The following is a 144,179-nucleotide window of genomic DNA, read 5'->3' as shown; positions in this document are numbered from 1 at the left end:
TTTCATGCTTATGTTTATCTTAATTATGCATTCTCAAAACCCTTATGATTATGACTAACTATGAATTATTAATTATGAATTATTAAACACTTTTATTATATCTACTAACTACAGTTTTTTACTCAAATTTCTTACAATTCCCCCCTAACTCACAGTTCACTGTGAGTTAGCTACTCGAATGTAGTTAGTTTTTCAAATGTCCCTGGAGACCTTCCCCCTACTCAATCCAGGGAAAGGCTCCCTATCTATCTAAACCGAGGCAAAGAATTCATGCACACAGATATCATTTCAAGTATTTCTGTTCAGTTCGTTTCAAGATAGAGTGCGTTGAGAGTCACTGCCTTCCACGTCTTGGGGCTGGCAGGATCAGGATACAGTCTGTAGGCTAGAGAACACATACTGAGAAGCCTTGACTGTTCTTTTACACGTGACAAAATTACATTTCTTAATCTTTTCCACCCTAAAATCCCTTTATAACCCAATTAAACAAAAAATTTAATCTCCAAATACTCATCCAAAACAATCCGTCTATTTTCCAAACTTCCAACATCTCACTGGATGTTTTAGAAGTCCATCTGGATGGTCAGGAACCGCTCGTGAAGTCCCTCTGGTGGCCTCATCTAGACTGTGGCCATCAGAAGCTCCAATTCGTCCTCATCCTCGTCACATAACTGGTTGCCTGGACTGGTGTCTGGCTCATCGGTGAAACAATAAACCCCTGTAGAGGTCCACGGATGCACGGGAACCCCCATCCACAGACAACTAGGCGGTCTATGATGACAGCACACAGAATAATTACGATTGCCAAAAATGTATGTTTTCACTGGCTAAGCATACTTCCCAACCAGTCGGTGAATGGATTCGTGACACCAGAGTTGTCTGCTAGCTCTTGGCTGAGTGCTGTCAGTCCCTCCAGAGCCCTGGTCACCGATCCATCAGGAGCTGTGTTATTTGGAATGAAAGTGCAGCACGCAGACCCAAACATCTGGCACACGCCACTTTTCTCTGCTAAATCATATCTAATGCCATTCTGTTCTGCAAGGTCATTAAACTAGTCTTCGCCAGCTGTGCATGCAGTCCTGATATGGCGTCACTGGTGAAGTTTACTAAACGCTGTTGGTTATAGTAAATGTAGTTGATCCAATCGACATTTTTATTAATCATCACCCTCTGAGAGAAAACAGATTCTAAATCTGCTGCTATTTGATTTCTGGCTTGAAAGTCATTAGACACCCCCCTTGGCAGTCTTATGACATCTTATGTACACTTGGTCATCAAAGGCCCCCTTCGGGCCGCCGGCATCTCTTTTGGATCTTCTGTTAGCATGTGGGCGTGGAGAGATGAGTTCTCCATAAGTTGCATCAGTGACAGGCAAGATATAGGTGACTGTTGCTACAATTTGCTTCAATAATACTGCCTACATTGGGCCCCATAGCTGTATCTGAGGCTATACAATCAAATGGACCCTCTGAAACCTTGAACAGAGGTGGGGTATTATATTCTACAGGTGGGTAATGCCAGTGCAGCCTCTGACAAGTGTGTTGGAGGGGCAAAGTGTCATCAGTAAACAGAGTTAAAATACAACTAATTCAGGACTTAGGAGTCTGAATCTTGAAGGAACTGGTGTTGCTAGGGGTTGCTCGGTCCTGAACACACAATACAATCTGTACTACTGACTTGAAGCCGTATATTGTACCCACCATAAATTCCCATCTGCCATTTCAGTTTCCACCCCTTACCTCATTCTCTGCGTCAGTCGTATGTCGAACCTGGTCTTTTTACAGGCTTAACAATAATCCTAATGAGCCCTTGTGGGGCAGGACTATCAGTAGCCTTTCCCTGTATTACGTAAAGTCCTCAGTCAGTCAATTTAGGTAAGTCTTAAAGGATTACATCTACCCACCCCCTTTGTACACATCACAGGCATAATATGATAACAGCTTCCCATACTTATGTGTGGCAGGCCCACACTCGTCAGTTATGATGCACACGGTTTTGGTCATCCACCCGCAGGCTTGTTCATACTTGGGACTGGAAATTACTTCACAGAAGTCGAACTGGACCGTTGATGTTGTACCTTCTTTGAACATAAGAGTGAGAGTTACATTTTCATAGGTGAGTGTCGTCAGAGAAGCCTCTCTACGTGGTCTAAGATCGGTTTGATTAGCTACTGAGGCTAAATGTCGAATCCTGATGTAGTCATGCATGTGATCTGGTTCCTGTCTGTGGTTAATTCCACATACTAAGGGGGAAGCTACTGAAATCAGGGAGAAAGTAATTAGAGACTTCCATAACCCACTGACCCTAGAGTCTCCTAATGGACGCCCTCGCTTAAACTGTGGGGAAAACGTCATCTTCAGTACTGTCTAAACCCCTCTTTTGAGGTGTCTTTGGCTTCAAATTTTCCTGTCTGATGTTCAATCCTGTCTCTGCGAGTGTCTTACTCGTTACCTTCGCTGCTGCACAGTGAGTGAGGTGGTGTCATGTGAGGTTGCCAATACTACCTCCCATGGACCGGTCCACCTTGGTTCACTCCACTTGCGTTTGTGGACTTTTATCCACACCAGACTGCCTGGTGACACATCAGCCTGCTTCCTTTCGTCAGCTGCTGCTTCTGCGTTTGACACCTGAGGAAACAACACTCGGCTCATGTTAGTTAGAGCTCCCGTATATTTCTCAATTTCTAGAGTTAGCAAGTCTAGTTGTGGTTTATCATGACGTTATTAAACCTCAAAATTTGTGAGTAGCACCTTTACTGAAAACGATTCTAAATGTGGATCTACAAAAAATGTTTGACACCTTACCATATCCCCCCTTCACCTCGATATCTCTGCTGTAAGGGATCACATGGCAACCATCTATGTATCTTGGCTATACCCTGAACCTCCCCATGGTCCTGGTGACAGCATGGGCATCTGTTGATGTCTCATGGGAGGAGGTCCAGCTGGACCTGGTCCTAGGTGCTGCTGATGTTGTGGTGGGAACGGAGCATGTTGTGGTGCTGCACTGATCTGTCTTCCTCTTCCCATTTGCCTTGGGCAGTCTCGGGCCCAATGGCCCCATCTCCCACATACGTAGCACTCACCAAACCTGTCAGGGTTTTCTCTGTTTCCTGGTTGGCCATATCCGCCTGCTTGGTAAGCTCTGCCTCTTCCATATTCTCTGCCTCTGTTGGATGCCCGTGCACGTCCTCTGCCTCTATAATGTGGTGGAGGTTGGTAGTACACCACTGTGTGGGCTGGTACTGCTGGATTTTGTTGCTGCTGGGCTTCTGCTGCTATCATCTGTTTCTTGGCCTGAACTTTTCTATTTAATTCTCTGTCGACCTCTGCTACTTGCAGTTTCAGCAGTCGCCGCTGCATTCTCTTTATATCCTCGTCTTCTTTACTTTCTGCTCGTCTTTCCTCTATCTGCTGTTGCAAATCTTTTCTAATGCGTTCTACTTCTGTTACTTCACATTTTAGTCTTCTTACCAGTGCTCCTACTTCCTTACTCTGCTTCTTTAATGTAAACATTATGCAGCCTAGGAGTATTCAAATGTGTGTATTAAATGTGCATGCTTGTCATCACCTGAATCAAAGTCAACTCACCCTCTGTGCTGTATGGCGTGTGGCCGCTGACTCCAAAACTGGGATCCGCTCAACCACGCACCTTGACTGAAACAAACACAGAACTGCCAAAAGTTCAGCAGTAAATGTTAGCATACGTCTGTAGTGTAAGAGAGGTCAACGATCTCTCAAATATGTTGCGCCGTCCGTGTCAAAATTGATTCTTAGGAACTATGTAAAATAGTAAATGTACCAAAATTAGTCAATACTGGATATGTGAAGGAATCTCGAATCCAAAATTGAAGCTGGAATTCCGAAATCAAACTCAACATCTATATCCGAATCACAATCACAATCCAGTTCCAAATCAGAATTCGAAAGGTTTAAAATTGGAAGTAAAATGAAATTAAAAAACAATGAATAATTAATCAATTAAATATTAAATTCAACTTTAAAAATCAATAACTGTGTTCAAAGATATTCAACCAGAAATACCAATGTAAGTCAAACTGTTGAACTGCACTTACACTCTGGTCTGCACAATACTGAGTCACAATTAAGTTCAAGAATTGAAGAAACACAACTGAAACCATTAATCTTTGTTAAAATGCTGAACTAAAACCAAAGTCAACGACTAAAGTTATAATGCTTAATTAAAACTAAGGTCAGGATATAAGCTCACAGTTCTTAGACAATGAATCTCTGAAAAATTCAGATTCTAAACACTTCTTTACGGTCACCTGCAGTTATTCCTTCTGTTTAATTGTTTTTAAATCTCCTTTTCTTTTGCCTTATGTTTTGATGCTTTTAATGGTTTTATGTGAAGCACTTTGAGCTGTGCTATACAAATAAACTTGCCTTGCCGTCTGCGCCGAACCGGAAGTTGTTCTGCGCCAAACCGGAAGTTGTCATGAAACCGGCTTTTTTACAGATATGCTATCCGCAATGCTAACGAAAAAACGGAGCTTCTGATAAAGCGTACGCACACACAAGTATCACCAAAATCCCACACTTTAATTCCACTCATACGCCTTCTGTCTCCTCTCTCAATCCAGCCGTTATTTTATTTTATAAGCACTTATTTTACATACAGGGTCCCGCAACGCCGGAGCTACACGTAGCTAGCGTTAGCTCCTCACAGCGCGGTCATGCAATATCAATCATTTTAAACGTATTTCCACGCTGCTAAAACACAGACTAGTCACACGTATTATTGGACTTATTTAGTCATCATTTTAAACGTATTTCCACGCTGCTAAAACACAGACTAGTCACACGTATTATCGGACTTATCGTCCGGTTTTTTCCTTAAACCCTCTGGTTTAACCAGACCCTACGATCGTCGTATATAACCCTTCACCCAGTGTGTTCTCACAATCGTATCGCCAACACGGCAACCACGCACATGACAAGACACAATTGTTACCGGACTTATTTATCTTTTACCCACCCGAACGTCCTTTAATATCTTGCATTCAAAAGCCTCCCAGCACCCCGCGGCAATCTTACCTTTTGCAGACTCGATTCCCGGCAGCAGTGCCTGGTTGCTTCCAAAGCTACCGAAGCTGTCCTGGCTCACCAGCTCCTTCTTGTCAGTGTATTTATTCCATTTTGAACCACACCATCCAAAACTCAAACTCTAGGTAAGGCCGGCGAGGTAATCCGCGGACATCGGGCCCTTACCTATACCGAGCAGTGTTGGTCCGCCACTCCCAAAGAACACGCAGTTCGGCCTATCAGGGCTGCCGCCCATCAACGCTTATCGATTCAGCGCTCCCAGTCCTCGCAGCTTACCAAACGCTCTGAATCTCAGTATTCACTGAACTAGTCCCCTCTGCTCACCATGCTAGTATACTTCAGACTGCAAATCATAGCCTCCGCAAATCATAGCCTCCTCCTCCGGGGAACGTCCTCACCGCACCTCAGAGCTAGCTGTTAGCAACGCTAGCCAAAGACACTTCCTCTAAATTTCCTACAAAACTAACTCACAGATTTCATGAAACGGCTCTGCCTACCGATATGATGGGCCCAGGAAGTGTGTTTGACCAGTGCAGCCTTCAGCTCAAGCAGCGAGGCCGGTAAGGAAGTCCCATCTGGGGTGCCAAATTTGTTATGGAAGAATTTTACCTCACAACAAGAGAGAAGGCCAGAGCACATGTGACTGCCATGTGGCCGGCTTTGTGCCGTCGACTCACACGCTGCGATAATAACGCTACCCAAACTGGTTTACAATTATAAGGAATTTAATTCCACTGATGTAAGTACATTTACAGTTATACATTGGAGTGTACACTCCTATGACATATTAAAACAATAAAACCCCATTTGCAAAAACCTCACCCGGCTCCTCCGGTGTAACACGTCTGTCGTCCGGCAGCCATCACAGAACAAAGGCGAGGAAAAAAGTCTTAAATTAAACCTCCCACATCTGTTCGAAACACCTCCTCCTCCGTTTATCCCGATTCCTATTGGCTATCCTCCAGGAGTGTATTCTACTGTCTGGCTCTGAGTTCATCATCACATTCAATGACTGTCAGTTACGTTTTAAACCCTTCTATAATAATCCTTCAAAATAAAAGTTATACTTCTGCACTTGGCAGAAGTTTCATGCTTATGTTTATCTTAATTATGCATTCTCAAAACCCTTATGATTATGACTAACTATGAATTATTAATTATGAATTATTAAACACTTTTATTATATCTACTAACTACAGTTTTTTACTCAAATTTCTTACAGGTTGCCATGTTTCACTGATTTCAAGTCATTGTTTCGAGTAGTATTCATGGACGCCAACTCAGCCACACCACTAACATTTTCATTACACAGACGACTATTCTTCCAGATGAAATGCCATTTCATTTCCCTTCCATCTTCCCCTCCCACTCTGTCCTAACTTTAATGCCAGCACATCTGATTTAATGGGAGAATACCAAAGAAGCACTTGAGCGCACACACAATCGCACATTTTTAAAACACACAAGCATGTTCAGATACACCGAGGTTGTGTATAATTTATTAAAAGAACATGTTTTCTTGAACAAGGTTAACAATCTAAACTAAAAATCTTAGAGTGTTAGATGCCCCACGTGAAAACAGGGTGTTTAAAACTTTCAGTGCAAACCTTGTGCAGTCCTGCACAGTCCACAAACACTGCGGGATGTGTACTGTACTCTTCACTTTCTGCTGTCCTCATTGGAAGTGGACATTCACTGTCCTCATTTTGGTCAACACGTCTTCGTCCAGCGACATCTGGGTAAGGTAAAGATCATTTAAAACGTATCTGCTGCTAGACTTTCTGTCAGTTTTGTCCTTAGTGTGGTGATAAAATTAAGGAATGCAGAATCATTCAAATCAAGGAGGTTAATCCTTTTTGGAGCATGAATGTACCGAACAAACATCATGGCAATCATTCTGATGTGAAGGCGGAATTTTGGCCTCAGCGCGGGTGTCCGCTCCTAAAATGGATTTTTCTTTTTCACAAGTGTAAATTTGGGCTTGACGATGGCGTTGGGAAGAAAGGTCAAGGGGTCGCCAAATATCACAAGTTCATAAAATAAAAGGTCAGAGGGCTCGCTGTGAATATCCAAACCCACATGTTATGCAAAATCTGTCTTTTTCTCTAATTTGTTCAAGGTCCAAATGTTGTTTCGGTGAAAAATTTGACATCGCAATGACGGGAAACAAGAAGTGAAGGGGTTGACAAATTATTTTGAAACTATTTAACAAATTCCATTGTTTGAATTGTGAACAGAACACAACCCTGAAACACACAAAAGGCAATTCATTTCATTGGCAACTATCTGTCAACACTGCAAGATTGTCAAAACATCTCCTTTACATACTGCATTTTTAACTACGGCTTCAACAACCTCGCACACCATGTATATCCGTTAATTTGCTGTGTTGATCGGTGGTCAGGATGTGTGAGCGACACAATTTATTATTGACTTATTTCATAATTTTACACAGCCATGACCATAACGCCAATTAAGCCTTTCGTTACATGCGTGTATGTTGTTGAGAAAAAGAGAAACGTGTTTGTGCGTGTGTCCTTGGTTAATGTACAATACATACATCTGTGTGCTTCATTGTGTGGGAGGCTCATCAGCACTTACTCTGTCAACTTGTGTCTCACTCGCAAATCCTTTAGTATCTCTCGAGTGAGCGCTGATTTATCTCACTTGCTCAGGCCTCCATTAAAAGCAGAAGCCAAATAATTACTTAAGGTTAAATGGGCGCTTGAGCGGCGCATAAAGCTTTCGTTTGTCCCCCCCCGCATCACTCAATAATTCATTTGTATTTCTCTTTTGTTAACTTTTGTCCTCTGCCAGAGACTTGCTGGGCTGGCAGACGGGGTCAGAAAGCGGCAACGTTGCAAGCTCTGAAGATGAAAGTCAATGATTGATGATGTATTGACTGCAAGTCCAATACGTCCTGCTGGGACATATCGAGACGTGATGTGAAATACAGGTTGTTAGATCCGGGAGAGAGTGCCTGCTGGTAAACGGGGAGGAGATGCATTTGTCATTTTCCGAACAGACTAGTTTTTGACATTTTTTCTTGTTCTCCTCGGTAATGAAAACGAACAAACTGCTTCGTTCCTCGTGAGTGATGCATCCTCCTCCAAGCACGTGGAAATAAGATGCCGAAATATCAAAGCACGTGAACGCCTACACTCGTGCGTCTACTTGACCTATTTGTTCACGGCTGAGAGAAGCCCGAGCGTTGAGATTATGTTTCCGTTTTCCCTCCACACAGTTTCCCGAGATTGCTCAATTAAGCTGTGGACCCGGTTAGCCTGTTTAGCCTCACCTCTCCCATGGGCGCAGATTAAAGTGAGAACTTGCCCACATGAGCCTGGTGTATGTACTCACAATTATTAAAAGTTACATGCTGTAATGAACTATGATAAACAGACAGCATTGTTGAAATGAGCTGTGGAAAGTATGATTATGGAGGTCACTGTGGGTGACAATTATTTAAACCTTAGAATGTTGTTTTTCACCCCCTGCTTTTGAGTTATGAGAGAAAGGACAGAGGACTTGTGCTGCTCCTTGAGTCTGCAGCCACATGCCACCAGGGTCATTCACAATGAGTAATTACATTAGATACAGGCCCTAAACTCCAGAGGCTAAAATCCACGCCCTCTTCCCTCCCTCTCCCTAGCAAGCCACGAAAGACGATTAGGGCTCAGGGTCCCACTCGCTGCAGAGAAGGACAAAGGCTGGCAGCTCCCTTAGAGGGAGGGGAATTAGTTAAGGATAGATGGAAGGAGGAGAAGCATAGAAAGCTTACAGAATACCAGTGGACATGGAGGATGGAGAGAGAATAGAATGTACAGGGACGAGAAAAGAGATGATAGGACGAGAGCTTTAATGAGGTGCTCAACCGAGCATCGCACAGAGCCATGTAGGTTGTTGATTCTTGACACATGGGACAAAACATGGAGCAGAAACAAATGTGCTTCTCTAGTTTAAACTGTTATATCTTTAATGTTTAGCCCTCCACACAGGTAAAAGTAGATAAATCACATTTTCTCAGTCGTTTTTAATTGTTCCAAAATATTTGGATTTGAAACCTGTTATCAATTGACCAAAATCCCTTCGTAGGCAACATGATGCTAACTAAACCATCCCTGTCCGCTGTGGAAAGTCATCGGATGTGGTTGAAAACTGGAGTTGTTATTTTTTGGTCAAGTAAATTAACATTTGCCTCATTAAAAAAAATATGATTTGTTGTCAGTGTCGACAGATTATGTGAACTTCTTCATGGGTTCGTCAAATATCCAAAGCACATTGTACTGGGTAGGCTTTAACTTCCAACATATCCATCTATTCTCCTGTGTTATGGTCAAGTGGCAATGCGGACTCCAATTTTGAGCCTTGTAGCCCCCAGGCAAATGAATCATTTTGACCGTGTATATTTGATCTTTGATAACAATGAGGACTCCATGCTGAGCCCTCCTACAGATCAGAGCTGCAGCTCACAAGCATAGCTAACCTCTCATCTAGCTGGTGTAATGCCTGCAGGCAGACAGCAACGCCGCTGAAAGCCTAAGATATTTAGAAAGTTGCCTTCTTCATAACCTGGTCATCTGTGTTGCTCCCAGTCTCAAGAAGGGTTTCTCCGGCTAGCATAGTAGCTCATTGGAGCTAGATGTTAGCCCAGCTACCTCCGTTAGCAAAGTGACCTTTCGTTTATTGGGTAGTAGCGGGCCCTTACAAGTCTCCCTCTGCAGTGTTAGCTGTTAGAATAACTGCTCAAAGTACCTGCATAGGGGCTAGCTCAGTGAAGACTCACTACAATTTACCAAGCACCTACCATTAAGGCATTATGTTGTTGACTGTGTAAAACACTGTTTCTTAGTCTGTTCAATCTAATAAATTAAGTAAACACTGATATGCCAGCCATGCTGTATTGTTACCCACTGCAACAAGTCATGAAAGTCAAACAATTAATAAGTTCACAGCAAATAAAGAATTGCATGCAAGACAGCTTAAAACAATATGCAAGCATCAACAATTGTGGGATTTTAAGTAGCATTTTGTTGTAGGCAATAATTAAGTAATTACATCACGTTCACCACCATTATCATTATGATCATGATCACAGGCACCATCAGACCCCTCTTTTATATCCATCAGGCGCACACATACACACACACCTAGCTTATCTGCAGGTCTCAACGCCCACTTAAAATGTTTGAGCTGGGAAGCCTGTAATCCCCCATTTGTTTAGTAATTTCATGACTGGCTAACCTTCCTACTCTCGGGCATCTCTCCGACTCTGTTAGAGCTCTCTGCGTGTATGCGTGTGCATTTATGCTTGTCAAATAATATTAAACATCACCTCAATGTCTACCCACTCTCTTTATATCCCTTCTCCACAGAAACGGCTATCTACAACACGTTTCTCACCCATTGCCCAGATCCAGACTCTTAGGTATCCAGCAACCATGAAGCAAAAACATTGTGTCCCTATGTGGTCCTCCAGACTGTCCAAGCAGTCTTTGCAGTACTGTAAAGCTAAACCTCTTTGAAGCCCTTAATATTGACAACGATATAGGCATTTTCTTGCTCAGATATACTGACACACCATCATCATCACCACTACTAAAACATTGCAAAACAAGCATTTTAATTCGTCACCGCAGACTGAGCAGTGGGGGCGCCTCCAGGCAAAGTGAAGAAAGTCCTTCTCCAATTGGCATGTTATTGCATTCTTAAACCATGTCATGAAGCGCCATATCAGGTTCATTTGTATTTCTATTGCATCCTTTATTGCATTCTCACAACAAGAGGTTGTCCCGGGTTGCCAGGACCAAAGCCCGACAGTCCCCAACCTGGTGTCATTGCTTTCTGTCGTCTTGTAGCTCCTGTGGCTCTTCCACTTGCTTTACAGCTACAGCCATTAGTCACCAAGGTTCGAGAGAAGCTCTTCGTTTGCAACACAAACAGAGGTCGCAGATTCCTGCAACGAGACAGGAATCATTTCATTGATCCACACGAAACCTGGCATTACATCGGTTGGCACATTACAACTTTGATAGGGTTCTTGCACTAAAAGATCCTAGAGCAGAGGAGATATAGGAGAGCAGCTGTTCCATGAACACACAGAAGCAGAATTTGTGCCAGAAGGTCTACAGCTGGAGCGCAGGAAAATCTGAAACAGAGCAAATCCAAGCGCAAGCAGGGGCTATTTGAGTGTGAGGACAGGGAAAGCGTTGCAAAATCTGAAGTGAAATCAATAAGTCATGTTCTCAAACACTCTTGAATGGAGATAGGAAAAAGCTCCAAACCGGCTTTTCCAAATTGTTGCCTTAAAAAGGCTGAAGCAAATATAATCGTTGAGACTTTCCGATGTGTTGTCGGTAAAAAGAAAGCCGAGAGTTTCCATTTCGTTTTAACCCTCGGCTCACTGACAGATGTTAGCGACAGTGTCTCAGTTTAACTTTACAGCATAGTACAAATTCAACAAATGACTTCACACCGTCATTCTCTCTCTCTCTCTCTCTCTCTCACTTAGTCCCTCCAGCACAGAAACACTGAGACAGACTTGCAGGCAAGCCTGCACACCTGCCTGCCTCTCATCGCCATCAAACCTTGGCTCGCTTTCAGTCGCTGTTCATTTGAGTGGCAGATTTTTTTTTGTCTTTAGATTTTACAGTCTGAAACACTGACATATGAGTCACTCAATTCCCCCCCAAGACAAACACAAGCCTTTGTCTCTGGCTTCACATCACTTCAAGGCCTCCAGTCTTCACCAAATGTGTTTTTAATGAAAACTGCTTCGTCTCATCACTCAGTGAGTGTCTAATGGCTCCTGTATTGCTGCAGGTACCAGAGAGAGGTGGGGATATCTGACACATGAAAGCAGAATGTAGGACCAAGACACGTACACACACAGGTTTGCACACACTCATGAACACCTTCAATTTCAGCCTCACCGAGTATCTGGCAAATCCAGATGCACGCAATTAGTTTGGCTTCTCTTGTCCCCATGACAAACAGGAAAGTGCGGGTTGTTAGAGCAAGATATTTCTGAGTTAATTTAATCATCAGAGACTCTGAGGTGTGAAAAACAGGAACAGGAACAAAGCAGTTTTCAATAAAATCGAGTGGCTAATGAGGACTAAGGCTTAAAAATCTGACATGAATCACAGTATAATCATATATATATATAGATATGCACATAATCATTGAAGGCAGAAAACTTCATCAGCAATAACTTGATTGCATCGTATACCAAATCAAGGCACAAAGGCTAACATTTTCTCACCTCACATTTACTTCCCTACCCTCTCCTTCCATTTCCCCTCTGCATCCTTCTCTTTTTTCCCTCCCATGTCATCTCTCTTTCTCCCATCTTCCCCTTCTGTTCATTGTCTATTCTCGCCTCAACTCACCTGCCCCACCTCCCCCTTTACTTGACTCTCCTCTCCGCGTGGAGGATTTGCTTGCTGATCCCGATCCCACACACACACACACACAAAAAGAGGGTGGATAATCAGCTTCCTCTCTCTCTCCCGGCCTGAGTCGGTCCTCTTCAGAATTCCCATGTGATGCCATGCCTTCCGAAAGCAGACTGTTACCCATTATCCCTCATCTACTCAGCCACTCATCCTTAATCTTTGGCTCTCTTATCCCCCCCCCCCCTTCTGGTTTCTGCGCTTCCACATTTCTTAACCAGCAGTTGCACGATGAACATTCGTATCCAACAAGGTTACGGCTTTGAGCTTGTGCAAATTACCAAACACATCTATTCAAACAATGTAGGGAACCCACTGTATTCTACATCACTCATTTAGACCAACTGTTTTGGATCTTACAGTAGAGGTGGTCACATTCGCAGATTTGCTCCTAATCAGGCCTATTTAGAGTGTTACGGTTTGATGTGACTGTGCTGGTACATGTACCAACAAGACTAAAGCTTGTGTCCGAATTCGATACTACAATCTAATTTCAACTTGTGTCAAGAGATACTTCAGCATGCGGCCATAACTGGCCATCCGAAAAATTACGCAATTTGCTGCATTAGAAGGCCAGCTTGGCCATGGACAGACACAGAGTTGCACACTCACACAAGCGATCGCATGATTCTCCTTGCGGCGACAATAATAACCGTGAATATTTTGATAAAACATTGTGTTGTCTCTTTTTGAAAGGTATTTGGCAGGGGTATTCAAAAGTTTGGGGTCCGATTGAAATGCATTGACACAAGTTTTGTATTTTTCCCTGTTGGTACAAAGCAGTAATACAAAAACAGTATGACAATCAGTACTCAAGCTAACTGCTAACTTCAGCATGCTAACATGGTCATAGTGGTATGGCGCTGCTAACATCTTTCAAAAGATGTTACCACGAGATGAAAGTTATTGATCGTCTCTGGACCATGGATGTCCAAATGTTGTGCCGCTCCATCTAGGAGGTGTTCCTAGAAATTCCAATGGATGCTTGATGCTTGTTATTGAAAAAGTCAGGGGATTATCTCCTGTACAACATTTCATGGCAATCAGTCGTTGAGATATTTCTGTCTGGACCAAAGCAATGGACCAACAGACATTGCCATCCCTCTCATCAGCATGGCTAAAAACACAGATGTCTTTTACATGGATCCCGTTCGCAGTCACTTTAACTGCAAAAAACTGTGTTTTTGTTATAAAACACATCTGGAACTGTTAAAATTTCATACCCAGGGCTTAACGCTTACTAAGTGCGCATCAGCTTTTGGTTGCCGAAACTGAAAATATAGAGGCCATTTTTAGTCACCTGTGTATCTGTTCCCTTCATTATGTTGTAAAGGTTTGTTGACCACATAAATCTCCCTCGAGTTATGCTTCAATGATTCACAGTGACAGGAATCAAAATGATGATGTAAGATTAAAGTTGGAGCTTAGGCAGGAAACAACAGATCCTTCTGCCATTTAGCGTGACAACTAAATATGAACTATGCCCATTATATGAAAACAAATGTTTTCTTTTTGAATTTGAGAAAAAGTATGCAAGTAATTCATTTATCCCCCAGAAATAGGGAACTTGTGTGCAAACTGCTTTTAAGACAGAATTCCTGAATATTCTTCGTGAGCAGGCAATCAACTCCCAGGAGCACCTTGTGTTCTTACTTTAAATGAGCTGGCTTGTCATCTTTTAAGTGAAACCTCTGACCTACTTTTAGTCTCCAACTTAAGTTCCTCCTATCGTCCGCTTTCTTGTCTTCATTTCGCTCCTCTATCCACATTTACAAAAGGGGGAACCTGTTTATTATCAGTTACACTTCTGCTCACATCTCTTTTTCTGCTTCTGTGTTGTGCTCTGCTTAAAATGACTGCTTCTATATGCATTTGTTGTTCTTCTCCGTCTGTCCCACGCACATTTAGCAATCAAGGAAAAAGGAAAGTACACATTTTCACTCATTTCTATGTTGACAGATGATGCAAACTCTTCTGTTGCGCACTAAACGACGAGGCTAAGCTTTTCAAATCAATCAAGCGGAGACGGGTCTCGATGTCTTAGGTTGCTGATGGGAGAGTATTTTTTCAAATACATTGCATCACAACACTGCCACATGCTGGATTTGGAAGTGACAAAATGTGTAAAAGGCAATGAGAGACAATGATGTCGTAGCAAGAGAAGTGCATGGTGTGTGTGTGTGTGTGTGTGTGTGTGTGTGTGTGTGTGCGTGTGTGTGTGTGTGTGCGTGTGTGTGTAGCATTACTGATTCATTCAGGCCTCTGATCCCTGGCTGTGTGAGAGCAAAGCCCCTCTTCTGACTTCACATTTCAAAATGCATTGCTGGGCTCTTGGTATTCTTAAACAGAGCTGCAAGAAGAATGAACTATCCCATTCACCCATCAATGATTTACTGTCATACCCTATAGGCTGGAATTTAACAACACAGCCACAGAAAGTTTGGATGCATGCGTGTGTGCTTGTACTTTAGGCAGTGAGTGAATTTGTCAGACGGTCCCCTCATGAAAACACCTCCTTTATTTTAATTTTGAGAGTGATTCTTTGTGTAGCCGATTGTTTTTGAGGTATTATCTCACAAAAGAACAAAATATTTTTGATTGCATCCTGGTTGCGGCAGATGAATAAAGGCCAGTCTGAAACCTTTGAATAATTAAGGGGGATAGTTTGATATTGCAGCCAGACTGCAGGTAGATTTGATGCACGTTCTAGAAATCAAAGCACTCTTTGACAAGGCTGGGCATAACGGAATCCCTTGATGGATTCATAAGAGAAGGCTTGGATCAATATGCCCGTATTGGCTCATAATCCACTCACCTACAGTACAGTCTCTTTGTCAGCCAGGGAGAAAAAAGGATGTGATGTTCTGTTGCATCATCCTTTTTCCGTCTGTTGTTCAGATAGATCCCAAACATAGTAATTAGGAAGAAAAGGTGGTACAGAGAGGCGAGAGAATGTTGCTTCAAAGTGAGTGAAAGTGAGGACAATTTTAGAGCTGACTGGAATTCTGCATCAGGTGCATCATAATAAAAAGTCATCTGAAGGACAGGGAGCCTTAACATCGCCTTCAGTGAAGCAGTTAGCATGTCAGCTGTCGAGGTGAGACAAGATTGGTGAAAAAAAAAAGGTTGCCATCTCTCCTCCTGATGCTTCCCGCAGAGATCTGCAAGACAATCAATCACTTGTTTCCACGGTCTCATTTGTGTTTTTTCTGGCCACATTTTCCTCTTTAAGAAAGTCTTTGTCTTATTTGGAAAGCTGACTCACATATATTGTATTTGTTTCCATCAAACACTTACAAATCACCTTTTTTTGAAAAAAGGTGATTTCACAGTTTTGAAATATCTCCTCGGCTTTCAGAGTCAAACTGATCTGGTGCAACCCGAGCCGATAGTCGGACACGAATTGAAATGGATCATTTGCCATGTTGTTGACTTTCTTGCGTTGTCTGCATGAGGCAAATGTGGAGACAGATTTTTTTTTTTTAATTGCTACTGTAGCTTACTGTATTTCAATCAGACGGTAATTTCCAGAGAACGATAACGATTCAGGCAGTGAGACAGGAAAAGACGTAAGGGGAAAAAGAAGAATTTGCAATTTAGTTAGGCCTTGTTGAAATCTGCTGAAAAGGGACTTTGAGACAAAAATGTGTTGACAATGTGCTGCACAGGATAAACTGAAGTTGTCGTCATTTTCGTTATTTACAAGAAAAATAATTGTGATCCCAGCTACACAAAAACAGATGTAAAGGTAAATTTATAGAACATGTAGCAGGATGTGGGAGTTATATTGGAGTCATATGTCTAGCACAAGACATTACCAAAGGCAGCCTGTTCTGCGGCTGTATCAGTTCTCGTCTCGTAATGTTTCAGCACTAAAGTGGTGCTGCTGAGAATCTGTGAAAGCCATTCTCAAATCTGTCCCAGTTGTCCCATACGTCAGCCGTTGCCATATAATCTCATGGGATTTCTATCACACAGGTGCCGTTGCTTATTTATCCTCCGCTCGACACATTCACTGCCCCCCAGCGAGCATCGCTAAAACCGGCTAACTATCTGTCACTACAAGCCAACAGAGCTTTGCGTCCGTTGTCCCCGGCTCCTCACATCCAACCCCCCTCAAGGCCCTCCAGTCTCGTTCTGGGCATCGACGGCTGACCTGCTGGTCTGTATGATCTTCACTGCAGGCGGTACTCGCTCCATGGCTCTCCACAGCTGACAGGTGTGCGGTAAAAACATCCCATTAGCGAGTGCAGACCACAACAAAGGGATGTCCATTTCTCAGACTTTGGTTTCTGCTCATTTCTCGCTCTGATCCACTTGCGTATTCAATATGAACAGACGGAGAGAGCTAGAGATGAATTTGGAAACTAAAAGAAACCCGTGAAACTCCTAAAGAGCGAGTGGGCCTAAGCCCTGGGGCTAAGACAAAGCACCTGAGGCAGACTACCATTCTACTTTGTACTTTGAGACGTTTCTTCCCCTTCAATGTCTATTTCAGTCATGAATAGGTATGAGAGGAAAATGAGGTATTTCCTTTAATTAGCAACTAGGTACATGAGAATGTGATCTTTTTGTTCTTTGCCTCATTAGGCTGCACGTATCTAGAAATATGCATTGTGTTCTTACCTGAGTGTAAGTTTGGGCCACCCTTAAGGGGTTGACCTAGTAAAAGTTACAGGGATAGCGTGTGTGTGTGTGCACACACACACACACCCCTGAGTGTGTGCATGTGCTCTATGAGTGGATACGAACGTGCATGAGTGTGTGAAAACTTTGCGCAGCCATTCAAGGTGAGAAGTGGGTGGGTGTGTTGTGACAAGAATGTCACGACTCACTCTGTGAAATGGCAAGTAAAGGGAGAAAATGTCAATTCTCAATGTGGAAAACCACATAATGACTGTCTCAGAGGAAAAGGGTAACACACACACGTCTATGTGCATAGATACACACTTGGGTTTTACTCGTATAGGCTATACCTTCATCTGCCCCTCAACAGACAGCAGGTCTATGGGGAGTCCTGACAAGAGGTTCATTTTATCCTTTGACTCACCTGTCAAACTAAACCATGTAGTTCTGTGATGGTTAAGACAAAGATATCTACTTTCAGAAACAGACAGGCGAAACAAAAGAGGCATTGAGTTTTGTCAGGTTTTTTTAAAGGATTTTAAGGATTTTAAGCATTTTGACAAATTCTGCAGTTGACTAAAGCTTTTTTTACTTTTCAAAGCAACGCTCCCATGCCCTCAGACTGTTGGACACTGAAAGATTCTATACTTCACAAGCAATAGACACATCCCCACGTCCGCTGGCTCTTCGCTGCTTCTTCTTCTGCAGTTAAATAGACTGACGCTGTAGAGACGGCTCTCGGAGACGATCGGTGCGTTTGCACTTCAGTAATCTGGTTAGTGTCGACTTTCTGAAGTAACCTGATTTCTTAACATTATGTAAACATTATGTATAATATGGAGCGAAGAGTCAAGCCGCAGTTACTGCACTCAGGCTTGTGTTGAAGTTACCTGGTGAGGTTAAAGTTAAAGCTACCTGATGAGGTCGCGACAGTTAGTCTTCAATTTGCACACTTTTGGATCAACCAAAATCTTAATTATAACATTTTGTTTGTAGATATTCTCCTAAGTTTTGTCCAAAGGCAGAGGGCATTGTCTGCATTTTTTGTTATAATGCTTGTTGCAACTGTTTTTTTTGCTTTTGTCTTACATTTTTAGCCTAAAAAGACAAACTGTAGGCACTACAATCTACTTGTTAGATGGTTTTCGTGGCCATCCTAAAACTCTTTCAAACGAGGTTTTTGCGAGACAGTGAGAAAAGACGAATGGAAAATGTGACAGTGCTTGTGGTGACTCGTAGACATGTGGCTTTGTATTTTCCACGGCTGAAACCACAGTCAAACTGACAATGACAAGTCTGAAGATGTGAGCTTCCACAGCTGAACAGCAGACGACTTGTAAAATGTAGAAATGTGTGCTCTGTGAGGAAAATCTCTCACTCATGGGTCACTTATGCAACGCAAATGAAATAATCCAATGTTTCCAAAGCCCCTCAAACTTAGAAATTCAACCGCTATTATGCACTCTGCATTATTTCATGAGACTCTGTGTCCTTGTACAGTCTATCTGCAGAGTGCTGCTGAGCTGTACTGCACGAGTGTGAGATAGAAGGTCGTCGCCTTTGAAGTTTCCACAGACCTACTGTATTTTAACCTCACGCCTCTTGCTACGAAAGTAGAGATGAAAGCATACCTTGATCTGTGACGCAGATCTATCGTATCTAATGTGATTTAACGCAAGTAACTAGCTTATAACCGTAATCATGTGTGATCTAATGTGAATAACTAGCGTGTCTCTGTAATGTGTGCAGTCACCGTGGCGGCATCCAGCCTACATCACTGTCTCCTCTTCTTCACCCTCTGCCTCCTTTTTTTCTAAATCATACATATTTCAAGGGCAGTGCTTTCTCCTGCCACCGGGCAGCAGACTTGAGGAGGGTCTGAGGAAAGCAGTTCAGAAGCCTTGGAGAGCCTCTCGGGTGAAACCCTGTCAATAGAAGCAGTCACTTCACCTCCCACAGCCGGGACGAGGGAAAGGAGCTGCAGATTCAATTTTAAAAACAGCCACTGTGGCAAGGTTATCCTCGCGTGTCCCGCTGACTGTGTGCGAGTACATGTGTGTGTTTGTATCTCTAAAGGGAGGATAGGAAATTGCACCTGCGATGTCAGTCATTGTGTAGAGCTGAAGAAGTTGGTACCACCACTTTGGATGTAATTTTCACTGTAATTTCATCATGAAGTGAAATAAAAAGCTCTACAAAAATGTAGTTAGATATGTTGAATAGGTTCTTCAGTCCATGCTCTAGTATGAACAGTATTTTGCTCTTGGTAACGCTGCTATTGACTGTATGAAGTCACTTTGTGCATCTGGGCAACCCTCCACGAACCAGCTGCTTTTCATCTTTTAGCATACGCTGTCATTGTGGTGTCTGAGCGTTCGTCAGTGTTTCAGGCTGCTCTCCTTTCCACATTCAGGCTTCACAGGTGAAAGCACATGTTTACTGCCCCCTCTAGCCCCGTGTCTGTCCTTTTCCCCTTTTCTAGAAGATTAGAAGCTTTTAAAGTCTGGTTACTCTTTTTATTCCAAGTTTCACTTGTCTGCATGCAGCAATGCCACATTGTGTTTAGAACTGCTCAGTTGGTAATTAAAGGCGTCACGGAGGATCTCGGCCATCAAGCAAGAACAAAAAAAATAAAATCGAGGCTGTTTCGAGTGCCCTTGTGGATGTTGCCAAGTATAAAAGACGGAAGGGAGGAAATAAATGATTATAATTGATACTTCCTCTTGGCAGTGGCTCTGTGGTTGTCAGTTAGCTGAGAGGACAAGTGGCACTGGGGTATATACGGTTCAGTTTAATATCCTGAGTAAATTCTCACTGAGTGAGATAGGAATGAAAGAGTCAGGAAGAGCACAGAGTCTTGTGTCGGTCTCAAGTAGGTGAAATGAGGGAGCGTGGGACCGTACTGCTTGTTTGAAGCTTTGCCCACCCGGCAATCCTCACCTTGTGACTGCCGCCTGTGACACGGTGCTGAAGTCCAAGCCCTTTCTCTCTGCTGCCCGCCCACCAGTGTGTGTGTGTGTGTGTGTGTGTGTGTGTGTGTGTGTGTGTGTGTGTGTGTGTGTGTGTGTATTTGAGAGAGAAAGCATTATGAACTGATGTGTTGAGCCTTGTAGATCCACATGTGAGTGCAAGTAGAGAAATCTTTGCCCGTGTATGTCATGTACAGATCAGATGGGGTCTTAATTAAACACTGGTCAAAACTATTCAATTACCTGTCTAACCAGCAGCAACATACAAATAGCATGTTGGTATTATGTGTGCACACGCCATTTGTCCAGCACATAAATGCTGTTCCATTCCTGCGTACAGTTGTTTTTCTGATCTCATCCTTTTTTTTTTTGCATACATTTATACGCAATGGGAATTCTGTTGGAAAAAACAATTTCTATTATCTTTTAGCCTGAGGATAAAATGTGTTGGCCGTGTGTGCGTGCACTTCTGTGCACGACTAATCCTCCATACAACTGGAGCCATCAGCCTAATATTGCTCATTCATAACAGTACGCTCAAGGACCTTTCACGGTTGCGGTGATTCACACAAAAAAAACAACATATTTTGTTGCGTTTTAACCCCTTATTGACTGTTGACTCCTCGCTACTCTTTACCAGGTCTGCAATATAACTACTGCTTAGCATATGAGAAACTGAACAGAGCGCTGATTACAACACTGCATGTCTTCTCATGTTGGCAGGAGGAGAGCTACTTATGTCTCAGTTGTTTTTATTCATTCACTCAAACATTACAGCAGTGGTCCCGCTGACAAACCTGATCTCTGCTGAGTGCACTTTTCTGTTATGACATTGTTTTCAACCATTGTTGAAACCAGTCAGTCTCTAAAGTGGTCACTGGGTACAAAAATGATTGATTAGAGGTATTGTTTGACTTGACAAGTTTTAATATTACTTGGTACTTATTTCAGTTTCAACCTTTAAAAGGTATCAAGCCTTTGTGCAAAATAAAACGCCCCTCTTTAGTCAACGAATACAATTGAAACTTCATTGACAGCCTAAAATGTGCAGCGAATCTTATTTTTGAACAGGATGAAAGGATTGCATTTAACCAATATCATACACATGGCGGGAGAGCGGAGTGGCATCATAAATAAATAATAATTGTGAGGGGTCGATATGGTTCAAAACATTGTGCGAGCCGCAGGTTTAAATAAAGCATGAGGTTTTCAAAAGCAGGTTCATTCCTCTACTCAAGGCACCAGCTGCCACAGTTTGGCTTGATGAACATTGGACAGCATTTCTGTTTTCATGAATATCACTATTTGTCAAACAGTGGGTGGCGTGCATGAATGTGAGACTCCCATGTATCGATGTGCGGTTGATGGAACCCCCCCCCCAGAGTTTCAACACGTACAACTGTTGACCGTGTCTGAGCTGTCTGATTCCGCTCATGTTAATATAATGAGCGAATAGCGTGCACGCCGGGAGGCGGTCACGGTGAATCTTAAAGCCAAATGAGACTTTGTGAGAGGCTGACTGAAGCAAAACGACTTAACTCAAAATCAATAAGTGCAGCAAACAGCCAAACAGGGTCTGTTTGCAAGGTTAACAGAACGTGGCTGTATACACAATCGATGATACGACTACATTTGAATCAGATCATCAACACTCACACGCCAGACATTATTCTTATGAGCCAAAGCCCGTCGTTTCTGAGGACCCATTATTGAGATCACTGACATCCTGCATCATGGTTTTGATGCACATACATCATTCATGGGAATGCAGTGGGAATGCCATTACAGTTGATCGTTATTCCACTGCTGCCACACTACTGTGAAAAACACTCCAGGCCTTTGGTTCCTTTCCTGGAGCGTGGACACGGAGATTTATTTTGCATAACTTATGCATTCCTTCATTCAATAGTATGACCCTGCACAGTAGCGGATTGGATATAGATTTCTCTCGATTTACTACTTCTTTGCCATTTCTAATGCTGCTGTGACTGCTTATCTAACGAGTGTAGGGAGAATGTCAGATTGTATTTAATTGGGTAATGTAAAAAATGTGCTTCATATCTGATGAGTGCCAGACATTTATGGGACATGGCAGAGGTTTTTCCAAGAGTGTCTCTTCTTGATTGCCGTTTTTCTTTCTAGCTCCTGAAAACCTCGCTGAAAAATCGCTATTTTTTCTCCACATCGTATTTCTCTAGAGCGCCGACCTAACTTTAGACTCATTATATGCCATTGCATTGTTTCTGCCTTGCCTCTCACTTGCCGGCGCTGTTCGGCTGCAATTTATGATTGGGTCCCCCGAGGACGGGTACTTAATGCCTGCGAGAAAGTAAACATTGAGAAAACTGACTTTAACATGCAAAAACTGCGGTGCCATGAAGACACAAATAATAATAACACACATTTTGACATGCACAGGATGCATTTTGGCATCCAGATCATATGGAATGATACCAAACATCAACATTAAGTCGTGCGGGTAATGAATTTACCACACACACACACACTGAATATTTCCTTCACTTCATCTGCTTCTCTCTCGTGAGGCTTGTCGGGTCTCCAGAGGGCCCTTTCACCGACAGCCGAGAACACGAATTCCACGATGCACTAAAGTCACTCGTTTCTCTCTCAAGCTGTCACTTAGCACTTCTCCGAGCGCTGCCATTGTGGAATACCTGTCGGTTTTGCTGTCTGCTTGGATGTCTGTCTCTCTGTGTCCCTGTCAAAAGGTCTGTCGAAACTTTGTTTTTCACCAGCCAGCTCAGCCTTTATCTCGCCCCGCGTCAGCGGCTGCACAGGCCAATCAGTACTTCTCGTCTACATTTTGTGATTTGATCATTTCACTGCTATATTGTCAGCCGATTCTACAAAGGCACGGACACTATCACCAACTGAAATTAAACATCTTTACAATTACTCGTTATTTTTTTTAAAGATACCGTCTGCATGCTGGCATCACCCTGAGAGTGAAACTAAATGAAACAACTCATGAATACTGAGGTTCAAGTGCTGTAGTTTACAGAGTTAAAATGTAATGTCATAGATATACAGTCCAATAAAGAGAAGGGGGCCAAAGGGTTTGTCACAAAGACTCCTGACAGCTCCTTGTCTGCTTCAAATAAAACAGCGATAGTTGTGATGTACTCTTGATGTTTTTTTTCTGCACTGCATGACATTTACCAAGAAAGCTAAAGTCTGCACTTTAAGACAGCCAATTGTATAAAAATAAACACACTGCATGTAATGTATGTGCATTCACAGCATACACAGTATGATGTTGTAACATTTAATTGGTGGCAGTTTCAAAATGCTGCGTCAGTTGAACCCCAGTCTCCTAAAGATACACATTCCTAAAAAAAAAGTCAGCACGTTTCCCTTCTAGCTGCTCTCGTCTGGTCACGTCTCACTCCAACCTCCCAAAACACACACTCGGATAAAGCCATGCTGAGGGAGGAAGCAAACCTTCCAACTCTCCTCCTCCTCTCCTTCACCTCCTCACGTCTTCTCTGTCTGAGCCAGCACCGTCCTGCTCGTTGTGATATTTACTGTCTGACATGGGGTGTAACACCTCAGTTGACAGCTGCTGACTACTCCTGTGAGCTATGCTTTGGGGGGGGAAACCAAAATTACAGGCTGCTGAGATTGACAGCCAAGGTGCAGCAGATCCACTGCAACCCAGAGCAATGCCTTTGGCAATGGACTCCACCTTTCTGGCGCATCAGCACAAACATCAAGTGAACACATGTGCTACAGATTCACTCAATGCTGATTGCAGTCATAGATTTGCATGCATAAAATAAAACTGCCTTTACTCTGTGGTAATTGACCACACATTTTTGTTTAAAATAAATGAATAAATAAAAACACAAAACATGGAAAGCAAAGGAGGAGGCATCACAAAAGGTCCATATTACAAGAAGATAAGTAATTGAAGGTTACTGTCTAAAACGGAAGAAGCCCCATTGTGCACACGCAGTGCTCACACTTACACTCCTCAAAAGACAGAGAAAACATTTTGAACTTGACATGTAGGTCTCACGTTGCTATTCCTGTCTCTCGGATATCAAACAGTGCGAGAGATTGAAGAGGCGTGAAGACGAGTGCCATTGAAAGCACAAAAGCAGAAAAAGGATGGAAAGCTGTGAGAAAGAAAGGAAGGGCATTATGTGGCTTGTTATAAGTCCAAGGCCTGCAGAGAGAGGGATGGAGGACCAATAGATGGAGAACAATGGCGAGACACAGAGAGAAACATGAGAGGACGTCCATCAAAGCGCTGTCTTTCTGCTGTGCACAGCAGCGCGTCGCTGCAAGTAAAGGAGACGGAAGAACAGGCTGCCCCATTAAAAACAGGGAGAGGAAGAAAAAGAAGGCGGGAAGGAGAAGGGTGGGGAAATTCTCCAGGCCAGAGGCAATGATCGGACTCTGAGTTTAACATCAGCAGCTGATGCGCATCAGGGTCCCTCAACCCTCATATGCCTTCTCTCCTGATGCAACGCCTCTCTCCACCCGTCCTGTGCTCTCCTGTTGTGCTCCTCTAATTGGCTGTCCGACGGTGTTGGATGTTTTACTGCGCGTTTGTGTCAGTGTGAGCGTGTCCGACATCCTGCGACTACGCGTGTGTGCTTCTCAATTTCAAGGTGTGGTTATTCTAGATCATCACAGTTGTATGTGGTTATGACAGGAAGAGCAGATGTCTTAGACCTCTCTGTCTATTTCTCTCATATCAACACACAGCCGCCACATGCTTCATTTTTATGAGAGAGACGTAATACCTTGCAAAGAAGACTCATCACGTCTTTTAAAAGGCAATCAAAACGACAAGTGACAAATTATATAAGCCAACCAGGCCTCATATCAACCCAAAGAAAAACATGTGTTGCGTAGAAAAGGCATGCACTGCTGACTTACTATTAATGTGCAGTGGTTTGAAGTATGGACTAAATAATTAAAGGCTACTTGCACTGTCCGTGTCATGTCATTTGATGCTTGCAGCACACATTGGACGCCTCCTACAGACAGGAGCTGACATGTGCCAATCTGTGAGCAAATTTGCAAAATAATTTACCAAACGTATCTGGTGCATTCACTGAGAGATGAGAACTATAAATATGTGAATCGTCACATATTCCACACATGAAAATTATTATTTATCCCATCCTAATCTTTGAGGGGGAGTGGGCTGCTGTAAAGCACTCAGGGAGCAATGTGGGGTTCAGAGTCGTCTCCTTTGCTGTGGAAGGCATATTTTGTTTTCAGCCAGTTTTTGCTGGCAAAAAATGTGCATCCCAATTATTCCACAGTGACCGTGTATTTGCCAGCCAAACTAGCGAGCTAGTGTGAGCCTCAACTACCAGGGCTGTGCCCCAGATGTAGAGCGGGTGTCCTCCAGTCGGATTATCACTGTTTCAATTCCCAGCTCCAGCAGTACGCATGTCGAGTTGTCGTTGGGCATGATACTGAACACCATATTGCAGAGGCTGCATGATGAATGAGTAAAGGTTACTATACTGTCTTTATATGTTATATGAAAATAATTGAAGGTGTATCACGTAACTCTGATCCAAGACACTTTAAGGAGTCTAATTGTCTGCGAGACGCATCATTTAAAAAAATTCTAACTGCATTAGAACATTATCATCCACAACCCACTGAGTCAAGTCAATGGTTTTTAACTATTGTAGGCCAGTTTCACTGGAGTCTGCAATGCAACACAGCATGAACATCAGGTCATTGGTCAGAAAAGTTTGTTTTTTTTCCTTTTTATTTTCTGTACACGTATTTATATTCTATATGTGAAGCTGCTGTATGGTGATACAGTTACAGAGATGGTTATTCATTGTTCCTTTTCTTTTTTCATTACTGGAGTATATGCTAAAGAGTCGTTGGTTTTGCAAGGCTCTCATTAGCTTGATAGCTTTTGTCATCTTCTCTAATTCATTGTTCATCACATATACACACAAAAGTAGTATTTGTTGTATGGGTCGGAGAGATGGATGTTAATCACATCTTTCGGCCATTCTTTATCTTGCAAAATGTTTCCAAACTTTTGTCAAATCCCTGCGGGGACCAAATAAGGAATGCTCTTCATGAGATCCTCCATGACTGAACACGGAAACGGCACATGATAAACACGTACATCGTGCTATGAAACACCAAATATGCTACATTTGCTCTGAAAAGTCATCATCACAATTTGTACGTGCCAGAAAAGGGCATAACAATCATACTCCAGAGTTTCAACTGAACTGTGAACGCTTGTTACCAAATGAAACTGAAAAATGCAGCGAGATCAGACACCCCAGGCAAACTAATACGAGGAACTAATTACATAGCACCTCATCTATTCCCCTCGTAACTGTGTCTCGATTTTACCTCTGAAACTTTCTCAAGCGTAAAGACATTAATATCAACTCTCTGCTTAAGTGCTTCTTTTTCTGCCACTTTAGCTAAGATTAAAAAGGCAGAAGTGAGAAAAACATCCCTGCTCTCCTCGACCCCGACGCTCCATCCTAGTTTGTGCCGTTTCCCCTTTAACGCGTGTGAATGTCCCTAACTCCCCTTTAATGCCCATCGCTCTATGACGGCGAATGAGAAGAGGGGGTGTCTGCGTTTATGCTCGCTCATGCATACACATAGCAACACTGTGAGTATGGGGACTCCGCAGAGAGTAACAAGTCCTATTGAGAGTGATGTCACATACTCCCCTACCGTGTCTGCGAAACAACAAATCACCTTCACCCCATCTATAATACATACCCACATCCACCCCTGGAGGATTTATCAGCTAAATACCCTTCAGTCGGAGATCCTAGGCATACGTTTGTGTGTAAATTCGCCATGCAGCTCAGAGGACACGTTGCACTGGGAGCCAACCGATAAAAGCTACCATTAAAACAGCATTTGGGGCCTTTTCTTTGTAATGACGATGGAGGAACTGCACTCCTGACAGTGTCGGTAGATAAACAAACCTGGGATTTATTCGAGGTTGGAGCCGTAGGGAGGGCTAGGGTAGAGTAAGGGGAAACAACTGGCACTACATTCATGCTTCTGAGCAAATTCTTTGAGCATAGGTCTTTGCATGCGTCTGTGTATGCTATGGCTAAATAGCGTGACGCTAGTTTGCATGGTAGTGCCAGCGTGTTTAGTCACAAAGTGTGCCGTGTGTTCATGTGTGTGCCTTCATGAATCTAATCTTGTGGCTGCAGTTTCAGGTGGAGTCAGCCTAGCAGTGGAGAAGACGTATGTTTCATTAATTCGCTGTGGTGACCTCTTGGGCTGCACACCTTCACATCAGACCTGCTGCTGAATCTTAAAGTCACTTTCCACAGCTCCCTCCAACGTCAATGTGAGCAGTGGGGGAGAGGAAGGCTGTATGGGGATATCGAGGTTGCAGGTTCATTTTGTGTTGTCCAAGAATGTGTGTGTGTGTGTGTGTGTTTCAGTTTTTTCTTTTTTTTTCGCTTTGTGCAAGGAGTTGAAGCAAAGTGACTCCACAACCATGATATCCCCTAGGTGAAGAGAGAGCTTCAGCTAAAGACGACAATGGGATGAGCCAATAGAGGTGATGGGTTATTAAGAGCCGAGGTGTAAAGGTGAGGTCAGGATCACGACGCAGAGGATCCAAAGAGGGAATCATGGATTGCTTTATGCTGCTGGGAAGATTGCTTTGGAACATATTGAAACACCTCTTGAGTTAATAAACACAGCTGAGTGTGGGGGGGGGGGGGGGGGGTGATTCAGACTGCTGAATGAAAAGTGTTTTAGAATGTTCGACTTTTCTTCTTCCCCAAAAAAGACGTTCATGTGCTTAGACATTTAAATGCACTTTCGATAACCCCACGTAAACGTAGAGTAGAAAAACATCTCCTGCCTGCGTTCCTGCCAATGATTTGGCACGCAAAGTAAGCCAGTTACATCTACAGTGAGCATGCAGGAACTGAGAACTGGAAGTCAAATGTTTGCATGCATTGCCACCTCAAATTAAGAGGATAATCCAGGTGCTTTGTTAATTTTTACCACAGCCGGGATAAACTCTCCTCCAGCTTACTGCGAGCGCAACATACTCTTACCGCAGGTCACAAATGGGAAATGTAGTTACTTTAAGCCCCTAAAAGAAATTGGCTTGAAATATTTCTCCATAACAAAAAACGTTCACGGCTGAGTGATATTCAAAGTGAAAAAACAAATTGGGTATTTGAGATATTAACACTCAAAAACTCCATCAGTGACAGTTTAGGTGAGGTCTGATTAGATTTTGAGAAATCAGTATGCTGTGCTTCACCACACAAAACATTATGAGATATTTCTGATAAAGAGAAAACACCAGAATTTCCAAATATCTTAGTGCTCATGTTCCTTTAGATGTTGGGCTCAATTACAACGATGTTGCTCGCTCTACTGGAGTGACATTACTCATGCTAAAGTTTGCATTAGCAGTGTAGGAGAAAATTAAAAACGTACTGCAGATAAATGAGAACAAGTAGCACAGCAGCTCAGATGAGGAGGCTTAACATTGATTCTCTCAACAAACTCTGTCTCTGTTAAGGTTGGGAAATAGATTTGCGAGGCCTTTTATGAGCAGTGGGCAGGTGCTATCGCTGGGATGGATGGGCTAAAGAGAGATGCAGCGATAGAGAGATAGAAGCACAAGTGTGAGCTGGTCTCAGCTATGGGGCGAGATGAAATCAGCATGGAGCTTGACAGGTGTAGGATGGGATGTTTGGAAATAGAAGTAAGGGAGGTCAGGGGATTGATGGGAACGGAAGTGGGAGGAAGGGGGTCGAGCGAGCAAAGTGCCCTGCTGACCACTGATAAGGATGGGTACCTGTGGGTGGTGGCACAACGTGGAGGTTTACCTCAAGAAAACACTTTCCCCAACAGACAATGAAATACAAGAGAGGGTACGGGAGTTTGGAGAAGCAGGTATAAAGAAAAAAGAAAAAGATTAGAAGTGCTTGATGTTAATGGAGTAGTCTTCACTGAAATCTTCTTTGTGAGATGTGATTAATTGTGGAAAAAACACATTGATTAAATCTTCCTCATCTGTAACATTTTCACACATTAGGGAATTAAGAATAATTATCTCAGTAATAAGTAAACCTGCGAGAGAGAAAGACTGCACCTTGTGGAAAAATGTCTTATTGAATATCACTTGCTGTGTGATACCATTTGGACTCCAGTGGGATCAATGTTTGCACTTCCCTTGTTCAATCACTTTGAAATTCTAATGCAGTGAGGCAATGAGTTGCAACACTCCAGAGTTCAAGCCTTCGGTTCAGTAAACCTGAAGATCGGAGGATAGATTGTTGGGTCAGATCAATTATTTACTCTGGCATAGTTATTAAAGATGATTATGCATGGGGCTAATAATGTCAAGCGTCCACTGGCTGAATCAGACGTTCTAAATGCCAGATATGTTTGATGAGGAGGATCTTAAGTTTAAAAGCAATGGACACCGATACCTCATCTAAAATTCATACGAGAACCTGATTGGTCAGATTAATGATCAGCTCCTGGGCAGTTAGTGCTAGTGAGCAAATGTCATCACGCTTGCACATGAAACTAAAACTGTGACCGTTGTAAACACGATACTTGTTTAAGATCAGCATGTTAGCATTGTCCTTATGAGCATGTTGGCGTGCTGGCATTAGCTTGTAACTCAAAGCACCACTGTGCCCAAGTACAGCTTCAAGCTTGGCTGCAGACTCTTAAGTCCTGTTGCAGTGGTGTACTGGCCATCTGGCATACTGGTACAGTGGGACGCCACATAAGGTAACGCCGGACCTCCTGTGACGCTCAAGTGTACTCCAGGACACTGTGAAATCCCTGTTGCAACCACTGTGTTGGTAAAAGAGGCAGCAAAGCATCTGATCACACACACCACCACCACCCATTACTGATGCTGGGAGAAAGATTGATTTTAAGCCTGGCGTTAAATCCCTCTTTAGGATTTGGAACCATGTTTTCAGGGGGATTTAAACGTTTTCTTATGTCAAGCAAATAACGTCACCTTCGCCAAGAAATTCAATGTGGTCCTGTGGAGTCTAGTTGCTACATGGTAGACAGATTGATAATGTTCTTTAGACTGGGACAACTTTAACAAAGTGAAGACAAAAAATAGCGAACACTACTGAACAGCCTTTGTGTGTAATGAGGCTGACACTAGAAACCTAATAAAACCGACAATAAAGATCAAATTTTCGGGAACCACTGGTGCAGCTAGTTACAAATCACCGTCATCTTGAAAAGTGGTAACAAAATGAAAAGCCACTTATCTAGTGCTGCTAGCATCTTAGTAGCTATAGCTCTTCTATTGTCTTGTTTGTTTTAATTATATGTGATGCGACATAACCTCAAGGACATTCTACAGAAGTAAATAAAATAATGTTTCATTTCTCTTCGAATATATCTCTTTTTTTTTGATTTACCAAATTGTAGAGGGCAATCGGAGTACTTAAAACTGTAGGTACCTATGACAGTATCAGTATCAATACAAACATGAGTAATATCCTTACAATATCCATCTCTAATACCAGGCATCCAGCAACCTTAAACACTGAATCATACGAGTAAAAGATGTCTGGCCCGGAGCATCAACCTTTCTTCTTTGAAAACCAATCTGTGCATACAGTAGGCAGGAGAAGCAGAGAGTAAGAGTAAACACAGGCAGAATAGCAGTGCAGAGAACATCGAGGTGGGCGGGTGAGCGAGTGAAAAGATAACCACCTTAACTGTTTGGGATTAGAAATAAAATATATAACCCTCAAAAACTGAAGCGCGTTATTGAATGGGCTCATGCATTCACAGATGAGAACTCCACAAGCACCATGAAATATGTATCAGCCTGATATATGGTTCTCTCTCAGAATAATAATCAACGCCGCGGCTAGCACAGAGCAGTAAAGACAAAATCAAATTCCACAGCCACCCCGCAGACACAAAGTAAGCGTGGTCGCATTTCAGCCGCCACCAGCACAATCCCAGGGGGGGGATCTCAATGTTTCAGGGGCACCAAGTTCATGCAAGCTAGACAAAGTTGTCACTATAACACCAACTGTGCCTGTGAGTATCCAGCGGCTCCATGCTAGTTTAGCTGTCAAAATCTCTGTGTTTCTGCAAAGAGAGCACTATGACAAATGTTTTGGGGGATAATTTGAAGGGAAATGTCAAAGGTGTTATTCTCTTTGTCTCCGCACTGTGTATTTAACACATCACTGTGTGTGTGCGTGTTTACTAGACTTGTAAATATTTCTACCTTGTGATAGAATACTTAACAGTGATATTCTTGCCGTTTCCCCAGACATTTGCATACCCCCTTGAAATACCAAGTGTTTTGCACATCGCTTTTCAAAGCCGCTTCACAGGCCACCACTCACAGGGTCACGTGGAGTTGGAAACACCATCAAATATCCACTGTTGGCAGTTTATCAGTTTTTCAGTCAATAGCAGAGATAACTGGCAACAAGTGAGTGTATAAATGATTCAATATGTACGCTGAGAGGGAAAAAAACAGTTGGCTTTTTGAGCAATATACTGCTGCAATTAGGAGCACTGCCAAATCTAACATCAACATGCCATTATTGGTGAAATGCTGAAAGAAGTGATGCTGTCATTTTTCTTGCACATCACCTGAACAATTTGTAATGGCAGCAAAGCCATTACTTGCAAATTCTATGATTTATTTCTGATATTATTGCCTAATACACAAGTACCACGTGGTATAATCAAGGCTTGCTGCTGTTAGTTCACTGTGGACTCTTTCTTACGGTGACCAGATGTCTTGGTTTGTCCAGGACTGTTCCAGTTTCAAGCTGGGTCTGCTGGGCATGTTGGTGCTATAGCAGTTATTCACATCTGATCTTTTGGCTCAGTCTTTGTAATCACAGAAGTGAGACGTGGCTACGTCACAGTTGTCTTGAGTTCTTGGTATTTCAGTATTCAGAAAGACGACGACTTTCTACGGGACGAGATTTGAGACATCTTGATATATAAATGATGCTTAATGTCTTTGATAATATTCCTCTTGGTATTTACTGACAAGCTGAATGTCTCCTGTTGCATGTTCACTGTCACTTCACTTCCCCACCTTAAGGAGACGAGGTGTTTGCTCAACTTTGTTGACACAGGAGCTGGCTGAGGTGTTGCAGTATTCACTGATCTCTATTGCTATTTGGAAGAGGACTCCTCTTCAATTGTCTGATTGTTTTCGTCATTTTATTTCAGGTACCGTCTCAGGTTTCCACATATACCTTTGAGGATTTTGATCCGACATTTAAGTCATGATGGTATTGATATAGAGTGGATAGGACGTGAAGTGGGTGCTAAATTAAATGAGTCCTAAATTAAGTCAAAAATGATTTGAGTAGGTGATGCCCCAGGCCCTTCTTTGGCGAAATGTTAAAACATATTGACGCTACATGTAAACAATGAGTTGCTTTTTCATTAACGACTAAATATGTCTTAAAAGAAAATCCTGACTTTTTTGAATGAATGCCCTGCTCTTTCCTCTAAAGTGAAGTTACCTCACCTCTCAGATCTTCTGAAGTGAGTCCAGCATAAATTAGGCAGGGCTAATAATTCTGAATAAAGTTTTCTTGTTTCCTAAAAAACATTACCTGGATCCATTGGTGCATAACAATTACAGGTTTATTTCAAATCGCCTTAAACAACTCAAGTGCACAGACAATTTCTTCATTTGTTTTACCATATAACAGATTGCTTCCAGCCTCAGCAACAATGACCAGTCCTGACCCCGCCAACCCGGGGCTCAATTTCTCGGCGGTAAAAGTGCACAAGAAGCTCCAATCAAGGCCACAAATTGCTGTGGAAAATGGCCTGTGTGTCTGGTTCTACTTCAGCTCTTTGCAACCTTTGAAAATGATTGCTCACAATATTCTCTCACTTTCAGGTCTTAGTCCATGGACTACAATTGTCACTCTTTGGTAACATCACTCAGGTTTCATTTTGCTTATCTGCTCATTCTGGAACTTATTTTCCTGCACATACACAGGCTGGAAAAGTCTAATTATTTGCATTCTCAGTCTGAAAGCCCACATGGAGGTAGCGCAGAATGGTAGCTGTCAGACTTACAACCATAAGATATGAGACGGTACCACCAGTTATATACCTGGTTAACTTTCCACCAGTATGTTTATCCAGAAAATATACTGTTGCACCAAACCTCGTGAATTTTTCAACACTAAGTTCTCCCATTCGACCAGTCAGGCCAGGTCCAACACGGTTTTAGTGTAATCACATCCAGGGAAGGCTTCATTCAATTTCCATGGGACTTGCGTCAATGGATCTGAACCGACTTGTTAACAGTACTCCACACATAAGTCACAATGAGGATTTTTTTTTGAAGAATGGGATATTTCTTTCCGAAGTGACAGAGTCACGCTTTAAACATTAAATATCATTAGCTTTCCAACTTGTGACATCACACCAAAAGTAGTTTGTTTGAGTGGTGCAATTATCATTATGTCAAAATGTTAGTGAAGCAGTGAAGAGCACCAGCTTGAACAGCACTTAAGTAACATCAATAATGTAATCAACTAACAGAACACTAGATAATTGTATTTCTCCAAAATACCCTCTATTTAAAGGCAAAGTACATCTTTGAAAGAGCCTTTTTCATGTCCAAATAGTGTTATTATACAACATACTGTAGAAAAACATCTCATCCTTCAATGTTGGAAGCCTTTGGAAGTCATTTAAACTTTCCTGACAGTGTTATTCTGTCCCATGGTGGTAATTTATGCTTTTCATTGAATACAGGATTTATGTTGAATTGACTTGGATCATTAGGCACTGCGACTTCAAATGGCTGCGAAATAGAGTGGTGGTGATGAATCTCCTGAAAAGATGTGTGTGCGTGTGAGAGTCAGTGAGTGTGTATTAGAGCTGTCACAATTGGCTAAAAATGACGTCCGAATGTTAGTTCTTAAAAAGAAAAAAACAGAGGTTTGATCTATTCAAATATCTGTTTTTGTGCATTATGTCCGTGACAACGTGTCTTAACAGACAGCGAGTGACACAGCCCTGTGCAGAGCTGGCCGAGCCTAGTTTGTGTTCAAGGGGCAGGAGTTAGCAAATGGTCAATTGTACATACATTGCAATTTCATCCCGTGCTGCAATCAATCCCTCTAATTGCCCTGTCGTCACGGCAGCCAAAAACGTCGCAATCCTGGCAGAGTCGTGGAGAAAGTGAGGGTGAGATAAAAGACGAGAAGAGAGTAAGAGTTACAGCTGTTGTTAAAGAGGTTTCGGGTGTATTTCACCTCTCGCAAGATCGGTAACTCTCATTTCCATTCCTGACAGTGGGAAATGTTGGATATCGTGAATATAAAATTGAAAGTGCAGGCGTGACAGCTTGTATAATGTGCATGTTTTTCAACAATCATTTATGCACATCCATAAATCTTCTGTAGATCGGTTGAATATATTAGCATGCATTAGCTATTAATAATGAAACATCCTTTCCAAATTAGTTTGCATAGATATTACAGTGGAGAGAAGAGTTATTGAATACTTTTGGATGACGAGAAAAATACATTCCTCCAGTTTGAGTGGCAGATAATTTCTCTGATCTTCACGAGTTTGTGTCTCTAAAAATTTGAATAAATTTGAATACTGGAGTTGAAATTTGGAAAGATTTCACAAGAAAAAAAAAGCAAATATTGCTGCAAGATTTTGAAAACATTATTTCATTTAAAATGGTATTTTGACACACATTTCGCCATTGAAATTGATCAACTGCAACAGCAATTAATTGTTCAACCCTACATTAGCCACAGGTGCACTGATGAAACAGTGTGCAACAAACTGTAGAACAAACCCTAAACAACATCCACAAATAGGACCAACATCTGTGTTAACAATTTCTCCCTTTATTCTTAAACTATTTCAAACTTCACTGTACTGGATTTTCTAACAGTATTTTGTTCAGATAATTCATTTAGAGAAATCAGTGTCACTGTATTCCACTCCTGTGCACTTTGCAGCAAAACTCTTCAGTTCTTATTATGAGGCAGGAGGCCGCAATGTTCTGTACTCCAGTTGACTTGCTGAGAGTGCAGTACTCCGGGAGCCTCGAGGCAGTGTTCAGAGGCTGGCCCGGGGGTGTTACTTTGCTTTTGATCATTCGATCATTCTCAACCTTTAGAATGTGCCCATAGGAGGTGACAATGCCGTGGCTGGGAACTGGTGTTGTTGCTGTTCACCTCTGCTGCACTTTGTTCTTTTGTCCTGGCAGCTCGTTGTTGTTCTGGTCTTATGAGATACACGGAAATACCAGAGAGAAACGATTCCCACCGAGAGACATGTTTGGGGTTTTGTTTTGATGCCGTAGGAGAAGAAAACCCACGCTAATGCACACATGCACACACACATTAACATGTATTCAAATTACAACAGACTACTGTGTACTAAAAGGGAGTTTTTGGATCAGTCAGTGACACTTCCTGGCTGGCTGATCGATTGTCTGGTGAGTTGCTGTCCGACAAAAAAAAAGAAAAGAACAAAAAGTTTGATCGAGCCTCACAAACTAAAATCCCTCCGTTACGTCAGTCTCCACCCCGAGTCACACATTTAAGTTATTTGAGGTGGCTATACGACAAGCACAGCTGGGAGTATTGCACTATATTTGTCCCATGTTGTGTGACATGTTCGTGCTTTTTTGGGAAACAGAATAATTGAACATGTCAGCTTTGCGCTAAAGGCATGATACTTACTGGTACCGAGTAGCACACATTACAGTTGAACATAACACACACTCACACCTTTCAAAGTGGCATTCATACAGACATGACAAAGCCTGAACAGGATGTATTTAATATGCATGTTTACACATTACATGACGGAAAGGTGGCAAATAAAACCGAACATTTAATTCAAACCAAAAAACTAGAATCACCGCCTCATGGTTGGATGCCTCTGCTGACCAGTCAAGTTGCAGTTAACGTCGATGTCTGTCTAAAATGTCATCACTTCATCATAACAGACATTTGTGTGAAATTGTCATAATTAGCATAATAAGTCTTGAGTTACATGTTTTGTGAGATCCACACTGCTGTATAAACTTGCTGTTAATATGCATTTAATCACATTCAAAAGATCTTAATCTTCCTATGTTCCAGCAACAAGGCACTTTAGCATAACGGCGTGGCTTTTTGTTTGATGTATGAGGTGCAATTCCTCTTGTAGGTCCTGAGATCACGTCTTCGTCGGAGATTATGGATAAATTCTCGGGAAGGGGGCAAACAAATGGCACATCAATATCATACTGTTGACGAAAATGGTTGGGCAAATTGTGTCGTGTGACTGTGATAGTGTCTATGCAAGCGCTTTGGTGTGTCTTGCGTGGTCTGTTGTAGAAGTGAATGATGGGAGATTTCTTTGAGATTTGTGGGGTCAATATCTGTGTGTTATTATCCGTCCATAATGAGCAAACGGTATTTGTCCTGGTATCAGTCACAAAGCCTGCATGAATCACGGTAAATCCTCACTATGTCAGCTGTAATCTTTGGCCATCACATTGAGCTTTGCCATCATTGACAAGCTCATTTTCCTCAGAGTCCCCACTTGATTATTATTTTTTTTTACTCACAAAAGTCAGATAAATAAGAAACTAATCATAGTACCTGTTTGCATTTGTAATTCAGCGTATATAAAACTCATGAAACTTTGTACATGTGTCGTAGGTCACAGGAAGACATAGTTCATATGGTTTTTTGGCTTGTCAGTTTTAAATTGCCTCTATAGCGCCCCCTACAATATTTCAAAAGAGCAGCCCCAGCGCTATGTGTCAGCTACATGTATAAAAGTTGGTATGCAGATGTATCCTATGGAGTCCTACAAATAAGTCTCTGGGAACCATGCTCTAAACCCAACCGGAAGTCAGCAATCTTCAGTTTTATGTAATTTTTCCACAGATTGTGGCCTATTTCTAGTCGCTATACTTTAACGAACTCCTCCGAGGGACTTCATCAGATCCACTTTAAATTTTGCCAGTACCATGTCAAGACCGTTGTGATTAAAAGTTACTCAAAGCTTTACGTTTGACGGAATCGTTTAGCCGTAGCGGGTCGGCTACTTTACGTGATTCCCCGTGAAAAAAGCTGATGTAACTCAGCTGCACTTGTTCCAATTGTACCATCCGATTTACGTGACTTTTACACTACGTGGTTCACACTTGACACAGAGCAACACGACGCACGCGTTCTGTAGCGCCAGGCAGAGGACACAGGAAGCATCTGACTATTTGCAAAGCGTCATTTCCGGCATCTGGCGGTCCACGCGGGATTAAACACGTCTCGCTCCGTTTATTCTTGTCTGACTAGGCCATCACCCAGGCCGTTAGCTGTCCCCACCCTTCCTCCTCCACAGCTCCCTGGCTACGACCATGAAGTCAGCCAGTGGACCTGTTCACAGCAGCAGAGGATCTGGATGAAGACAGAGCTGGAATCCACGGGTCTCTGGCCAGGCTCCTTTCCTGTGCGCAACCTCATGAAGATGGTGTCATTGTGGCGTCTCCCTCCCCAGCCAGAATGAGTCGACAGCATCTCTGATCTTCCTCCTCCAAAGTACTTTCAGCGAACGTCCGACGGTCGCGGACGTTCTCGGACGCGCCGGCCAGAGTCCCGCCGGCGCGCCGACGCGCACATGGCGAGGGCCCGTTCATCGCTGCTCGCAGCTTTAATTATTTTTTTGACTCACAAAAGTCTGATAAATAAGAAACTAAACATAGTACTTGTTTGCATTTGTACTTCAGCGTATATACAGTGTTAAATAGGAGTGAACAAGTGTTATCTTTTTCTCTAACGGATCAACTCTGACAGCTTACCGGCTGTTTATTTCTGCACTATTTTGCTGTGTATGTATTTACTGACTGTGCTGACGCAACACTTCTACCTCATTTTGTGTCAACCCGTGCCATATTATTACATAGCAATATTGTCCGTCATTAATGTGCCTCAATGATACAGCAATGATACACCTTCGCAGAGCCAAAGTTTCTTTGTCACTGCCTTGATTTTCTCTGGATATTTCTCTCCTGTCGCTTGTTTGTTGTTTGTTCTTGTGCCCGTTTGCTGGCAGTGACCAGCTGAGTTAGAGTGAGCGGAGAAACTGCAAGAAATGGGCTCCTACTGCACCCATGGTTTGACATCATTTCCACATGGACATCTGGGGCCAATCAAGAAGCTGAATCAAAGCCTGCGGAAGCTCAGGTGTCTGAAAGGCTTTCATAATAAAGAAAAGAAACTAGCACTCAGGCAATATGAGATACACAAATGGACAAGAATACAGAGATGGGAGGCTGCGTGCAATTGAGAGCGCACTTGTTAATAATTCGCAGAAGTCTTGCCAGCCCTCTTGTTATGTTACGCCTCCCTCTCCTTCTCCCACACACAAATAGTAAAAAGCTCCCTGACCCAAAAGTGCCAAGGAATGAGCCTGCATTTAGCTGCTGTAGTGCATCATGCACTTTGATCACGTCTGATCAGAATGTGTGACACTTTCCCAGCTCTCTCTCTTTTGCCTGTTGGGGATTTTGAATAAGAAAAGGAACGATCTCTTAAAAGGTGCTTTTGGTTTCTCCATTTCATCCATTTTATTTGTCAGTGGGAGAACCATCTCTGTCTTTCTGCTATGCAAGTTCATTCGAAGCAGGCTAGGCTTGAGGAGTTTCCAATCTGGGTGAGTCTTTCAACGTGGTGTTACGTCAGGAACAAGGGCTTAATCTTCAGCTTTTATTGCAGTATGAGAGAAAACCGTTTTTATTCCCTTTATATTCTTCATGTCTCTCTATTTAACTGGATGCCACCTTGGCCAGCTTTCCCTGATTTCAAATCTCAATGGAAATATCCAAAAAAAAAAAAATGAAGGTCAAATTAAAAAAGAAACAAAAACGGCTGCTGAGGCAGTCATGACTACTGCTGTCAGACTTTCAGCTTTACAGGCAACTGACAATCAGGCCACCTGTGACTGTTCCTCCCTTCTGCTCCAATAGAGATAGCTGCTGAAAGAAAACTGCTGACCTTGTCTTTCCTCTCATACACACACAAAAATGTCCACAACATATTTATCACTGGGTTAGACACAAAAGAGAGATAAGCAAAAAAAAAAGAAGCATGTACCAAAAGTACTAGATTTCTGAATTTAAGGGAATCTAACTCATGTTTTAGAGTTAATGTCCACCTGTAGAATCAAATGTAAAACAGATTATGAACAAGACTAATTTGCTTTTGCCATGTGCGAAATCAACAAAGGGTATTTCTACACTGACTCTGGAGAAATACTATTTGAATTTCTAATGTTAGTGTTATGTTACATTACATCCACAAAGCCTTTTCTCTGTATGTAAACGAGTCTGACAATTTTAAACAATAAAGCATTAATCCCCTGGAATGCTTGTCCGAGTAGGTTTTTTTCTGTAGTGATCATCCAAACAGGGTTAAATTAGCGCGAAATAACATTTTACTTACATTATGATCTATAATTATCTACTATAATACCTGGAGTACTAGCTCTACCCTTCAATAAATCAATGATGCTCTTCTATAGTCTTCTATATGGATCATCAAATGGTAAAGATACTGACCCCAGTCTTTTACAGGGTTGTCGTTTTTTAAAACGAAACAGCTGGAAAGATTGATAGCTATCTGCAGGTGATGAACTCTGCTAGCGACAGCCATCATTTCAGCTCACAAAACTGTGAGCTGGAAGTGTGAAGACTGCCTTTGTTGACTTCTGTTTGAAATCAACAACATATTGTTTCAACCTTAAAATAAAAAGTGGGACTTTCTAATCCTCCACGAGTGGTGCCGACTTTCACCATAGACACATTTGAAATCACTGTGAAGTTACCTTTGACTGTGTTTGCATGACTTTCCTCTCTGGTTCACACCTTCTGAAAGATTTTGTAATAGTCTCTGCAGAGATCCATTTATCCCACATGCCACACTCGGCATGATCCCAGTTTCCACAAGATGGTCGGATCCACTTCGCCTAAATAAATAATCTAGAATGCTGAGCTGGCACAGGTACAGCACATGGAAGGGTTACAGGAAATAATTGTTGCACTAGCCTTTGCATACTTCAAAAGAAAATAGCTTTTTTCTCTCGAAGCTGGAACATAATGATGATTACACATGAAGGATGTTTTTCACATGTTGAACTTGTGAGGTGCCCACTTAAAGGCTGTTGAATAGGGCTTGAAAAGGGCTTGAATGTTTTTTTTATGAGGGACAGTTCCACATCTATTTGAAGTCTTGAAGGTTCGGTATTGTGAACCTAAAAAGACTTCAGTGTCCTCAATTCAAATATGAATAACGAGATTGATTGGAACATGAAAAAGTAAGGGCACAGTGTGTGTGTCATTCACAGCAATGCATTGCTTTAAAGAACAACCACACACACAGCTTTCTATATGCAAACTATCAAAGAACCAGATTTGTGTATGTAGTCACATAAACACTGACTAACACACACACACACACTCACACACACACCGCACAGTTAAAGATAACATGGCCTAATCTTTACTCTTCTAATTAAGGCCCGGTGAATAATTCTTCCAATCTGCCAAGGGTTTCCACGCCGACAACACCACTGGATGCTGTGTGTCATTAACATCCACATTCTTCGTAATTTACTTCAACTATTGTTTCATTTCACCTCAATTGTGCTCAAACTCTCTCCAGAGGTCTTCAGTCTGGGTGATGAATCAATCAGTCTGACCATGAAAAACATCCATAGTTCAAAGAGATGAAGATTACAATAAGTATGATATTTTCTTATAGTCAACATCAAACATATACTCTGCAAAATAATCCATGCTAAATGTCTCCTTTGCTTCTGCAGTCAGAGAAAGATGCGCCACATAAGGTTTCCAAATTTGATTTAAAGCTTTCAGGGGTAATTTTCCCTCTGAAGTTCAACACAGCTGGTTTCTTTACAGCCAGGCAATTGTCCACAAAATGCTGTGTGCTAGGGAGTTTAGCGCTTAGCCATTTTGAGCATTGGATGAGAGTGCAATCTTGCCCTGAATTGATAGCCATATTCCCTGATGAAATATATAAGGGTGGTGCCATTTCCTTCTTGATGTGAATTACCGGTCGTATATGCGTTTCTTCATGTGCGCCCATACTCTTCATCACCACTGTCATTCAGACGTCTTTCCTGCCTGGACAATTTTTTGGTGTCATTATAAAATTGCATTGTAGCAACCAAAGGTAAATTGCAGCTTTTCGGATAATCACTGAGGTGTACAACAACTTCAATTGCTCCCTTTCCCAACATCGTCATTATCGTGTCTGACCAACAATATTTCATTGGAAAATATCAAATCTTTCATCATAACTTGGGTGGTTTAGTTTCATTATTGCTTGAGGGCTGCAACTTACAATTACTTTCATTATTGATTCATTTGTGCAACCCATTAATCGTTTAGCATATCAAGTGTCAGACAATCACAGAAATAGCCCATAATGTACCCTCATTCAGAGGGAAGATCTCGTGCATGCGTGTCTGCAGCGACCACTGCTGTATTGTTTGATTTAATTAATACAACTTACAATTGGCTAACTCCCCGTCTAGATTCCAATGGGCTGTAAGGCGTCGTAAAAAAACACTTCATTCAAACTCAAAAACAAATGCCGACGAATGCAGGCAATTGGCCCAAAGTCATCATCTAAGCCAAGTCATACAATCTTGCCAAACACTAAGCTAAACTCACCAAGCTGTCTGCCCGCATAGCAGCGACTGAGTTGCGGCAAGGTACAGCTAAATACAAGTTAGCCAGTTCAGCAGTGTGTGTACTGGTAGTTCTGTTAGCAGGTAGCCAGCAGGCAGTCAATGGCAGTATAAAACAGGAAATAAAAGGTGTGTTGAGAAAGTGTGAGTCGCCGCAACCACGAGATGTCGTTGAGCATGCAGGTATAACTGGGCACACCAAATAGTATGCAGTTTGCTGCAGCAGCATGCAAGATTAGCCGCGGAAAGACACAAAGGTGCACACTCACTCACTCACGGATGCCCATGCATGCACATGACAGATCGTAAGATTCTCCTGGTGGAGAAAATGACGACAAGACTACGAGTCGTCAGCAATGCTAGGCTATGTGAGGCAGGGCTTCGATTGAAAATGCTAACAGTGACATGCTGATTTTAGCAGATGCAATGTTGTATGCTACATATTCAACAACTTAGTGTGTTTACAAGTTCAGTGTGTTAGCATTCCAACATTTGCTAATTAGCAATGCAAGTATTGTTGGGCCTGGAATGTCATTCGTTTTGCAGGTATTTGGTCATAAACTATTTGAATTTATTCTGTGGGGACATGAGTGTGCTTACCGACTTTAATGGCAGTCAATTCAAAAGTTGTTGAGACATTTCCCTCAGAACTACCAATGTCAACCTCTGCTATTTGGTTTGTGTTGCTCACATGTCAAAATATACTCTAGTCACAAGGTGCTCTACTCAATAGAAACTGGCCTTCGTGTGCCTGTGATCTTGCTTTTCAAAAGAATTAATTCCATCTTCACTCTGCTCTTTTCGGGATGAAGTCTCTTTTTCCACCCTCTCAACTGTCAACTTCTCTTATTTAGCCTTGGGCACACAGTACTTGAATACTGATGCAACAGCACCTTTATAGCATCACAGCAGTAGCAACTTGATATTTTTGATCCAATGCGGAATCCATCATCTTGTCATAAGTCGTTAATATAATAACACTCCCATCTTGGTGAGACTGACTGAATTGTTTTTCCGACTTAAAAAAAAAAAGAAGCTATACCTCGGAATATTCATGATGGGTGACTAAGTGAGCAATTCATCTCAACAACAGGAACAGACATGCCACTGTTCCTTTTGCTCTGTGGGTTTACATTGTTTCTTAGTGGAAAAAAACAGCAGAGAAAGAAACCGATTGAAGAAAACATGAATGACCTGTCCTGGAAACTCCCCGCTGTGTTTGATACAAGTTTTTGCTGACTGTTTAAAAGGTTGAAATCCAAAAATGATATCCTCTTCTAGCCAGACTGAAAGACCGCACAAGACCAGTTGAGAAAGAATAAAGGATCATGGACAAAGCGAGTCGGGTTCACGAACTGAGAACTGTTGATTCAGTCACTTGAGGTATTATTTCACATTATCAGAAGGAATAGAAGCTCTGGCTCTGTGCATCTTTTTGGGAAAATCTATTTTTTTGTATGCCATAAAAAAAGTTTCTTTCTTTTCCAAATAAGTGTTGTTTTCTTATTCAGATTAACTGGTTTAGCATTTATACACAGTGTTTTACAGCATGTGCTGTGTACCGGATAGGGTTTGGGCAATATAGGATTGCGATAAACATTTTAAAATACGTTGATCGTGGGGAATTTCCATCATTGGAATTATCGATAATGTCCTTTACAAATATAATATATGCGTGTGTATGGTTCAGAGAAAAGAAATACAATAATTTTACATAAAGTCTATTTATATTCAATGCATAATAGATATCACACAAATACATATAACTATTTGTAAAGCCTGGCTTGTACCACTTGTACAGTAGTTGCAGTTATACACAATCACAGGATATAGATGGTGGTGAGCATGCTATACAGTGTTTTGCTGCAGTATGAGAAAATTAAAGAATCAATAATGCATCACACCACATTTATGGTTACATAAAATAACCCCTGCTGCATGTTCGACCATATTGATCAGATGTGTTCGGTCCAACAGGGCTGTCATTAGTTTCTGGTTGATGTGGCAACTCTCCTCTGGAAACTACACTTCTCATTGTGCAGGTTCATCAGTCACGAAGGTGTAAATAAATATTGACCGGATGAGCAGCCCTTTGAGGGGCTCCAACAACAAATCACAACCCCCCCCTGGCTAGTGGTGAAATAGTAAGACCACAATGTGAGCCTCTGACATTATTAACACGTTATTCACGCATTATTAACACATTATTCTGGCAATAGGGTTAGAAAATGTGAGCTAAAACTTTGCAGTCCTGGGAACAGCAGATTCTACAGTGGTGTTCATGTCATATCTGACCCGTTTACAGTTTATTTCTCCACACATGAGTTATCTTTTGTAAATGTAAAGCACCATCTGCTCTTGATATTACATCGGCCTTTAAATAAACACCAATGGTTGACCTCGAGTCCAGCCGCACCAAACAGTACAGCACTCATTTGCTGAAGCGCTTTTTTAGAGCTTAAACGGTGAATTGATTAATTGATCAACAGAGAATGACTCCGCAACAATTTTGATACATGATCAATGAATCAGTTTTTAAAGCATCAATGTCAAACATCTCCTGATTCTAATGCTCAATTGTGAAGGTTTGCTGAATGTCTTTGCCTTGTGTGACCTTAAGTGAGTAGCTTTGTGCTTCAGACAAAACAAACATTTTTCATTATTTTCTGACATTTAATAGACCAAACGGTGAATCAATTCATCAAAGAAATGAACAGAATAATCATTCATTATAAATAATTGTTGAATGAGGCCTTGCTTTATTTTCCAGTTGACAGTAAACCCTAATATGTCAAGTGTAGAGTGGATTGGTCAATGTGAAACAAACTGGACCCGGCCACAAGAGTGATGTTTCGCTAAAAGAAGACCCCCCCCCCCCCCCCCCCCCACATTACAGCAGCTGTTTAATTTACATTTAAACATGAGCTCACACTAATAACAAGGACTTTAACTGTAGTAAAATGAATGAAAAACATTCTAATCATGATGCAATCCCTACAGTATTCTTTAAAGAAAAGCCAATCACCGAAAATAGTGCTTTTTATATTGCGCTATGTTGTAGCTACTGGTTCCTTAGAGAGGGTCATGGTGGTATATGCTTAAAACATGCAGATCAGGTCTGTGTCTGGTACCAGTTGGTAAATATGTATGCAAGGAGATTAGCATACATCGCTCCCACACCTGTGTTGGAAATGAAATATCTAGGACAGACGTGCATTCATTCTCATAAAAATATCAATCTATATACATGCCCACTCCTGTGCGCACACGTAAACCAAGCACAGAATCTGATATATTCACCACCATCTGCTGTGCAATCCGTGCGTCAAACTGACTTCAGTGATGACACTTAACAGCTAGAAATGCAAATAAATGAACACACTGACAAGGATTTCATCGGATGAAAGGAATGTCACAAACGCCAGAGAAAGTGACCGTTCCATCAACACCTTTCCAACGTGGGCTTAGATTGCCATCATCGCCTTAAAGAATATTCTACTTTTTATATACGTGGTTTGATTAATGACGGGGCGGAAAATAAAAGACGTAGACCGTTAAAGTTGCTTCTAAATGGCAATCAGGCAGTGAACAGCAATCCATGACGTGCTCAGTGATTCTTATGTTCAGTCTTCACATTGCCGCTTTGACATCTCCATCTGGAGTTCTGCCCTTTGTATATGTTCACACATCGTCAGCCTCACAAGGAGAAACACTACACGTTCGATAATGTGAGAAAAAGGGTTTTGACCAGTTGATATGATAATAATATGATTGAAAGCCATAGAACAGCTACTAAATGCACTCTGTGTAGATCAGAGATATATCGTGGTGAAATTCATGCTTTGTTGAAATGCCGAATGTATCGGGTTTAACATACAAATAACGCGGTCTGCCAATGGAGACGTGTGATTATTTGATCTGTGTCATTGAAGAGCAGCAAGCACCGGCAGCCATGCAGACAAGTTCTTATTGACAGGAGAGTCAATCATTTTGATGAAATCATTTTCCAAAACCATTTTCACACTGAAAATGCAGTTCATTTCACTGCATTGAGTAAAGCCTTTACTGTCTTTTCTCCAAGCATTGATCGCTTTAAGGTTTGCGGCAACGTTTTCATGAGCATGCTCTCCCAGGATGTTAATCACATGGACGCCATGGACTACCAAAGGTTAATGAATCCTGTTCAACTCAGTCCACCGTTCAACTGATCCCAATGGAAATGCACTGTAGACAGTCACTTCTTAAATATAATAAATTCTCAAATAAGACCGACTACTTGTTAAATTTCAGGTTGATGAGTGTAGCTTACAGTCTTGAACATGTACTCGCTGATGCAGAGATGAGTAACAGTATCTCTAATGACATCTGTGAAGGAGCGTATTGATATTCATGTTTGCCTGATCTCACACCCACCCCAGGAGATGCTGCTTGCTGTTGATTGCATGAGGAAAGCACGACGCTGCGTAAGTGGTGAATCCCCCACGCAAAAGATCAATAAATAAAATGCAAAAGAAAAAAGCAGAAATGATCGACCTGTTTTTTTTTTTTTCAATCACTGTTGGAATGTATTCACCAACATTCACACTCAGTGCCATGTATGTTCAGTTGTGCGTGGCTAATGTTTTTCTGAGAAGTGCTTTCTTTTATTACCATATTAGTCTACATTATGATGAAAGAGTGTGTGTGCGCATGTCGCAGCATGTGTGAGCCTTCCTCGCTGCAGATCGCCTCCTGCGATCTTGTCGTAACACAGGAAATGCATGCTGCCTCACACCCCGATGAAGCTCTCTCTCACACACACACACACACACACACACACACACACACACCTGCCCAAGCACCTGTAGAGGTTTTTAAGCTCTGCCAGGTGCCCAGCCAGCCCAAGCTCACAGTGCCAGTGCCTGTCATAATCTACAATACCGCCACACAGAGACTCATTTAAAGCCAGCGTAATGCATGTGTGTGTGTGTGTGTGTGTGTGTGTGTGTGTGTGTGTGTGTGTGTGTGTGTGTGTGTGTGTGTGTGTGTGTACGCGCAAACAGGACCAGTTTCAAAAGAACAGAAACATGCTGAAAAATCCTTCATTATGCAGCCGCCCTTTGAGGTAGAGGGCGGGTAATTCATTTTTCTTTAAAAACCAGAGATTGAATCATGCTTCCCATAGAGGCTAAGAGTAAACACTTAATCTAGAAGGCTTTGGTGAAGGGGAAAAAAAAAAATCAAGTCATTCCCATCACTCTTCTTTGAAAGGGAGTCTGTCCTTTTGCTTTCACCCGAGCGCTCGCACCCACTTGCTTTTGCTCTGTTATCACAAAGAGGCACACCGACAGTTGGGGGATCATGTTCGGATGCTCCATCTTTTACTGCCACTTCTTCCACCCAGCCCACGTCTCACTATCTGCGCCTCTTTGTTATTCCTTGTTCTGTCCTCTTATTTCTGCCCAGAAACTTTTCTCATCTGTTTGAGCCCCTCCTCCCATTCTTCTTCCTGTTTCTCTGTCACCTCTCTGTGTGTCCCTTCTTTTCTCTGCCCAGGCAATGTTTCACTTTCTATTTCGATCTCCAGCGTCCCCTCTCTCTTTCACTTTCCACTCCTCTCTCCCCTTGAAAAAGCAAATAATTCAGCAGCCAAAAGTCAGCATACTATACAACTACCTGAAAAGTTTTTCTATTAAATTATTATAATTAGAATTCCCCAATAGCTTAAGTTTAAAGTTTAAGTGAAAGTTAGTGCAACCATTGCTTCATGGCTGACAAATATTTGATGGAATTTCCTCTCAGACCGCATATATGCCTCAAAGCCTTTCATCAATCAACTTAAAATTTTCACATTTTCCAATTTTGAATCAGCTCGCAGCATAAAATTCAAATAAATTAGACTGTGATCCCGTATCAGCTTTGGATAGCTGAGAAAGAAAGAATTCTGAAAGGTTAAATATGCATCAAAATCTGGTGTGACATGAGATTTGAGAAGTAAAAGAAGCCCAGAAAATAATGGAAATTGTTATATTTACATGACAACTAAGCATTCACTTTGTAATGGTAATGATCAAGTGACTGGACAAATTAGCTAATGAATGTAAGTGATGGTTGTCATCTCAGCCAGCAGAATTAGAGGTTGCCTGCCTGCTTTGCCTCTAAACCCCTTTCTTCTGTACCCATTTCTCCTCCTCTCTCGCCATCCAGACTGTCCACGGCTGCCTTCCAAGCACTCTCACCTACCTCCCTCTGAACAGCACCATTCACATTTTCCCTGAGATTGATATATTCACCTCTCCACCACGACCCTGCCTTTCCTCATCATCTATCCATTATTTCCTCACCAACTCCCACCCATTCTCCACCTCCTCTTGATCCCTGTGTCACCATGCTGCCCAGCGACGCAAGCTTCCAGCAGAGTGGGCCTCGTGATTGGGGCAGGGAGCTAGCCAAGTGCACTGGCCCGGGACCAGAGCAGGGATCCTGGGCGGCCCGTGCCCAGATTAGCCCCTCCTCAGAGTGGCAGTGTAGCTCCCCTGTTCCCCGGGCTCCAGCTGGAGGAGAGGAGATTAGAGCGAGAGGGAGGAGCAGATTTAGACACGAGAGATTCCAAAAGCCGTTTTTAGACCGCCTGTGAAATTGGATAACAGATTACTCTCAAATGTCCTCCTAACACTTTATATTAAGTTGAACTAATAACATTAATCTAATAAATTGCCAAATACTTCAGTGGTGCTTTTGAAGGGAGTGCAGGGTGTGTTCTTCATCTTGTCAACAGGCAGCATGCGGTTTCCTTTTTGTGTTCGGGTTCGCTTTAATTAGGGGTGTGGTTTTCCTCTGAATTATTGATGCCATCCTCTGTTAAAAGCTGCACTAATAAATGCTTTTAATGTCAGCATTGGTGCAAATAAAGATTGTGTAATTTCTCGTAGGGGCTAAACCATTGAACACTGCAGTTCCTTTCACCTCTAGAGCTTTTTAGCACATTTTAGCTCATCGTTTTGGTTTTCTGGCCCGTCAAGCAGCAGAGGAGACTTGTTTTTGGCTAAAAATCTCCAATAAACCTCCTGAATACAATAGTCTTCTACCCTTCCCCAAAAACTAATAGGACGTGTCAGAAGAAACACCTCCTCATTTTCTGTGGGTAATAATCGCATACTGGAGCGATCATGCCATGCTATGATATTGGATTCTGCCTGGGGGTGTGTGTGTGTGTGTGTGTGTGTGTGTGTGTGTGTGTGTGTGTGTGTGTGTGTGTGTGTGTGTGTGTGTGTGTGTGTGTGTGTGTGTGTGATGCAGCCCGACTCTGTTCACAGAAAAGTCACTGATTCCAGGGGGTCCACAGGCCAGATCAATACGAATTCTTCGGTGGGGTGGATCGATAGGGAGAAGCAAAGGTTAACCTTCCTCAGACTGCGTGACGGCTCTCTACAAGTATCTAGTACCCGCTTAACCTTTAGCGCGCCATCATTCACTGCTGCTCACAGTGGTGTGCCGCTGTTAAACCGATCGCAACAGCCTCTCCCTTGATGCATGACTAACTTTTACCATCTGCAACATTTAGAACCACAGTATCATCTACCCTCTCACACAGTCGCAATTCAAAATGTGGCACCATTTCTTGTTTTACCATTGTAGCATTGCTCGGGCAGTGTGGCTCCGCTGTTGATTGCCGGTGATGTAGAAATGAAATTGCTGCAGCAGCTCAACCGTGGTAGGAATGTCAGATAAATAGCTGAAATGTGAAATTTACAAGTCTAAATCGACGTGATGATCCCATAATGTGGGAGAGGATTTCACGCCATCCATCATGAACTGTGCTTTTGACAAGAAATTCTTCTTTTGTTACAACCATAAAAGGGGAGAAGGAGAGAAATGCGATGGAGGAAAGCAGGATTTCTGGATACACCGTGAACACGGTTTTCGTTGTCTGCACTTCTAATAACTCAGGATTAAAGCAGGATCTTTGACGTTCTCTTGGTATTTATAGAGGAACTGCCAGGGGATTTGTGTAGTGTGCAGTTTCATCGAAGCAATCTGATTGGTCAAAGACTAATTCCAACGGCGCTAATGCTTTCACTCAATCAGCTTTGTGTTTGTGTTGTCACGTCAACCTTTGGGCCGGTATTGGACTTAGTGACCTCTATTCATTTCTACGGTCTTTATAGATTTGTATGTGCATATGAGGACAGCAGGTTATTGATAACAGAATACTCATGATCAACTCCTTTACTATCACAACATATCTTAAGTAATGTGGCTTTTGATACAATGATGAATGCAGAGGAAAACTTGAGAAACTGGTGAAAGGGTTTAATCATAAATCTGGGGAAATAAGAGATTTTACTGGGATGATAGAAGAGAATATCATGGACCTGCTGGATACATTTTCAAAATCGTGATCAGGTAAACTATGGGGATTATATGAGGGACTGCAATGGCAACTCTGGGGGATAGAATCTAGGCTGACAGCATGAAATCCACCTTGTTGGCAGGTGAAAAGAAGCATTTGGCAACGATACGTTTCCAATATCAGTGACCCAATCTTCCAAAGGTTGTGGCCCACAAAGGTAGGTCTTTTAGAGGTAATTTAGAGGAACCTTCATGTGGTGGCTTTTGAACAAATACGACAGTCGGGAAGGACAGCATCAGTAGTTTTAGCAAGTGCAAAAACACCAGACTTTAACACACGAGAGTGCCGTTTGTTTCCCGTTTCCAATCATTACATTACAGTCATTTAGCTTTTATCCAAAGCGACTTACAATTCAGATTCTACCACATTCATACACCGTAGGCACAGACACTGGAGCAATTATTTGGGGTCAAGTGTCTCGCTCGAGGACGCATCGACATGCGACTAGCAGAGCCGGGGATCGAACCGCCGATCCTCTGATTGAGGGACGGCCCTGCTCTCCACTTAGCCACAGTCGTCCCCCCCACAATCAATAACCGTAACCTATTATTTCTTATTGTAAATCAACCAATTTGAGCCATGATGTTGCCCTTACCGTAACAAAGTACTTATTTTAAACCAAACCATAATCTTCCTCTTGCAACACATGTAGTCTTTTAACTTTAGTCGAGCCTCATGGGCACCAAAGGGTATATTTGAAAATTCCATTCAACGTCTGAAAAAGTGGATGACAACAAACCGGATTATTGATTATGGGATGCTTTTTGGCTGAAAGGATGCATCCTTTGTGTAAAATTCAGCAAAATCAAGTTTGACATCCCAGCAGTGCATTTCCACCTCAACATTTAGCTTGATGCATAATAGGAAGTCATCATATGATGCATTTGGAGAAAAGGCTGGATAAAAAAAATTAAAAAAAAACATTGGCTTCAATGATGAGTGACATTGATCTGAGGTCACATCTGAGAGTTCAGGAAAGCTTTGAAGTTCGTTGAGGATCGTTGCTGTCACGGCCAGACCTAAAGTACAAGAACAAAATCTGATGAAAGCACAAAACGATGAATTTATGACCAACTGCTATACTGCTATTACTAACTGTAATAACTGGAGCTAAATAAGGAAGCTAACATGAATACCAGGAATGCAGTCAGTGCTACTGCACAATAGCTGGGGCGGGACCATGCGGAGTATAAATGGTGGCAAAACTGACTCCAGTCTGTGCTTTCGTAAGCTATTTAGTTCTGTACATCTAAGACGAAGTTGTGCCCATCAGCTACAGCACTTTCCATTTCCTTCCAGCGTGAACAGCATCATGTTTGCAGAACACACACACACACACACACACACACACACACACACACACACACACACACACACACACACACACACACACACACACACACACACACACACACACACACACACACACACACACACACACACACACACACACACACACACACACACACACACACACACACACACACAGGGAAACACTGAATCCCCAAAGTCATAGCAATTTAATCCTATCAGATATATGTGCTCCGGCTCCTCTTTTGGAATGGCTCTCACTGGCTTCAAACTAATTCAAAATGTACTTTACAAGATGAAAATAGCAAGAGACAACAGAAGTATTCACACTAGCTGCTTATTAAAGATGAATAACAACGTTCCGCTCCTTTTAACATGTTTGCATATGATCGTCACCCTGCACCAACTTTGGATACTCAAATGCAAATCTTTCAAGAGACTATAGACAGAACATTTCCATTATTTGCTTGTAGTCACCCCAGGTGTATTTGAGGAAACTCGAGGACCGACAGTAGGTGTTCAATTAATGTATACTGCTCAGTTTGCCAAAGAACACAAACATGTAACAGAGGCAAGAACAGGAACTGTGATGTCGTCATCAAAGGCAGCTGTAAAGCCCATTAGCCTGAATATTTCTCCACTGATCCAAGGAGAAAAGAACAAACAAAGATTGTTCCGTTGTTTAGAAGGCACAAGTACGTGCCGGCTGTCGAGGTCAGAAAAAGAAAAGAAATTCCACATTTAAGAAGGCTTGTTGTGCATGCACGATTCTTGGCTCACAGCTCAGGTTTTACCGATGCAATCGATGATTCCGAGAAGGTTTCAGCTGCAAGGTTTACGTGGTTAGCAGCCTTTAAAAGGAATTGTGACGCACTACACAAAACCTTCCCTTGACTTTTGAACAGCCAATTATTTAAAAAGGGAGTGTGTGGGTCTGCTTTTGTGCGGGACAGAAAGCCAGAGAGAGAGAAAGAGAGAGACAGAAACAGGCGGAGAGGTTAAGAATGTGTGTGGAAAAGCAAAAGCAGCTCCAGCCATGCAATCACAGAAAATGACACATGACATTTTCAAACTCAATTTGTTCCACATAGCAATCCTCGCCGTAAATTACCGCACCAATCACCCATGACCACTTCTTCCTCGCCTTCTATGCAGGCAACACGTGCAAGCAAAGCGACAAACCTTCTCAACATGACCCATCTGTAAAATCCGTTGCATATTTCAAGGGCAAAAGCCACATGTGACGTTGGGATGCACTCCATGCATGAGAAGGGAAATTAAATCAATGGGTTGCAGGCTAATGGAGCCAGTAACAATGTTCTAGAGAAGTGGCGTTATTACAGATGTCCTTTCGCGTGACACCTTTTATCTCCAGTGGTGCTGTCCTGACTTGGTGACATACAATTTTTATTTATTTTTTTAACCAAGCTTCTATAAACTATGTTATTAAATCAATCTAATTAACCCGTTTTACAAATGATGGGATTTGGTGTTGGTGTCTGAGAAGATGCGGAGGATATGGTTGTGCAGCAAAGTTCAGTTTTATATCGCAGCTCAGTCAAAGGACTACAGTTGTAGCCAAATCCAGTTTTAGATCAAATCAAGATCACTACAGTTAACAGCAGATCTTTTTGACATTTGCCATGAGGGGAATTAGACTGGAACTACTCAACCCGCATGACAGCCGACCAAAGTTTCTGACATGCCAGAACGCCGAACAATCTTCCAAGAGTGATATCTTTAATTGTTCAGGGCATCGGGACCCTCCACACGCCGCACAACAAACGATCATTTGTCAGGGGCGTCCAATATGAGGGTCAAATTGAAGGGTTGCCCCATCACCCAGCCCAAACGTTAAAACCACATATTGCTGCAGTGTTTTCTGTCAACTATAAGATCTAAAAGGACTTATCTGAATCAGACAGTTGAGCTCCATACTTTCTTCTACATGAGTGTTGATGGTGATATCAAAGTGAGTGTCACACTTTGCCCCGTCCTTGATCTCTCTCTGACTAGTGGAATGAGTCATCCCTCGTGACAAGTGAGAGACTATAAAATGCTGGGACAAGGCGTCCGTGTCAATTATTAATGGTTGTGTCCATTTAGTGCAAGAGTTATAAGATGTCGTAACCTCTTTCATCTGTCTTGTTCGCTCTTTCCATCTCATTCCGTTTTTTCTTTAAATCACAGAGGTTTTCGTTGGAAGTATTCGCTGGAAGCGAAGGGGAGGCTTGACTCCCTATGCGGAAAGCAACCAGTCTCTGACATTAAGACTCAACATGTAACACCTCGACAGTCATCTGAGGGCTGGATCACATCAAACTGAAGTGGGAGAGGAACAGAAGAAGAAAGAAGTAAAAAAAGAGAAGCAGACACTTGCCTCCTGGGAATTTTGAAACCAGAGCTGCTAATGAAAGGAGTCAAAACACAGCGAACATGAACACGGGGAGAAAACGACATACGAGAGCCTGCAAAATTCAACGGTGGTGGACTGGTGTCTGCAAAGACTGCCGTGTTCATACCACTACGTTGCAACGTGGCTGATGTATGAAAGAGACGTGGTGCCGCGATGAAGCCAGCCATGAAATTGATCCGAATATAGAGGCCTTAAGAGCACTTTTACAGGCACACGAAGCAACTGCCCCGGCATGCACTTACGCACACAGTCGGGGGGGACAAGAGAACGGCGTAAGAGATGAAAAGAGGACCCGAGGATATTAGCAAAGCAATGAGAGCTGACCTTCCACGCTCAGGAAAGCAATATCCAACTGACACAGAGCAGAATGTAAATCCACAGCCTCAGTAATAGCCAGGCAGCTGCAACCGTGTGCTGTTTAGCTTATATAAGCATTCCCATTTATTCAAGTGTCTATTGTAAGACTGATTTGGACTTTGTTGCTGCCTGTACATGCAGCTGATGGGTGCCGGACACATTTAACTGCTAATCAAAGTGCAACATACCCAACGATTTTCCACAGGTGTGTGCAGCTTTCCAGACGTGCATTCATTAATTAATGAGATTTTTCTTTTCTGACACAATTTCTTTGTAATTTGTGTGCTGCAGAAGGTAAAGAGGTAAAATGTAAATTTGTATGCAAACATAAAAGATGGTATGACTCAATTTCATGCTGCCTATAATTTACACATCTATCTCAATCAATTTATCTTTGTTTCCTGCAACCCATCACTCTAAATATGTTTCCTTGCCCTTGGAGACCTGCTGCATTTTGCAAATCGATATTTTGTATCGATTGTAATCACTCGCAAAACATAAGCCCACAGTCAATTATTGTTAAGTATGTATTTCACAAGACATAAATAGACAAATAGCAAACAGCTTGTGTGTTTTTCAAACAAGAATGCATTTGAATTATCCAATATTGGAAGAATTTGTATGCATATATATATGTGTGTGTGTGTGTGTCTGTGCTACATTTTCATTAGTGTACGTCTGTCTTCTTCCTCTCAGTTGATCAGCATTCTTCCCTGCTTCCAGTCCACAGCAGAACTCATCCAGGCCTCCCAACCAGAATAACACGACAAATTTGCAACAATACGTGATTAATTTCCCATCAGAAATGGCAGTCGCCTCCGACGACAAGTGCTCCTCGCAATCCTTTTTTTTTCCATTTTTCATTTCCTGTACTGCACCTGAGACACAAACACTCGCTCACTGCTTCCCCCCCCCACCACCCCCACCACCAACTTGGCCGGGCTGACGTGTCACACACCTGCCGTATATACGCACAGTCACACATGCAGACACAGACTCAATATCATAACCTGTCATGCTGTGCGCTGAATATGTAGGAAAGAACACAGAACACAGATGCACACGAAGCTTGTGCAACGCCAATGCTATTTGACACAGAATCATGCTGATTGGTCGTCTTGCCCGCAAAGACAAAAAAATCTCTGTTCAACCCACTTTTCTTTATTTTATTTTCTTCAAGCGACGCACTCGTAAAACATTTTAGTTTTGGATTACATCCACCAATTAAGTAGCAGCCCTCAATCCTCTTATGAGTACATTTATTTAAATAAGAGTTCTCAATTTTTAACGACTTTTTCAGTTTTGTTTATGTGCTTATTACAGTGTATTGTTTTATAATTTTATTAGATTGGCAGTTACAGTAGAAACTAACAGGTGGCTGAATGAGATGACATGCAACAATGGCCATCTGCTACGGATGCATGGTTCATTTTCACCCATTTCTGTAACTGGCTTTCACACAGACTGATCAAGTGCTTCCCTGTTGTGTACACAAACACACACACACACACACTTTACACTGGACTACTGACCCAAGAAATATGTGATAATTGTAATAACATTGAAACACTGTTTTGTCAAAGTATACTTACTTTGCATAGTAATTAGTGGCTAATTAGTTGCCACAACTTGTATATGACCCTTAGCCCACCGTTACATGTTCTTTCTTTCTCATGCGTCATTGGCCAAACTTGCCTGCAGAAGAAATTTGATTAAGCCGGCTTGTTGCTCATTAGCATTTAATTGTGGCTGTGTGATGGGCGACTAAATCGGGGGCATCACAGGCCTTGCATACAGCCGCAAAAACACTTCGGTAAAAGTTGTTGACTGTTAATACTAATTGCCATAACCCCCAGTTTCCCTTCAATCAAGCTGAAAAAAAAAAAAAAATTCTCCACAGAAGGATCTTTTTAATGCATTTATATTCATTCATCATTTAAATATCATTCAATTATTCTGTCACTGGCCCCCAGTGGCACTGTTGTGGCAAATTAAATGCCATTTGTAAAAAGACACACAGACACTTAAGCAACAGTGACATATCTTCATTAAAATAATAACGCATTGTTTATGCGCAAATTCATTGACACGCACATGTGCTCTGTTTATCAGAGGGTGTCTTTGGCAATAACGTGATTATTTGCAAGTGAAATGCAGCACTGAATACCATGTTGAGATGGGGGAGTAAGAGGATGGGGTGGGGGGGGGGGGAGTGTGTGTGTGCATGCTGTTTGAAAAAGGATAAAACAGAGGGCGGAGGGGTAAAGTGCGGATTGGATAATTGAGCATTTCTTTTTGGAGCTAGGCCATAACAATAAGTGTTCAAACACTGCGCAGGGTCCAACCCTCCTAAGGGACAGGACAAAGATTGTTTACAGGCGATTAGGCAAATTGTTATCTAAAAATATGTGTGTTTAGGAACAAACAAAAAGTGAAAGAAGACTAATGGAGTTGTTAGGGCACACTTTCCAATTGGCAAGTTCCCATTAACGATCCTAAGAGTATTAAATGGACCTGAAGATAAATGCTTTAAAGATAGTGGGTCAGCCCACAACTCTCCCTCATCTTTCTTGCCAGCATTTAGCTGATGATGAGGTTAGCATCATTATAAACAAAGTTCAGATTAAGTTCTCCATTTGGCCGGGAGGCCGTTTCAGTATAGGAAGAGCAGCTTTCTTTTCATGAACGCTAAAGCACAACTAAATCCAACCCAAAGGTAATTTCCATTGGCCGAGCATCACTTCACCTCACAGAGAAGTTCGACACATTCAGCACATGTCAAATATACATCCACATTTAGAGATGCACTGATTGCAAATTTCATGACAGATTTCCAATTCCTAATATTTTTTTAAAGTCAGATTTTTTTGATTTCCTTTCTATTTAAAAACTTGCTTTTATAAAAACGAAATCTAGCCGTTAACTGCTGCTCCTCAGAGCAGCATGGAAATGATTACAATAAACATGGTCTGTGTCTGATTAAGTTGTTTCAGATGTTTTAAGATTGTTCCTCCATGGAATATTGTATCATATGTCTTCTTCACTCATGCTGAAGAACTTCCACACCGATATGTCATGCGTGTGTAAATGTGACCGGCCGAAGAAACTAAAATAAAAGAATGATCGGCCAGTCACCCGTCATTGCAGGTCAGCTGAAAACTGGCCGGTTTCGATCGATCAGTGCATCTTTATCTACCAGCACGTTCAGTGCGTCAAACAACAACAACAACAACTGCAGTCTTACTCTAACCCATTAAATAACTGCAATGCATTAACTATGAAATGCATCTCAATCCTGACAGTCAGTCTAATACAGGGATTCCCAAAGTGGGGTGCGCGCACCCCTGGGGGTGCGCGAGCTGCCTCTAGGGGGTGCGCGAGAGGAAAAGTGTAATGGCGGTGCAGTCCTGTCTCCTAAAAATTACGTTCCCCCAAAACTAAAATGCATTCTCAATTACGTTTTACCACGAACGTATTTTCTCCCTGATTACGTTTGTGTTTGACGTACAAATACGTTTCTCATCAACATATCTTTGCTGTACTCTAGTCTTTATGTTTCTGTGATCTGCCTCGCCTCTACCCCGCCACCCACGAGTTATTGACCCGCGGCCTGTTCCGAGGGCTGACAGACCCGACGATCGGGTGCCTCACGACGGGGGCGGCTGGAGACCTCGCGTCCCGGCGCCAACGGGTGAGCGCCCCGCCACTCGGAACCATAAAACCAAGTCCCGGATTTCACCCGGGGGACATTCTGGAGGTATTGTGACCGGGTGATGTGCCTCGTTGCTGGGGAGGTATGAGCCGAGAGTGGCGGGGTGTTATGGAGGTATATATTACAACTCGGTGTTGTTCCCGTGCGTGGATGAGCGCATTTCTGCCGGAGACAGGCGGCGTGTTGTGGTCGTATTCTGACGGCGTAATAGGGAGAAGGAGAGGGAAAAATGTTAAAGAGATGGTGGAATGTATGATTGGAGAGAGAGAAGCGAAAAAGTTGGACGTGATCCCGGTGTCCAACAACACTGTCGCGCGCATCGATGCTTTGTCCGAAGACATCCTGGCTACATTAGTCGGTCGCGTGAAGAAGAGTGAGTTTCACTCTCCGCAAGTAGACGAGCCTACAGATGTGGCCAATCTGGCCAATCGTCCGTTACCTTCGTAACGTTACGTCCGTTACCTTTTCGAAGGCACAGTGCAGGAAGAGTTTTTGTGTTTTTTATCTTGTAAACAAACGCCACGCGCGAGCAAACTGTTCTCTCATTAGTCCAATTTTTATGCGGCTCTGTTTCTTTTTTTTTTTTAAGGTGTGTGTGTGTGTGGGGGGGGGGGGGGGGTTGGGGGTGCGTGAACCCGGTCGGGATGTAGAAGGGGGTGCGTGGCCTAAAAAGTTTGGGAACCGCTGGTCTAATACATATGATATTATGTATTATTAGACTGATGGGCAGATCAGGGCAGGTCCTCCCATCAGTGTATGAATGGTTGAATGCCGACATGTAGTGCAAAGCACTTTGAGTGGTCGGAAGATCAAAGGTGCTGTACAAATGCAAATCCATTATACATTCATATTTACCATTCAGATCTTAGAACGGTAAACTAACTCAAGAGAGCAAGTAAGCCCATTTCCTAAAATGTTGAAGTATTCCAGGAACAAGATTGCAGTCAAACTTACTCAACAGGAACACATTGCCACCTCCACCCATGGGCTGATACTATTTCCTTTGAATGGCACCGTTCAGTGCGATGATGCACTTTAGAAAAGTCCAACTGAGAGTGAATGACAGCACCAAATAACATAATATCCTAAAGCACTGCAGTGCAGTAGGGATTCCCACTTGCCCCCAATCTTATTTTTCAAGTCAAAGTCAAGACAAAAAAAAAAACAATTAAAAAAATAAATAAATAAGGTGCAGCCACATCCAAAAGCAATACTTTTGCAATCAGTCAAACACTGTCTCTAATGGCTTGCGTGTGGCAGGGCTATTCTAAAGTCCGGCTGTATTCTCCAGACCTGGGGTAAGGCGGGGTAATGTTATAAAACATGACATGCAATATTAACAGCTGTGAGCAGCAGGATTTGTTATACCTAAGGTGGCGGTAGATGGTGAATCAGGGCAGCATAGAAAGTAAATCCTTTTGGTGACTGCTCGAACAAGACGCGAAGGGCTCCGTGTGAGCGTGACGCAGACAGAAACAGCACTTTTACTTTAGAACGCCACAAAAATAGACAGACAAACAAAGCAGACGTGCGCAGACGCACTCACAAATCCAACAGACCAATCCGCGAGCATAACGTGGCACTCGACTTGGATGAATAAATTCCTATAGGCACACTCAATATTGTGGCACACTCAATATTGTGGCACACTCAATATTGTGGCATTTTGACAAACAGCCTGCCAGAAGTGGTCTGTCCACAGAGGGGGGGACAAGAGCCAGGGGGCTGTGCTCTCCCCTCGGGATGAAATCTGCTCAATGTCCCGGAAGGCTGGACAACTTCAAGGGCAAGCCTCCGTCAGAGCACCACGAGTGCCCGGGCTGTTCCAGCCAAGCCCAACTCTTCGACGTAGTTTTGAACAAATCTGCGGAGCCAAAATTAGAGTTGGCCGTTGGGAGGGGATGTGATAAGCTGATGAGGCAGTTATCAGAAAATAGACTCGAATTAGGGCATTTCATTGGAGCTTAACATTTTACATTCGCTGCTAATCACAAATCTGGGAAAGCTGCTCCGAATGTGTGTCGACCTATCGATGTTACGAGTATTTTAAATCTTTTAATTTGGAAAACTATAGGGCATGCTGGTTGATTTGTATCAAATTTATTTTCAGCGGTGTTTACTGTCATTTGCAGATGCCTATTAATTAAGCAGTAGGTTTTAGACATGAAAAACGTTTTAGAGTAGATAGGGAGAACTCTGATCTTTGATGATTCATGCGAAATAAAAAAGTGCAGAATTCTGTTTTTCAGAAAAAAAACAACGTTACTTTACTAGCAGTACTGATTTTGAGGCTTGAGGAACTCGGTAAGACATTTTAATATTCTTTCTAGCTCTCCAAATGTAATTAGAATTCCACTTCATCTAAATATCAAAACAAGTTCTGTTGAAAAAGGAAAAAGTTTGAGAGTCCAAAAAATAAATAATTGGTATAAACACATTTGTATCCCCGTCTCACTCTCCCCCTTCTCGGTCCTTGTCGATGCAGATCATTCCTGCTGAGCGGAGAGATTTGGGCTTGTTTGTTATGGTTGAAGTGTATCACTCACTGAAGCTCTGCTGCACTGCATCACATGAATTAATGATGACTGGAAGACGAGATAGGAAGAGGAAGAGGGAGAGGGAGAGGGCAGAGGGCTGCAGAGAGACTGACAGGAAAGAGGAACATGAGTCAGAGATTAGCTGGAGACATGAGATGCTCATGTGGAGAGGCAGAATGAGAAAAAAGGATTGGAGAGAATAGAGGCCGATAAGAGAGGGAAATGGAGAAATGGAGAAAAAGAGAAGGCGCAACCACATCTTCCCTGATTGTTTTGTGGCAGAATAATCATGGAACTCATTTGATTACAAGTGTCTCATTGAAAAACATGGGTTTTCACAAGTGTGCAGCCAAATCCTTCAATCACAACTACAAAGCATTTTGTAACTGGGGGGGTTTCTTCACGTCTGACTGTTTCATCTGGTCCGTCATTGAGCAGCTGGACACTTTCTGGCGATTGTTCTTTTGGAATCAGTTCCAGGAAATGATTCATAGTTTTAGTGACGTTAGCGGCAAGGCTCAATGGAAATGGCAATGTTGGGCGATTACTCAACAATATATGAACCAATCTCAAAACCAAACTCTTCTCCTTTTCATGAAACATGAATTATGTTCTCATCCCTTCCCATTTCCAGTCTCATTTCGCAAAGAGGTAAAAACCCACCAGCCTGACGATAGTGCCTGAACTTGTTTTCTGTCCAAGTACTATTGTCTCTTTTAGCAATTTTGAGCAAATTTCTCTTCAAATACTTAATTTTCTTTAACATCAAGCCATCTTCATTGTTCTTCGACATGATCCACATAAACTCTTTGACGCTATGTATTCAACAAGGACAAACATTTTTTGAAGCAAATCTATTTGTAAATGTGTGTGGAGACTTGTGTAACTGGATCGCAATGTGTATGTGTGCATAATCAGATTTGTAAATGTGTAAAACAATCTCCAAATCTGTATTCAGACTTGCAAGTGAATTGAGATTTGTATAGACACATCTGTAAATGTGTACATAAATATCTTGGCTGAGAAAGGCATTTTCTTTCAAGTAAAGGAAATAGACAAATCATTAGTTACAATTCAGCAGGCCTCTCAATGTCTATGTACATTTATTTTTTTACTAATTTTGCTCCACTTCTGCCCTGCCAAACCTTAAAACCTGTAAGGCAACAATGTGCTGTCCAAATAAAATGTATTACTGTGATTAAAGTTAACGCTTGGAAATCTTGAGTGGCATAACCTTTCCAGAATGTCGCTCAGTGTAAATGTTTTAAACGCCAGTTATAGCAACTAATGGGATGGTACTTGTGGTAAAGGTCACTTGTGTTGGCAATACTGCAGAGATTTGGGTTTGAGGATCGGACATGCCGCTAATCCCTGCCCATGGACTTTACACCAAGTCCCTTTAAGTCTCAACTCAATTTGTGGAAAACAAGACTTTTCAAAAATGTCTGACCGTTTTACATTAGCTTTATATCAACACGCCAATAAGAAGTAAATGAAAGATATATTGGGAGGAGGGTCGTGCATTCATACTTATTCACAGTTAATCCTCAACTGTAGGTCAGCAGAGACACTTTTTAGTTTGTGTGTGTAAGTATTGAAGAGGAGATCTTAAAACCATGATCCTAAATCACACACTACAACAGTTAAATAGAGGAATGGAGCACAAAAATGCATAAATTCATAAAAGTTTCACATTTGTAGAAGGAAGAGGTTACGACTGGGCCAAGAACAAAAAAAATGTTTATTATAGACGCAATAAACTAGAATTATCACCTCACTGTTGTCAAGTAACATGGTAGTGAAGACTATGAAGGAATTCAATACAAGATATTAAATGTATTTGGCGAGGTTATCGCTAAATTGATATCTATGAATCCAGTGGATCCATTTCCAGACAGAAACATGCACGCTGCCGTCATTTAGAGACCATTTTTATAGGAGTACAGAGGACTAAGAGAGCTTTGTCACATGGTGTACAACAATGAACTAGCTCAATATCAGCAATAACAATGAGCGTGTGGACAACCAAAAGAACAAGAAACCCTCTGTCATGGTTGTCAGCCAGGGAGAGGAAGTGAACAGGATGTTCTCGTACAAGTACCTTGGGGTCCAAATCAATACAAATCTTGACTGAACCCACAACACGCTGAAGCACTCTTCAGTAAAGGACAGAGCAGATTGTTCCTCATGAAAAGACTTCGATCCTTCAGTGTGTGCAACCGCCTCCATCAGTCTGTCGCCAGCGCTCGGTTCTTCGTGGCGGTATCGTGTAACGGTCGCATCAAGCCTTGGATGTCAGCAGGCTTAACGAGCCGTTAAGGAAGGCCAGCTGGGTGATCAAGTTAGAACTGGAGAGTGCGGAGGCAGTGACGGAGAGGAGGTAGAGCGACAATATCAAACTTGGATAACCCGTCTCGCCGTCTCTACAACAAGGAGTGGCGGATTTGGGTCGAAGGATCGATTGTTGGTGTCGTTTGCTGTACAGGCACATTTTTTCGATTTGTGATATAGGGATGAATTAATAAAACTGATTTGACTTTAAGCGTTGTTCTGCTGTATGTGTATTAGTGTGTAAGTTCATTGAAAGAAAGCAAAAACAGTCATTTTCCCCGGATGTGTTTATCAGCTTGGCCAATAAATCTGATTCTAAAAGTACACAAAGTTGTCGACATCTCTAAATGTTGCTGCAAAGATGCTTCACACACACACACACACACACTTTGAACCCGGCAGCACAGAAGATTCAAGATGGACAGGTTTAGTGTCTCAGTTTCCAGAAAGAGGTAAGACGCACAGACTGAAAGGTTGTCACTCTCGTCTGAAGCATCCTCAGATACATTTTTTTAGTTGTGGGTGCACTTCTAAGTTTGAGTGTGTGAGTGTGTGTGTGTGTGTGTGTGTGTGTGTGTGCGCGCATAACCGTGAAAATTGCCATAAGGCCAAGTCCTTTCCACTAATCATTGCAGCAGGGATCCATTACCTCAAAGCCTGCAGGGAAAAACATTGTGCTCAAGACGCACTGCTCATCTGCCAGCATATTTTACTCCCTCCCTCTCGAGATTTCTCATAAAATGAAAATGAAATATGAGAGTAATCAATATCAAAGTGGGGTTTTTTTCTGACTCATGAAGAGTAATTACCTCAGACTCATCTAGACGACAGTATGATTCAATTTTACCGGAGAAACATGCTACAGTCGTTATTCTTCTATTCGCTGTCAAACGGACCTATAAACCTGTCATTTCTGTCTCAATGGTGCAGCAAATTAAAAGGGTGTTTGCATTTGATTTTTAATTGTTGGTGTGAACATGTTGCTTTTTACTTTCCCCTAAAGGCTGTGCTTACAGAGGATGCTGTATAGATTCATGCCGAAGCATTCAATTGCAGGATTTCCTGTGATCCCAAGTCTTCTGCCTTAATCCCCCATCAGAAGCAGGAGACACTTATTTTAAATGCACTACTTTCAATCACAGGTTCACCCAAGATGTGGAAAGCAATGTAAACGTATTTGTTTTTTGGGGGGGGGGGGGGGGGGGGGGTTACCCAACGGGGCGACAAATGTCCGTAAAACACAAACTTATTTGAAATTATTCTTACTTATTAACAAATAAATACAAATGTAAATGCCAATACTATAGAACAGAATCCATAAAGTAATGCCTTAATGTAAATCGAAAGAGTAAAAGCCGTCAATCTCAGCTAAGAACGGAGAAATGTCTGGCTGAGTCCTTCCGGAGGCATGTCACGGAGACGAGCCAAGCCAGAGCCACCATCGCCGTTGCTTATGCCATGAAATAACCGGCTAGTTGCAGCCCGAAATCTTTTAAGACAATAATTTGGGGAATACTCTTATCTGCATTCTTACAGAGAATAAGATGCAGAGATGGGACGCAAGTCTGCGACTTGGATTTGAGTCGCACACACAGAGTGACTTGAAACTTGACTTGGACTTGCAAAAAATGAGATGAGAGGATCTCTGGAAGATTGGTACCACTCTCATGTGTATACAGGAAATGAAACAGCCAGCAGCAGCTGGTAAGCTTAGCACAAGAACTAGAGACATCAGTAAACAGCAAGCCCAGCGCTGTATGAAATCCCCCTCCCAGCTTCTTTAAAGCTCACTAAGTAACACGATATATCAAGTCGGTTTCATTAAATTGGTAAAAACCAAGGTGTGAAAACACAGAGCATCTGCATCCATTTGCTTCTTTGGTTGCCAAGAGATGGAAATAGTACCTTTGTAATGTCATTAGTTGTAGCCCTATGTAGTTTACAGCCAAGCACACAAAATGTGAAGTACAAAAAAAAGAACTGGAATGAATTTGATTTAAAGAAGGACTTCATTTAGACAAAGAGCGGCTCTCCACTAGGATCTGAACCATTTGCTTTTGTCCCGCTTCAATCTTTTTTTTTTCCCACTGCTCAATAATCCTTCTCCAAAATATCACGAGATATATACACAATCCACAAAAGCAGTGTCTCTGAAATCCTCTCACTCCACCACAAGACGACCACCAAGTTCTCCTCTCTACAACTTCTCTCCATTTTTATTCCTTCACTCTTACTCCAGCGAGTAAGAGTGGAATAACATGAGCCACTAAGAAATGCTGACCACTTGTGAAATAATGAAGAGAGAGCGAGTGGGAGCAAGCAACAGGAGAACCAGAGCGATGGTGAAGACACACAAGGCTTCAGGCAACATTAGGAACCCTCAACATCATCAAAAGTGACAGCACAACACCTGCATTATGGGTATTTGATCATGTCATTTTGCACACGGTCACGGGAAAACACAAATGAATTCAAGTGCACAAAACTTTTCTTTAATACACTTCAAAAAAGTGTTGATTTACCATGAATTCTATTTCTGGTATTCTGTATCTACAACAGCGCCCACTTAAAAAATAAAAATAAAAAAAAAGATGTTGGAAAAAGAAAATCCAGGCACATTTTGAAACATTTTGATGTAATGTCAGCAGTATTCAAGCTCCCTCTCATCAAAATGTGTCAAACTTAACTTTCCTCCAAGCTGTGCAGCAGGATACGAGGAGCCTGTAGTTGTATTCTTCCTCCTGGAAAAATGGCAACAAAAACTCCTGTGACATTTTCTCCTGCTTGCCATCAAGCCTCGGTTTGTCTTCCTAAAAAAAAAAAAAGAAATTCAGAATTCAGCACCGGCAAAGCACATTTTCCCCCATAAATGCCGCCAGGAGAAAGAAAACTAAATTCAATATGGCTGCTTATGCCAGCGTCAAATCAGAGAGGGGAGGTAATGCCAGCAATACATCTTCATTACAGAATCCATGAGGAGGGGGAGTTAGAATCATGAAACTTCTCTTTTGCACTTGGGCACTGGAACACCTCATTATAAATCACACCCAACTCACACAATCACTCATTTCTCTCCTTCAAAATCTATGCTATTCTCTAGAGTGAAAAAAAAAAAAGTAATATATATGAAATCCAATAAATGCCAAAAGGTGTTGTTTTGACATTGTGAGGGAGCAGGAGAGAACGGGGGAAGAAAAAAAAACTCATGACATGGGATGATAAATACATGGCAGAGGTGGAAATGGTTTCCACCTGATTTGATATGGAACGCTCTGCCTGTCCCGCTTAATCTCACAGTCTTGGTAACATATTCATTGGCACTATCAGACTCACTGCTTTATGGGCTAAAGGTGGGGAGTGTAGTCACATGCTCTTATCTGTACCAACCCACGTTTAACTTTTGGCATTTCCATTCAGCACACACACACACACACACACACACAGAGCGCAGTATAGGATGTTCATACAGAGGCTTTTGGGGTCACGGAGCGGTGATATATAATTTATTCAGACATTATGGATGTTTTCAAAGCAGACTCGGGCGTGTAAACACATTAAAGGTTGTTTAAAGTTTAAAGTGTGAAGGCTGATCACTCTATCTCGCTGCAGGAATAAACTGATTCTCTGATTAGAATCCATCTTTGTCGGTCTCCATCTCTGTTGGTCTATCTTGTTCTGACACACAAGTGCCTTGCCTGCTGCTGCTACTGGTGGTGATAGAGAGGCTGCAGAGGCCCCAGCTGACCTGGGCTCTGCTGCTCTATGAATCTTTTATCACATCACCTCTGCAACCGTTGCTTGCTCCCCCCCATCCCCCTCTCTGCTTCCTTTTCATCGTCACACTGCAAAAATAACTTATCAAAAATGGTGCAATACTGGAGAGCAATAAATCATAGCCATATTAATGACAAGTGATTCGTGTAATTTCCATAAACAACACACGCCGTTGCCATGAAGATCATCATCCTCTGCCAGCCATTTGAGCTCTTTGCGTTAATGAGGCCTCAATTCTGTCCAAATGAAATAAGAAAATGCAACACAGTATTCCTGTTATAGCTGGGCGATGAATCAATTGGATCAATCATTTTCAATTTTATTGTCTCATCGTTGTCCCATATGAGAAGAATACAAGTGCATAATGAAAACACTGGAGCTGGACGTCCCGCCTGCTCCATCTCAAGAGGCCCGTCATAGCGGTTTGTCCAGATTGCAGGAGAATCGCATTCGTTTTTCCATTCAGCCACATCGTTAAAGGCGGACTGTCCTCGCTGTTATTTGCAAGCGATCACATCGGATCGGTGTGTCGAGACATCACATGGGTTGTTGCGGCATCAGTGCGTGTGTCACTAGATCGAAAGGATTATTGGTGAAAATACAAGAAGAAAAGTGACTGAAACACACAAACACAGAGAGAGAACAAACAACAAAGATAATTAACATTTCAAGTTTTGAAGTGGTCGTTGAGTTTACATAATCTATATAGACGTTGTTTCCTTTACACTTATATTTTAAGTTGTGTTACATTTTATCATCATTTCTGACGACTCTGTGCTTCTGTTTGGCCGCCGTCTCGTGCAGAGACATAGTGCTTTTTAACATTTCAATTTCGGACCGTCGATGCTCCAACACCAACAGCACTGTTCCCAGCCATGCATCGATCGCACTCCTTGCAATAGTTGCAATGCATACTGTTGGGTCAGGATCATTTTAACGGGGGACTGGCGAGACAGGTGACGGGTCATGATGTCGGGTCTGGGTTCGGCCTTTCAGGGCAGAGGACGGATGTAACGGGCACCGCAGCACAGTTCATAACGAAAAAACGATCAATAGTTTTCTTTCATTTTGAATTACTGGTGTGTTTGAAGGTTGTGTTGTTGCTCGAGGAGGAGTATAGGGCGCGGCTTCACACACACACACACACACTGTGTGTGTGTGTCGCATTGTCAGACCTCTCCCCACACTGAGCTCTGCAGACTGTGTGTGTGTGACACAAAAGACATTTTTAAATTTGATTTTAGCAGCAAAAGCATTCGGACTGAGATGGAAAGATTGGAATTCAAACCACCTCCAAATGTTGCTTGGATCCAGTATCAGAGGAACAAGGCCACAATCTGAAACATTCATAAGGGACGCCCATAAATGTCATATGGGAATTTTATTGAAATAAATATTGAGCACTGGTTGTGTTGTGGGAAAAATGAATGATGGTCGATTACATTTTTCATGAGCATGGATTTCAATAAAAAAAATGCCTCCTTTTGAAACAGTCATTGTGAAGAAATGGCTTGAAAAGGCATGTTATGCCATTTCAGAAGATGAAGTTCACATATTCTTTAATTATTTCATTTTTGGTCACATATTCCTGCAGCAGTTTATTGTGCAGGTAAGGAGCTATGTTGCATGTCAAGTAATTACATTTGAATGGAAAATAGACAAGATATTCCACATCTTATGTTCAGGCTGGTCTCACCCAACATTCGTAGCTTGAACTACGAAAAGAAATGCGTCGCAATTTATAGATATCACACAAACTAAGTAGTTTGGTTGCCTAAACCTGACTGAGTAGTTTCCTGTTGAGACAGAAGTTTATTTTGAAAAGAACGTACGCATGCCAGGGGCAGAAATTGACACGTGTTGCTGGCTTTCGTAGGAAAACAAAAAATAAGCAAAAAGATCTCATACGAACCTTTGAATGAGGACACGTCATGTTCAGGTGTGGGGAAAATAATTTCACCAAAACAAAGCTCGCCGAAAACAACCAAAGACAATGTTTGCAACTCCAATGACAGGGGATGCATTGGATACAGCTTCATAATTATCAGAATAGGAACAAGAATATTTATTAACTCCAGCTCCCGCTAGGGGTTTGGGAACCACTGCGTAAAGCAAATAAAAGGAGGCAATGGCCTGAAGAACAAAAGGATATATATCTTTCTAAAGTAGGAGGAGAGGGTTGGAAAACATCAACTTGTTTCCCGGGGAGAGAGGAGGAAGATGAGGGACTGACTGAGAGAGTGAAAATGAAAAGCAGGATAAAGAGTCACCCCGAGCCCACACACAACTGCGTAAACACTCCAGAAACACCAACAAATCTCACAAGCTGTATTCAAATTCAAAATGTGTCTCTTCGTAACCTCCAGTCATTCTTGACACTGCAGTCACTCCATCCCTGGCGGTCCGGAGAGAAGGTGCGCTGTTCAATTATCCCTCTGCTTACAGGACGAGTGCGGCGACCTCGGCCAACCCGGCTTAACTTTAAATGAACAACAGAGGGGCTTTCATGTGGAATGTGAAACAGTACGGCACATGGCAGGCAATTACTCTTGGTGATGTCACTCTGTCAAGGGGGTCACTCCCGCCGCCATTGTTGTTGTGCGCCGCTCCTCCCGTTCGCACGCCTTTTGACAGACATTTCTTTAGTGTTTGTGCTGAGCTTTGCTGGCAGTTTGTGGCGGCGCCTGGACAGAAACTCAATATGGACCGGTGCCTGTGTAAATGAAACTTTGAGAAAGAAACGGAGGGAGGAGGAAAGAACGCAATGGTGGGCGAGGGAGAGAGACAACAGCTTTAGAAGAGACAGACGGAGGGATGGATTCGCAGCTTTCCATGGACCGTGGTTCTGCTACTATCATTATTATTAGTAGTATTGCTATTACTATTGCCGATAGCATTAAGTCATTTAGTATTATTATTCTATTATGTCTACTGCTGCTGTTACTAGTATATTCTGCTCACTTCTCTTATTATATGAATCATGCATGTCATCTGCATGAAATGTGTTGTAATTCTGTTATGTTGTTCATTCTGTACACATGACATCTATTGCCTGATCCCTCCTCTGTTGCCCTCCCAAAAGGTTTCTTCCTTTTTTTTCTCCCCATTAAAAGTTTTTTTTCGAGGAGAGTTCTTCCTGTCCCAATGTGAGCCCTCTGAGGCAGATTTGCGAGTCGTGATTTTGGGTTATCCAAAATGAGTTCCAATAAAGTTACTTTCTAAGACTTGAGAAATTATCTTTGTTCAAATCCAGCCATGGTTTATTCATGCCAATCTCATTTCATTCATATTTACATGCATAACATCTTATTCCACAGAATAGTCTCCAATGAGTCTGGATGGCAGGTCAGTTGGACAGCATTCACCTGCTCTGGTTCCTCGGCTGGAGCCCTCCGAGTCCTCCGAGACATTTAGGACGGCATGATGAAATGTTGAGTGACAGTGAAATACCATGGCTGATTTCTAAAGTGCTGCATCATTTAGGGAGAGAAAGAAACCCCTGCTGTTTTAGAAACCAACACAAGCAGGCGTCTTCTGAGCAGCAGCATCCTTTTTACATTTTCTTTTTTGGTCAACGTAAATGCATTTCCAATAGGGAAATGGGATTTGTATCCATAAAGAACAGAGAGAAATAGCAAAAACGGGAAGAGCTCTTTTTCCCTGGGCCCCAATTAAAACTTCTTTTGGCAAAGTGGCAGCTTTTTATCCCTGGCTTTTTTTTCCAGCCACATCTCTTGACAAACTGAAGGAAAGAAGCAGTGAAAGCATGCTATTATAAACAGAGAGCCAAGTGAGGGAGAAAGGGGGGGGGGGGGTGAGATAGCCTAGAAAACGGAAAGAGCAAGCAGGCTATTAGTCACGCATTAGTCAGAAATGATGGAATAATTTCAAATGTTAAAACTCTATATCTGGTTTTCAGAGTAATTATTATACAGTTTGCTTGGACTTAAGGGAATGAGCGGACTGCTTCTGTAGAACAAGAACTAGTAACGGGGGGGGGGGGGGGGTTATAATGCCCAGAAACCAAGAAGTGGCTGCGAGAGGTCTTTTTTACGCTGAGCTATGATGGAGTGTTAAGAGTGCTGTGTGAAGCAGAACCCATTTGTAGCTCAACGTACACACTGACAAATTGCCAAAATTTCAAACAATGTAAGGATTCGGATCCAGTTGCGAGCGTTTTACTGATTCTGACAGATCGCACAGGTTTACGCAGCGCCGGTCTATTCTCATATTGATGCTTGCACATCTCACAGAATTACACCTCAAGTAGCCTGTAGTGAACTTCAAAATCCCTACATGTTACTGCTGCTTTGATGAGAGGCGGTAAGCTGTGCAATGATTAGTTATGCTTGTGGGGTTGGGATGGCTGGCTAGAAGTGTGTGCTTTCTTTTCGCTATCTCCATATAAGCCAACAGCTCAGCTTGCTGTTTCTAAGAATACAAAGTTTCCATCCAGACCAGACCATCAGATTCAATTACTGAGCACAAAGCCCACAGCATTCAATAACAGATATTAAAAAAAAAAGGGAGCTCTAAGATAGTGGAATTGGCTAATGAGGTATTTTGATTAAAAAATATCCACTGATTGCTTTCTATCCATCTTTCTACTTTCTGCAAAAGTACAACATCTGAAGAGTACCTTTACAAGCAGAATGAAATGCTTGTCGTCTTAGAGGAGTCAAACCTTTTGAAATTTGTAAAACATAGAATTAATTCATTAATTAAATTGACTATATAAAACATAGTCAATTTCATTGACAGAAATGCCGTCTTTCACACTGGTGAATGCCAACGTCGAAGTCAAAACTTCATTAAATTCAGGAATCTAGCGTTTGACCCTGAGCATCACTTCTATCACACAGCCGGAAAGATGAATCAACACGCAGCAAAAGGTGATCGCTCAAGGCACAGTTGAATGGACTTCCCCGAGTAATGTTGCGTCGGTGTCTGTGAAAATCAATCGCTGATTAAATCCTTGCACATAATCTCAGTGTTGACATCACAGTTTCAATCCCAGACGTCCCATTCTTGACACCGACCTAAGAACGACAGAGTCAAAATCAAACTCGGAGCGAACGTCGGCACGTGAAACCCGACTGAACTTCCCTCGTGTCGTTGCAGCTTCCAAATGCTCCACTGCAGCTCTCTGCAGCATGCAAACTCGCCGTCAGTTTGACACAGACACATTAACGACGTTGATCCATTTCACTCCGGCACAGATAAGAGAGCAAGCATTGCTCCATATCAATGTAATCAGGGACCATATCTCACATTGGTACATGACGCATTATGAAATATAGAGTCAACCATGCAAGCTGGGTAGGTACTGTGTTGGGTAGTGAAATGTGTGCGTGCGTGCGACAGCCGGGATCAGATAGCAGTGAATGCATTCCAGACTGGATTTAGAGTCAGCCTGATATAAAGGGTGGAAGAGGGGGAGATTGTCTCCGATATTTATTGACCGCTACGTTTGTGGAAGAAGTAGCGACGCAGAAAAAGGAAACTTTAATGCTTTGTGTTACCGCGATTCCGAACGTGTATTCGATTGGACTTCCTTTCACACAGCGTGATGGAACGACGATATCCTTGCGTGACGCCCTGCAACTTAGTACTCTGCAGTATCGGATGCCCTCGCAGAAACATGTGGCGCCGAATCATATTACGAGCTTGAATTGAACAGTCTCCCCAAAAGTCTGTCCCTTAAGGCCAATGCTTTGCAACTTGTCAGCGGATGATTACAGATGTCAGAGCCACACTCGATCAAGTCAACGGCCGCTCTATGCCAAGCGTTTGCGAGTGTCCTGCAAAGGGCCTTCCAGGACGTAAGGCCTGAGAATCCTGTCACTTACGGCAAATCCATGCCACTTCACTCGTGATGAGGCAAACGGATAGACCGCATGCCTCTGGGAGAGAGAGAGACGGGAAAAGAGAAAGAATAATTGAATTTTTGCAGCCAGGAAAGCGGTAGGTGAGAAGAAAAGGAGGCGCAAGAAAGAGAACACCGATTATACAGTTTGCTCCTTGCTTGACTGAGTGTATTGCGTGCAAACTATGCACAACCCCTCCATGTGCGCTTGCCTAGGGTGATGACACAGGAGTTTATGTCCTAACAAGTATTTGTCTGTAGTCAGGTTGAGGCAAAGGCCTTGAATGGACAAGCAGCCCGGAGAGAGAGAGAGCCTGATTAGCTACAAGAGGCCAAGCCCTTGGCAGACCTTTCCCCGAGACCTTTTCCTGTCTCCCTCGTCTCACTACTGGAGACAGCTGAAGACAACGCCTTGGGTGCCTGGCCCTGAATGTAGAACAGTCATCCAACAGTAAACACTGTGGGGCTTTATTTAGCAAAGACATTGCATCATATTTTTCCATATTATATGTATGCAAACAAACAGCCCCAAAGGCATGAGTTTTCTGATTTGCCCTCCCTCTCCAGTTCATTTTCTACACCCTGCCTTTTGTTTGCCAAGAAGATTGCCTCCAAGTCTTCGCCCGTGTGCATTACCATCAAGGTGATGCACCAGAAACACATTTGAGGAAACACACGCTGAATAGTTCACGAGTGCATTTGCATGAAGACAAGTTCATCAGTTCCTCAACCTCTCGTCACACTCTTGATTTCCTCCCCTGCCACTCCGGTTGCCTCCACCAACAGGAAACCTGTTATTCATCTTGACAGTGGCGGATGTTTGCCAGCACAGCAAATGGTCGGAATACTAAATCGGTTCCTACGGTGTTCCTATCCGGGCTCGAACATGGTTGAATTATACATGTATTTGGAGATCACTGCGAGTCGAGAGGGAGAGAAAAACAAAGCAGCAAAGGTCGGAGGTGCGCTGTGTTAGGAGCAGCCGTCAATTACACTGGCTTCATATTCAGCCATTCCTCTGGTGCCCTCTGTCAACTGCTCTTGTTGAATTTGGATGCATTATTGTTTATCGTTTACTGCGCTCGCTCGGTCCCCCTGATTGCAATCGGAGTTCCAGCCTTCCGGCATTAAGTATGCAAGCCCTCGCCGCCGCGTGCGGTGCCTTTGCGCTCAGCAATCAGCAAATGCCACCGTCTCTTGCCTTTTTCCTAAAGACAAGATGAAAAAGAACCTAACACTTGCAAACAGCCAGAAAACGACACACTGACGGGGGGGGTTAAAAACAAAAAAACAGAGGGCGGTGAACGCTGACGAGATGGAGGTCTGCAATTACACGGGCACGCGCCTGTCATTGTGCCACTCAGGTGTTTCCGGTGAAGAAACTCCCCTGCCACCTCATTATCTCAGTACGCAGACTTGAATCTGCACCTTTAAGCTTGACTTGTACATGCCCTTTATGAATCTTACATTTTCACTGCTGATGGTCTGCATCAACGAACATTTGATGGTTTAAAAAAACAAAAACAATGCTCAATCATTGGAATTGAACAGCCGTTTGGACATTTTCTCAACACACCTCGCAGAATTACAGAAAAACGGAGTTATGTTTCTTGACAGGTACACATGGCTCCTGTCTAAATCTCTTTTTCGGAAGCGTAAAGTAACCGAAAGAGATATTGTGGTGGTTTGTGAGGATTAAAAGCCATTTTTCAGACAGATGCATGATGTCTGACATTTAATGAAAACATCAGTGCCTGCACTTTCATCTTCTGAACAGGCAGATGCCACAGATGATCACAGCTACAGATGCCTCAATCTCACACACTGATGAGCTCACCGTGTACCTCCAACTGTGGCAGGCGACAGTCGAGTCTGCATTTAAATAACTTTGCTTCAAAGTTGCACAGGTTCGTGCACTTTGTTCTTGAAGTGATTCATTCACTGCATGCGTTTCTCTTGGAAAGTAAAATACACAAGATGAAAAGTGCCTGAGCAAAACCAGTGACTCGATTCCTGTGTTGCTGAAAAAAGGAAATTCTGGTGATGCATATTTGTTTTAAATTAAAATTGTGCAAGTAAAGTGCAGGAATAAGTGCATTTTGGGGAAATAAGTCAATGTTCTTTCTTGCAGCGAAGACAGCGGTCGTATGTCTGTGCGGTAAATATAAAGCCCTCCTGGATCTTATGAAATATCGTCAACAGTTTGATGGGTTAGTTCTTTTTTTAACAAAGATGCTCTGTAACTGTCAAATACATGTATACGATTGCTGGCTTGGCATCAATGTGAATTCAGGGAAACAATGGTTCTTGTCCTCATCATTAGGCCTTGATTAGGTGACCAGGCAACCAGTGGAGACTCCAGGAAGTTGATAAGAAATACTCCGGCACACCATTTACAGTTTACGGTTCAGTTTTTGGACGGATTAAACAAACAAGATGTAGAGTGTTAATTGTACTCTGGTAATCAGATTGTGTTGCTGTTGGAGATCGCCAAACAAGCCGTTTACCCCAAGTTTCCAGTCTACTAGCTAAACTAAGCTAAGCTAAGCTAACTGGCTGCTCGCTTCAGTGACATATTTACCACACAGACCTGAGAGTGGTCTCCATTTTCTCACCGAAACGCTCGGCAAGAGAGGAAGCCTATTTTCCAAAATGTCAAACTATTCCTTGAAAACAGAACAGCCAGCACTGACACTCTGCAACAATAGCATTTCATTGGACAGCTCGGGGCCTGATTAGCCCTTTTGAACTTCCATTTGATGATTTGGGCCAACAACCTTTCATCCACTAATGGAGAGGCTGTCACACTACATTGGAGTATACTTCACCACAGCAACGTGACATGCACATATCCGGAGGCCTAGCATAAATACCACTTTGATCTCCCCACAATGGAAGAATAGCTCAGGGATAATAGTGAGATCACCTCTCCAAGCCCCTCTCATCCACTCCCTGGAATATCACTCTGCCAGTGGTCAATGAGCAAAGCTTTGTACCACGAGTCAATAGTGGAGAAAGGGCAGCACAGAAAAGAAACCATTATTGAGTCAATGATTTAACCATTACTGTGAGATTAGCATGACTTGAACTACCTGGTTCGATGCAGAGTCTAAACAAGACTGTACTGGAGACGCGCTCGTGTGAAGGTTGTAAATCAGCAGGTGGAGCGTTTGTTGAACGCTGCAAAAGAATAGCTAATGCCTTTCCCTTTGATTCGCCGTTTGACTCCAGAGATGGACTTGGCTCGCTTGTTGTCAGTGAGAGTCTGGAGGGGAGCGTTCACATTCAAACCAGACTCCTTGGCAGCCATTTCACTCAGCAGGGATCAGCTGTCTGCCAGAACAGATTACACCTGGGATACTGACGTCGTCTCTCCGGAGAGTGTTTTGACAGATGACCCCGATAAAAATAAAAAATAAAAAGCGATCTCTCATGGAAACACAAGTGTGCCACGGAGGAGCAGACTCAATAACTATTAGGCTTAACGTTGGTTCAGGGATTGCAAACAGATTCATCCAATATGACTTAAGCCTGGAACATTTACTGAGCATTGACTTTAATCGTGAAGGTACTTCAAAGCATTTGTCGCAATAGACAAACCTCTTGTTTTGTGGCGTTTAACATATCATAGGCTACATGTATTAGATCGGATCTATAAGACCATGATGTACAGTATGTTAATAATGTACCTCCTAAAGCCTGACCAGTGCAAAAAAAGGGTCTCTTAGCAAATAAAAAGATGGGTAAATAAGCTGTAGATGGACGTCCCTGAAACAATATTCCTTATACGATCCTCTGTATATTACACGACACTTACAACTCCTGTTTGAATACATATTGTGTGCATGTCTGGATGTGTGCATAGCCTCTAACCTGCTCTGCCCACATCTTCACAGGTGGGAAAGGAAAAATGAATAGTTGCTGTTTAAGTACCACATGTAGTGTGTGTGTGTGTAGGTGTGTGTGTCCACTTTGTTCGATTCCGAAGCTATTCAGATACGTGCTGAAGTGGAGGAAATGCTCAGTACAGCTCCTGTGAATCATATAGTGCCACAGAGCTAAAGTTCCACGGGGAAAGATAGCGAGATAAGATGAAGATTAAGAACAAAGGAATGCGCACACCTGCCCACTGCAATGGCGTGACCCTAACTGCTAATGAATAGGGAGCTCAAACACAACCAATTAGTAGAGGTGCTTGTTAAACCGGCCACTTAGCGCATGCTGTGTCAGGATAGATTGGCCTTTCATGGCTGCTTTGGTGCTGTTGATATGGCTGCTGACAAGTGCATTAAGAGAGAGAAAAACGCCTCCGCTCCGGATTACTGTTTCATCTTCAGTGAGCAAATAAATGAAGATCAACCGGCTAAACAGCAACCACGTATACCACTCATGTGCTGTGTATTTGCTGCTTCAGTTGTTAGTGCCTCACCAGCTTAGAGAGAAAGGGAAACGACGGGTGGAAGACGGGGCTAGAGGCTGAAGCTGCGAGGTTCTGCTGAGTCTCGAATCCGAAGGAAAAGGGTGAGACGAAAAGAAGCAGCTGGAGTTAAAGATGAGCGCTGGGCTGATAAGCAAACAGGTGAATAAAGATGGGAAGAAGAGGAGAAGAGAAAACATCATCCACAGATAGAAGCCAGAGGGGACAGTAGACAAAGTAGCATGGAGAAGAAGAGTGGGGCGGGGAGGACTTGGCACAGTGGAGGGAGAATGGAGGCAGCGCCGTGGTGAGATGCCTCATGGGAGGATGACACATATCTCATCCCCTGGAGAGTGAAGGAGAGGGGCCAGAAAACCCTGCTGATTGACTGGCAGTGTGTTGGCCTGCCATTCACCATGCACTCACACTCATTAACACCGGCTGCGACGGAGCCAAGGGCAGAAAGCAGCGCTGCACAATAACATTTACCAACGTAAAGCTGCTCCTCGCCAAACGACTGCACAGCATAAAAAGGAGCTCTTTAAAAAATATGCGATTTGCCATTCTCAGCTCTTTTTCAGTGAACAGCCATGTTATTCTGGCAAGACATCAGAGTGCCGTGTCATCCATTTCTGATGTAAACAAACATTTAAATTGCTGTCATCTCAGGGAAAGAGCTTGAAAGAAACAAGTTTAACTGTTTTTATAACTTGTAATAATAAAAAGAATGCCAAGACAAGCTGAAATCAGCTTCTATGAGTACAAACAGAAACACCTTCTCCTTGTTGCAGTCTCTCCTTATTGAGTTAGGTCGGGGTGAGTTGCAGAGAAGCTAAACAACCTCCATTTTCCACCCCTTTCCTTGTTCCACAAACATTAAATACGCGCTTATTAATTCATGCGCGGCCTCTGCCTGCTGAATCCAAACAGGCTGGATACAGCGGCAGTATGACTCACCAGATTGGCGCTGTCCAAGGTGCTCCCAGAGAGAACACATCACACTTCTCTACACTGCAGCCCACGGGTAGCATCTGAGGGACTGGAGTATTAGTACTGCCCTCTACTGGCCATTAGATGCATTACTGCACTGTTCATATAGGTCTCCATCACCATCGTGTGGGAAGGGGAGACATTACACTTTATTATCTTCCTCTTGTGCTTGTGATGTGTCTCGACACCCGCTAACATTGAACTAATGATTCTGAAAATGAAGGAAGTGTCTCAGTAAATTCAAAGGGTTTTTTTCATGATTTTGTGTCAGCTGATGTTGAAGACTTTGAACGTCTTTAATATGCAATATGAAACAGTCAGTTCAGTGAACTGGTGGTGCGTTCCTTACCCGCCAATAAAATACCCGCATGTGCCCTAAAGGCAAAATCAGTCCTCATTTGTCACATCTGCAATGCCACATCTGTGATGGTTAGATCCCTGTTCATTCATCTTTCAAGCAGCACATTCTAATGGGATGAACATCCGTTTAACAAATGTGCCTCAACGCTTGGTGAAAACTGATCATTTCTTTTGAGTGTAAATAGTCTGAGAAGATGCTAAATCCCACTTTGAAAATGAAATGGCTGTGCTCTGAAGCATCGGAGAATGATATGCACCAGTGTTACTCTCCGCATTAGACAGAGAAAATTGATCAAAACAGACTAATTAATGTATGTGTTTTACATATATTCATTTCCGAATCAAATATTTATGAAAGTAAACGTACTTGTTTTTCAAATGAGCACAAGGCTATCAAATATTTCAGACACACCTCATTAAAGATACAGAGCCGAGAGCGAACATGCATTTTTAAAAGGGCCACGAATCACAATGGCGTATCGCAGAGTTGGCTGCTTAACAGTGTGGCCTAGATCAGATCTGCAGAGGGCTTAGTGTTGCATTGGATCACGGTCTTCTTGAGAAGAATCAGGACCTCTTGGCCCTTTTCCCCCTACGTCTTTTAAAGTAAACATAAAAGTATAGCTCCGGGGCTCCTGATGTCCTCTTACAAACAATTCACAGAGTAAAACAAGGGTAAAGAGAAGCTTTGGGCCAATGCATTGGCAGGGTTTGCATATTATCAAGTGTTGTTGTAGTGATACAAAAAAACACTAGTTAGACCTCAGTTTAGAATCCAAAGTCCAAAGCCAAACTAATACATTCAGTTTGGGTTGAAAAGTCTCATATTTTCTCCATCTCATTCATATCAGTAGAACAATACTATTCAACAGCACTACAAACTACAGCCTCCAAGAGTGGAATCAACACCTCTATGAAATCAAAAGGCACTAACTTTGATGTCAAAATGATCGCAGTTTTATTTATAATCTTTTTTTTTATATATTTATTTTTGTATTTTTTTAAGTAGTAGCTCAAATGCATCTCCAGTTGTCCTTGTCTCCTGTGAAACTGAATAGTTTTGGATTTTTCATATCAATACATGACAATGCTGTCATCTTGTGGTCTGTTATATTGTAACAGGCATTTTCCTATAGCAGACATTTATCAAAGCATCTGACATTTGAAAGACCAAGCAGTTCATTGATTAGGTGAAAAACTAACTTGGTGTCGACTAACACTCATACGATTTAGTCCACTCATCGATGAATTGATTAAACGGACAGATCTGTAAGGTTCCTCCACAAAGAATCACACAACAACACTTCCATTCTTATGTTTAGCAGAGATGTCCTTCAAGGAAATAAATGCAGCATGAAAATGACTATAAGGCTAAAACTATCAACCACCAGCCCTACACTTTTCCATATTTAATAAATGAACAGATGTCACATCAATAGGCAACTGAATAATACCAAGTCACAGAGAAAAAGCGACAGAAAATGCGTAAGGCCGAACAAACATCGTATCATGCATACACGCTCACGTACCCAACACACACAGTGAACAGAATGGAACGCGCAACAGATTTAATTGGCTGCACGGAATGACCGACAGACTCTTAAACGCAGTTGAAAGTTCATGAACAGGCATCGGCTGGCACGGCGGCCATCACAACGAACACAAAAACACAACACTGCAAAGACAAATCATCTGCACTTACTGCTGGTAGTCGATTCATCTTCACTCGTGCATTGATCTCTGGGTGCAGGTGAACCGTGCCTCCTGCAGGCTGCTGCCTCGGCCTTTACGTCAGTTATGTCCCGAGCTGGACGTCCTTCGCACCTGTATTCAAGCGTTTTCACGTTGAGCATGTCCGCATCACGGTATCATACATTCAACAGTTATTTCATTTGTTTGCGTCACCAAAACTTATAGTTTATTTTAGCATGATCGTTATCTAATAATCTTATTTTCAATCAATGCTATATAGCCTTCAATATTATGTTTGACTTGTCATACCAGGAGAAGCACAGGTGTTACTGAATGAACGGTGATCAGGGTCTTTGGGTGTGCTGTGCGTCACACCAACAGGTGTCACTAAAAGCCAACAGGATCCGGAGAGGTGCTGGAACTGATGCCAGACCAGTAGATAAATGATTGCTGGGTGTCAGACAATGATCAACAAGCATAAAGCTGTTGTGCAATGGGTTGAAAGCACAAGACAAGACAGTGGGCTGCTGCATCTCTCCCACAGCAGCTTCTATTTTCACCTCAGACTTGGCCTGAGGGACACTCACACAGACATGCGGAGAACAACATGTGCAGCCAGTCGATTTGAACACACGATGTTCCCGCATGTGAGACAATACCAACCATCACTGTCAAATATTAACACATCATGTCACACAATACAGTTAAATCAATGTACCACTGTATTGGATAAATGTTGTAAAAAATGAGAATGCTTCAATTTATGTTTTCACTGGACAAACACCAGACATTTAATTTTAAAAAGTGACCATTTTGACATGTCACAGCTGGCAACACACAGGTGGACATAATAACATGACGTACTAGTACTTAAACAGATCATTGTTAATATACAACTGTGCTTCTCCTGCTGTGACAAGTCAAACATATGTTGAAGGAAAACAAGACTGATGGAGATAGATGATGGTGCATTTTGTCCCATTTCTCTTCCAGCAACGATCTTGGACCCAAAGAGATGTTCTTGTCTCAAGACTGAACTAGCTGGAATTCTGTATAACATATCACCAGTTATGCAATCTGCTTCTCAAGAACTCAAAGCAACACAATCATAAACCAAAAGAAGTCAACTGGAAAATGAAAGGCCGATTGTGTTTATTGTAGTTTGATGGAGTGTATAACACCGTGAGGTGGTGTCTGAATACAGCTTCTCAACTGAAACAACGAATACAATTTCATATTTAAACCACACATTTCACTCGAGGCCTATTTGGCATTCATAGTATGTGAAGCAGGTTATGCAGCTCTAATCTGCTGCCACAAGCTCATTTGTTTGTGGTTCCGCTGCATTATTGAAGGCATTGATAATAACCAACAAAACAATCTCAGTGCGTATTCAGTCTAAATGGCCATGTCATGTCAAGTTATTAATCTTAGAGCGGTTTGTTTCATTAAATACTGAGTGGATTATTGACATATGTGCTCTCTGTTCCGAGCTTCGGCCATGACTCGATGTGAGCAGCAGAGGGAGCCCTTTCAAATGGTTCATTTCTAGGCCGGGGTCGTGATTACCAGTCATTTCTCAGCACCACGGTGTACTGTGCCTTTCACGAGGTGCTGACTCACTACTTTCTGCTGGGGAAAGGACATGCAGGGCAGGCTTTGACCGACATGCCTCATGAGCACGCACACGCTGTCTGGGAGACACCGAGACTGTTAATCACCAAGTGCAACAGGAAAATTAAACTTATGCATTTTGTTATGGACTGGTACAACAAAGTTATATACTTTGAGTTTCATGTAGAGAATATTGATTTGAAGCGTTAAGGGGAAGACCAACGAAAGCCTGTTTACTTGAATACACCTCTGGTGGAATAGACAGATCACAGCCATAGATCCACTACCTGCCTACATATAGTATGAACCACCTTCACACCTCTCACAAAAACCCTGATTCAAACAGAAAAAACAGACACGTGTGCTTTTTATTTCAATTTATTTATCTTTAAAGAACCAATACGAATTGGGGATATTTTCAAAATGGGTACAATGATAAAAAACGGACCATTTTCATTCTTCTCCACCTTGTCTTTCAGGTTGAATCTTAGGCTCTGTGTGTGGGTTTAAATATCTATACTCAGGGAAGTCCTATTGTAGCCCTGTTAAGGAGAATGAATGAAAGCCAGAGAAGTACCTTCTGTAGGAGTTGCTGCGTGTTTTCCTGTTTAACTGCCTGGATGAGGTGGTCTGAAGTGCGTGTGTGTAGGATGCTCAGCAAGGTTTGGTGGGCTTATCTGAGGTGGACTGATTATTGCACTCAAAGATAAAAAACAAAAACAAGATGGCTCTCGATGGATAAAAAAAACAAAAAAACAACAAAAGTATTGGATAACAAAGTGTCCTTGCCCCTGCCAAACACATAACTGCCACACGTCATATCTTGTGAATACATATTTCAGACATATTCAAACAGAGTGAACCCCTAAACCGAAAGTGACTTGAAGCAAGTGACGGGTCAAAATAAAAACATGACTGCATTTTCAGGTGAACCTTTGAAGTTTTTGTGCAAAAAATAAAAACACCCAAATACCAAAATGGACAGTCACAATGTGTTCAAAGAGTTAAAAATGTTTTTTTAAAGAGGTACATCATTATGGCCCAATCATGATGTCAATTACCGTGGAAATGAAAATCAGTTTATCATTTAACGTTACATATTTCCATCGCCTTTTTGTTTGCGTCAAAATAAAAATTCACAAAATGTTATCCCATGATCACAACTGAAACGAGAAAAGAAACCGGATGGACTCAAGTTGAAAAGATTCTGGCCCGCGGTTGAACAGTATAACCGGGAGGCAGGCCTGTCTGTGTGCTTTGACCTTCCATTCATCGGTTCGGCTGGTGGATCCCCAGATCTGGATTCATTCACTAGCTCTCTGATCAATTAACCATGACTCAGTGTTGACAAATCATCACAATAATTACTGATAGCACTCTTTTTTTTTTTTTTTAATTCATTTTTTTTTTCTCCCCCCTTGTTGGAAGATGCCCCACAAGATGTGCATTAGAAAGATGCACAGACAGGCCGCCTACTGCACACAGCAGTTGTGGCTGTTGGTATCCTTGAACTTCAGACGCATTTTGGGTCTGTATTTCTCGAGGTAAAGAAGCTGTTTGGAGTTGAAGGCTCCACGTCTCTTCCTATGAAAAGCAGAGGAGAAATGGAGGGGAAGATTAATATAATACGCACATAATTAAGCAAAGAGCACACCATAGCAAGCATTACTGTAGTGATATACAGTCCACCTTAACTTTTGCAAATACCTCAGACAATACTTTGCACGTCCCTTCGCAAAATTGTTCCGCTTCTCATTTTTTTTTAAATGGCCTCTGCATTTAACCCGTTCTAAGAAAGCATCTAACCCAGGGACATACGGTCAGAAAGGAGCCGCCAACAATGTGGTTAAAGAACATTGTTCATTCACTTCATGCCGGAGAGTTAGTCTGTTAAATATGCATTTGGCAGCCTGGTAGTGGATTTGGTAGATGGGAGCGGTAACTTCCTGGAGTCTGAGCACAGCCGTAAGGCGAATGCTGTAAGTGTTGAACTATTCGTTGTTTCCTGCTGTTGTGCCAAACTCAAGAAATACCGCTCCCTGGTATTTACCATCGATGGACAAATGCCAAAACACAAAGGTTATCGGCATACCAAAGAAGCCAAAATGCATAGCCGATTTACCTGAATGACAACTTTGAATCACAGTTTGGCCAATAACAATAAGATTATTATTATTATCTTTATTAAAGTAGAAAAGTAGGGAGGGTACTTACTGCCTTATGAACTGCACAGCCTCCTCATACTTCATCCCAGTCTCAATGAGGGCTAAGGCCACCAGGACTGGAGCTCTGAGAGGTGAAGAAATCCAGTGGACCGGTTCAAGGAGACAGCGAGAGAATCAAAGAAGGAGAACAGAAGATTAAATGCCAAGGTTCACATGGTTCCATAGTAATATGGTGGACGGGAAGGGAGGGGAGGGGGGGGGGGGGGTAAACCTGGGAAACAGGCCTGGGAAATCAACAGGGGTGCATATGTTCACCATTGCCCTGCTGGGGCCCGGTGCTCACACACACACACACACACACACGCACACAAAAAAACCGGTGATAAGTTACAGTAAGATAACCTTCTCCTTTCTCACCAGATGAGAGAAAAAAATAAATATAAAGAACGATTTTCTAGACTACTTGGAGAGTCAAATCTCAGTGCTGACAGAGCATTTCCTCCAGTGGCTGTTCTCTCACACAACATTCACAAAGGACAGCGTGTGAGAAAGGAGGGATCGGACGAAACCGGGAAGAAGAAAGTGTGCGATTGAGAGGAACAAGGGATGAGAATATTGTCAAAGAAAGGAACAACAACAAGGACCGCTGCTGCTGCCTCCCACACTCAAGACCCTGAAGAGAAGGCCGGCGTAAAGCAGATCAGACTGCTGTAAACGGGCCAGGGAAGGAGAGGAATTCAGAAAATAGCAGTCTAACCAATACTGCTAATTATACAACCTCTGGAATGCTACAGCAATGCAAAATGCTGGAGGCCATTTGAGAACTGATTGGCTTATTTTGCGTTTGTGGTGAGGAAGGACATTTTAACACTGTTCTCCCACGTCACGGGCTCCTGCCCGCTTTGTTTTCACACTTGTGTTGTTATTCTGCATAACCCGCCTGTAACTCACTGTGAATACGACAGCCTGCGCAGCCTCAGTTCACATGCAAATGTAATTGCCTTTTCTTTTCATGTCTGCAGAAGCAACCGAGTCCTGTCACTTATGATAATTTAACCATCCGATTTGTCCATTTACGCCCAGTTCACACTACTTTAGCCCAGATTTTTTCATTCCAGATATCTAGCGTGCCAAATGTCTGGATCGGTCAGGGAGCTACAGCCAATGAGCACCGGACACCGGTTGAGGAGAAACCTGTCGGAGCGACCGCCACGCCTACAGCCGACCCGTGTGTGCCATGTGGACGGACCAAAGTTGTTGTTGTTGTTGTTGTAGCACCTAATGTGTCGAAAGTTTGCATGAGAACTTTGAAAGCCGTGGAGTGTGAATTTGGCTTCACGGAGCACGAGCAGGAAGAGAGGACACCCTTTCACGATACTGAATTAATCACCAGTTACTGATGTTGGAGCAGACCGTTAACGTTAAAAAGTCGCGCATACGACAATCCGCGCTGCCTCTTGCGTTATCGTCACATCTCTCCACAAATGGATGCGGCTTGCCACTCACCGTCCAAGTCCTGCTACACAGTGCACACCGATGCAGCAGCCGGGTTCCTCTCGGAATTTGGTGTTGAGCAGATTGAGCCAGTCGTCCACGATCTGGGTGGGAGGAGGGGCGCCATCATCAAAGGGCCAGTCCTAGAAAAGACCAAAGAAGAAGAGTGTCAGTGTAGGAGTGAAACATATAATAAAGGCTGCCACAAGTGTGTGTGAACTCTTACCAGGACCTGAATCCCCTCCTTCTCCACTGGAGTCTTATCATAAGTGGCATCACAAACTCTCACCAGTGTGTTCACGTCACACTTCTTCAGCTCCTGGTAAGACATAAAGAGAGAACGTTTAGACACGGGACTTGCAAACGAACGCACACGGACACCAGGCGTGGTGGGATGCGGGCGTACCTCGGTGAACTTGTTGAGCGTGGCATTGGTGGGGTTGTGGGTGATGACGAACCTCATGCACTCGTAGGCAATCTCGACTGCAGCGGGGCGGTTCATGTTGGCGAGACGGCTTAAAAAACAATTACAATACAATACTCTTACAAAACGAAACGCAACTTTTTGGCTCAGAAGTCAGCTAAGAGATTCATGTGTTCAGAAACGGGTAGAATAAATAAAAATGACAACACGTGGTGACGGATGGGTTCAGGAGGACAACAGCTGTTCAAGTATGTGAGGATGTACACAGAAAAGGGAACCGATCAACTCGTCCACAGTACTCCGGGATGTAAAAAAATGAATTTATACAAAACCCAAAAACGTAAAAGAATAAAAAGAAAAAGAAAAAAGAAAAGATGGAGAGACTATCCAGGAGTCATCCAATCAGTTTACCCCATTCAGGAGAGCTGTTTGTGATTGGCTGTTCAAGAAGAAAGCGGCGAGCAAAGACTTGTCGTATTGGTGGGGACAAGGCGGAGCAGTCGGGGCCAAGGACTACGCAGGATCCCAGGGAGAGGGGGGGGCCGTTGGTTGATGAGTCAGCAGTTCCTAGTGTGCCAGCTTGTCAGGGCGGTTTCCGGGTAGCGTAGTCCCTCGGGGGGCGGCCGATTCACTTCTCCACGCAGGTGAGGTGCTGTGCCTGGCAGAATTCTCCACTCACACACGCCATATAGGTACGGCTCAAGTCAACACAGAAACCCTGCGGAGAGAGGAGGAGAGTGAGGTCACACGATGGTAATGACATCACACACACACCGACAGTGACTGACCTGCGTCTTCTTTTTGGTGTTCATAAAAGTGTGAAAAGGCCTCGTTATATTAACGCTCTGGGGGATGTTTTACTGTCAATAATTGGACAGGCTTATTAAAGGGCTTATTAAAATCCTTCGACAGCCACGGAGCATTCGATTCATCCATTGCTGTCGGGATGTAATGAGAATTTCAACAGAAATATCAAAGAATGTCTCTGAAGATGATTAGCAACTGAAACAACCTGTAGCATGTTCATACCTGTGGTCACAACGGGAGAAGACCGTCGCATCTTAAGAGTCTAATTAGACTTCTGTGCTTCTTAAATGTCAGCCTTCTGCACATGCCATTTTAAATTGTATGATTGTACCTTCCAGCCATAGTTATACATAATTTATGCGTGCCATAGTGACGCCGGCACGAGGTGCGTGCGCCTAATAATTGTTGTCATCACTCGGGTATAGAGACTTGCATAAACAAAACTTTATGCATCGGCTGTAAACAAAGTACACCGTGGGATTACATAACTCTTTTATTCTACCACCTGGAAACTAATAATATGCTCAGCGTGACGCACTTAAAAGGGGGTGTCCAACACAACAGGTAATGTCTGGTCTGTAACCAGCCAGAGTGCAGTCAGTCAAACTGTGCCAAGTCCTTGACAGTCTAAACCCAGCCGCCACAAACTGGCTGGAACTGTCTCAGAGCAACGCAGGAGGGAGGTAGGAAGAGGAGAAGGGGGGGGGGGGGGGGGGGGGGGGGGGGTGGTATGTGTACACACACACACACACACTGGTGGGCGGGCAGCAGAGAGAAAGGGCTTGGACTTCAGCACCGTGTCACAGGCGGCAGTCACAAGGTGAGGATTGCCGGGTGGGCAAAGCTTCAAACAAGCAGTACGGTCCCACGCTCCCTCATTTCACCTACTTGAGACCGACACAAGACTCTGTGCTCTTCCTGACTCTTTCATTCCTATCTCACTCAGTGAGAATTTACTCAGGATATTAAACTGAACCGTATATACCCCAGTGCCACTTGTCCTCTCAGCTAACGAACAACCACAGAGCCACTGTCAAGAGGAAGTATCAATTATAATCATTTATTTCCTCCCTTCCGTCTTTTATACTTGGCAACATCCACAAGGGCACTCGAAACAGCCTTGATTTTACTTTTTTTGTTCTTGCTTGATGGCCGAGATCCTCCGTGACTCCTTTAATTACCAACTGAGCAGTTCTAAACACAATGTGGCATTGCTGCATGCAGACAAGTGAAACTTGGAATAAAAAGAGTAACCAGACTTTAAAAGCTTCTAATCTTCTAGAAAAGGGGAAAAGGACAGACACGGGGCTAGAGGGGGCAGTAAACATGTGCTTTCACCTGTGAAGCCTGAATGTGGAAAGGAGAGCAGCCTGAAACACTGACGAACGCTCAGACACCACAATGACAGCTTATGCTAAAAGATGAAAAGGAGCTGGTTTGTGGAGGGTTGCCCAGATGCACAACGTGACTTCATACAGTCAATAGCAGCGTTACCAAGAGCAAAATACTGTTCATACTAGAGCATGGACTGAAGCACTTCTGGGCTAGATGGGAAGCAACACGATTGTTTCTTTATTGGACGCCATTCTGTCATGATCAAGTCCAACATGCCGCCACTGCACCGATCTGATAAGAGACCGCAGGAACAACCCGAGTGAGCTTATCAATGGGGAAGTGAGTACACTGTGGCAACATCACGCCGGCGCTGCTGGGAACACATGCAAATCACTAAGCCATTTGCAAACTGGTTCTGCAGTTACACAGCACACAGATGCAGGAAGAACAAACACAAACACATGCAGAGACACCCCAAACATGTTTAACCACACAGGAAGCAAGAAGCAGAATACACCAAAGCCTCAATCACACCGAGTGTCATTACGTTACCGCTTTAACACTAAACAGTCGTGTTGCAAAGTACACCGATACCAGAAAAGGTATCGCAATACCCAGTTGCTAAAAAAGCATTTCCGTTTGTACTTTAAGAATGTGTGAGCCGTAGCGCTCTGCTCTAAAGGGATGGCGTCGAGATTGGGATCGAGCTGTTTGAATTTTGCTGCAAGCGGCAAAAAAATAACCTCCATGGATTTAGCTCGGGCTAACCAGAAGGACGGAGTCCACAAATGGAGTTAAAAAGAATAAAAAAAAGGGGGCCCATGAACCGCTCGCACGGTATCAGCAGATAAACGAGGAAAATACTAGACGTACCGATAAAATTAGAGTCTCCCTCTTTTCTGTATGTGTCCGAGCATCTCCCGTCATTATGGCAAACACATTATCCACCAAAGAAGCGATGTTTAAGTATTATTTCACCGCATTTCGCAGTAACGTGAAATAAACGGAAAGGAAAAGCAGGTCAGGCAGTAGAGCGTGGCGTTCTGCACAAACACCATATTTAGGCACGGTATCGTAATGCAGTCATCATTTTGATATCGTGTCAAGACTAACCAACGGTCCATAACTCGAAGATGGTCCGTTTACTGTAACAGAAGCTTCAGAAATCCCGCAGACAGAAGCTGGAAGCTCAAACTACAAAACATTTGGCATTTTTTGCTTTAAAAATGACCTAAAAAATGCCATTATTCATCTAATCATTTCAGCTCCACCTCTCCCAGAAATCTCCTCCAGCGACTAAAGAGAGAGAAGAGAAGGAGAGAGGATGGGAAGTGGGAGAGAGCAGGGCGTAGCAGTACTAGCTGATAAGGACCGCTGCGTCTCAGAACAGAACAGGACACACAAACTTAAACCGGCGATAAAGTCGCAAAAGAATGGCAATCGGGGCATGGGTGTCCTGAAACTGCCAACTCATTATTTAGTGGATAATTCATCAGCATGTCTGGCAAAGTATAGAGCGATCTGAAAACATGTATTTGATTGAAGTGTGGTTCGAGTGTAAGAGACGAGGCAGCTGTTCATTTATCGTGATTTACAGGAGCAGATTACACGATTGAATATGTTCCGTTAACAAAGATCACGATATCTGAAACAGATCGGAAACACTGCCTGTGGAAGTTGTTATGTTATCACAGCTAAAGTGCACGGAGACAACTACAGTGGGAGTCCTAATTGAAAGCCGTCCACATCGTTAAAGACTTTACTGCCATGGGACTCCGTAATTATAGCGCTCGGGCCGTGGGCAGCTCTTGCCGACACCCGATAGCCGTCAGGTGGCCGATCCTCATCACTGGCGCACCACCACAGATATGTTCATAAACTATGTAACACTGTGTACAGTCACAAGCCGGCTGCGGGCGGTACATTTTCCACAAGGGCGGGGGGGTTCCAAAATTAGAATTCACACAAACCCAAACGTGGAGTATACAGACTGGAAGTTGCAAAACTAAGAGGTTTACACAAAATGTGGTGCTTTGGGTCAGTCCTCGTCCCCTCGCAATGTCAGTATTACACGTAACCCTGTCTGGTGGTCTGAGGTTGTGCTCCGAGTCTCGCTGGTGTTTTGTCTGGAGCCAGACTGAGCGTGACGAGACTGTGCTGCCTTGAAGCAGCTGTTTCTCTGCTGTGTGAGAAGCAGGAGGGGGGGGGGGGGGGGGGCATCATCCATGTCAAAACATCACACACGCCTTCATGAACTCAAACACACACACGTGCAAAAAAACAAGACAATCGCGACCAAAACTCGAGAGATGTCGTCAATCAGGGAAACGGAAATGAGGCCATAAGTCACGGGGACACGTCTTCATTCCTGTGGCCTCTATGAATACCAAACAGAAGATAACGGATATGTCAAGGAGGACGGGGACAAAAGGAAGCGGAACATGAAGGAAGCTGCTAAGAAATCATCAAGTGGACATAACAATGGCTACGCTAAAATTAAAACAAGTTAAAAAAAAAAAGTTAAGAAGTCAAGAGTGAAGAAGTTGGCAGTGACTGTGGCTGAGATAAAAACAGAGGATCACACCTGCCTAACGGACCAGCTGGGTCCACGCAGTGACGTCAATGCTGTCGATAGGCTGGGTGGGTGGATGGATCTCACCTCCTATTGGAGCTGTGCTCAACTTCACTGTGTTCTCACACCGGCAGAAAGATGAAGAAACCAGTATTCTTTGGTACGTTTGGCCGAGTGTGAAAGTTGGTGTCAAACTTGGGTGTGGGCAAGACGGGCAACGGACCGGGTGCCTCTGCACGTTGCAAGAATGATAGATTGAATGTTATTATGTATCATTTCCAAAAAAAGACAGGCACTCCGCTGCCGCTCGGGACAGCAGTATCAGCTGTAAGCTTGTGTAGGACAGCAAATCTTCAGCAGTGTATCTCAAACCGGTTTTGGTTTAAACTCTAGTATTTGGATCTGAGAAGTCTGAAAATGTAACAATAAAAGTCTCTAGTGGGCCACAAGGTAAGTGAATCGACTTCATGCTCAATAAAGACAAAGGCTATGGCCTCTGGGACACGGTGTGCGCCTGAAGGGGCCCGTCAGTGTGGGGTATGCCGACAGGTCACCACACCATTCAGCAAACACAAAAATAAAGTAGCACAGCGCAGCCCTCCCTCACTATCAGACATGCTTGAAAACACAAACAGGCAGGCAAGCAAGAAAGCGCACACACATTAAACTACAATCAGCTATACTGGTTAAGCTTCTAATACTTTTTCTGAGCCTCACCAGTTTATCCAGTATAACAACCAAGACTGCGATCTGCAGGCAGGCCGGGTTTCTGAGAATACAGTTTTGGTGCGGGGAAGAGGTGATCCAAATCCACACAAAACAGTCACCTATCATGAGGGTAGGGACAAGGATATGAGTGTGTATCTAATTTATCCATTTATTAAGGGTGGGGGAAAAAATAAATAAAAAAAAATAAAAAATAAAAAAACTATGAATGTAAAAATCAAGATTATTATCTTCTAAGATCAATTAAAAACTTTGAAAAATCTATTTTTTTTAGTAGCTTTTTTCCCCACAAAAGAACTAAGATATTGACACCCATGGATAGTACACACTAGGGCTGTCATATATTACACACACACATTTGTGCAAGTTTAGGACGTGTTAACTTTAGCCTTTGTGTTTACATTATTTCAATCAGTCAATTATAACTTTCTCAAATATAAAAACTAGGAATGCAAAAACATTGGATTTTTGAAGATATTCAGATATCTTCCAGCTCATTTTGACAGATTGCCGATGCACACACAAGTTTCTGTTGTAGGCGTGTTGTAGGTTACCCTTCAGGTTAGGCTACCTTACATGTAAAACATGCCCCATGCATGTTCAGGTAACGTGCTCAAACAACACAGAAATATGTATCCTACTTTCACACGGTGTTCATCTCTCGCCGATATTCCTACCCGTTTATCTGCGAACACCGATGACATGCTGACATCATCAAATGTACTCTGTTTTCAGGCCAGTATTTAGATTTTGACTCAAATAATTAAGGTGAGCTGCCCTTTGGACCCAGCCACTTAATCACAGCCTCATGATTGAGACATGATTCATAACTGGTCTCGTATGTTAAGCTGTGCCAAGACAGAACCATGCAGTCTGACTCAGGCTTGTGGTTGTCTCAGTGTGAAAATACAATTACCCCGTGTTTTGTTTTTTTCACAGGGTGATAAACAGGGTCCCTATTTTTGGTAGTAGTACTTCCAAAAAAAGTACACAAAAGGAAACAGGACGAGAAGTCCTCAAGGTGTAAAACCTAGTCCAGAATCCAAGTGTGGAAATACCTTTAAAAAGCCAAAAGGTTTGGTGTCAGATTCCAACAGTTACTCTTATTTTGTTGACAAAATGACAAACAAGATGGCAACAAGAGTATATACACCTTTATGAAGACATCTCTCATGTTGAAGCCTGTGTGTGGGTGGACTGTATTCAATCTAAGTCTAGACACAGGTCGGTGGTGCACAAAGACCCTCCATGAAAGAAACACTTCACCTGATGCATAAGAATCCTCAAGGCTGCCTACGAGTTGGACTTCCCCAGCCGCGGCAGACCTCTTGAAGGGTTCATAGAGTCACCTCCTCTCCCCTTAGCTCACGCGTCTCTACAACCATCGAAGCGCTTTCACACCATGTCATTCACCCAGTCATACGCTGATGGCAGCCGCTACCATGCAAGGTGCCACCTGCCCATCAGGACTATTCCTACCCGTTCATAGGCGGAAGCAATTTAGGTTTTTTTTAATTGAATGTACGAACATGCAATCACAGAGGGAGACCGAGTTCATTCTCCATGCAGGTAGACATTACTCCGCTATATCTTTACACAGCAAATAGTTGTTTGCTGCTATATTAATGATCAGAATGTTAAAAACAGCTCCTTTAAAAACAAAATTTAATAAAAATAAAAAAAGGAGAGTGAAAGGTACTAAGGGCTTAGCACTAGTGTGCCCACTGACACAACAGCTATTATTTTGGAAACACTTTTGCAACATTCCATCTGCAAACAAGTCATCTACGTCTTGTACAAAGACTCGTTCTGTGGTTTGTCAGAACAGAGATGGCAAAAACAAGATGCAGGCCGTGATGTGCACTTCTCCTTCTTGATTAGATCCACTTATCTCTTGATGTAGTCGCCGTCTACAGTCGCCCAGTAAGTTTTGTTATGCACCGTAGCAGTGTACACACATCATCTTTGCTGCGTTATTGGCTTTTCATGCTTGTGTACTGTACCACGTCTTTTATCGTTCATTTGTGGTCCATGCTTCTGTACGAATTAAGAAAAACGAATTGGTTTACTGGAGAACGTAAACAAGTTTACAATGACAAAGATTACGATGGCAGTTGTTTTGTTGCCCATCTAAAATGTTGCTAAATGGACATCCTCATTCGGTCTCCTTCAGTGCAACAGGTTACCTCGTTCTGCTCCCTGAGGACAGGGAGCTAATCTTCCCACAGAGTACTTCTTGTTCTAGCTCCTTGTGTCCATGTGGACTGGTGAGAGAATATGCAACCCGCCCCCCCGTATTTATATGAACGGACAGACACTCCCCGCGCACGTCCTTGCACACACGGCAAAGCCCACTTATCACTCCGCTTTGCAGCCTCTGAGTGAGCGCAGATAAACAGTGTGACGATCAAAGGCCTCTGATAGCGCTTAGGAGGAGGGGGGCGAGGCAAGGACTGATCCGTCTCTGGAAAGGACTGAAAGAGAACAGGGCTTAGTACCTTAGAAATGGGAATGAAAAGACGAAAACATATCCAAACAAAGGCTCGGCCTGTTCTCGCCGTGGCACTTTTAAATCACACTTTTCACTAAATTAAAAACACCTGCGCAATGAACACTCATGACAATAAGCCAATAACTTAAAGAGACAAAAAGACACATTTGCACTGCAATATGGGGGGGGGGGGGTCATCGATTTCATGCTATGCCTACAGAATACATCTAGTAGGAAACAGTTACAATAAAGATTACATATTACATCATAAACTATATTGGGACATCCCGAGAGCCAAAACGATTGCAACATTAACCTGTTTGAGCCTCCGTCGATTGAACATTTCCCCAATGTGTTAATGGCTCACTAAAGGACTCTTGAAACGGATATGATGTTGCAATAAAGTTCAATGTAACATTTCACCAGCCTACACGTGTTTGAAATGACCAGCAATACTTTTACCAATGTGTTTTAATTTGCTACTATCATGTCTATTCATTGGCATCACTTGTTTTTGAAAACACAGCTGCATCCTCCCCAAATAGAAGTTTTTCATATTCTATATAAATTTGCATCTGGAATATGGGTCAAGGGACTATATTCAGCCATCTCTGAGCTCCTTTGATAAGTCATAATCTCATGTCACAATCCTCAAATCGGCTGCAGGATGACATCTCCCAGCCTCGACGGACACGCTCGTCACAGCAGCGAGCCAAAACCTCTGCCTCTCTGCAAACACATCGAGGCACGGATAGCAATACTGAGGCTACAGCCGCAGTAATGCCTTTTAAACAGGCTTTTAAAACAAAAGTGATCTACGTCCACACGGGCATTCCAGCACCTTTTTGGACATGATTTCCAGCCATACTTTACATATGGTGCAAACAGGAAGTAGATTAGTTGCTGAGTATTATTGTACCCTTTAATAATAAAAGGTCCCACTTGATACTTAAGATCTTCCTCTATATGCTCAAACGGCCAAAAAAAATAAGTTTTATTTTTCAAACTTACAAGGCTGCCTATAGGTCTCTCTCACAAATTTGCTTCATAATGAACACTTACAAATGAAAGTTTTACGAGATTATGGGTCAAGAAATTTGGCCAACACACGTTTCTCACTCGTTCCCCTCGGTTTTGTCGTCTGTACACTTGTAGCTCTGCCGGAGGCTGGAAGTCCCTGTCGCACTGCAGAGCATTTATGCATTTGTTCGTTTACAGTTTTTGTGAACACAGCAGTTGTGAAAAACAAAATACGCAACGATAAGAAATGGAAATTCCTCCGTTTTGAGTCCATCGCCCTCCTCAAACCGTTACTTCTGGTAATACCGCTGGACACGCCATCCTCTGCGTGTCGGCAGCAGTAGAATTATAAAATGCAGAATTTAACTGCACAACAGCTGCTAGTACAGACAACACGGTCAGCAACTCTCGTAATCCGTCATCCATGTTGAATTAATCGATAATCATGGCTGTTGTCTGTTTTCTTTTGGCGGCACGACGAATCGGGGAAGGACACATCGTAATTGCTAAGACCTAAGTACCGCACCGATAAGCAGTATCGATAAGAGTACTAGTACGGAGATCTACCCGACTCAACGTCGGACACAATCACTATGACTGAAATCATAGTAATTTTGTAATGTGAAATAGGTTTCAGGCCCACCCTCGGCAACAGACAGGAGAATGTCTGCAGAGCCCCACTGTGACATCAAGTCTTCTGACATTTGGAAACTAAGTTGGCTTTCTGACAGCAGCATCAGGGGATGCCTGTTGCTATACCAACAATTATCTCAGCTTTAGCAACAAGTGCTCCTGTTGGGAGTTTTGGTTTCCCTCGTGAATAGATCAGAGAAGAGCAATGGCGCACTTTTAAATCATTTGCAGAGCTAAAGCTGAAAATGCAGTGTGCAATATGCAACGCTGAAGAGGGTCAGAGCAGAGTTATGGCTGCTCATAGAAACTCAGAAATACAACTTCCTCACCAAAGATATCAAATATATAGGCCCTCCCTGTGATCTTGAATCAGCTCAAATAGTACAAACTCCCATCTTTTTCATATGAGTTTGGAGGTCATGTTTTGAGAGGTAGTTGCAGTTCATGCATTTAATAAGCTGCTTAAGGAGAGATGGAGAAAAAGCCACGCTCCTGTGAGAAGCTAAACAGTGCCTTGGCAATAGCAAAACACAGCAAGCCAGTCTATGTGCAATAACACGGCATGTTCTAGACAATAGTTGCTTAAAACTAGAACATTTTCTGGATCAGTGAAGGTGAGCAGCTACATGCGCCTACGAACAGCTCTAATAACAACAACAACACTTTACCGTGGCATGTTTTGGCAAAGGTTCGTGTTTTCGACAAGGTAACTGGAAACACAATTAACAAAAGGAGGATCCTATTCCTACCTGTTGCTATCGTGTCAGTAGGCAGCCTTGCAGCAGCATCTAGAAGAGTTGTCAACCCGTCAGATACTGCCAGTACTACAGAGTCTTTGCTTTATCCCAGCGCTGTGGCAACAACTGTAAACGAACGCTGTGCCGACCGGGACACGAAGGTGCCCATGGCTACCAGTGCATAATTATATATGGCTTTTCACTTAAGAGCAAAAAAGTGTGTGGATCTAATCCTAGCTTTCCACTTTCACCCGATTTCAACACAACAAAACTGCTCCAGGAGCCAGAGATCTTAGCAAGCTAACACATAGTTAAAAACCAAAAGCCTGTGTTCCTTTCTCCCCACAGCACAGACGCCATAGCTAGATTTTAAAATTGGCCAAATCTGTTAAGCCAGTCACTGTGGAACAGACCTCTTCAACCCTACCTTTCAACACTCGCAGCCACCCTGTGGCTCGATGGGCCGGCTGCCAACGTGCTACAACATAGGTGTTCTTCTCCCCCAGTAACCTCCTCAGTAAGTTGGTGTCACGTTACTGTACACTGGGCTCGCCTTTCTCTGTTACGGTAACCAAGGCTGAGAACTTCCCCACTTGTCACATTGCCTTTTTTTTTTAATGCCGTCTATAGACAGAGGAACCACCCGTCTGTTGGTGTAAAATCTCATGCAGCTAGTTCTAGGTGTACTACAACACACTCCAATCTTATACCAAATGTCTTGTATGCAAAAGGAGGCAATGCAAAATGGACAAGTGTTTCGCCCCGAGTCCAACAACAGTGCAGCAAAATGAAGGCCAGGATTAACCTTTAAATTCATAGTTTAAAAAACACAAAAATAAGGTAATGCGAGTCGAAGTGCGGTGTCTCAGGGATGAGGGCTTCCTACTATATACGGCCTGCGTGTAGCTGCAGGCTGTACTGTAAGTGGACTGAGAGGAGCTATGCTATTTCCACATTGGGGCTGTCAATTAGCTATAACATAAAGCAGGTCACCAGTACAAGTGCCCTACTGCCACAATAAAATGTGAATAGAGCATAAAGACTCACTATTGTGTAAGATATGTGGAATCCGTGCCTATTTCTTTGTTGCTCGCATTACATAAAGTGGTTCAATCATGTGATTTGCATACAAATATAATAACAGGAATATCTTGCTTCTTCTACTGTACATTGCCCTCGAGTCCGTTTTGATTGCATTCAACATCTCATATCGTCGCTGTAGGAAAATTGGATCACCTTGCAGTGACTCATGAGCAGGAATGTAATTTGCTTACCTGTTACACCGGTTACTCATTGACTCATACACCCATGTCGGTAAGAGTGTTCAGAGGTTATTCATTTGTATTCGCTACTCACTGGCATTTATTACAGAGAGGAGACTGAAACCATAGGAAGGTCATAAATTGAAAACTGAGAGGCATGGGAATATGCTGGGCCTTTCGTGTCACAGCTGCTCGAGTCAACTTCCTCCACATGGTGCATTTCCTCATTTCACTTCTACCAACACGGCTAAATGGTTGGGTGCTTTCCGTTTTTAAGAAAAACAGACAAAGGCTAAATCATAGACACATAACTTCGGTGCTAGCTACATTTGTAGCATGAAAGGCTGACACATTTAGTGAGACAAACCGGCTAATTAACAATTAAAGAAAGAGAGACGGCACAAACGGTCACACACGATACCATAACAGCAGACAGGACATATCGGGGGGGGGGGGGGGGTGTCGACCAAGTCGTTTGGTTTATTAAGATGTTAGCTTGGCATGTGGCTTCAAAATAAATGGGTCCAGCATGCTCTCTGGGTCAAGATCTGTCACAAAGGGCGGAAGGCAGTTCGCTTCAGTCGCCATCTATATACCCCTAGCCGAGCTTCTCTCAACTAACGTCACCGACGTCTGTCGAGTCCACCGCTAAAGAAGCTGAAAATACTGGAAATCACAGTCACCGGTTATAAATATGTGAATGGTGTCGCTGCCATGAACGCCAAAAATAACTGTTCACGTTAAGCTACATGTTGTCCAAGAGAGGCTACCTTCACTGACACGCCAAGACTTCATTGTATAGCATTACATTAGCCCTTATTTTCTTTATCAAATTTGCAGACGACGGTCCGTTTAGACAACAGCATGGCGTTTAACATCACACAATGTGCTGTGTTACCAAATGAAAATGAACCCCTCGCTGATGCTTGAAGTCGTAACGAGATGCTTGCTACTAATATTCTAGGAAATAGCCTTAGCCCAATTAGCATGCTAGCGGAGCTACATTAGCTAGCAGGCTAGCTCAGCTCCGTCACTTTGCTTTTCACCATTTGGCAACCAGTCCAGAGATATGCCAAGGCTCGCTATATTAAGTTAGAGTTGACTAAGTTGAGGGTTTGTATTATTACATGTTAACACATTGAATAGTGTAGCGTTAACGTTTCGTGGCCAATAATATAACGTTAGCTGTTTGCTCTGCTAACGTTATCGAGGCTACATACTGGTCCGTCTACTCACTTTACCTCCCTTGTGTTGTGCTGATCATTTTTACAATATGTAACTTTTAAATCATGCTTTCTTTTGCGGATCTGTGTTATTGCAGTCGTGTGCGATCATATCAGAGACACACATGCAAATGGGTCAGTAACGAGTTAGTTTAAGTTATTAGGTACTTACAAAGAGCAGGCTGAACATTGAAATCCCGTGACTACCCCGGAGAAAGTGGAGGGAGTGTAGAAGACCGCTGCCAGGTTGCCTTTTTGTTCCACTTCAATGTTGGCAGCTTGAATTCTCGTCGGAGGTCGGGAACTGTTGTTGAGGGAGGAGCCTTCTCAGTGTGTCCACACATTCAGGGACTGTCGGAAATATGTGAAACGAGGCTGTCCAAGGTAGCGGCAAGTCAACACAGTGGGAAACACCCGGGAAATCTGTCACTTTCTACGGCACACACGTGCTTTGTAATTTTGGGAAAACCAACACACACACACGCACACACACACATAGCGAGGTGCCTGACAGTGAGCTCAAGCGATGCATTTCTATTCTAACAAACAAAGGAAGACAGCTGCAATGAATTTTTTACTATATATTTGAATATATTGCTTCTCTTTTTGATTCCCTGCTGAAGTAAAATGTCAGCTCAGTGTCACTTAATTTATTCATTATGAGACTAGGTAAATAAAAGCAAAAGCTGTTACGAAATTATCTCTTACTAAATGCGTGTATGCACGTCTGGTCGTAATCGCAAATACGGGACATAAAGATGAACGAGTTTACTAGTTCTACACGAATGCAGCATGAAGGTCTGGCGTCAGTGCGACGTAAGAAGAATCCGGGTGCACGATGAGAGGAGCTCACTATAGTGACGACAGTTCCAGAAAATAACCGCACAATTATGGCTGTGCTCAGGTTTTGTTTGCAACCTCAATTTCCTGAATTTGATGATTTGTGTGTATCTGTATATCACTAAAAATATAGGTATGTTTAGACCATGTATTTTAGTTGGAGGTTGGACACTGTTCCAGTCGATGATTTGCTATTTTGAGCTTGTTTATCTTAGGATGGCATCTTCACACAGGGCAAATTATGACAAAGATTGGTCTTTTTGTGTTCAACATTTGTCTGCAATGATTGAGCATTCCAAGTCACTGACTAACACACAATTATCATCCAAGTAATCTGAACTGACCAACGAAAGCCTATCAATGCAGCCCTGAGTTTACTATAGATCAACAAGGATCTGTCAAAAGCGTGGCCTGAAATGCTGTTTTTACTATATTGCATATCTCCCTCTAGTGTTCATTCCTTTACCTGCAACAGATTTCGACACCAGATGTGCCATGCAGATATCTTCACCTAGAAAGCATGAAAATCCATTACCAATATGTACAAATGCAAATACAGTCGATAGAAAGAGGGGGCCTGACAATAATATACAAGAAGGTTTTTATTGATGTGGTATCAATACAATCAAGTACTGTAGATTTTGTATAAGCAGACAAACGTTTTCAATCAAAAAGAGTGCATTTTATACCCAAATTCTATTGCATAGAGTGCACGCAATAGCCTTGTATGACAAAAAAAATCCTATAAGTTGATACATTGTACATTACTCAAATAGAAAACAAAAGTCATCAAATAATCCTTCACAAACAACTCTAGAATGCTAACTACATGTCGTAAATGCTCTTAACTCATCAATGCTGTTAAATACCATGTATACGTTCTAGGCTTCGGTGGTCGGTTTTGGCATCCCTATTAAATTATCATAAATGTATAAATACATCTTGATTAATTTCATGTGCAAATGGGAATGGCCGTTTGTATTTACTGAAACTAAAACAAACAAATATCCCTTAAGAACTGAAGCAAGGCTTTAAAAAAAAAAAAAACTTTTCTTTTTTTTTAAAGAAAAGCAGAAATCACTTCAAAGCAACTTGTGATTGAGACGGTACATGCATCCTACTGACACTCGTTGACTGATTTGCACACACAGGGCAAAACACAAGGACAGAGAGTTATAGCCACATGTAACTCACGTCACCATTTCATATGTCCAAAAATAGAAGGCGACGAAAAAAGGCAACATACAGTACACAACCAGCCTTGGGCGGTCTTGTCGACTCACATGACAATAATGACATACGTAGCAGTTGGAGGTGTTTTCATGTTATGAGAAGGAAAGGGCAAGAGCAAGTGCACTGTTTGCATTATAGACTTAAAATGCTGATTGGGCCTTTTCCAAGCACTTCCTTTCCAGAAGAGCTACTGTTTATGTATCGCGACACAGCATGGTGGATAATTTATAGAAACTATTGTAAATGAGTCAAACAGTATTACATTCATTCTGATTGAACAGCTCAATATCTGGTCCAATCCTATACTCTACATTGACATTCCTCCATCAAGATGTAAGGTAGTCCTAAATTCAGTGTAACGATAGCGTTTGGGCGGCATGAGTAAGTAAAGGCACGGCAATCGGTTGGTAATTTAAGCTACTTTTCTCAAGTTTGCTCAAACCTCCTCTCTTCTGTAAATGCAACCATGATGAAAGATTTTGCACACTTCACCAGAGTGTCGTTTTTCTTTCTGTTCATGACTTGGTGCGTGACAATAAATGTTGCACACCATTATGCCACTCATTGGACCAATATGCAAAACAGTCAAAAGCGTTCAGTGTCGACCAGTAATTTATGTTTAGCAAATGTTGTCTTCTTATCTCATTATTTTGATGTCACGTCCCGTAATCTACTCGTTACCTTCACCTATTTTATTTAGAACTTGTTCCCTTACTTTGCAAAGGCAGTGTGTGAATTTTTCTCTGAAGCCCAAAGCAGGCCGAGAGATTTAGGAGTCAGAATGCATGTGGAACATTAACAGGACTGTAAGCTCTTCCTAAGGTTTTGTAACTTTATTCAAGTTTGTGATTATACTCGCTGAAGTGTTCATGACCTGAATGCCAGGGGGACAATATGAACTACACACACACACGTATATTGACATAGTGACAGACAGAAGGGTACACCTACCAGAACATACGAGCACACGCATACACACACACACAGAGCATGTATCCTTAATCCCTCATCCAACAGAAATGAGTAAATACACCACTCTCACCTCTGACCCACCACCTCTGCCAGAAATCTGGCAGGGGGTTGTTAAATGTTACACAACCTGTATTTCACAAACTGTGGGCCTCAGTCAGTCCCTTTACTTATTCAGGGAGTGAATGCAGATTGATTCTCGTTTCCGGCTGTGTATTTTTGACATAACTTGGGCTCTGAGAGACATCTTGTCCTTGTAACCACGGATGTTCCATGAAGCAAAACAACAATTCTGCTATTTTCGACACAATGGTTTAGGAATTAATAGAAAACAATTTCATTCACGAACGATTCAGAATTGCCCAGCAACAACAAGTTGCACAGAAACTGCCATTGAAGGAAGAAGTGGATGTACTTTGTTTGTCAACCATTTGCATCTCTATTTCTCTTAAAACAGCATCTTCACAGATTTAGCAACATGTGGTCAGAAATGGGGCCTTTAGAGTATGGCAGCAGAGATTGCTCACTTGGAATAGGTAGTATACCATTAGAGAGCGGTGATGTCATGTTTAGAGTGTCTGAAGGGAATGCCTGCGACACCGTGATGGGATTTGCAGTGCATTTGTGAAAAATGGGATCAATACAAGGAAACGGGCCATTAATCCTGCTGGATTTGTGTCCTTACCGTCCATTTTTCAGTTGCTCTCAGTATCTATTCTATGGCATGTAAACATTGACTGTATGCATACATATCATCCTTAATTCATTTTGTCCTGAAAGTAAAAAAAAAAAAAAAAGCATAATTCTTGCATTATCCACTTAAACAGGGCAGGTTCAATTTTATGAAGTCTAATACTGTGAGGTCATATTTACTCTTGGATTGCATTTCTGGACAGTTCAATAAATTATACATATCAAAAAAAAGATAAAGCTCATCTTACATGGTCGCCGACTAAATTCAGAAAGAAGCAGAGAAATAAGCACCCTACAGATGCCAACTAATTGTCAAAATATATATCTCACTCTTAAAACAAAGATTTAATCCCATTAATAATTTTAACGTAGCAATTGTTTAGAGTACCATAAAGGCCAAACAAAAGAAACGTGAAAAGTAATCTTATTTCAGCACAAAATGCCTTGTTTTGCTATCGTCTGTCTATATTTCCGATGTTGTGTCATTGCTCTTTATGTCAGTATTGCCATTCAACGATTTAAATAGGAACACAAGGGGGACATGACTGCAGCCAGACGAACCAATCACCCCCCCATGGGCCTGGTGATGTCAGAGCTTGTGGGCAGGATGTGCAGTCACATGGGAAGGTCTGTTACTAGCACATTACAAAGTAAGGCACTCAATAGTCTGAATCCGATCAACAACAACAACAGCAACAATGACGACAAAGGACCAAATAATAACAATAAAATTATGACAATATAATAATTAAAATAATATAAGCTAAAAAACACCATCATCAAATACAACCCAAAAACACACATTTGAAGGACATTGAAACAAAGAACACAGTATGAAATTCTTTCCCCTGCTTTTTAAAACTTTCCATATTTCATTCACATAGTTTTGTCTTTTCTTTCGCTGATATTGCTGAGGGTGAGACAGATCAAGATGATGTAAAAACATTGAGAATCCTATGGGTTTTGTGTTTCTGTTAATGGCTGTAGGTATTTCAGGTTTAGGGCTGCTCCGAGGTGCCAATACAGGAACATGAATGAAAGGACAGGGTTATGTGGGACAGAGCAGAAATCCTGAGAAGGAGGAGTGAATGTATTCGGTAGAATAGAGGCCATTCGCCTGATCCGAGGGCATCTGGACCCATACCTGATCACCCTCCTTCAGCTCTAGGACAGCACTACCGGACGCCTGGTCCATGTAGCCTTTCTTGTATTCATCATAGGTGTAAGTAGCTGGCACATTGTTCTTGTACAGTGCCACCCACAGGCTTGTTCCCTTTACGTGCATGTGGTATGCAAAGTAGTAGACACCAGATAAAGGAGCGGTGAACATGCCAGAAGCAGGGCTGTAGGCATTTTGCCCGTTGTAGAGGGTCCTGTCAAATTTGATTGGCATGGCAGAGGGAGGGAAAGGTGTGCTGAGGATGGCTGTGAAGGCTGGTGCCACAGAGGCAGAGAGTGGGACTTGACTGTATGCAGGTCCTTTCCTGTCCCCTGGTACTTCATCCCCTTCCAACTGTGAATCTGTTGGCCCTGCAACAACTGTTTGGCCATTTGCTGGAGGACCGGGGGGCCCTGGAGGACCAGGAGCGCCGTGGTTACCATTGAGCCCAGAAGGGCCTGGTTTCCCTGGAGGACCCTGGGGACCTATATTTCCCTTCTCTCCGAACTTACCCAGTCCTGGAGACCCTGGAAATCCGGATTCACCCTTTGTGCCAGGGCCACCCTGTGGCCCCATGGGACCCATGGGCCCCTGTAGACCAGGAATTCCTGACTGTCCCCTGGGTCCTGGAGTTCCTATAAACCCTCCCTCACCTTTCGGTCCTGGAGCACCTGTCAACCCTGGATTGCCAGGTAGGCCAATATGCCCTCCATCACCTTTGGGTCCAGGTTTTCCAATATAACCGTTAGGCCCAGGGATGCCTTTCTCCCCAGGGATGCCAGGTTTTCCAAAGGATCCAGTGGGGCCTTGGTCACCTCTGAGGCCAGGAAGTCCCGGAGGGCCCTGGGGGCCCAGCTCTCCCTTCAGTCCTGGCATTCCATGTTTTCCAGGCAGTCCCATTGGGCCTTGAAGTCCTGGTGGTCCTGATTGCCCATCAAGGCCGGGTTCTCCAAACAGGCCCGGCATTCCTTGCTCTCCTTTGTCCCCTGGGAGACCAGGCAACCCACCATAGCCCTTTTCTCCTTTAGGCCCACTCAGACCAGGTTTTCCATAACCAGGAGTGCCAGGAAATCCAGGAGAACCCCTGGTCCCTGGCTCACCTTTTGGACCTAGTGGACCTGGTCCTCCAGGCAGTCCGTCTTGCCCAGGCTTCCCTAACCCAACTGGTCCTGGCAGACCTTGTAGACCTGGAGCCCCAGACTCTCCAGGTTCTCCTTGTTCCCCTGGGAGTCCTTGATCACCTTTAAGACCAGGCAGTCCAGACAAACCTTTTAGTCCTGGTTTGCCTATACCTGGAAGACCAGGTAGTCCTGAACTACCTTTTAGCCCAGGAGGACCCCTTATACCTGAAGGCCCTGGCTTTCCATTTCCATTCTCGCCCTTAAACCCACGTTCACCTGGTGGGCCAGAAAGACCCTTTGTTCCCGGTTCACCCCGAGCCCCAAAGGGGCCTCTCATGCCTGTAAGTCCAGGTTTCCCATTTAGAGACAGGCCAGATGGGCCAGGGAGGCCGGGCTGCCCTGAAGAACCTCTGGGACCTGGTTCACCACGAGGGCCAACCTCGCCATTAAGTCCAGGCATCCCCTTTAGTCCAATCCTTCCTGGGAGACCTGGAAGTCCAGGCTTACCCATTCCTGGAAAACCAGGAGGCCCCTGAGAACCTGGCTGGCCATTGAGACCCGGCTTGCCCAGTCCAGGTTTGCCTGGAATTCCTTCTGGCCCTACGGGGCCTCTAGGTCCAGGTTTGCCTTGGAGGCCTGGTTCCCCCTTGACTTCCATCATGGGTGGCATATCTGGAAAAAGAAAAGATTACATCGTTGGCACGCCAATGTATTTTAAAACAAATAAGAAGTAGAAAACTGATCAGAAACATAACATGTAACATATAAAGGTGTTTATGTGTGTTTTGATTGAAACCAAAACAAATGTCTTAAATGAATGTCGGTCAAAGTAATACAAAAAAACCTAAAGGATGCAATTCCTATCTACACTGCAGCCAACTGCATCAACCAGCTGCTTCACCATTGGAGGTCCATTTAAAACGTTTGTTTTACTCGGAAGGCAACACTGCTTCATCGTCATGTGAGACCTAAAGATACTTGAAACACTGGACTTTACACAATACTGCCACTTAGTGGTAAGGGTGTCAGGGTTTTAAAAGAATACAAAATAAAAAAAGTCAATAAATCAACCCTACACGTGTTGTAGAAAAACCTCAATCCTTTAAAGTCTATCCAAAGGTAAGCTATAGTGATCCAGCCTGTTGCAGCACAGCATGCGCCAGTGGACCAATTCTAAAAATATTTATTTTATGTCGGTATCAGTAGTTTTTAATAAGCCACTGAAGTTTTGAAATTTCATTGTCAACATTGAGACAATAAATGCAGCTGCAAAGGCACTAAAGAGAGAAGACATAAAAAATAGTACTGAGTGGGCTGAGTACATTGTCCATTGCCAAGTCAACACAACAATTAAGGGCCGACAGAAGGAATCATGAATTAAGCTACATAGATGAAACATGTGACATCACAACATCATTACCTGGGAAAAACCCAATCCTGTTGGAAAGGGTCCTCTGAATTCCCTTTTATACAATTTTCCATCGATTAAAGACATAGTAAGCTTTCTGACAATTCAGGTCGTTAATTCATATTTTTTTCTTAACTGCTTGTTCATTGTCATGAAGGGCTAAAGCCTATCACGGGTCCTATCACAGGTCAGATTGAGCAGAAGGCGGGTTATATTATGGACAGGTCTCCAATCCCTATAACAATCCATGTAGTCATACAACTGGACAGGAGTTCCCTTTTCTGTTTTACACCTGAGTGACTTTGAGAGTGTCTGTGAAATGCAAATGTTTTGATTGTGTGACAAAGGGGAAACTAGACTGAAGAAGTATGCCACATGTCAGAAACTGTCTCAATATTCTTCCCTGGCAGAGTGAAGCAGAACACAGCAAGGCCACACTGAGCAGAAGCACAGGCCTGGTCTGCAGAACACTCCCATCACAACATTTCAGCACGCGTGCTGCTCCTCAACTCAGCAACACCTCGCCTGCAGGTCTGCCAGAGGGAAGCTCACCTTGTATTATTTTCACAAGAAAGCACAAATGACAAGTATCCATATTTTAAAATGCATTCAAGTTGGAAATCTCATTATTTCCCCTAACGTAACCACAGAGCACGACTTCCCCCTGCTGGCACTTCATGAGAATGCATCCATCCACCATGATGAGAATAAAAGCTTAATACACTGAACAGCACATGGGTCATAGTACCGTATAAGTCTAGTTAAGTGTGTGTACATTATTATATTTAGCATGTGATAAGCCTGCATCATGTAGTTTTGAAGACTGAGAAAAATGTAGGAAAATTGAACTAGACACACGTACAGTTTATACAAAGTGATCATATGTGCCCCAAAGTGGTTGCAAAATGCCAACATTAACAGTGAAGGTTTTATTTTTGTGGTTGTGGTCATTGTTGCATTTGTGTATGATAACATTTCAACTTTAATGAGTAATTCATCATTATTTTTAAGAAGTGTTACATTTTAAATGTGATACGTTTGCTTTCTGTCTGACTTCCAGGTTTAACTTTGAACTATTTACCAGACTGTACAGTTTTCATGAGATTGCAGGTGTAATTCTTTTTGTATCCTCCTCCGAATAAATGGTTCGTATAATATATTTAGACTCGAGGTTTGTCTATATCAGCCAGGGTGCCAGCCGAAAGATTGTGTTCAGGTGTGTAATGAGCATTCTGGCCTCAGCTCTGTTTGTTTATTAGCTACTGAGCGCCGTCGTATATCACCCAGAGAGAGGAAATAAGGTGCTTCACACTTGAGAGGACATAATGGCTTGTTCATTACTTGTTGCGATTCTCTCCAGAGGACAAAGACTTAAGTTGTGCTTTCAACTACATTTAAACTGACAGAGTCACTGCATTTATTGAACTCTGCTCTTGTAAGAGCAAACCTGCAGGAGAACGATTTGATATAATTAGTACTATACAAATGCGTTATACCTTCACATATTCTGTATAACATCACAAACATTATTTTATACATTTCTGGGATGTTGACTGTATTTGCAAATTCTAATACTACACCGGATACAGTAGATCTAAAGATCCTATGTATGTGTTGTTTGTGTTTTTTTAATGGACTTTGAGTCTGTTAATAAAGATCAACTGAACTGATAATCATAGTGTATAGTTAATTAATAACTGGTAAACTGTTTCAGTGGTGATGCAATGTGGACATGTGGCCACTGGGTGGCAGTAAAGGCATTGTAGTCACGCGAGCCACCATGGCGCATTAGTTTCACTCGTCCAAATCTTAAACTTGTTTCTACCACACTTTGAAATCCCATTTATAGAAAGCATGACCATCTTTGCTGTTTCTGTGAGGGATTTAACTGCAACACATGAACACTGAAATTGCTCTGAATCCAACTTCTGGAGTCTGTCTTTGTCCAACATCATATCATGGCACTGAAATGAAAATGTGCCCCTCGCTTGCTTTGAACTTTGCTTCGAAGAAGGGGCCTCCGCTAACACATGGCGCGTCTCATCTCATCCACACCTTGTATTGGTAGTTTGAGTCAAATTTGATAATGACAGCAATGACGGCATGAACATTTTTTCAGGATGATTATCACCCCCCTCCCTGTCCCAGTTCCCCTTTTGCCTGAGCCTTTTATACAATCTATTTTTACATCCTTCACACTCTCTCCTTCGTCACACAGCTGAAAAAGATGTGATAAACACTGGGGGTAACGGCATCCAGATGGCAGGAAGAACAACTGGCCAAGTGGAGCTCAGCAAACAGTGGGCAATCAGGCCTCCATTAGGCCCCAACTGAGAAGCTGCCAAATGCTGTAGGACCCGCAGGTCCACGAGACACACAGTCCTTTAAACTGCCTGAAGAGCTGCTAAACCAGTGGCTTTAGTGCACAAGTCTGTCCTGGGAGGCTCTCAACATCAGTCACACATTTAACCGCAATGTTGGAAACTTCCTTTGTTCCTAAGTCGTTATATCTCTGTTCTTTACTGTACTGTAGTTTAGGACTTGCATGTGATCCACATCAGTGCTGCCGTTGGTTCAGATAGTTGGAGAAAAGTTACATGTATACTGTTTGCAGAAAATAACTTTGAGTCGGGAACTATTCAATTTGAAATAACTGAACACAAACATCAAAATGTAACTATATTTTGGGTATTGTGTACACTGAAATTAATATCAGACAGACAGACAGTGGAAAAAGAGACTTTTACGTTGCTAATTTTGCAGTTTCTCATATTTAAAATGGCATTATTGAGAGTATCTCAATAATATAGGTTTAAATCATTGTGAATTAGTTCACAGCGAACAGTTTGTGCAGAGAAGAGTGAGACATCGAAGTAAAAGAGACACATACTGTATAACCCCATGGATTACTTACCAACGTAATGTCCCTTGCCTTCTCTGAACGGGGGTCCAATCGGCCCTTTCATCATGGGCTGCATGTACTTCATGTGGGCGATGGGCGGATAGCCTCCAGCAAGAGCACGCGCTCCCAGCGTCAGCAGCACACAGACAGGAGCCAGCAGCATGGTCACCAGCATCTCAGGCTTCAGATGTCACGCAAAAACAACTGCAGGAATAAACAGAACAGAAAAGAGGGCCATATTCGTTATTATGCTCAAAATGACTGGGCTTTGTCTTTTATTTTTTTTATCTTAGATTGCCGTTTGCAAGGATTAATCCGGCAGTCAAGGGGAATATGATGGGATAAAGCTGATGTGGAATTTACACCCACAGTGATAATGACTTTTTACTACAGCATACATTACTCTATGTGCTGCTATATATTACAGAATGACACTACCTCCAGTACCGGTAAAGGATAGGTTACACACGACTGTTCCCATACATTTTATCTGTCCAAACATGAGGTGCACACATGTACAAATACAACACAACGTGAGCATGATTGCTGACGAATGTCCCGGCTCTCTGCTGCTACACTGTGTATGCGGTAAGTATTTGGTTGGGTTAATATTTGGCCAAGATGGCTCTCAGGACCTGTGGCAAGCAGACCTGTTGACTTTAATTTACTCGAGGAAGAAACGACCACATCTCCCTCTGCCAAATATTTTCACAACCGTGGTCAGGTGCGAACAGGAAACCACCAGAGGATGGTGAGTGTGTTTGCGTATCATAAGTGAGCCGCTGCAGGTGTCCTTTAACTGGTGAAATGAAGTGTGGAAATGGCGTCCATTTCCACTTGAACTCTCCCCTGAGCTGTTTTTGTCTTATTTTGTCATGATGTGGAATGCAAAATTCAATGTCAGGTTCAGCCTGCTCCTGTTTGAAGGTCCAACATGTCATGCTTATATCAGGCATGGAAATGGTGTGAAGATGAGAGAAAGCGGTGCGTGGTTGTGAAAAACTGCAAAACTTTCTCTCTGACCTGCTCGGGATTTTGTGATTTAACTGACATACAGTGTTTTGGACTTCCAGGACTTTATAGCAAAGTCACACCAATATCAGCGATCGGTGACATTTGGCAAACAAAATGAGACACGAGAGAGATACACTTCATCACTCTGGCAAATGTCATTTCTGAATTCCACCTCTTGCTTATTTTGGGTCATTAATATAAAGCAGCATTAAGTGCCAAAGAGATGGAGGAGGCTGCTGCAGTGTCTAGCTCATCATCCCTTACTTTATTTCCCCTGCTTCATATAACACTCATTTCGTCCTGTGTGTGTGTGCGGAAGTTTGCTGGTCTCTGCTGATATGGACTTAGTTTGGAGAGTTCACTCTGAAAGTTTACAGCGTGGAACAGCAGTTACCCAAACACCAGTTGACGTTTTTCTCGTTTGAAAGGTATCTCTCATTTTGTCATTTTAAAATTACGCCAAATTATACACAGCAGTTAATTGGAAGCATGGATTTGGAGTAATCTGGGAGCCCACAGCAACTCACACGTACTTAGAAAACGATGTGTTCATCGACACCATGTGTGTGCAGAGATGACGTCTGTTTTACAGCTTCGCTGTTACCGACGTCTGTGATTGTTCAGCAACCACACAGCTAGGTAGTCAAATTCCGGTTTCATTAACAGTCACTTACCAAAGTGTTTCTCTGGGTTTTTTGTCATTAGACATAAGTGCGTGTGTGTGTCTGCGGTATCTGTTTATGCTTTTTTATGGCACTGCGGGTTGCTGGAGACTGTGCCTGGAAGAATCAGGGATCACAAAAGCTTAATCTCTGCAAAATGAGGAATGCAAAGACAAGGAAGAAATGAACGGGAGAAAGAGAGAACAGTATGGGAGGGCAGTGTATGGTCGTTGGCCGACTTGCCGGCTGGCTGGCAGGGAAGCTCGTCTGGTATGGGGGTCTGAGGTTTTGTTGCAGACGTAGTTCAACAGGCCGCTCTGGATGCCCACCATTCTGCAGGCGTCAAACTCTCTCAAGAACCAAAGTATTCAAACCCAGGAGCCGTGCATGAACAGGGATCGGACACAGACAGGCAGTTCACAGAGCTGCACAATCTGTTTATCAAATGTTTTTGTTCAAAGAGCTCTGCCGACGTTATTAAAGAATCTCACGCAATCCTCTCTGGCTGGCCACCATGAGCCACTGCTGGCTTGAGACTCCATCGCACACAAGAACACACACACACACACTCTCAGTATGCACGAGAACACAATACAGCTCTGGTAAGTGATTACGCGGGTGTCTTGAAAATGCTCAAACGCGTTAACTTTCCCCGACTTTCCCATACAAACCGGCCCATTGAAAACAAACCGAGGCAGAACCCCGGGTTTGAGGGGAGAGCAGAGCTAATGGTAATCAAAGCCGCCCTCAGTCATTAAACATGAGCAGCATCCAGAGTTACGGTGAAAAAGCCCCGTCTGGCAGGCCGAGTGACACTTTATATAAAACAGATTGAGCTGAAAAAAAGAAGAAATCACCACACGCATCACGGTAACGGATCCAAAAATACATAAAGAAATAATGAGCAGAAGAGAAAAGAAGCATTAATGAGGAAGTAAGGGAGAGTCTGACCCTCGGGTGTAAAAGGGCAACCGCACCGCCAGCTCCATCATTCCATTCGTCATCACTTTGCTGTTCCAACCTCCAGCCAGCTGTTAAATAACTGCACCATGTCTGACATCCATGGACAGATGGATGGATGTCTTTTTGGTTGTTTTGTTTGTCACTGTAATACTTGTGTCTCTTTGTTGTTGTATTGTGTCTCTCTGGTTGTTTTGTGCATCGTTGTTGTCATTTTGCATTTCTTTGTCGTCATTTTGTGTATTTTTTATCGTTGATTTGTGTCACTTTGAAGTTGTTTTTTGTCTCTTTGCATCTTTTTTTGCATCACTATCTTGCCGTTGATCCATACTCTTGCTGCTGGTTGGTTCACAACTTGCACCTGAACATCAGTCATTTGTTCACACAGGATATGAAGAGAGGCCGTCCACGTGATGATTATCGGAAACCATCAAACACAGCCTGAGATGCCCGCGGTTCTTTCTTCTTAAAGCTGAGCTGTTCTTCTAAATAAAGTTAAATTGCTCTAATGATGTTACTGTAGCCTCAGTATGCTGTCCAGCTGCAGTATGAAGGAAAGAAGAAACAAAAGCAAACATTGGACTATTTTTGGTTTGCAGTTACTCCATAATAAAAGACTGATAAAGATCAGAGGCAAAAAGGCCGACGAGTCGGTTCGGAAATCCATCCAAGCCCACATCCAATACAAAGACACATGTCGGCGAGTGTACATAACGAGCACAGACAGACATCGCACTTTCCCACATCCAATACACCTCGCAGTCTCCAAACCACCAGGTAATCTGAGTCGCAGACACAAATCATACCCGCAGCTCGCAGTCTTTTCCGAACATGTGTTGGATGCCATTTCAACGGAGCCGAAACACCAATCTGCGAAGGCTTTCGAGCCGCAGAGAAGACTCAACGGCCTCCAGACCCCAAAACTCAGCAGCATCTCAAGTGGCCTGCTCAGACAGGCAAAGGAGACGCAGACACCGCGGCTGAGTGCAAGCCGAGCACACACTTCCCTAACTGCTCGGCTATACCCGCTGATGAAATCAACAGCGCTGGGGAGGTGAGGTTGAAGGTGCTCTGCCTCCACTTCCTTTAAGTGGTACATGTGTGGATCCAGACTGCCAGGCATTTCCTAAACCACGTGCCACAGAGAGATTATAGGTACACCAAGAGTGAGGGTTCTGTGCCACTGAGGAAAGAGGAGGCGGTTGCTTTTGTGGTGAAAATTTGAGCCGCTCCTGGAGTGGGGGGGGGGGGGGGGGGGGGGGGATCATCACCTGAACATCATGTACCAGCTTTTACACAAACTCCAAATGGTTCAACAACAACCGAGGTCCATGATTGTTAGATAGTTTGGTTACGACCACAGGTCTCGCAGAGAAGTGCACTTAAAACCTGACCACGTATTTTAGCTGATTCATCCAATTCTGACAAACCTGAGACCATGACCATAAGCATTCCTGACTGTCAACCATGAACCCACACGGGTGGTCAGCTTCCTTTACCGAACTCTCTTCCTGTAAATTCAGCAAAGCAATGGTGGGAGACTTCCCTTCTACAGCCAGAGTAATCAAACTGTAGTCTAGACGTTTGAGTGTTCACGGATTTTACAGATTTGCAGTAAAAATACATGCACCTGAGAACACTAAGCAAACTCTTAAAATACACACAAACAGGCCAAAGCGTTCCTAAGGTGTCACTTCCAGACAACACAGAGCCCCATTGACCATTAAAGTGTGTGAACGCCTTGTTCTGTACCTAAGAGATTGAGGGAAACGCTGAGGAGGTGAGAAAGTGAGCACAACAGTTACACAACATGCTGGCGGCCGGAGCCACACAGCTCTATACCGAGTTTGTGTGAGACGGGGGAGAGGAAATTGAACGTGTGGGGTTATATTTAGAGAATCACCTGCTTTCGAATGAGGTAATCCCTCTTTAAGCCCGAGTGGCACTTGGACCATTACGTTTGGTTGCTCTCAGGAAAATATTGTTCCTTCTGCGCCGCCACAATAAAAGCCCCTGTGTCCTCAGCAGTGTTTACACTGAATCATTCGTGTAAATTTGTTCAACGTCGAGACGTGATGTGCACTGTTTACATTTCTACGCATGCTGATGCATACACGTTTGTGCTCACATACAATCACACTAAACCGCGTATTAACTCACGAGCATACACAATAAATGTTCCATTCTTTAATTCGAGTAATTGTTTGGTCAATAAAATGTCACAAAATGATGACAATTATTTCTTCAGGTCTGTATGTGGCCAGACAGTAAACATGTGAAAACTGTTGAAATGTATTAAACAGAAGAAGATGGAGAGTCAAAGCGTCTTCATGATGATGTTTATATATCACTGCAGACGACACAAATGTCACGCTCTCACTTTACACATGGAATGGAACCTTGTTTTTTTTGGTGAATCTGTGCCGGCGGCCTATTGTGTCTGTCATCTGTCTTGCTTGTTGCCTTCTGTTGCAACCTGAGGATTCCCTTACAGCAGCATGACAGAATGTGCGCCCTTGGTCTTCAAATGTGTCCGTCATAATGTGAATGGGAAGAAGCAAAATAGGAGATGACAGTCAAAAATGTACCCACGGGTGAACTGAAGACCGGATTGAAAAAAAGCCTCGCTTTGCCCCCCTCATAAAACAGTGAAAGACTCTCATCAATTTAGGAAAAGGTACCCGTGGACCAGGGCTGTGTTTCTCTAAACGGCTGAGAGATGGTCGGAGAGGGGTGAGTTTATGCTGCTGGAGGGGTTTAATAAGAGGGAACAAGTGAGAGTAAAAAGGAAATGGGGGGTGGTGTAAAGTGTGGGTGGTGAGACAGGTTGCGAAGAAAACATGGAGCGGGGAAATGAGTGAAGAGGTCAGACGGATGGTTTCCATTCCTTGATGACTTCATTCAGAAGGACACGGTTCATACCCCTGGGTACTTATGTAAGTGCAGAAGCACTAATCATAAGATGGGGCTGATGTATTGTGCGCATAAAGCAGAGGTGTGTGTGTGTGTGTGTGTACTCAGGGGTAAAGGGTAAAGCAGTCAAAGTGAGGTTAATTAGTCACAGAATTAGGGGTGTAACGGTACGCGTATTCGTATTGAGGCTCACGGTTCGGTACGCATGACCAACCGAATATGTTTGAATAAAAAAATAAATAAAAAATCTTTATTGAATCAGGTAGTCCCATTGAGATTAAAAATCTCTTTTGCAAGATGTAAGTAACAATACTACATAACATTAAGGAGCAGTTTTTGTTTTTTATGCTGATCTGTTGCTAAGAAGACACCCCAGAAGATGGGTCACTCAGGTATAGTTCCATCATTGTTCAAAGTCAAAGAATAACTTGATGATGTTAGTTGTAATGAATAAATATATTTTAAAATCAAGTACATTTCTCTGGCATTTATAGTTTTCTACTGTAGCGAAACGTACCGAACCGTGGCTCCACTGTATCGTACCGAACCCAACCGTGAATTTTGTGAACCGTTACACCCCTACACAGAAGTATTAACCCGTAGGACCTCACACAGTTGCATGTGAGTTTTAAAAAGGGAACCGAATATGCTCTTGAGCCCCGACTAGGAACAGTTTCAGGCCAGTAAAAGCGCATTAATTACAATATATTAGCCAGTCTGGCTCCCCTGCTGTTTTACCGATGCATGCTCTGTCACCTCATCTTTCGGTGAAGCATTTCAGATCAAGATGTCGCCATGGGAGATGGAATGAAAGTCTGCAAAATACCTTTCCGGCTGACCCGTTGGTCCACTTAAAGTCAATATGAGCAGCTGATTAGGTAAACGAAAGGAAAGAGTACAAAAAACAATCTCACAAAAGGGGATCTGCTTCCATCTTTCCAGAGCAATAAATGTCCAGCAAGACAGGTCATTGAAAGAACACATCACCCCTCTCATTTGCTCAGCACGTAAAAAATTGGAAATTACTACAAAGATGGAGATTTACGAATTGGAAAATACAACCACAAAGGGAACTGTGTGACGGAAGGGCACTGTGGAGATGACCTCAACTCAGAAAGAAAACTTCTAGGACATCCAGTAATATAATATCCTGCAAATCCGAACGATCACCCTGTCTCCTCCGCTCTTCTCTTTCGCTCTCCTGTTCCTCTTATTCTCTCCTCCTTAAACCTCCCGCTGTCCACACCGCTCATTGCTGGTGTGAATACTTTTATTGTGCGCTGCCAAGGCCTGGCAAAGCGAGGCGTTTCTTTTTCCTCTGTAAGTCCACCGGTACCGACATACACTCAGGTCTCTGTTGTTCTTAATTAACATAACAGCAAATGTCGAGGTAGACGAACAGAAAAGAAAAGAAAATGTCAGAAAGAAGGAGTGAGCATGGGACAGCAACGGACGTGTCCGCTTCGGCTACGACTTTAGCACAGTACATAGTTTACAATAATAATGGAATTTATAGTTATTTAAAAAAATACAATCTGCTTCTGATGGACGTGGATTTTGTCGGCTCAAATGAGGATGAGGGATTCGAACGTAATGGAGGCGTAACGCTCTCACGCAATTTTGGCTGGGGTTGCTCTACCGGTGTACAAAATAAATAAAGAGCAGGAAAGTGTTCCGAGTGTTACTTGAAACGAGCACCACGTCTCCAGCAGACTGAATATTCTGGTCCCCAACTGAGATTATTCTGAAGTAATCTGCAACCCGACAAAAATGTTTTACTAGTTTTACTAGCTGAAGACATGCCCCAGCTGTAGATAGCATGCTAGTTAAATGAGCATGATAACTTTCAAAGCTTATGTTACAGAACATAGACACAGAGTTCAACTCACAATGTACACATTGTTACACATATGGTAGACTTGTGTTTTTGATTTGAAAAGACAAAAAATAAGACAGCATCCTGCAAACTCTTTGTATTTTGGTCTTTTTAGAGCCCTGTGCATTTTGTATTTGGATATATCCAAAGCCACAGTTGGTGGTCAGTTGTTCAGGAGCTGGATTGTATGGTGTTGTGCAGGATCAGGGATCAGATGCTGGACTCTCTCTGTAGGGCTCTAATGTGCTGGGTTTGGCTTGGTCTCTGTTATGTCTTGTGTTTGAGTGCCATGTAGCTGTTACCTTTCTCACTTCACTGAGTGGGTGGCTTTGCTTCTGCCAGAATGGGGCCTCTGAATTGGGCTGTAGATGCACAGGCCAGAGAATACACAGAAAACTGACAAAGAAAAGTGCTCCAAACAAGCCGTCGCGTAAAGGAATCATGATTTTCCTCACAACAAAGTGGAGTTTTTTTCTTTTTTCACAACATAGCTTTGTTATTTCCAGTATTCATTGTCAAAGTATTCATGGTGGCAGTTCATCCAAAAGGCAAAGGTGGCTGTGGCGCGGAGTCAAGACCATGTGGAGCGTGTGTGCATGGGTCTATTGACGATTGAGTGCTCTGAAGGTGAGAAATGTTCCGGGGAGCTTAAATAAGAAGACTAAACCCGGAACAATCGCACACCATCAATTGTTCCATTCTTTTCATGCCAAGACTGGAAAAAAAATCCCAAGCTGCACGTAGCTGGGGCTGACTTCCAGGAGGGAAAACCCCAGAAAAGTCCTCTTGTCGTCTTTTTCTATCAAAGGATTCCACAGTGTGACACTCCATGAAAAACACTAAGCTAATACAGATCACATTGTTAAAGGCTACCACTGATGGAGACAGGGGGAGATGGAAACTTGTGTCACGGGACGGGGAGAAGAGGAAGAATCAGAGGAAAAGCCTTTTTGACCGTGAACGAAATTGAAGCAACAGAAGGGGGAGAAAAGGCAAGAAGCCACGAAGAAGACATGAAGTCATCGCGACAGGCCGAAAAGAAAGACTGGGAGATGGAGGATAAAAATGAAAAGGGAGCAGAAAGTAAAAGCTTTAGCTCTTGATCTCCCTGTTGACCAAATTCAGATGCGTGCCCCGCCAATCATCCCATACAGTCCTTCCGCTGGGAGCCGAAACAGCTTGACATGTATATGCACACGTCGTGCACACACATCAGTTGGCAGCAAAACAGAGAGGGAGGCCTATTTTTCTGTCCGAGATGGAGAGAAGGGGAGAAAGAAAGCGGTAGAAGGGAGATTATAATTTAATAAGGGGCAGGAAATCTTGGTCAAATCCCCCTGAAGGAGCTGAAACGCCTCCGTGCTGGAGGCTACTGGACTATAGACTGGGATGGGCTTCTCTGGCGCAGGGAGCAGGACAGACGGCGGAAAAGCAGACAACAGACCAGGAAGAGAGAAATCCCACCCTTCCATGGTTTGGGGCATATTCCTATATAACATATTGAGCCAGCAATTTGTAAATCCATAGAATCAGCTGCGTGACTTCTGCTGGATCTAGAGTGATGAATTTCGCGGTTAGCATTAATGCAAATATGGCTCAATGCCGGAACGTTAAAGAGTACTCATTTTTTCTTCTCTCTATCTATTAAAGACAGTTCATGTCATGTATTACTGAGGCATGTGTTTTGTTGAAATATTTCTATACTGGTGTTGTACGACATCAAATAAGTCAGCGATTATGTTGTACTGTAATATATCGTGTAACATTGGCAAAGTGATGACCGAAACTAAGAATTAACTGTGGAAAGAATATGATAACAAGATCTGACAAAGAATTGAATTCAGAACTTGAAAGAAAACAAAGATGCTGTCATTTTTTTTTGTTAGTGCAATCAAAATAAATAAAAAAAAAGGTACATAAGTATCCATAGCCACCACAATTAAAGGAAGCGGCACAAACTGGAGAAAGGGAATCACAACACTGGCCCCTGCTGCCTTGCTGAACTGCAGTACTAAAACAGAGCTGTCGCCATCAAGGATGCCACCAGTGGATTTCCACCTAAAAATTGGGACTGTGTAACGTTTGTTGACGTGCTAAGATTACATCAGTAAAAGGATTCAGCCATGTCAGTAACCAGAAATATCTTTTTGAAGTTTGCTAACATTAGCTAACAACAAGCTACTGGTCATACCAGACCAAGGCCGTAGCAGCAAACATCGAGAGTGTATCGCAATGATCAAGAATGCATCTTATTACATGCGTGCATTCAGAGTGCTTTTTCGTCTGTTTCGTCAGCCTCTCTTCGCAGCGAGCACAATGAATAAATAAATAAATACACATGAGGGTAATGACTCAGTAAATGACGCAAGAAAAGATTTGAGCTGCAGCAATTAGTCATGCCAATGTGAAGCTTGTAGTTCTCTATCGACAGTCCACAGTAACAGGGATTTACTCGAGTGCTGTAAAAAAAGGCAAACACGAGGAAATGAGCAAGTGTGTGAAGTGTCGTTGTTCGAGGACTCAGACAGTGTGACGCAGGGCCACCAGAGGATGAGAGATGGGCTCCATCGAAAAATATGTTGCTGTCAGAAATTCATTGGATGGTTTTGAATCACAGTTGAGGAACATGAACTGTTCATTGGCCCCTGTTTGACTGATCACTCACTTAAAACGCTGCTGACCCCAGCAGGGTGTTTCAGCCTCCAGACCTATGCCAGCTGAACAGAGCCCACCAAGCACCTCAAACACACACACTCATGCATGCATATTAACATACAGTTCATAGCCCCCTCTGACTGTGGTCCTCGCTGAAGCCCACCCCACCCATCAGGATCAATGCACGTCTTTATTAGCTGCTGGCTAAGAGCACTGACTGTGTGAGAGGACACTGCCAGCTCGGGCCTCACACCTCCCAAAATCCACCGCTGGGCTGTATAAACATGGCTCTGTGACTGTGTGTGTGTGTGTGTGTAATTCTCTTAATATAGATGTGGAGTGTGTAACAGCCACGAACACAGATTTCTTGTACAGAAGAGGAAACATATTACCGATGTCATCCCTCGCTTATAATGCAATACAATGAATACTAAAAGTTTCTAGTAGGGTTGTTGAAACAACGGTGCAGTGTCAATGAAGCAAGCATGTGATGAGTGGGACTTTTACAGTGGCTACATCTGTGCAGTCATAATCAGTCTGCTTTAAACACATAAAAGAAGCTATTTGGCTGCTGACGTGCACCCACGGGACCGTGTGCAAACTGTGAGGAAGCCGAGTGAATACGTCCCGTTGGAGTCGTGTACAGTGGGCCTTATGAAGGCTATAAGATCCACCACAGAGCAGCACAGGTTAGACAGTATTAGGAGCTCTGGGAAGTGTCAGATACTCGGTAGGGGAGGACGGGATCATGCCCAGTCCTATTTCACACTACTGCATGTTCCTGGTTGTCAGATTCAGAGTCTGTATGTATCACTGTGTGATTTGTGTGCCTGCAGGCACGAAACAAATACTGTACTGTACATTGAACAACACATGCAAGCAGACAATGCACATGAATACAATGAAGCACAAAAAAATGGATCTTAAAAGAAGAGTGAATGGGTTTGTGGTTCATCCAGTAACCCCTGAACAGGAACAATGCAATAAGTAGAGACATTTCCTTGTGGAAATACAACGTGTTCTGCAGGTCAGTCAATTAGAAACAGACTGATATGTAAACTTGGCAATATCATGACAATAATCTTCCAAAAGAAAAGAAAAAAGGCGAGCAACAGCCAATATATTCATTAAAATACCTCAAATCACATTTGGATTATTTATAGTAATGAGCCAAGATATTCCTGATTTTAAACAGAAGACATAGTGGGCGTGCTGTTTGCTAATTTTCTTGTGAACCAGTATGAAAAGGAGACAGAAACATGTTGGTTTGCCAAAAGCACCGCGTCTTGTTTCAATAATCACACTTTGTGCAGTGAGGAGGAGGAGGAAACAAAAGAGAAAGGTAGCTGAATGAGATGCTGCAGCAGGGCCAAGAGAAAAGAAAGGCCGCCGCCAATATAACAGACTCAATGTTTCAACACACATCGGCGAACACGAGCCATAATAATAAAGTTTGCTTGCTCCTATTCACCGCAGAATACATGTTATATCAACTCCACTAAATGGTGCAAAGTAACAAATCGCTTCAGCGACTGTCTTGGCCGTCGCTGTCATCCGTCGTGTCCTGTGCATTAAACCAAACCCAGGCAAGTGAGAGACTGAGTTCGAAGCGTAGATATTGGACCGTGGCGTTTGGGAGGCGACACGCCGAAAAGCGAAGAGGAATAAATCAGACCAAGCGTGGAGCAGGACAAGGGAAGCGTGCCTCGTAGATACAGGGGTGAACTCAATATTCCCTCCTTAAAAAAACCGTATCGTCTCTCTCTCCCTCCCTGACCCTGCATCGCCCTCTGACCTTCCCTCCCGTCCTGTCAACACCCCTTTTCCGCTCTCTTGACACTAATGGAGATCAGGGTGACTCCCTGTTCAGTTCTCTTGTGTGTGATTGATTTCACCGGGGCTCCTTTTTATATTAAACCCAGATCTCTTTGTCCCTTAGCCTCTTATCTCCAAAGCGCAGTCATCAGAAGGTGATCAGAGACACACAAAGGAATGTTCCAGTTGAGACAAGATACAACGACGCCGGGGCGATCAAAGGCGGCGGGAGATGACATGGTCAGTCTAAGACCTGGCTGCAACACTGCAAACTATATACTCTGGATGTGACTTTTAAGGTCGTATAAAATGTCTGCAAGAGACTCTAAGCATTATTCAATTTAGTGAAAATGATTTGCACATCTGTCACTGCTGTATATACCCAAGAAATAGGACAAATGTACGGTTAACGAGCTGTAAAAGTGTCTGGTCTGCTCCCCAGAATATTCGAGTTTCAGCGCTGTTCATCAGGAAGGAGGGGGAAAAAGAGCTTTTAATGACAACAAACATTCAGATAATTGTATAGTGTTGAATGAACTCCATTTCCTCGTTCACCTGCCTCATGGAATTCCTGCAGCGCTGCCAAGAGCCAATAAAACAACACATGCAACCTTTGCGAGGCCAGACGCAATAATAACCTTCTCATGCATCATGTGGCAGACGGGTGAAATTAAGTGAAAATAAAGAAACGATGAAGAGGCCTTTTTCTTTCTTAGAATGGAGTGATCTGAGCTCGCTGCTAAAATCAGATCACATCAGTCTGTCGAGCGTGACGGAGCAGCAGTTTGGGAGGTTATGATAACACAGAGGGAGGCTTCATCAGTCGGCGTGCATCGAACGGTTCATTAAGAGCTGATTTTCAGGATCTGATATGTGTTTATCGCCAACCTGGCAGCCAGAAGAAGGGGGCATTCTTGGGAGTCTGGAGGTATTTTAGATTGATGGGCCCTCGCTTAGATAATCACCAGACCAAAGGAGGGCTGAAGCAGCTTCTTTGTCTTCACTTGGCAGCTGGAGGGAACGGGAGGATTGGTGGGAGGAATATGAGAGTTGGAGAGGAATACAATTTACACCACAGACATGAGAATGAGACACATCCTTGGATACTAGAGCAGCCGTGGGGGAGGATGGAGCGACACGGAGAGGCAGCGGAGGCCAGGCTCCTTCTCGAGAGCAAATAAATCCAAACAGACACAGAGACCGGTGCTGTTGTCTTTACAGACTCAATGTGCATGACTTCCTCAAAAAATGGTTTGGATCTCTGAAACATCTGTGTGACACAGCTGTTGTTCTGAGTTTTAAAAAACAGTCCATATTTTTTCCATCAACATCAGATCACATTGCTACTTGTACTGCGTGGAGCAGGCAGCTTTAAATGCTACCTGTACACCACCTGCTCAGCATCTCGCAGACAGACAGTGTGGTACTAACTGGTGAACATAACAGAGCATTCAGCAGCTAAGCATCCAGATATTTTCCAAGCACGTGTTAACAGGTTTTTTCTTTTATTTTACTGTTTTGCATTCTCTTTCAGCTGTGCAGTGTTTAGTTACTGCTGATGAACACCCAACATTTCCTGATTTTGCTGCTTCACAATGAAAGCAAAATATTGGGGGGACTTTTATTGTGACGGAATTGATAGGAAATGAAATGTGTTTCTCACCGTTTTACATCTGCTCCTGTGGCCACTAGTCACAGCCACAGACCAGCTTGCTGCTTTTAAAAGTCATCCACTCAAGACAACCGCATCATAAGTTCAAGACGCACCTTCTAGCGAGTTATCCTGTTGTAATAGAACGATACCGTGCATGGGCTTACGGGTCAAGTCGAACCAAGTCGGGCCAAATCAGCAACTGAGTATGGAAAAGGGGCTTTCATTAGTTTTGTCAGTTTTGTGTTCATAGCTTGTTTGCGCTGCCCTCAAGTGGCTAAAAAGAAAATCAGTTATTGCAAGTTTAAGAGGTCCCAACATGCTTAATTGCTGTACATTCACTCTAGCACAAGAACACTTCTGTGCAGTATGACACATAAAGGGTCTAATATGGAAAATGAATAAAGAGAGAAAGGTATACCTCCATGAAGTCATATTGAGTCCTGCCAGCGAACTCCCCAGGGCTGGGAGTCTCTGCTGTGTTATTACTCCAAACAAACCTAAAAACCGACCCGCCAAAATACGGAATGACAGGGATGAAGAGGGGATTTGAGGGAGAAGTGGGTGTTGAGCGACCTCTTTCACACCGAGTTTGTTTACAAGTTGTCAAGTTTGCAAATAAGCGCAAAGTGGAGCGAGGGGGCATCGGGCCAAGTGGGGTCGGAAAACCGCGAGTCGGGAACCGTGACTCAGATTATGTTGACCATGTGCTCTTGCCCAGGCAGATGCCTCCAATCGACGTGCTACTGTGCGAGTGAGATCACCGATGAGAAAATATGTCATTTCTTCTGAGATACTCCCCCGAACGGTGACATTTTACACACAGCTGACTTTATGTTGTGTTAAACACCAGAATGCGGGCTCAGTACCTACTTCTGTGATTTATCTGATGTCTTTTTTAAAATGCATTCTGAAATACAGACCGACATAGCAGACAGGTTTAAACAGTGCACCATTTTAACTGTCACAGCGAAAGATATCATCTGCAGGCTGATCATTAAGGGACTTGAATGGCTTCCACTGAACCAAGCAAAGTTCTTCCAACAACTGACAGTCGGAGAGAAGGTAGAGAGAAAGAGGCGAAGAAAGGTAGACCGAGAGAGGCAAAGTACTTCCAGTTCCTCGGGTGACACAGAGCAGGCCGCTGTGGGAAACCTCAGCTCCTTCATTCACTGTGGTCTGAGAACATACAAAGCACCACACCGTTTGATCTCCAGACTTGAATACATCTCTCAGCTTCATAAAAAAATAACAGCGTTTTGGAAACCATATTCCCCAATTATTCCCCCATTACCACCCAACCCCCTCTTTCTAACGCTCTCCCTCCTTCCTTCCATTCCTCCCACATTAGCGATTCTGTCTCTGATATCAAAGGGGGATGAAGATTAAAGTCTGGGCGAGGGTAAGAGTTGCGTGGTATGGGGCGGCTCGGCACTTTGCCACAGCTTTAGATAGGGCTTGATCCGCCGAGTTATTCGCCCTCTGTCTGCCCACCGTTAGCTCTGTTGTAGTGACGGAATACGGCTGAGAAATGAAGGAGGGCTTTTGTTTCCTCTCACCCAAGCCGAAATACTTGACACAAAAGCGGCATACTCCCGTTATCCAAGTCACACCTCGCGCTCTTACATCTCTGGAAAGGATTTAAAAGTCTGTTTCTGGGAGGAATGTGACCCTGTAGCACTGTAAAAGCAAGCAATGGCTGAGCTTCCCTTCGAGGCTCCAGCCTATTCTCTCAATTTTTACATTCATCATCTGCATCTGCACTTGTCAGTCAAAAGACACCAGACCATCACCACCCTATCACTTCCAGCTAAGCATACACTGTGACTCCCCATGACGTAGGAAATCTCACCAATTATGAAGCAGTTGGAAAGGTCAGAGAGTGAAATCTTTCAAGGATCATCTTTGTTACCCTTGTCACTCAGCTGGTCTCTGCACCACAAAAGACAAAGGTATTTACATCTGGATCTGTCAGTATTACATTATTTTGTTGTTAGTATGAAAAGACTCTGATGCTTTTCATTATTTTTTCAATACATGTGCAGTTACAGTGAGCAAATCATCATCCTTCATCTTTGTTGAGTCTTTTCCAAATGCAAGATCACAAGTTTGAAACATCACAGATTTGTATATTTCATAAAGTTTGCACTTTTGGCCTTCAGTGGGGTTTTCTTTCTCAGAAGATTTCAGGATGTCTGACATCAAAAAAGAAAAAGATGCATTCCCATTTCCATTTATGGTATGTTTTCAGTGGCCTTTCCCTAATTGGGGAGGGCTAATTAACATACCACCATACTTTAAAGCTGACACCCGGAAAATACACGGTAGAAAATCTATTGGTTTTATCTCTTCACACAGTAGGCAAATGTTTTTTTTCCCTTTTCTTCCATTTTTACTGTAGTTTTCCTCAATGATGGAGGATTCAAAATGGGTTCCAGAAAATCCAAATTGCTATAGATTTATTACTTCAGTCATTTAAATTCAAATGTCGATTCAACTAAAGTAAATATCATGGCGGCGCTAGAGGGAAAAGTAAGGATATCACCAAAGTTATGAGGACACATCATCTAGGAAACATGGGCATCTGAGCTGAAGTTCATGGCAATACATCCAATAGTTGTTGAGATATTTCAGTCTGAACCAAAATGGCGGACATCACTCGAGCCATCACTAGAGCTACGTCGCTGGCATTGCTTAAAAGGCAGATTATCTTACACAACTAGCTTCAATGAGATGACATGTGATCAAAGAATATTCTTCAAAACAAGTAGAATCACACATGAACGATATAACACTCCACTGGCAGATATTGAGAAAAAAACAACTAATAACTAGCATGTGTATTTTGTCCCAGGGTAACCACTAAAACGCTCTCCTAAGTTGCAAAAGAGACTTGGGAACATCATCATTTGTGATTACTGCTGCCACCACTGACTTCAAAGACAGAAGGAGAGTAACAGGGGGAGTGTTTGCACGAGTGGAAACCCTCAACCAATCCTCTAATGGTCCCAGGACCATTTCCATACCGCATTCTGGCTTCTTGTCCTCACTGACCTCATAAAACCTTTGAAAGCACATCACAGTTGTCGGGTGAAAACAAAAAGCAGAAAAATATTTTTCGCCTGAAAGCCGTTCATTTTTACAAGTACTTTCATCGGCTACGAAAAGATTCCGCGCACCCATACGGCACTTGAACTTGAAAATATGCAAATGTTCATTGGAATGCTGACATTTTGCATACATCTAAATGATCCGTGGCATGGTTTCCACACATAAGACGTAAGAATGAGCAACTTCAAAACAGCAACCGCATGCATAAACACATGTGTTTTTCTCTGTAGCACATGGGCCAGTGTGCGTCTATGAGAAACAGGCATATGGAAGGAGATGGGGTTCAGGCTGCAGACTCTGCTAGGGCACATGATCTTGTTCCCCAAAATGGAAATCCTAGGCGTTAGCCAAACTACACGCCAGCCTTTAGGTATGAACCTTCCAACGGATCCACGCCCCGTTCTCCCCCTCTCTCATTCCACCGAATATTTTCATAGGACATTTGACTTCAGGGGCTGGCTATTAGTTCAACAGGTGTGGAGAGACAAATGCCATTAAAACACCCCGGGACATTCCACCACTGCACTTGCCATGGACCCATTACATTTCTCTCCCTCTGTCTCACCATACAATTCAATACCTGTCCATTCTGCCATTCCCCTTAATGTTACCCAGTCACCAGATGTCAGAATTATGTAAATGTAATAGTTACTCACTTGAGTTTCTCTGCGTATGAACATGTGTGTGAGTGTGTTTATTGCTGCAGTAGCTGGAAATATGCAACCGGCCTTCTCGGCTGCGAGTTGTTGTTGTTTTAAGCCCCTTGGAGGTCTCTGTATCACTCCCACTCAAACTGGCACGGGATACAAACTGCAACCAGATGGAGGACTTCTGCCATTGTTTTCCAGTTGAGCAGCACCATGCTAGCGGGCAACGCAGAGGGGAGGGAGGTGGGTTTGGTGAGCATCATCGACCAAATCCGAGACCTATGCTCTAAGTCTAAGGGCATGCATTACATGATGAAAATGGATTGGATGTCGAGTCTCTTTCTGTCTATTGTCTCCCATCTTTTCTCACCTTGCAAATGCGAACACCTTTCTCTTATTCTCCCCTCTTGAAGAGTGAGGTAATGCTCGAACATTACTGAACGAACATGTGCGAATGAAGGCCATCAAACAGAGATATCCGTCCAGAGCCAAAAAGGCACGCCTGCAGCCCACAAACGATCATCCCGTGAATGTAAATCGCCCACAAAACCTCTCTTTCCTTTCAAATCACTCATCTGCTGCTGAAAAAGCAAAACTCTGGGCTCCGTCTGACACGTCTTAGCGCGACGCTGTATGGTTTGGAAGCAAGCGTGTGTACTTAGGTTTAGAGGGGTAGGATTGAAACCCCCAACACTTTTCTTTCTGTGCAAAAACAAAACGAGACGGGGACAGGAGACATCAACTCGTGCTCACACGTGCGTATAAAGGAGAACAGGCTAATATGTGTTCAGTGAATCAGAGCTGATGGCTTTTGAATTGTCTGTAAAAATGTTCAGAGGTCTGAGAGTGGGTGTGGGCATACATATCAATGTGTATATGCCACAAACAGATAACAGAAAACAAATTAGATCAGACTTAGAAAAATTATCAACAGAACAAAACAAAGTTCACGTTTCTTTCACTTGCCCCTCAGGGCTTCCGTATGGACCAGAAAAAAAGGGATTCGACAATAGATTCTAGCTTTGTAGACAGTCAATATGGTGGATCAGTGCTGTCAACACCACGTTATGTTAGAGAGGAGGGACATCTCAAAACCTGGACGAGCAAGATAGTTACCAGATAGAAGTAACGAGATGTAAGTAAGACAATATCTTTGTTAATTTGGGTGAAGAAGTAGGAGGATTCTCATGCTTCGGAGGAGGATTTGGGGGAAATAGAAAACGGATCAAGACACGAGAAAGGGAAAGACACAAGGCATGGAGTCGAGGAGCAAATCTCCATCGCCATGCTCCGTATTTGCACCCGCTCTGCTATGCTAACACTGTCCAGGATCGCGTGGAATGAGAGAGCGCTGTGTTTTGACGGCTTTTCACAGCCCCTAGTTGAGAACAGTGCAAATAGACATAATGCCAAAATAACAGTTGTTGGAATGCAACGCTGCCTATGCGGTTGTTGGCCTTGGATGGAGATTTAAGGTTGCGAGACAGACGGATAAACCCCCCCCCCCCCCCCCCCCCTGTTAAATGTTGGCCTGGTCCGTCCCGTTTTCAGAGGAGGTTGTTATGAGGGTAGTCTATGGGTCTCAAAGGGTAGGGTGGGGGGTAAGTGAGTCAACAGTAGCATAGAGGTAATGGGTGACACATTAGGTCCGTAATAGCTCTATCAGAAGGTGCCAAGGTGCACCACAGGGGTCAAACATCCCATAAAAATGTTTCCTGGCAAAGAGTTGCAAACACAGCGTCAGGATTTGGGAGCTGTGCACATCACTGGCATCACGCCGAGAGAACTACACCGGTGGGAAATATCACAAGTGTATAGAGCGAAGAACTGATTACTGATAAGGCTGGCAGGCATATAAACTCGTTGCACCTTTCTGACGTCACTAAATCCTTTTCCCAGACTCGGGAACTCTCCTTCCTCTCACAGAGAAAAGCAGGAAGGGTGACTGACATGCAAAAGATTGCAGACTTAAAAACAAACATTGTCTGACTTACTTTTCCTTCTACCTCTTACCCGGAGCCTCTCTTTCCCCTCTGTCTCCCATGGACAACGTATTACGACGGCTGCAGTTTTTATTGGAATTACTTAAATGGATCTTAACAAATTGCCCTTTGAATGATGGGTGCTGGTGTCTGTCCTCTGCGTGTGTATTTGTTAATGCGCGAGTGTGTGTCGGCTCCAGACCTCGTTTCCATCCGCCATGCCAAACTTCTTTCACCCAACCAACCAACTCTCCCCTCCGAGCACTCCACGCCCACCCCCACTCCTTGATGCTCACCACATCTCCCACAGTGGACACAGTCATTTTTGCTTGCGCGCACACACACACACACACACACACACACACACACACACACACACACACACACACACACACACACACACACACACACACACACACACAACCTTCTTCATCCAAATTGCCCTCATACACTCATAAGGTAATGGCTGCAATTTGCTTATCGCACAAGCACAGATGTGAAAATGCATGGTGTCTAGACTGACAGTGGAGACAAAAACCCTTCCATCTGGGTTCAAAAGTGGGTTTCCCAAAGCATCACAAGTCAACAGAACAAAGATGTTTTTGTTCTGAGACACTTTTGAGGAAACGGTCCAGTCCTGGCCAGTCTTAATTTCTATATCTGTGGATCAGATGATTTTCTCACCATCCATTACTTTGTCTGACTGTCTGCGACTCTGCATGTGCTCCCACCCACCATAACCACTTTGTTTTACTGTCTCAGCTCCCCTCCTGTTGCAGAAAAATGCAGTGAAAGGGATTACAGACACATTCCAGACGCCCTCGATGGTGTGAATGATGGACCAGTGGAGTGACGTAGAGAGAGAAGATGCAGGGAGGACATAGGATGAAGTGCAGCTGAGGTTACAGATGAGGCATTGCAACACACCTTCGTCCACGGAGCTCAACATCTATATAGGAGAAAGTTTCAGCTTCTGCACAGAGATCAGTGTTTATGTGTGTAAATGTGCAAGACTGAATTAAACCCACAGATAAGGCCAGTAGGCCTACTGTGAATATGCTGTTGTGTCTGGCTGAGAACTGTTCAGACAATTTTGGACGCTGGCAGCGATACAACTAATGCTTTTCTTATTCCCCTGCTTTCTGAATAATCGCGTCGAGGGCAGTGCAGCGGGTAGGGACGAAGCAGGATGAGCGTCACACGGAGGAGATTGAAGATTTATCGAAAAGCAGCAGTGAGAAAGCCCACAGCTCAGCCTCTGTTCTGTGGCGTCTGTCCCCATAGTTCCCTCGAGCTCTGATACAAACACTGTTTATATGTGTTTCTAGGTGTGTGTGTGTGTGTGTGTGTTTAAAAGTAATGGCAGCCTTATGCCTGATTTTTCCTTTTCTTTCCAGCCCCATCACCAAACATGAACGTCAACAACCTAACTGGCGTATCTAATGTGTGGCGAAGAAAAATGAAATCCATCTCTCTCATTGTACATCCCCTCCTCTTCATTATGGACCACTTCCTGTCGGAGTTTACAAAATCCCTGCAGGTATATGGATTTTTGATTTTCCAGTGATGGTTTCTGAGGGTGGTTTCTGTGGGTCTTAAGAAACAGCAGATACATTTAGATGGCAACATAACAATTGCCATTTTAATGGTGAAATTGTGTTGCGCAACAGGAGCATTTATCCGTCGTTTGGTCTGCGTTGAGGCTATCTGACTTTCATCACTTTCCACTCTCTGGGAGATGCCTTTCGACACGCGAACCTCCGGAGGAAACAGAAAGACACTTGTGATCAACAGAATTATGCATGGGAACAGAAAGAGATACAAGACAGAGAGACATGTCAGCGAACCTGGTTTTCGGATCACACCCGTATACAGCCCACCAGGGATAGGCCTTCAACTCATTAGGGCACTGTTAGTGAGTACTGTGCATGTCTTGGAGGGGGTCTCCGCACATTCCCCACAAGTGTTGATGGGGTCTGGATTTGTCATTGTGTCCACATGGGAGTGGATGGCTGCTTGTGCGTTTCCCTGCTGCGTTACGCCTGGCTGGCCTACGCCAGCATCCCTCAAGACGAGATGTCCTGGCTGATCCGCTCCCAGAGAGGGATGAAGCGCACATATCTATGGTTCTCCTTATGCTTCTGACATTTTAACCATTTCGACACAACATAGATGTCTGTTTTTGCACCGCAAATGAAGACGAGCCCACATTTTTGCTGGTTTCACAGGACAGTGTCCTAAGAGAAGGTTTATAAAAGAGAAATTTACATATATCTTCTATTTATCTGGTAATGTTTTTTTTGTTTTTTTTTAACGATAATTACATAACAGATTTTTACTCCCCATCATTCTTCATGCAGATTATCATCTAATTGATATTTGTATATTTTTTTAAAGATTATAAAGTCGTAAATATACTACTTTATGTGATCAGTAAATATACTACTTTATAACCATGGACTGCTTCGCTATTTACTGAATTGGCCGCGGTTTCTAACGCAGCCTCAGGTGCTCTCCCCTATGCACGTTCGATTTCCGTTGTTTGAGTAGACTACGCAAGGTAGCCTGAGGTTTCGCTGGTGCATCTCATTTTTGGTGGTAAGCTTCAAGGAGACTACATCTTTCATTGAGAGAAAATTTCTCTCTTTCTTTTTCTCGTCATGATTTCAATGTGCACAGCACCAGCCTCATGTGGCCAGCAAGAAGCAGCGGGGTTGCTGGAAGGCAAAGTATCACTTTGAGCCGTTTCCACTGTTGTATTACCGTTTCATATTTCTAAATATGCTCCTGTGATTTAGTCAAAATAGCACGAGCTCAAAATACGCTGGGTCCTACATTTCCCATAAGCATAGAGCTAAGGGGAACTGCATTCACTGAGGCTTTGTCTCCACAAGCAACCACTTTTCACATTACACATAGTTATTTGACCATTTTGCGATGCTACTTAAGCCCTTTTTAGATGCAGTTTAACCATGAACAATGCTCTAACTCCACTGTATTGCCACTGTCTCAATGCTCCCAACATGAGGTTTGAATCAGCAGGCTGTCACATGGCAGGGACACAGCATTCAGGACACATCCTCTGACTGTAACTATCTGGCGAACATGTCTGCAACCTCGTCCTCCTCCTCCGCTTGCTTGTCATCCCCTCCTCTTCCTTCCAGACGACGAGGGATACAGAACATGCCTCGTCCCTATGATGGAAGACAGCGGCTGCAGTCGAAGAATGAATGGGTTATAGGACTAAATGAAAAATGACTCTGTTGTACGGCATATAAAGGCAGCACTGTTTGACTCAAGTGTATCTTTTAAATCTTCAAAACTACCCAGGTTTCTGCTTCCCGCAAGAGATTAACGGCATAGCAAGTTTAACTGATTGCAGGAGTTCTGGGGTATCACTGAATTGCTCAACTTGAGGAATATGCCGGGTGTTCCCGACAGGGTAAACAAACATTGGAGTAGTAAAGAGGTTGCTGCGAACTGAAGCCGAGTAATTCATGGAGGAATAATCTGTGTCTGGGAGCAAACACACGGCCCCTGCATGTTTCTGTTGACACTGCTTCAAATCCTCGGCCAGATCAAAGACGCCACATGGTTTCTGCAAACGAAATGCTCAGACCGAGCTTATTTTCTCTTTTTAACTTCTTCCACCTCCAAATCTTTTCCTGTACTTTCACCTCTCTTTGCCTCTTTCCCACAAATTACCACCCTGTCCCCGTTTTCATCATGTCCCACTTCAATCTTTCTTTCTCTTCCAAACATATCCATTGCCATCCCTTTACCCGATGTTTCCCATATCCCTATCGCACTTTCACCACATTGTCAGAAAGACTCGGGTTTGTGTGGTTTCTGCCTTACTCTGGGAGCGGTCCAGCTCAGGCTCCACTGGGCCGGTTGTCGGTTCGGCTTGCGGAGCAGGCCGGGGCCCGCTGTTAGGAAGTGACCACTTCTCTGGTTCAAATTAGCAATGAGGCAACGCAGCAGGCTCCAGAAGCGTTTGTACTTCTGTAGCTTTCGCTGTCCAAACAATCACAGACTTGCATGGCTAATGTCGGGTAGAAGATTGTTTTTTTTATTCCCTGTTATTCTGCAATCGATCATCTATGGAACATCCAGATTTCAACTCAGGTCATGTAAATCTGTGAATTTCCTCAGTTGTTAAGAAGACAGTTCACGTCTGTGTTGCTTCATACAACTACAGCTGTGTTCCGAAAGCCAACAGCAACTTCCTAATCAATCTAATCTGGTTTTCATACATTGAAACGGGTGGGTATTGTATATGATCTCCAAAACTATACCTATACCATACGTACTGCCAGTTTTTGTGAAGAAAATCTTTCCATACTCGCTTGCATGCTTGCTTATGTTACACAGACAAAACCGAGCAAATGCGTGATGGAGAGGCAAACAGTGAGGCTGTCATCCAATTAGTCTTGTGTTTGTTTATCCTAGCCTTCAATGTGCTGGATCTCACATGTTGTCCATGAAACTCTACTCCGCTTGTACAATATCCTTCCTAAATTATAAGGCAAACCAACAGCCCTTCCTGTCTTGTGAGCATGAAATAATTCTTCTTCAACAGCTTCTTTAAAGCACCTAGGAATGCTGCCAAACTGCATTGCCTCTCCCGTCTAACTCCAGGAAGTATTACATTTATTGTAGGGATAAACAGAAACAAGAGAACTGTCGTTACGACCACGTACACACGCCATGTAGAACGCACTCGGCAAAGCATCGCTCACACGGGGTGCACGTCAAACGAGCTGGAATGAGCACAAAGTCGCTTTTTCATTGTATCGTTTCCCTGCTTTCCTGCTGATTACGAAAATGAAAAGCTTTGAAGGGCTGGATGTGTTGTACTCTGCCGAAATCCTCTGAGCGCTCCATTATGAAACGCATGTTGCTCAATGGGCTCAAAGTCTTTTTAGAAAGGATTAAGTCTCTAAGCCACGGCCATTCAGACATAAAATCTCAAGGAACCTGCACCCTGCATCGAAGAAACATGGAACACTGTAACAGCTCTGATTGTGTCTTTACATCGGTAAATATATTTCAGTGTCAACAAAGATTGTATGAACCATTGAGGCGTGATGTGTGCTCTTTGGATGCATAATATGGTGTGACAAAAATTCAAAAAGAAACAACTCAGAATCCAGGGGTGAGATAATGTAAATCAAAAGTCATCCTAAGTCCATCTCTTTGAGGAGCATTGTGAGCCAAGCTACATTTGAGGTCTTTAGGCAGAAAGTGGCAACCTGTGCTAGTTTGTTAAAGGATCAGGGTGTAACATTTAGGGGGATAAATTGCCAGCAATGGGATAAAATATACATAACTACGTTTAAGCATCCATTACCTACTCCAGAAAATGTGGCCCTCTCGCTCCAAAGGGAACCAAACCAACAGGAAGGTCAAGGAACACCTACACACACATTTCTAAATCAAGTTCAGACTGAACAATAATAAAGTCTGGAGCCATTCAAATGGTCTCAGAAGAGCTGTTTCCAACCCATTACTCAATATTGACCCAATAGTGAGCGATATATCCATCCTGCATCTGCAGCGAAATAATAAAAATAAACAGTTGACTTGGGAAGTACATCTGTCACAAGATGAAAAGAGGGATATTGTGAGTTTTGTACTGAGGAGTTGACCCCTGTTAAGAGTTGGCCCAACCGTCCTGCTTTTGGAAGCCCTAAATACAATTCTTGCCAGAAGGTGAACTGAGGGGCAATGAATAAGGGGGAGAAAGAAAAACAAAAAAGGCAAAATAAACCTTCCTGCATGGTCATTTGTACAGCTACCTAAACCAATCAAACAATCTTCATTTGGCTTCGCTCTGTGTGAAGGATTCAACTTTTTAGACTGTTAGTGAGGAGGTCACGCACATCCTCAGGAGACGTGGTGAAACTCTTGCTTCTTTGTATCCAGCATTGAAGGAGAGCAGAGCTCGAGGTGTCACATCCCATTAACCAGGAACTGCACTGTTGCTGGTTTGAGCACTGAGGCTCTCATTCCCGTTTGTTCCTGTTGGATTCTCTTTAAAAACACGAGCTGTCGTCCCAAAAAAAGCTCCGGCACACGATTGGAAAAACTTCGATTTGACTCCAGGAAGCATTGCTCAATGTGTGTTTTGTCCGAGACTTGATTGTTTGCGCCTTGTTCAGGCCTCACTGACCGAAAGCAATGTCTGGCACTGGAGAAGAAGGTTGCTTTACCACAGGGGTTTTAGTTGAAGCCGAAAGAAGAGTCGTGGTTTGAGAAGCGGATTTGTATTCTTTAACAGTAGAAAACGATGGAAGAAAAGTCTGTGGAACTAGAACAAAGTCAGGAAGAAAGGAGAATGTTTGCAGGAGAAAAAGTGGTAATGCAATGGTGAAAGCGCTTCTGTCTCCGAAGCGCGCCTGCGATAAGTTCCCTCTGATAGCTGAGGCGGGCATGTTGCCGAGCCCCCACTGAGCTCAGAGGCCGTGCTATGACTGAGCCACTGCTGACAGAGTCAATGGGAGGCAGAGGGAAAATAACAAGGGGCGTCTGCCAAGCCTCCCCATTGCTTGCTCTCCTTGTCTCTCGTTCTCTGTCCCCCCGTTGCTGCCAGCCTTGTGGAAAAACTCCCCTCTGGTCCAGACACAGTTATGAGAAAACCAAAGAGCAAGTGAGACAGATAAACACACATAAAGGGAGACCGACAGATGAATAATAGAGTGACAGAGAGAGAAAAATAAATACGTTAAGTTGCCAAATTTTAAAACAGAATGAGAATAATAGAAAGTTTTCCTCCCTCTCCTTCTGTACTCTGCTGTTCTTCAGGGCTCGTACAGGAGAGCCAAAGCAACGTCCTTCAATACAAGGGCCTGATTAATAACGTGCTGCGCCATGCACTCTGGAGGGCCGTATGTTTGTGCAGATTCATTATCTGCCATATAGCTGACTGACTTCCACATATATCAGCTGCGTGTCCAGGCCAAGACGGCTACTAGTGATGTGCTAACAAGCTTAGAGAGTATAAACACATGAGGCAAAATGGAAGTAAAGGGAGACATGATGCACATTTAATACGTCTTTCTCTTCTGCCCGGTTCAGTTGAAAAACAAATCCAGCCTATTAATCTTGAATCTTATGCTGCGGGCTCTGATTAGGACCAGGGCCCAATGTATTCTGTTTCCACCGCCCTTTACTGCAATTCTTCATTCAGCATATCAGCAGCATCATTGGCATGCCTTATAATAGGTGCTGAAGAGTGTGGGCAGGTCCAGAATGTGTGTGTGTGTGTGTGTGTGCGTGTGAGTGTGTGTGTGTGTGTGTGTGTGTGTGGCTATGATTACAGGTCTTCCGGCTGAAAAGAAAACACACTCTTGTTGGTGAAGCCATTAAAGGAGTGCCCCCTCACACTCTTTCCTCTTTAAGTCAAAGCACCTATGAAACAAAAGGGGAAATGTGTGTGCGTGTGTGTGTGGTGTGTGTGTGTGTGTGTGTGTGTGTGTGTGTGTGTGTGTGTTCCTAATGTGTATGAGTTTCAGGGAAGTAAAGGGATAAGTGGGCGTTTACTTTCCTTGAGAATGAGTGGCATTCTCCTTAATTTCCTGCTAGCACTGGCATCGGACTAAGAGTAAGAGAAGCACATGTGCACCCAAGTACACACACACACACACACCACACACACACACACACATGCAAAAGCATACAAAAAACTGCACTGAAAGCTATTAGGGAGTACTCATGCAAGTGACAGATGAATGTTTTGTGGCTTTATTAAAGAAGACTACAGACACATTGATCTTGTTTAATATGATCGAATATAATCAGTGTTATGAGGTGATTTATTGTAAGATTCATTTTGTGAGAGTAGGCTAAGCCTCAAAATGACTCAATAAAGCAGTCATAAAGACCGCAACAGGTTTTCTCTTCGCTACAAGATGACATGTGTTTGTGTCTGTGTGCGAGCAACAGTGAACTGCCTGGTATTCTGCCCCCTTGTGGCAACAAAGTGTAGACTATTACAAGCCAAAGAGGGGTGAGGAACAGAAAAGGCATCAAGGCAGAGGGGGCTCCCATAACTTCAGTTAAAATCCTTTCACTTCTTGTCTTTCTTTTGTTCTCTCTGCTGTTTGAAAAACACCTTTTCGATCCCTAGAAAGAGTACGAATCCACTCGACCTGTCTCTCTTTGATTAAGCAGTGAGAGGTTTTCAAGCAAAGACTGATCTGAGCCTCAGATTTCCCACTGTCTCTCCCTTGTGCTGCCCTAATGAGGATGAAATCTCCCCCAAAAAAAACTCACAGATCTACAGAGAAGACCTTGCTCTTTCATCTTGACATCAGATCAATAGTTTAAAAAAAACAGCTGGTGCTTAGAGCCTTAAAAGTCCCAACTTCAACATGTTCTGGCCTATAAAGTCACAGCAGTGGGGCGCGAGAGTCTCAGCGCCGACTGAACAGGCGGTTTGGCTGTGTGAGCGTGTTCATCTGTTTGGAATGTGTGTGTGTGTGTGTGTGTGTGTGTAAGGAGTGTTAAATCCATGTAGGTGTTGGTATTGCACGGGGCATAAAGTGTGCTGTGTGTGCCGCTGTGCATTCAGCGTGACTGTTGTTTGTGTATGGTCGGTCGCGCCTCGGCCCTTTGTATCAAAAGCCTGAATGGGCGGCCGGCTGGAGGCTGTTAGTTGCGGTTAAATAATGTACTGCACGCACAAACACACTTGAGTGGCTCGTAGCCACCGGTGACAAAGTGAGTGACCAGTTGCCACCCACAGGAGAACAGAGAGTCCCATTCAGTGGCATGGGGTTGCCATGGGCGGTTACAGCACAACGTTGCCATCATGCATGTGCCAGACATGCATGCCAAGAAAACGGCTAGCGATGCAGAGAGGGGCATAAAATCTCCTGACTTATAGGTGCTTTAACAGAAAGAAAGAAAGGGTGGGAAGCTGACTGGAAACAACTGAGTCAATAAGAGAGGCCCCGGAACTTTATGAGCAAATGCTACTTTGAACAGTAAAGCAGACACTGCTGCTGCGCACCGGCAGCTCTGCAGACCCGATAAACTCCTGTTGTACCTCACTGCCAGGGGGGAGAGTTCACACTTTAGTGTGTATCCATTCACTCGCTCCCCCTTGAAGGATGGTGCAACATACTTTGATACTCACACAGATTCGGTCGCCAAAGGAGCATGCATATGTGGCTGCACGTGCACCAACACACACACGCACGCACGCACACACACACACACACACACGCACGCACGCACACACACACACACACACACACAGGTATATCCAGTTGACTTTGCTTTCCGCCAGCGAAATATACGATGCTGCCAAATGTTTTTGGAGCTCAGAACTCCAGCACACTGTCTTTTCCAGACTCTCTCCCTCCTCTCTCTTTTTCTTACCTTCCCTCTACACCTCTCTCTCTCTCTTTCTCTCTCTCTCTCTCTCTCTCTCTCTTTCTCTCTCTCTCTCTGTCTCCCTCCTTCCTTTGCGAAGAAAGCCTGCTGTTGGTGCACTGAAACACATGTGATTGAAAAATGTATTTTCCCAGCAGAGCATGCGTTTTTGCACATGTTCAATGAATGTGTTCCTCTTGGCCTTTCCCCTTTTGCTCATCTCTTTTCTATCCCTCTGTTCGTTTGTCATGCGGGATACCTGGGGACATGGTCACTGCTTTCTGTCCTCCTTCTGTTTGCGACGGAGGGATGTCGTTACAGTGGAATGCAGCGTCGCTTGCCAGAGGTGTCACAGTGGATGGACAGAGTGGAGCAACAGTGGGACGAGGCGAGGAGAAGAGAAGAGGAGAGGAAAAATGACAGGACCATGTGTCCATTTAGTATTCCATCACGTCAATACATTCCACTCACAATATAAACTTCAATAAACTTCCTGGTTAACATCCAGATCCATCGAGCAAGCAGCAGTCCATGCCAACAGAATGGGGTCTATGAGTAGCCGTTAAAGTCACATACGCAAACACAAGATCCGTCCACATGGAGGACACCCCTCTTACGACGATAACCAGAATATCTGCTGTTGAGCCAAACCCACTGTACATATCCCACTGCCACACTGCCCCACCCCTATACATACTCCGGATACACACAATGCCCACTGCAACATCGTCAGCATATATCCCAGATGTACCTGAGTATGGATGCATCGACGATGTCTCTGCCCTACACCTGAATCAACAATCATCACTCATTTGGGCAAAACCTCACAGAACATTCCCACTAAGACTGCAGAGAAAGTCAGGGGACACTCAAAGAAGAGAGGAGCGCACAGCGACAACTTTAATATTATTCGACTCTAAGTTGAATTATTTAACACACCTTTATTACATTTCTGGAAGTTGTTGATCAAACTGCACCGGTTCCTTTTTAATCTGCAAGCTGTTACTCTGAGCACTAGCTTAGGACTGAGGAGAATTATGCAAGTCCCATGACTAAGGTATTGCAGCGTCTGTTTTTTATTTTATTTTTTTCGCCTTTCCTGTTCTCTCCTCCGGTTTCTTTTGGCCTCGGCCACTGGGGCCACATGTGATAAAAGTGAAAAGAGAAGAGATGACAGGACACGAGGATGCTGACGGAGCCCCAGAGAAAGGTGGGTGCGGGTCGGGCTTACCTCTCTCTCCTCGGGGCGTTGAGGGGCAGTGGGCACTGGGTAAGGGCAGCGGTAGGTGTGAGCTTCAGGTGGGTCTCTCTTCTACCTCCCTCCTTGCTTCAGCCACGCGTGTCTCCCATGGGATGCAATGGCATCAGATATTCAATGAACATGCAGCCAAAAAAGAGGAATGGTGTCCTCCCGGGCAAAGCGCTTGTACCCTGAGTCGGTCCAGTGCTGCTCACAAGTGCAGGGAGGAAAAAAACAAGCAAAAAGTTTTAAAGAAATAAAAGAAATGTCTATTTTCAACTGCAAATTGTCTATTTAACTTTTCATTTTCTGCCTCTGGCCAAAAGCAAAAAAAAGTCCATCCATGAGCTTTGGTCAAATTGAGAGCGAGGATGAGAGAGCAAATAAGAGAAGAGTGAAAAATCCTCTGTGCCGTCTTCAAGCTGTCCAGACACGGGTCTGAGGAACACCTTCACAATCTGTGCGCTCTCGCTCTCCAGGGTGGAAAGTAGGAGGGAAGGAGCGAGGGAGCAGGACAGGAGAGGGAGAGAGAGCGAGTAACAGTGGAGTGAGACTCGGCCAGTCAGTCAAGTCAGTCAGGCAGTCAGGCAGGCAGTGTATATTGAGCTGAAGGCTGTGGGTCCAAGCAGCACTCCCAGGACTTATAACCAGGGGCTGTGCACCTCGCTGCTCCAATCTCCCTGCCTTACTCTGCGATCCCTCTCCCACTGGCTTATTTTTGGGAAAGACAGACAGACAGGATTGTTCATTGGGTTAAACCCCTTCATACAAAAAGCAAGTGTCTGTGGCTGGCTGCACTGACGAGGGAGGGGAGTGAGCAGGATGGGGTGGGGTATTAGCCGCGCAGAGAGGGGTGAGGTATAGGATGAAGTGGAGGGAACGAAAAGAGACGAGAACAGGGGATTTCAAAGGCGTCTCTTGCTCGTGTTCCCCCTCCCTGAACTCTCCTCTCCCTCCCAAACTTACCTGCTCTTTTGCGCTTCAATCACACAAATCAAATGATGAAATCAAGCCATATACTGGCGTTAAACACCCCAGAGATTTGAATCCTAAAGTCTTCCACAAAAACGTCTCTCGTTACTTCCGTTGTAGCTCCAACGGCCGATTAATAATCTCCATTCAAGACATAACACTGGATAAGTGTAATACATAAAGGGGCATTGTGTTGTTGCCTAAAACCTGCTGTTTCTATAATTGTTACATGATAGCACTCTCTTGGGGTTAATCACCAAAGCACAGCAGTAAATGACATCGGTTCACATTTCGCTACTACAACCCGGCTATTCATTGCTACAAGATGTATTACAAGTGTCAAATAGACCTTGCATTTAAAACGTGCCAAGCATTTGCAGGGAGAACGCATAAACTCTCGTCAACGTGGGTAATTGGAAATCATGGTTTGGACGCGAGCTAACAACCTGGATGAACTACAGTGGTTCCTTATCGTTCACCGGGTGACTCCCAACAGTAAGATCAGTACAGGCTTAGCATTCAGTGTTTAATTGGCACTGTGTTAGCTGGCCCTGTGCTTTGGTAGTGGACCTTGAAAAGAAAGCTGCTCCGTGGTTGTGATTGTAAAGCTGGCCTAGCCTTTTCCTGAAAGACCTACTGGGACGAAGCCATTGGCTGATTTAGAGATCAGATCGAGATTGGGATTCCAAGTGGATCTTGAACCGAAACAGCGAAAGGAGAGAGAGAGAGAGAGAGAGAGAGAGAAAGAGAGAATCCAAAAAAGTGCCGTTTCAGACATTTGTCCAAGTTTTTTGTGGTTTATTCAACATCATGTCGTGCCAGTTGGTACTGATTTATTAAGTCATTTCAGCAGCATCCTCTCATTCATTACTTGAATCACTGTTTAAATTCCATCTTTTCACCAAAAGCTGGCAGTCCTGCTGCACTTTTCTCATTCGTGTTTCGCTCATGAAGAGTGAGAAACGTCCCCAGACTGGGTAATCTTCCAACCATTACAACCAGTCAGAGTGAACTCGGGCTTTCCTTGCATGAGAACTATAGGCAACGTCCCAACAAGGGCATATTTGGAGAATGTATTTTATATTAAATGGGACCCGCTTTTTGAAGAGTGTCATTATAGTCAAATTTACGACACAGAGGGGGTTTAATATGTTTCTTTTGCTCTCTTTTGGCAAATTCCATCAATATCAAGATGGCAAAGTGATTACACATGCATTGGACGTATTGATTTAAATCCTCTCTATCCACAGACGACTGCTCTGTACTGACGGAAGGGGCGTAAACTGGCCAGTTGTTGATTGTATTTTCAGAAAAGTATGTTGTTCATGACTGGAGCCGGCTAAATTGAATAATCACTGGCAAATAAGCAATCGGCGTCAAGGTCTGTGAAAGAGCCGTGGTGCAGTTGAAGCTGACTGAATGGCTCTCTGAAACATGGGAAGGGTGGAGTGACCAGATGCCCAGCAATGATGTCATCAATAGGAGCCCTGTGTAGTAGTAAGGGCCTGCCATTCATTCATCCCCCAGATGTGTGTTTGTGCGTGGGCGTGCGTGTGTTGATCACACCCTACCACAAAAGAAATAGCTTTCTGTAGCTCAATGACGCATATATATATATATATATATATATATATATATATATATATATATATATATATATATATATATATATATATATATATTTATATATATATATATATATATATATATATATATATATATATGTTTATATTTATATTGGCCGGTGGAGCCGGAGGTATTCTGCCTCCGGCTCCTGACGAATCTCCGCTCACCCTCTGATACTCTCACACAACATTCATTCTCACTTGTACATTTTTGGTCAGCACACACCCCTTAAAAGAAATCCCCAAACCATTCACTTCAGTACGGAACACAAGTCCCCTCCCACGCGCTTGCTTTTACAAGGTGAAACATTCCCAAGAAGAGGGAAAAAACACCTGGTCGTCATAAGTTGCTCTATTTTCACTCCACTTTTCCCCTTCGCTCCGTTCCATTAGTAAGAGTAAAAACAAACAGCGGCCGTTAAGTGACTGGAAAACCGTTGCATTGCGTCACACAGACCCGCTTTGCCGTTGATGTTCGCCAAAAGCCCGAAAATAAGCCACGAACGGTCGGCTGGCGTCACCAATATACTCCACCCTACACCACACCCAGCATCACCAGACATGAACCCACTTTGTGTTGACGTATGGGGGTCTGTTCTACTCAAAGGTGGTGTGTTTGGGGGTGAGTTCATTGAGCATGTATGTTCCTTGAGTGGGTTGTGTGAATGGTCGGAGTGTGTTGAAAGGTGGAGTTGTTTGTGTTTGTGAGCTGGATTGGAATTAACTTTTGGGTTGCACAAGGACCGTGTTTACTCGAGTCTCTCTGACTAAAGTATTGTCGGTGGGTAAATGAGGTAAAATGGTTTTGACAGTGTTTAATCTCATTACTCTGAGGCACAAAAAGCCTTTAAAAGCTTCCCACTTCAATACTGGATTGAAGGTTTGCACCTTCCTTCCTTCAGTTAAGCCCCTTTTACTCAAACAAGGCATCTATATCAAGTAACAAAGGTCAGAGTTGAAGGTTCACGCGAGGACAGCAGAGGACAGGTGTTCCGCTGTCCCATCACTCGCTTTTCTCCTCTGCTTTTATACTCCCTCTTTTCTTCGCTATCAGCCTCTCTGTCCCTCGGGCGACAATTCAAGAGGGCCGTTTTCTCTCAGGCGATGTGGTCCACCTTTGTCTGTTCTAACCTTACAAAGGAATGCCTGGCATTCACCAGGCTGTACCTACACGGGGCCGTTAAGGAGAGCAAGATAAAGGTGGTGAGGGAAGAAGGTAAAAGAGAAGAGAATTTAAAGAGTTGAATAGCTGAGGACCGGGGAGAAAAGGGAAGAAAAGTAAAAGGTTGTGAAAAAGACAGTCAACATTTAAACAACATTTAAAGGAGATGAGAAGAGGACGGAATGGAACGTTAATGTCAGAGGGAGAAGAGAGTTTTATACTTTCCGCACGCTGTGGATAAAACCCGAGGCCTCTGAAATTGGTATAAATTTCAACAGGGAAATTCCACAGAGATTGGCTTGAGGCTCTGCCACCGCCCTTCGGCCGGCAGAGGGGCTGAGAGTGTGGGTGGGGTGATGGGAGGGCAGTTAGAAGGATGGACAGATGGATTGATGGATAGATGGAGCAGGTAGAGGAGGAGATGTGTTTGGCCATGACTCTCCCCCGGCTAACCTGACGCACATTGCCTTTGGGTAATCATTTGACACTGATAAAAGGCGGAAGCGGGGACAGCGGAGAGGGGAAAAAAAGGATGGCAGTGTTTCCACCCTGGGAAAAAGCTCTGCGAAGATATCAGAGGACAGCCTGGGTAATTATTCCGTCTGTCTTCACACGCACGCACAAAATGATTGAAGACAGGAGGAAGGGGGTGCACATTTTTTAAGTGTTTCCACAGTAACTGGTCCACCTTTTTCTTGCTCTGGCACATACGCACACCTTCTTGCGCGCTTTGTGCACACTCCGCAGCATGTGTAGATAGAAGAGTGGCGACTGAATGGTATTTTACTGCTTCTGCATTGGTGGCAGGTTATTTTGACCCTGGGTGGTCCCTGCTGAAAGACCTCGAAGGTCATTAATCATCAGTCGGGAATCAGATGTCAGGTGTGTGTGTGTGTGTGTGTGAGAAAGAAAAGAGGGTTGATCAGAAACCAAAGAGGCAGCGAGAGCACCTACTGTACTGTACAGTGAATGTGCACAAGTGTGTGTGAGCGGCCTTGGGGTTAGCCCTGCGTACCAGTGGATATCCTAATCAGCTGAGCTGGTGGCGGGATGAAAGAATGTGGAGATTATTGCCTGGTAATTGTTTCCAGAGTACAACAGCGCTGCTATATCTGAAACAGTAGAACATTTCAATGCAGTGTGTGTGTGTGTGTGTACACGAAAGAGCGTCAATGCTTTGAGTTAAAGCTTATAGCGTCCAGATTATGAGGCTAATGTGAGATTTTAGTGAGTACCAGAAACCAAGTTCATTATTCCTCTCTGTCTCTCATCTACGATGTCAAAGGTGCAAAGACAAACACACTGTTATCTCCCTGATCTATATCCTGCCAAGTATACAGTCAAAGCAACACACCCTGAGATCTGTACTCAAGTGATAAGCTCATCACTCTGCCAGCTATTCAACGATTCACATTCTCTTTTCCTTCTCCTTCTCGTTGACAGACTGGCCCCGGCTACAGCCAGCCCCGGCGGGGCAACGAGAACGACGATCTTTCACCAACACAGAGAATCGTTGAGGTTTGTTTTGTTTTCGTTTAAAAAAAAAAAAAACATTTTCCGTTTCAGAACCAGCAGGCAAAGAGAGCAATTTCCTTCACAGGAGGAGCAACAGAATCCCCAAACCCAAACACTCAGGTTTGAATAAATAAAGTCAACTGCCGG

At 43.3% G+C, this 144,179-nt stretch overlaps 2 protein-coding genes across 3 annotated transcripts; both read right to left on the bottom strand.

Moving 5' to 3' along the window:
* Window positions 1–82,002: 82,002 nt before the first annotated feature.
* On the bottom strand, window positions 82,003–98,827 carry ptp4a2b (protein tyrosine phosphatase 4A2b). 2 transcript variants are annotated; one of them, XM_079287582.1, is made up of 7 exons: window positions 98,699–98,827; window positions 86,132–86,438; window positions 85,703–85,811; window positions 85,523–85,615; window positions 85,309–85,439; window positions 83,852–83,926; window positions 82,003–83,221 (listed from the first exon to the last, which is right to left on the bottom strand). In XM_079287582.1, the coding sequence occupies exons 2-7, from the start codon at window positions 86,134–86,136 to the stop codon at window positions 83,110–83,112; spliced, it is 525 nt and encodes a 174-aa protein (XP_079143708.1). In that variant the 5' UTR covers window positions 86,137–86,438; window positions 98,699–98,827; the 3' UTR covers window positions 82,003–83,109. The 2 variants fall into 2 exon arrangements, with proteins under 2 accessions (XP_079143708.1, XP_079143709.1); XM_079287583.1 differs by lacking the exon at window positions 98,699–98,827 and adding an exon at window positions 96,469–96,486.
* Window positions 98,828–99,955: 1,128 nt separating this feature from the next.
* col8a2 (collagen, type VIII, alpha 2) lies at window positions 99,956–138,881 on the bottom strand. Its single transcript, XM_079287432.1, has 3 exons — window positions 138,750–138,881; window positions 108,864–109,055; window positions 99,956–105,213 (listed from the first exon to the last, which is right to left on the bottom strand). Exons 2-3 carry the CDS (start codon window positions 109,024–109,026, stop codon window positions 103,310–103,312), a joined length of 2,067 nt encoding a protein of 688 aa, XP_079143558.1. The 5' UTR covers window positions 109,027–109,055; window positions 138,750–138,881; the 3' UTR covers window positions 99,956–103,309.
* Window positions 138,882–144,179: the final 5,298 nt, after the last annotated feature.

This window comes from Melanostigma gelatinosum (assembly GCF_949748355.1).
Source record: "Melanostigma gelatinosum genome assembly, chromosome: 17".
Classification (NCBI taxonomy): Eukaryota; Metazoa; Chordata; class Actinopteri; order Perciformes; family Zoarcidae; genus Melanostigma; species Melanostigma gelatinosum.
The sequence above is the reverse complement of the archived record's forward strand: the minus strand, read 5'-3'. Positions and strand labels throughout refer to the sequence as shown.

Bases quoted from the DNA above. Each gene is read 5' to 3' on its own strand.
- ptp4a2b (XM_079287582.1), bottom strand. The intron at 83,927-85,308 runs GTGAGTGGCAAG...TTCACCTCTCAG, and splicing joins TGTGTAGCAGGACTTGGACG to AGCTCCAGTCCTGGTGGCCT. The intron at 83,222-83,851 runs GTAAGTACCCTC...TGCTTTTCATAG, and splicing joins GCTGTGCAGTTCATAAGGCA to GAAGAGACGTGGAGCCTTCA.
- col8a2 (XM_079287432.1), bottom strand. From the start codon at position 109,026: ATGCTGGTGACCATGCTGCTGGCTCCTGTCTGTGTGCTGCTGACGCTG. The intron at 105,214-108,863 runs GTAAGTAATCCA...TTCTTTTTCCAG, and splicing joins AGGCAAGGGACATTACGTTG to ATATGCCACCCATGATGGAA.